Raw genomic sequence first — 144,179 nt, forward strand, 5'->3', positions numbered from 1 at the left:
AGTAACAATCACATAAACATTTCAATTTCAATTTCAATTCAAATAATTACGATAATCTAAAACTAAACTAAATTAAACATTTCAGTTCAACTTTACTAACGAAATTACTAAGTAACAATCACATAAACATTTCAATTTCAATTTCAATTCAAATAATTACGATAATCTAAAACTAAACTAAATTAAACATTTCAATTCAACTTTACTAAAGAAATTACTAAGTAACAATCACATAAACATTTCAATTTCAATTCAAATAATTACGATAATCTAAAACTAAACTAAATTAAACATTTCAGTTCAACTTTACTAACGAAATTACTAAGTAACAATCACATAAACATTTCAATTTCAATTTCAATTCAAATAATTACGATAATCTAAAACTAAACTAAATTAAACATTTCAATTCAACTTTATTAACGAAATTACTAAGTAACAATCACATAAACATTTCAATTTCAATTCAAATAATTACGATAATCTAAAACTAAACTAAATTAAACATTTCAGTTCAACTTTACTAACGAAATTACTAAGTAACAATCACATAAACATTTCAATTTCAATTTCAATTCAAATAATTACGATAATCTAAAACTAAACTAAATTAAACATTTCAATTCAACTTTACTAACGAAATTACTAAGTAACAATCACATAAACATTTCAATTTCAATTTCAATTCAAATAATTACGATAATCTAAAACTAAACTAAATTAAACATTTCAATTCAATTTCACATAAACGTAACGAACCTAACCAGTCCAAAATCTCTAACCAATCCAAAATCTCACTAATCCAAAATTTATAACCTAACTAATCACGTTCCAAAAAAAAATCAACGAGAGGAACTCATACCTCCACGGTCGCGGGGTGGGCTTGTTGTCAAGGATGGAGTGGGCTCGTCGAGGGCTCAGCTGAGGCGCGCGGCTCGGGGCAGGAAACTGGTCCGGTCGACGGGGCGGGCTAGGCTGGTCCGGGCGGCGGGGCGGACAAGGCAGGTCACGGCCGGCGGGGCTGGAAGAGAGAGAGAGGCAGAGTGAGATTGAGAGACGGTGAGCGAGAGAGAGAGAGAGAGAGAGAGAGAGAGAGAGAGAGAGAGAGAGAGACGTACCTGAGAGCATTTGGTCGGGGCGGCGCGGGTTAAGGGAGAGCGGGCGAGGCTGGAAGAGAGAGAGAGAGACAGAGTGAGATTGAGAGACGGTGAGATAGAGAGAGAGAGAGAGAGAGAGAGAGAGGGGGGGACGTACCTGAGAGCGTTTGGTCGGACGGCTGGGCTGGGCGGCGCGGGTTAAGGGAGAGCGGGGAGTGGAGGGGGACGGCGGAGAGCAGATTTGAAGAAGAGCGGCGACGGCGACATCGCGGCGGCGGTGAGAGAGAGGGTAGTGGAGATGGAGGAGACTCGGGCGGCGAGAGAGAGAAGACTGAGAGTGATAATGAGATTTGACCGAGTGAAAGAGAAGAAGAAGGCTCAGTCGAGTTATAACCCCTTTTCATATTGGGTGCGACATGTCGCACCCAATGTCGCACCCAATATGATTTCCCAGATCCAAAAATATTCGGAGGGAATTTGTTGACAACTTTAATTTTTAAAATCATTGGGTGCGACATTTGTCGCACCTAATAGTATTCGCTGCAACATTTTATATCAGGTGCGACAGTGTCGCACCTAATACCACTAAACATTAGCGAAATTTTTAGTCATCTGGATGAATATCCGGTGCGATATGTCGCACCTAATATGTGTTTAGGTGCGACTATTAGGTGCGACATGTCACACCTAATACCCATCCGCACCCAATATGTTAATTTGTAGTAGTGGTCCAGGCAACGCGCCCCGCGCTTTCCCGAGCGCTGCGCCTCGCGCGCCCTGCTCCCGGCCACCCGGTGGGCCTCAAGAGGGGCGGCCCAAGGCCTCTTTCAACACTATAAATACCCCCCCCCCCCTAGGGGGAGGGAAAGACACACTTTTTCTCATTGGGAAATTCACACAACACTTCTCTACCACTCGAGAATTCTCTTCTCTCCCGTGCTCTTGTGATAATCCAAGAGCGCGCGCTCCTCCTCCCTCGGCTCAGAAATACAAGGACCCCCCTCCACGAGAGGGAGCGCGCTCCTTTTCTGCGACCCGAGCTTCAGTAGTACACACTGCTCTCTCGCATCTTGGCCATTGAGCTAGAACTCCGAGCTACGAGGCAGGTGACCCCTCTAAAGTCTTCACTAGAAGCTACGAGCCGGGTCCTACTCTAAAGCATTGGATTCCCAAGCCTCTGAGCCCAAGATAGCCCTAAACACACAAATTGAACTACGTTCTGACCTGATCCCGACTAAAGGGTACGTAGACAGCCAACCTTTGGCACGGTCACACCCCCCAAAACACACCTCAGGGTCTGGATGGTGCAGCTCGGTCTACGAGCTCCCATTCTTGGCCCGGGCGCGGTCACTTGGTCCGGCCTTGGATCGAACCGCCCGAGGTATCTAATCGTTGTTCATTTTTGTGCGACAACACTAAGTAGCATAATTAATTATTTTTCCGCACGGTTATTAATTTTGGGTGAATAATCAACAACCCGTGGTGTCAGAGCGATTTTTCGTGTCTGATACCAACCCGGTTTTTTCACCAACAGCCAACGTATCGCTTGTCAATTCTTATTTGTGGAACTCTTTCCAAAGATACAAACTTCATCACAATGTAAGAGCAAGTACTGATTCATAATTTTCAAATTATTTTCTCGAAATTGGGAACAGAAATGGAGGCATCAACAATGAAGATTATATACAAATACCAAGTGATATGTTTCTTCCGTTTGTTGACGAGTGGACATCACTTCTTATGCTCATCAACCAGGTATTTAAAACAACTGTTTTATTTAAGTATGCTTTATTTCCAACAAATTGTTTGTTGTTTAATATCTAGCTTCCTAATTTCTTTGGTTAGGTTTTCCCAAAGTTGTCTGACGTGGATACTGTTTCATCCCATGATATGAATAATGTTATTCTTGCTCCTAAAAATGATTATGTTGATGCGATTAATGATATGATGATAGATTTATTCCAAGGTATTAAACTCGTCTTACCGTTTACCATTATGGCATTTTTAAAATTGATTAGTCCAATTTACAGTTTCAAATGTTCCTGGTTATGATTTCATTATAGGTGATATTCAAAGTTGTTACAGTTTTGATGATTGCATTGATGCCACTGAACAGACATTTTAAAGTGATTTCTTAAACACATTAACCCCAAATGGCATTCCTCCACATCAACTCCGATTGAAAAAAAATTGCCCTATAATATTATTGATTAATTTGAATTCAGCCGAAGAATTATCAAATTAAACAAGACTCGTCTGCCGAGGGTTTTCGCCAAAATATTATCGAAGCAGAAATCTCAAATGGCCAACATAAAGAAAAAAGCACGTTTTTCTTCCAAGGATTCTGTTTTTACCCCTGGAGTCACAACAAAATTCATTTGCATTTAAGCGAACCCAATTATCTATTCGTTTGTGTTTTGCTATGACCATTAATAAAGTCCAAAGGCCAAACACTTGATTATGTTTGACTATACTTGCCTCAGCCAGTTTTCTCGCACGAACAACTTTATGTTGCATTGTCACGAGCTAAGAATAAAAATTCATCCAAAGTATTATTAAATCCGTAATCCACAAACTTTGATGTCGGGTGCAGAAAAAAAAAATTGTATTTCATGATGTCTTAAAGATAGCTGGATGTTTATAGTTACTCTTCTAACATTCACATCATCTTGCATTGCAAAGTCATGCCGTGGTATGTGCTATGCATAGTATTTGTTAATTGTAAAACAAAAAATTTCAAACAATATTTTTCTCATGCGACTAAATACTTTGTAGGTTACGCATACAATTTATTTTGACGGATGGTTCAGAGAAGTTCGAAGCTGCGTGTTTTGGTTACACTACTGGAAATATATTTTCATGCAAGGCTTCACAAATATCCAAAATTCTGGAGCAGGTAAATCAATATATAGAAATATGTTTTGCGTATCTAAATATTTTTGAATAATTTACAAAATTAATCGTTATTCACATTTGCAAAAACAGGGTTCACAAAAATCTTCCTTGAAATCAATACTCAAGGCCAAAGAAGGTATCACAAAAGCATTCTATGTTCAAGACACGAAAAGTCTAAATTCAAGAGGAATGCAACACCAATTCATCGTTAGTCAAGTTTACAAGCTCACACAACTTAATTTTATCGACAAAGAATTGGAGTGGAGAACAAAGATGATAATCACTCCCTTGCAACAACCACCTCCAACAAAAAAACATAAGCTTCGATTAAACTATTTTTTATTTTATTTTACAAGAACATCATGCATTTTTTTTTCTTTTCTTTTTTTGTTTCATACATTATCGTAGCATTTTGTGATTGCATGTGTTGATTGAAATATTATGGGAAACATTTGCTTTATTTATTTATGAATATGAGACTTCTTTTATATTTCTTATCATCACTTTAAAGTATGTTAGTTAAGTAATTTTGATTAATTTTAAATTATATTTTTCAAGTAAATCTTTAATAATTAGCACGTGTTACTATCTAATATATATATATATATATATATATATATATATATATATTAATAATATGCATACGCCCAAGAAATTAACTAAAACCAAGGATTGATTTTTTGGGGAAACCGACCGGAAATCGCCTTACCAGAGAGTACCGGTACCGGTTCGACATTTACCGTTTTCGTTCCAATTTACCGGTATTTTCCGGTGGTTTCCATACTTTTCGGTGTTTTTCGGGGGTTTTCGTTCGTCGCAAGTTTTTTTTGTCAACTTTTCTTGGTTTTCGGTAGGTAAGTTTCGGGGGTTTCTCAAATTTTTTATTTTTCATTTTTTTAATCATTTTTTTTACTTTAAATCATGTTTTCAAGGGTTTGAGCAATGAATATTAGTTTATTGGTTGTTTTGTATAATTTTCTATGTATTTTTAGGTTTAATCCGAATTAAATTGTCGATTTTTAATCCGATTATGAGTTTTTTTGATATTGTAGATGATGATTTGATGATGAATTTGATGTTCTTGAGTAGATGTTCTTGAAATGAATATGATGCTTATGATGTTTAATGATGATTAATGATGTTTTTGAGTTGAATATGATGATTTGATAATACATATGATGATTTGTGATGATGAATTGATATCATGTATTCCTTGTATGAACTATGAAGTTTGAACTACGAAAATTATGTTTATTTTTGCAAAATATTTGTCTGAATACCCTCAGTTTTTTACATTTTTTGTCGGTTTTCTTTACGATAAGCGGTTTCTTACCAGTATCGATTTCTTTTTTGTCTGAATACCTCTCGGTTTTCTTTCTGGTAAGCGGTTTACCACTAAAATTGAAGTCCTGATACGATAACGGTAACGGTAGGGCAAACTTTGACTAATACTGCTACAAAATTCTAAAATCTAGATATCGGTCACGTTAATTTGTTTCTATATGTGGGCCATATATAATAATATCTTCCGGCCGTGACTACTATGTACGTACTCTTCTTCTTCTTCTTCTTCTTCTTCTTCTTCTTCTTCTTCTTCTTCTCAGGTCTCCGCAACGAGCGAAGAACGTCCTTGAGTAAGAGTAGCGACACTCATGACTTGCGAGTTCCGCATACCTGGATCGGACGCGACCACTGCTTTGGATCGAACTGTCCGAAGTCTTCAATCGTTGCTCAATTTTCAGCGACAACGAGAATCGCAATTTTATTAAATATTCGGACGATTATTTGTTATTGAACTATGCCATATATTCACTAGTTTGAATTGCAATGTTAGGCAACCGGGAATACCTTTTTAATTTTATTTTATTATCAATCTTACATTATATAATATATCATTAGTTATATTGAATATTTAACCACAAACTAGAAAGAATAACATTTATGCTTCAACATTATATATATATTTTCCATTTAGTAGCATAGGCTACAGAAATAATTATTCAATAAAAATTATCTCTTAGACTTGACACGAACTCCTCGCTCTAATGCAACTTTTAGATGTAGCGCTCTTGAATAAAAGATCATTTACTGCGGTACCTAGCTTTCTTCAACATTTGATAGTTTTTTTTTTTTTTATTTTTATTTTTTATAGTTACTATAAATAACGGTAATAATTGTTGCTAATGTTTAGAGTTTTTGTATTAACATTTGCTTTACATGTGTGTGTTTTTTTTTCTAAATTACGTATATGTAGTCATTATTAATAATTATCCGTGTTTACAAGCTCTTGCCTTGGGTTTCTGTGATCTTACTTCTAAACTGTGTATAGTTAATAATCGTTAATAAATTGTTGCTAGTATTTTTATTTTCTTGATATTTTTTTATAAATTGAATGAGAAGATTGTTGCGTGTTTAACGGATTGTGACTAGGGGTGTAATCGGGTTGAGTTAGTCGGTTTTTTCATGTTCTACTAACCCAAACCGCTACAACTAATTTTTTAATTTTAAAACCCAAACCAACCCGATTGAAAGGTAAAACCAAACCAAACCAATCCAAAAATAATCGGGTTGGTTTGGGTTGGTTTTTTCGGATTATAATTCTCGACAAATGACTTTATAACTCGAATGAAAATCATATACGTATATTATATCTAGAATTTTTTGTCAAATATAATTAAAATTTTACTTATCTTTAAAAAAACTACGTATTAAAATAAATTACGCATATTTTTAATTACCAAGTTTTCATATAGTCGTAAATAATAAAGTATAATACTAGGTATTTTTTATTTAATTATAATATTATTAAAAAAAAAATAACAATAGTACATATAAAATATTTGCAATCTTACAAAAATTAAATAATTAACACTAACGGGTTGGTTTGGTTCAACCCAATCTCATGACTATCGAAAACCAAACCAACCCGAAACAATTGTGGTTTGGGTTGGTTACAACCCAAACTTCATCGGGTTTTAATGGGACGGTTTAAAAAAAGTGCGGTTTGGTTTGGATGATCGGATTGTTCGGTTTGGCGGTTTTGATGTACACCCCTAGTTGTGACCTAAATTTTTGGATTGTAATTATTATCAATTATATTTTTCATTTATTTTATTTCTAATAATATAATAGGCATATAAATGGATATGAAAGTTTACATTAAGGGTATTAGTGTCTATTTACGCTAGTTAATAAATTTAGTGGCTAATTTTCAGTTATTTCCTAAGCAGTGGTTATTATAAAATTCATACGTTTCAAAATGACTAATTAGTTATAGTGTCCAAATAATTATCATCTCAACTCGTATATTTTTTTTTTACTTCGCTCATATACGTTTTTCTTAAATGACAATTATATTTTTCTTAAATATAATTAATTGAAAATAAAATGTACTTGTTTTCACAAAATAGAAGTAAGATGTATAAATCTTAGTAAATTAGTTCTTTCCCCTGCCTGCCGACATAAGTGCATATAAATTTTCAAAATTTAACTTGTTTGAAAAGAAAAAAGAAAATGATAAATTAAATTAAGATGTATATTAGTGAGACTACACTACAGAGTAGTAATTAAATAATTAAAACGTATATGTAAAGTTTAAGATTGGTAAAAAAAGAGATTCCATGATGTATTTAGTTTGGTCTAATGATAATTGCAAACCACTTCTAAATTGGAAGTTGTGACTTCCATCCCTAATGACAACAAATGGCTTAAAAAAAAAAAAAAAAAAAAAGAGCTTCTCTATACGTGCCGCCACGTTTTAAGATAAGTTTCTGCTACGTAAAATAATAATAATAAATTTACTATTAAATATTATGTAATTACATTAATTAGACAAGAAGTAGTCGATAGATGTGTGTGTGTGTGTGTGTGTTTTTTTTTTCTTTTTGTACAGTTTGTCTCTACTTATTTTTAGGAATGTAAAAAACAATATTCAAGAAAAATTTATTGCTCAAGGCATCACTTGAAACTTGAATTGAATATGATGATGAAATTTGTTGCTTAAAATTGGCATGGCATTTTCGCTTTAACTCTTATCAGTTTCTCAGCGATGACCTCAGACTATATATGGACTTCTTCTATAGTATTACTGTATTATATCGTAAAATATTACTATACCATAAATGTGTATTTATTATACAAAATTCCAAGAATCAGGTCGGTGCAGTGTTGGATATCGATAAGTAATAGCTTTGACAAGTCAACCATTGAGCTTCTTCATCTCATATTTTCTATATTTTCGCCTCTCTCTCTCTCTCTCTCTCTCTCTCTCTCTCTCTCTCCTTTTTTTTGGCGTTAAATATGTATTTTAGGCTGTTCTTGGACCCCATACATATATAAGACTAGTTGTCATGAAGACTGTACAGCAGAATCACATTTTCGTCTCTTTCGTGTTGATAAAACATGTAAAAATAATGTGTAATATATTGAACAATGGACTATAAATTCGTGTATTCATGATAAACTTTTTCAAAACCTCTACATATGTAACAATTAAAATTTTATTTAAAAAAATTCAAATTAGCATACGGAAATTATTTTGTTGACGTAAATTAACCTAAAACGAAATATAAATATTACGTTTTGTAAACTTTTAGCCAGCTGATATATATATATATACAATATTACACTAATAAATATTTGATCGAAAAGATTGGCATGAGATAATCTAATCTCCATCTTTGAGTGTAAGAGAATTTGGTCAACTGCTTTTATTTGAGAGAATGTACATGAGCATTGTATTGGTACTATTACAAACGGTTTTCAATTAGCTTTTACTAACAGTTCGAATTCACATCACAAATTGACTTATATATGTATATTTATATTCATATGTATGATATTTAAAAATAAATACATGGCCTTGCGTGAAGTCTCTGACAAACACATAGAGGTGCCAAAAATCTGACAAACACATAGAGGTGCCAAAAATGTCACTTCTCTCACCAAAGAAATAATTATCCGTTTGGTTATGTTTTCTATTCCTGTTTTCTGTTTTCTGATTCTAAATTCTAGAAAACAGTTTTAGAAAAATTATGCCCCTGTTTGGTTAACTTTTCTATTTTTGTTTTCTGTTTTCTGATTCTAAATTCTAGAAAACAGTTTTAGAAAAACTGTTTGGTTATAAATTCAGAAAACAGATTTAGAATCATGTTTCTGTTTTCTTTGAAATTTGTTTAGAAAACAGAAAACAATGAAAAGTTGTTTTCTGTTTTATCTCTATACAATTGAATGGAAAACATAACCAAACAACATTTAAAATATTCTGAAACGTAATTCTAAATCTGTTTTTTAAATTTAAAAATTAGAATAAGAAAACAGAATTTAAAAACAGAAAACGAGTTTAGAAAACTAAACCAAACGGCCCTATTTGGTTATAAATTCATAAAACAGATTTAAAATCATGTTTCTGTTTTATTTGAAATTTGTTTAGAAAACATAAAACAATGAAAACTTGTTTTCTATTTTATCTCTATACAATTGAATGGAAAACATAACCAAACAACATTTAAAATATTCTGAAACGTAATTCTAAATCTGTTTTAAATTTAAAAATTAGAATCAGAAAACAGAATTTAAAAACAAAAAACGAGTTTAGAAAATTAAACCAAACGACCCCTATATAATTGTTTTTTTTTTTTTTTTTGGTAAATAAGACTAGATGAGATATGGTCTCTGACATGAACAGGTAGTGCAATTCCCTTATTAATATCGAAAATAGCGGTAAAGATGATATATGTAAAGGCCTACGCTACGACGCTCGAAGCATCGTCACAAACGTTGAGAGCCGTTAGTCAACAAATTGGGCACGTACGTATGACATGGAATCTGATAAAAAAAAAAGTTTTTTAAATGAAAATACCTAAAGGAGACGTTTACAGTTTGTCTTCCTTCTCCATCTCTTCATTCATCTTCTTTTTCATACCCAAAATCTGTTTTTAATGTACATACGAAGATATATTGGCGATGAATATATATTATGAGTTCAATCATATCTCTTCGTTATAATCAAATATATTAGGCACGCAGGGTGATTGAATTTTTTTTTTTTTTTTTTTTTTATTTTTTTTATTTTTATTGTTTTTTTGGGAGGGCTTTATAAGTAGTATATGATACAAGATAATATATATTTATAAATATGGGACTGAACAAATATAAGTATTTATTTCTAAAACCACACAAACACATCTCAGAAATAATTAAATGTTGGCATTGCGCCCGTCGTGATTCGATCACGCGTCCTCCTCTGGAAGGAGAGTGGTGTTACCACTTGATCCAAGCAAGCTTGAATTATTTTTTGCTAATTCTATCATCAGTATTAAATGTTATCAATAAATTTTGCTTTCTTTCTTCGTTTATTTGTGTTTATATTCAATTAACAACTATTTATAACTATTAACTATGTTTGTTTTCTTTGAATCTTCATCTTCTTCGTCGAAATCATTGTTATTTGCGTTTTTTTTTCAAATTCGCTAATTAACGTTAATTAATTATGTTTTCTATGGTTCTTAGATTTTACTTGTGTATCTTGTATAGTTAATGTTAATAATTGTTAATATGCGGTTCGCCTTCATCTTAATCTACATGTTTTTATTTTTATTTTTATTTTTGTAGTTTCATTGCAGTTTATAATCGTTAATTATTGTTAATAGATGGTCCTCTTCATCTTCATCGTCTTCTTTAAAATTATTTTTTTCATTCAATTTTTTCTCGTTTTGATGGACACTATACATGTACTAGGGAGGCAATTACCTAAATTGCGGGATTTTAATTATCACGCTTGTATTTATAATTTTTGAAAAAATAAGTAAATTAAAATGGGTGATTTTCTAGGACAAAACTGATTTTTTTTACACGTAAAAAGATTTGTCACATCATCAAATGGTTATTTAACTAAAATTTATGAAACTTTGAATATATTGAAATTTCATCGTTTCAAAATGATATTATTTGCTAAACTTTGCCACGAAGATAAGAACTTAATAGTTCATGTGAATCAGTTAACCCCACATGACAGCTAGGCAGTGGTAATTTAAAATGCGACTATCAGAAGATTCTTTCATAGAAATTCATTCATTATGTTTGACTATATGCGAGTATCTCTTCTAAAATAGAAACACTCACGTCACGCCTAGCAAACCCTCAAAAGTGAAAAGGCAAAAACTTCAAAGTAAGCAAAAAAAGAAAAAGAAAAAAAGAAGTGCAAAATCTTTTTAATGTTAGCGTACTTTAGGAAAGAGCCTGAGATTTCTTTTTAAAGTTAGTGTCCTTAACAAAATCTTTTGTGAACTCCATGAAAAGAAAGAATTTTATTGCACTTTAGGAAAGAACCTGAGATTTCTTTTCTTGAGGGATCCACCACTCTATTACATAATCCCTGATCGATCCCATGAAAAAGAAAGAAAAAAAAGACGTCCACAAAGACAAACACCACCTAAAATAGATTAAAATAAACAAAAGACAAGAACAAGAAAAAAAAAAAAAAAAAAAAAAACCCCTCAAACGGGGACAGGAATTTCGGTCCTTTGCCAAAACTCATGACTCACATCACAGATGTTATTTTGCGTTACTCTTATTCTTGGATTTGTATTTGTTATAATTCAGTAAAAGATGTACTCTATTTTCAAGGATATTAATTGTCTTCACAACATAATACGTGAAACCTGAGTATATATATTTTGACATATTTTCTTTGTAGAATCTCGCAATCAAAACCAACTCATTAAAAAAGTCGGTGTATTATACTTCCTGAACTTTTATTTATCTACATAGATGAATTAAAAAAAAAATTAACAACAAACTAATAAATCCTAAGGTCACGTCGCTTTGGGCAGCCGTCTTTTTCTTTCCTCTCTTATATGCTTGTCTCATTTGTCTTTTGCTCATACAAACGCATCACGAAATTCTTAGTAGTAACATGGCAAATGTTATATATATATATATATATATATATATATATATATATATATATATATATATTACCATATCACTTTTTTGCTGCGTGTACTTGCGCGTTTACTCTGAAAATGAACGGCCAAGATCCAACACATGGTTTTATTTGTAATCCTTATTATTTATTTATCTTGATTATACTAAAAGTTGATAATAATAATAATAAATAAAGAAAACACAAAAGAAAAACCATTCAAAATTCCCAAATTAAGCTTCGTCTCTTCTCATAGACGCCGTTATGCATGAGAAGTCGCAGTGAAAAAGATGATCGCTCGGTGGTTGTTCGAGGCGGACTGTCGATTCGATTTTTTTTATTTTTTATATTTAAAAAAGATGAGATTATTAAGGAATGAAGTGAACGAAACGATAGATTGGAAGACATAAGACATTTGATAAAAATTAAAAATTAAAACATTAAACACGGATATTCGAACATGGATACGAAAGGACTGTTATTGACCCACTGGGCCCACCCAAGATATGAAAGGACAGCAAAAGGTGAAAAGCTCTTGCCCAAAACTAAAATAAAAATACAAAAAAATAAATAAACTCTAATATCACGGCGAGGAATTCCGATCTCGACCTTCGAAGCCGAATTTTTCCGTCCACCGCAGGACTCATATCACGACTCTCGTTCATAGCACTAATAATGCACGAGAGAACCGACTACACACAGAGACACAAACATATTGGACTCCTATTCCAACAATAATATAATAATATATATGTAATGATGTGTAATTGCCTTTTGGATTATTTTGCAGCGCTACTCTTCTTCTTGGACTTGGATTTGCGAACGTCTGGGGCAAGGCAAGCCTGAACGGAGGGCTGAATGGTCTTTGATGAGCCTTTTGCTTCATAGCTTGTTGTTCCCGCCGCCATCGCAACTGCGAGACATTGCTGAATAGAAGGCATCAAAGGAGAAGAAGAAGAAGAACAAGAAGAAGAAGAAGAAGAAGAAGAAGAAGCTTTCTTTGTTGAAAACATTTTTTTTTATAATAGAAACTAGTGTGAGTGAATGTTGCGTGTTTAGAGAGAGAGAGAGTGCACATACATATATATAGACGGTTATTTTCGTTTAAAGGTTAACCTAAGTTAATTGAATCTCTTCTTTTAGCCATAATCATATAGATCCACGTGTGACGTATTACAAGAAAAATGTGCAAATTTGCAAATTTACATATCTGCATTGGAGATAAACTTGGCTCACGAGACGTACATATCTATATTTTATTCATTAAAATTTTAATGTATTAAATGCGTTCATATTTTTCGTCTTTATTATTTTATTTTTTTTGCTCTGAATTTTTCGCCTTTATTAACTAAGACTCGGATGTACTTGAACGCACATGATAGGGATAGTTTCGGATGGACTATTGTTCGTTCGGTGGCATAATAAATATTACACTTCGTAGTAGTGCAACACACATATAAGTATATTTGATCTAAGGATATCCACTTCGAACATTTTTATTTTAATATCGTTCTGAATATTTCGAAATACGGAAAGGAAACTACTCATTTTCTCAATTAGTTTCCATAATGTAAAATTTTTTTAAAAAAAAAATTCCAATTACAACTTCTGTGGCACCACCCAAGTTTATATGAAAACAAAATAGTATTTCTCAATATCTGCAATTAGTATTTCTCGTTGTTTGGTTGTTTTTGGCATCAATAGCTTTATCTTGCAAGGAATTAAGCATATTGGCAGCAAATTGATACCAAAAAAAAAAAAAAAAAACATATTGGCGGCACCAGGACAGAAGTAAGAACTTAAATTAGGTGGGCTAATACTCAAAGAAAAATTAAAATACACGGTTTTAAAACATATTGAAAGAGATTCACCAAATTATTTACATAAAATTGGCTGTATAAGCCACTGAAACTCGGCCAATTTAAAATTAGCCAACGTTTTGTTAATAATCCGTAAATAGCCTAGATGATTACGTGGCAGCTCATTTAAGAAGATTTTTTTACTCATTTGCCCTTGATTGACCGAATATGTAATTCTTTTTTAGGCAGTTTTTTAGTTTGAATTTTGAAAAAAAATTCGGCAACTTTTAATTATTCAATAATCAAAATCCCGAATTTATGGAAAACGTGGCTGCAGTTATTATGATTTGGATGCAGTTACTTAAAACGTGGAAGCAGTTATTCAAAATGGCAAGTTTTAATTTCAGCAAGATTTAATTATTCAAAATTTCGTCAAGTTTTTAGGAAGTTTTTTTGTTTGAATTTTGAAAAAAATTACAGCAAGTTTTAATTATTCAATATTCAAAAATGGCGAAATTATTGAAGAAGTGGATGCAGTTCAATATTCATATTTTCCAGAATTTTCGTGCTCAAAATATTTCCAGAATTTTTATTTCAGTTCAAATATACTGTAAATATACTGTAAATAAGCTTCTTATTTACACTGAATATACTGTAAATATGCTTCTTATTTACACGAGGCAGCTGTAAATATGTTTTCTATGAACAACAACAAAAAAAAAAAAAAAAACTGTTCTTATTTAATCATGTCTGTCTCTTCCTACGCGGACCTCGGAGGTCGGCGGCGATGGTGACGTGACCACCATCAAAATGGACCGGCGATGGTGACTCGTTCGCGGCTTGGTTCTTGGATCGGCTCGTGGTCGCTTTTCCCAGCCATCGCCGGTTGGATCTTCTTCGCGCGCGCTTTTCCCAGCCATCGCCGGTTGGATCTTCTTCGCGCGCGCTCTCCGACGGTCCGACGCGACTCGATCTCCGCCATCGTCGCTCGCGGCTTCCCTCGCGTGCGTCGCCAGCCACTGCAGCTTGACCCGGTTGAGGATCTCCTTCTCAGGCACGGCTCGAGCACCAGCCTGCAGAAATCGCTGCAAAAGATTTGGAGAGGATATTATCGTTGCAGCGGTTCTTCTTCTTTTTTTATGGAAATTAATGTGGGCGGTTGTGTGTGAACGCATATACACGGTTTTAATTACTTTCCTAGATTTTCGCCAGCATTAATTACGAAATTTTTGTGCTGATTAAAAATGAAACTGGGCGGGAAAATGAAAAAGGGTAGTCTAGTCAAATTTTGGCTGTTAATAAATCGTCCGGGCTATTTACCACTTATTTACAGAACGTTGGCTAAAAATAAATTGGCTATTTTCAGGAGGCTACTTAGCTTAATTACCCAATTATTTATGCATTAATTCAAACTACAAGTCCAAATATATGAAATAAGAAACAACATAAAGTAGTATAATAAGTTGAACTTTAGTGTTTGGAAATGCTTTACACCAGTATAATGATGACATATTATGTAGTTAGTTTCTAAGATATTAACTAAATAGAGAAGAAATGCGTACAGAATCTAGATATCTTCCTAATATCATTTTCGTAGCGATCAACTTACAAGTGTCATGTTCATAGCTAGCTTAAATATATGACAAATTTGTTATATTTTTTCTCCAAAATATTATATAACAAATTAGAAGATGTGTGCTAAGACACATATGGCGACATAATTAAGCCTGTAAACTTTGACAGGTTCAGAAGAGAGATTGATAATATATATATATATATATATATACACACACATATATATGGTCCCCTTTTTCGTAGCGTTAACAAAACACGATTGTCAATTTTCTTGGTCCCGAATCGATTCTTATATTTACGGATTTACCATTAATAAAATTCTAGTTGCAAATTTGCAATTTACATATCTGCATTGGAGAATGACTTGGCTCACGAGACGTACATATCTATATTTTATTCATTAAAATTTTAATGTATTAAATGCGTTCATATTTTTCGTCTTTATTATTTTTTTTTTTTTTTGCTCTGAATTTTTCGTCTTTATTATTTTTTTTTTTTTTTTGCTCTGAATTTTTCGTCTTTATTAACTAAAGAGTGACAAAGACTCGGATGTACTTGAACGCGCATGATAGGGATAGTTTCGGATGGACTATTGTTCGTTCGGTGGCATAATAAATATTACACTTCATAGTAGTGCAACACACAGACAAGTATATTTGATGTAAGGATATCCAGTTCGAACATTTTTATTTTAGTATCGTTCTGAATATTTCGAAATACAGAAAGGAAACTACTCATTTTCTTAAGAAGAAGAATAAGAAGAAAGAAGAAGAAGAAGAAGAACCTTATGGTCGTGCTATTTTGGTTCAAAATTTGTTTTTTGGAGTATTTTTTTTTCTAAATAGTTTTTTTGGTCTTTAAAACAAATAGATTTTTTAATAACTAACTTAATTATAGAGGGGTATTAAAATAATAGTCAATCTATTAGTTTATTTAACTAAATAGCCAAAATTAGACAAAATGCTAAAATGCCCATTTACCTATTATTTTAGTTTATTTTCCTCTTTTAGTTTATTATTTTATTTTTTTGGCTCCGAATTTTTCGTCTTTATTAACTAAAGAGTGACAAAGACTCGGATGTACTTGAACGCGCATGATAGGGATAGTTTCGGATGGACTATTGTTCGTTCGGTGGCATAATAAATATTACACTTCATAGTAGTACAACACACATACAAGTATATTAGATGTAAGGATATCCACTTCGAGCATTTTTATTTTAATATCGTTCTGAATATTTCGAAATACAGAAAGGAAACTACTCATTTTCTTAAGAAGAAGAATAAGAAGAAAGAAGAAGAACCACCTTATGGTCGTGCTATTTTGGTTCAAAATTTGTGTTTTGGAGTATTTTTTTTTCTAAATACTTTTTTTGGTCTTTAAAACAAATAGATTTTTTTAATAACTAACTTAATTATAGAGGGGGTATTAAAATAATAGTCAATCTATTAGTTTATTTAACTAAATAGCCAAAATTAGACAAAATGCTAAAAATGCCCATTTACCTAACTTTACCATCTCCATCAATGCGGACCATTCGCCGAAAAATCCAAGCTCGACGAAATACGATCTTAGCGCGTTGAGTTCTCCGAGTCTGCGAGCTCCGAGGTACTTCTAAACCCTATCTGCTCCGACCTAGTCTCTGCCCTAGGAGACGTGCTCAGAGATGTGGTGGCGCTCACCGGAAAGTGCCATAACTCGAGCTTTTCCGACAGAAAGATCAGAGCAAGATCGATTTCGTCATCGCGAAGCTCGATCGCGCTGCAAGAGATTGGCGAGATTCTGATCAGGTGCGGGATTCTCAGTGACGCCATTGTTTCTTCTTCGGCGTGAAGCGATGAGGGTCGGAATCGAGAAGCTTGGTGACTCGGTGTTAGATCGGAGCTTCCGAAGCGAAGAGCTCCGCCATGGAAGCTCTATTTTGAGTCCCGACAATGACAAGAACGTCGTGATCGCCGTCGTGCAGGGTACGAGGAGGTCATTGTTTTTCTCGTTTCGTTTTTTCCTTTTCGTTCCACTTTTCGATTGGATTTTCTGTTAAGAGAAAATGAAAGGATTAAGGAATCAAAAGCCATGAAAGCTCCAGAGGAAGATCTGATCAGAGCTTCGAATCGACTCTTGACGTCGCTTTACTCGGAGATCGTTTCGGTTCATACCTTCAAAGCCAATTGGAGTTTTGTCAAGTCAAAGCTCGACGGAACACGATTTCAGCTCGCCGAGTTATCCGAGTCCGCAAGCTCCGAGGTACTTTTAAACCCTATCTCCTCCGATCTAGTCTCAGCCCTAGGAGACGTGCTTAGAGACACCATCCCACTTGCCGAAAAATGCCAGAGGTCGAGCTTTTCCAACGAAAAGCTCAAGACGTAGAGCGAGATCGACTCCGTAATTGCATATTATGATCCGAAAGTCCGCGAGATTCTTGTCAATGCCGCCAACAAAAAGTAGAGAGATCCTTTAATGGACACCTTGAAAGTCGTCGTCGACGTTGATGAAAACTCAACCAGCGTCTACAACAATGGAGACGGTGTTCTGGTCGATATAATCAAGAAGAAAAGGTATAATTTTATTTTCTTATTATCGGACAAAAATTGCTACAACTAATAAGATTTATTGTTATTTTTACTACGATTAATGAGATTTACTATCGTTATTGTTACCGTTAATGAGATTTACTGTGATTCTTGATACCGTTAATAAGATTTAATGTTGTTTTTGTTACGGTTAATAAGATTTATTGTTGTTCTTGTTACGATTAATAAGATTTATGTTGTCAATGGTGCCCACAAGAAGAGTTGTAGTCTCTATTTATGTACATTTGATGTAATATAGTCTTATGAAGACTCTTGCTTGTAACTGCTTATTTATTAATAAAAGTTGAAACGTTCATTCATTCTTCATTGTCTGTTTGAAACTTTATGATAATCTATAGTCTGTAGTCCATAGTCCGTAAACAAACCTAACAACACATGAAGAGCCAAATGTAGATTTGCGTGAACAAACTCTTCATGGTTTGCTTAAAACTTCACATTCACAATCTAAGGATCAAATGACTATTGATCTCAGTGCGATTGTTAGAAGAATCTATGATGTCTGGTTATGAGACATTGAGAGTTGTAGACTCTATAGTTCTTCTAGGTATCTTCTGAAGGTACTGAATTGACCAGTGCACTTCTAGAGACAGAATAAAAACAAACCATTTAACCTCTTATGTCTCCAAGTCACTACGTATGAATTGCATCATGATTACCTCAATCCTGAAATGAGACATGTCATTTCATAGCTTACGTATTCTCATTTGAGAAAGTCAGAGTTCAGATTCACTATGTGATTCTGAACATGACCTATTGGTGAAGTACTAAGTTATGAAGATGTCATGAGTAACTTTGTGACAATCTCATAGATACGGAATTCATGTACAATATTGTTGAAATGCAATGTATATCACCTCATGCTTTGTTTCTTGGAATGTGAATAAATGAATTGGCCAGTGTCCAAATTGAGTCATGACTCTTTTGGATGAATCAATGTGACTTGTTAGCTCATCGTCAATACATTTTTTCTAACTTATTCACAAGCGACAAAGGAGTTGAGAAAATAACAGCTAGAAGGGTAAAATGGTAATTTTGTAAATCCCGACTAACTGGTGATATTCATGAAGGGTAAACATAGATAATATTCAGTGGATCCACTCATCACAATTAAGTTGAATTCTTGAGTAGAAAATAAATTCATTTGAACCGAGAGATTTTCAGTGTCAACTCTTTAGTGGAGTCAGTTGACATTAAGCTCACTTGTAAAAGGTTTGTGAACTTTTGAGTTCAAGTATGTTAGCTCAAACTTTGTTCATTTTGATCCATGAGGTCACTGTCACAAATCATATCGAGTAGGATTAATTAAAATAGAAGCTAAGTCAAAATAAGAACGAGACAAGTTTTACGAAAATTGTCTAAAGGGTATTTTTGTCTTTCTGGACATAAGATGAAATGAATGTCAATAATGGATCTCCGTTTACCGCTAACGGTACTAGTGGAAGTATTAGACATAATCTATGAAAAAAAAAATTCAACATAATCTCAATTCAAACCAATTCCAACACAAACTCAAACCGAAATTCAATTTCAATTCAAACTAATTCCAACACAAACTCAAACCGAAATTAAATTTCAATTCAAACCAATTCCAACATAAACTCAAACCGAAAATTCAATTTCAATTCAAACTAATTCTAACACAAACACAAACTCAGACCGAAATTCAATTTCAATTCAAACCAATTCCAACATAAACTCAAACCGAAATTCAATTTAAATTCAAACCCATTTCAACACCAAACTCAAATCGAAATTCGATTCCACACTAATTTTCTACATAAATATCAAATTCCATATTCAATTTCTATATAACTTAAACACAAATACATAAAAGGTCAATGATGTTGTCGGAGGGTTGTGGTCGGAGGCAAGGTTTTGTGGGCTTAGGAATTTGTGGAGAGTGGGTTTGGTGAGTTTGTGGAGAGTGGGTTTGTGAAGAAGAAGAAGAAGAAGAAGAAGAAGAAGAAGAAGAAGAAGAAGAAGAAGAAGAAGAAGAAGAAGAAGAAGAGGGCGGAATGTGGGTCGGAAGGAGAGGAGGGGCGGAGGAAGAAGAAAAGGCCGTGGGGAAGAAGGAGATGAGGGGCGAAGGTAGAAGAAAAGGCTGCGGGGAAGAAGGAGATGAGGGGCGGAGGAAGAAGAGAGGAGAGAGAGTGAGGGCGGCGGAGGAAGAAGAGATGGGCGGCGACAAAGTGGGTGTGGGTTGGAGAGAGAGAGAGAGAGAGAGAGAGAAGAAGAAGAAGAAAAATGAAATTTCTGAAAATTTTGAAAAAAATCGAGTGGAAAAACTGGTTTAGGGTCAGACCGCGATATTTTGCCACGGCCAAGGTACCACGTCGCCGCGGCGAGTGTGTTCCACAACGGTATAACCGTCCCGTTGTGTAATATATTGCCGCGGCCACGTATGTATTTGGCCGCGGCGAAACATTCAGGCCGCAGCCAAATTTTAGTATGGCAGCGGCGAAATAGTTCTCAGATTTACATAGCCCTTGGAACTCTTTTCACCGCGGCCATGTATCTATTTCACCGCGGCGTGAACTACCTGGCCGCAGCCAAATTATAGTGTGGCCACGGCGAAATAGGTCTCAGATTTACATAGCCCCTGGAACTCTTTTCGCTGCGGCCATGTATCTATTTTGCCGCGGTGTGAACTACCTGGCCGCAGACAAATTATAGTGTGGCCGCGGCGAAATAGTTCTCAGATTTGCATAGCCCCTGGAACTCTGTTCGCCGCGGCTATGCATAATGTTGGCCGCAGCGGGGTGATCTCGCCGCAGCAACATTTAGAGTTGGCTACGGCAAAAATTCTACAACGGGACGACTGTCCCGTTCTGGAATATTTCGCCGCGGCGAAACATCGCGCACTGGATCTATAACTTAAAATTTCTCGTCATTTTCATTTTCTAATCTCAAAACCTCATTCGGAAACCCACTCCAAACCTAATTCCGACCCGTACTACGCCATCCTTGGTTATCACTCTCAACGATACGTCCAAATCTTGTAAGTTATTCTCCTACTTGCTTTGAATATGCTTGTCTTTTTATAATTTGGTAATTAGAATGGGTATTTTTTTTGTAAAATCTAGGATTTTCTATCATTGAAGATGAAAAAAATGGATGTGGGAGAATAGATTAACTGAGCTATATCAAGAAGGTGTAGATGAGTTTTGTAAATTCGCTAGAGATAATATGGACGACGTGAAATCTATTTGTTGTCCTTGTGTTGGATGTGAAAATCATAGGCATTTTTCGCTTGATGTTGTTCGAACCCATTTGTTTGCGTATGGAATAATGACCTCCTATCAAAGATGGTACTACCATGGTGAGGTTTTTCGTTCGACGATAAACAATAGCGTTGATGATATTGAAGATGATGTTGATGATATGCCCGGAATGATGAATGATTTGGAGGACGATTTTGTTGACCGACCGGAGTTGTTTGAGTCGATGATGATTGATGCGGAAACACCATTATACGAAGGGTGTACAAGCTTTTTGAAGTTGTCGTTTTTAGTTACATTATTTCATTTGAAGGCGTCGGGTGGTTGGACAAACACTAGCTTTACAAAATTATTGGAAACACTTAAAGAAGCCTTTCCGAAAGACAATAAGGTTCCTTTAAGTATGTATGAGGCGAAGAAGACTTTGCGCACATTAGGTATGAAGTACGAGAAGTTCCATGCGTGCCCGAATGATTGTGGAGATTCTTTCAACTTACGGGCAATGTTATTGTGGACTATTAACGACTTTCCGGCCTATGGAAATTTGTCAGGATATTTTGTGAAATGCTCGATTGGTTGTCCTATTTGTATGAAAGACACATCTTCCATCCAGTTGAAGCATGGGAAGAAGACTGTTTTTCTTGGGCATATAAGATTTTTAATAAGAGACCACCCATTTAGAAGGTTAAAACAAGCATTTGATGGCAACACTGAAGAAATGCTCCCTCCTCGAATTTTGTCTGGTGAAGATGTCTACGAGATGGTAAAAAATGTCAATGAAGTCCTTGGAAAAAGAAAGCGTCGTGCTAATACTAAAGAGTCATTTCAAGAGAATCCTTGGAGGAAGAAATCGATATTTTATGACCTTCCGTATTGAAAGACGCATTACGTTCAAAATTGTCTGGATGTTATGCATATCGAGAAAAATGTTTGCGAATTCGTTATCGGTACGCTTCTTGATGATCCACATAAATCGAAAGACGGAATAAAATCTAGAAGGGATCTCAAGGAGCTGAATATAAGAAGTATTTTTGCATGCCGAGGAGGAGTTCGGACAAAAAACAAAATTTCCAGCGGCAAAGTACAGTCTAGATCGGAAGGAGAAGAAGAAGTTGTGTAAATGGTTTGCGTCTATCAAAGTTCCCGATGGTCATTCTTCAAACTATACGAGATTTGTATCTATGAAAGATTTGAGACTTATTGGAATGAAGACTCACGATTGTCATGTGCTTCTACAACAAATGTTACCTCTCGCCTTGCGTGGAATTTTGTCACCCGATGTGAGATTTGCAATATCCAAGATATGTATATTCTTCAACTCGATTTGCTCGAATGTTATTGATCCCACTCGGTTGGATTCCATGCAATCGGAGTTGGTAAAAACTCTATGCATGCTAGAGAAGTTTTTCCCACCTTCATTTTTTGACATCATGATTCACTTAACTGTTCACTTGGTACGTAAAGTGAAATTATGTGGGCCCGTATTTTTACGTTGGATGTATCCAATCGAACATTACATGAAAGTGTTGAAGAGTTATGTGAAGAACTACAATAGGCCGGAAGGGAGCATAGTAGAAAACTATATAGCAGAGGAGTCTGTTGAATTTTGTTCGGAGTATTTAACTAATGCAGACGCGATTGGGTTGCCAAAGAACACAAGTCATGAATCAAAACTTTTATCTACAAGTATGTTTTGTGACATTTTCTTTTGCGTATTTAACTTATTCATGAGAGGACCACTACTTATATGAGTGGTTATGTATAGGTACTTATTCTATCGTCAACCGGAAAGCGTGGGAGCAAGCCAGTCTCCATGTCTTGCATAACGTTTCCGAGATCACACCATTTGTGGATATTCATTTGAAAGAGTTGAGAGCAAATGATCCAAAAAGAGCTAAAAATGAAAAATGCTTACAAGAAGAGCACAATCGTTTGTTTCAGAAGTGGCTTGGAAAATGATTATTTCAAGAATCATGACATTCAGAAACGTTGAGCAAAATATATGGCGGTCCTTCATCAATGGTTACAAGGTACACTGCTTGGTCTGTTAATGGTTTTACTTTTTACACCAAAGAAAGAGACAACAAGCATCCCGTTCAAAATAGTGGTGTTACATTACTTGCTGAAGCATTACACGTTTCTTCGGCAAAGGATAAAAATCCAAAAAAAGCTTTCATGAACTATTATGGGTACATTGAAGACATTTGGGAACTTGATTATTGTGGGTTGCGAATCGCTTTGTTTAAGCGCAAATGGGCAGACAACAATCATGTTAAAGTTGATAAAGACGGAGTTACGATTGTCGACTTTCGACGTACAAGTTACGAGAATGATTAATTTATTTTGGCCTCACAAGCAACTCAAGTGTTTTACGTATCAGAACCCGTCAATTCAGATTTCTCATTAGTGGTTCACATGAAAGCGAGAAATATTGAAGAATATGAAGACGACAACATGTCTAATATCCCCCCATTCACATCCGGCTTGCCACTAGTTGATGAAGAGATCGAAGATTTTGATGATGATGATGTTTCTCATTTACATCGTTCGAATATCAATCATATTTTAGTGTGAAAACAAAAAAATATGTATTTTAAGTTTTAGATGATGATCGTGAAGTTTATTTAATGATATATACTTTATATAATTATTTTTAATATCTTGTTGATAAATACTAATATGGCCGCAGCCAAGACTATAAAACGTCGCGGCTTAATATTCCGCCGCGGCCATGTATTAATCTTGCCGCGGCCAAATTCTATGTTTTTTAGGAACCCATTTCACCGCGGCCAGGTAGAACACACGCCGCGGCCGTGATGTCTCGCCGCGGCCAATAGAACACCTGGCTGCGGCGAAATACGTTCCAGATTCTATGTTTTTTAGGAACCCATTTCGTAGCGGCCAGGTAGACCTCACGCCGCGACCAGACTGACTCGCCGCAGCCAACAACACACGTGGCCGCGGCGAAATAAGTTCCAGAATCTATGTTTTTTTAGGAAGCCATTTAGCCGCAGCCATCATGTCTCTCCGCAGCCAACAGAACACGTGGCCGCGGCGAAATAAGTTCCAGATTCTATGTTTTTTTAGGAACCCATTTCGCCGCGGTCAGGTATAACTCACGCCGCGGCCAGACTGACTCGCCACAGCCAATAACACACGTAGCCGCGGTGAACTAAGTTCCAGAATCTATGTTTTTTAGGAACTCATTTCGCCGCAACCAGGTATAAACCACGCCGCGGCGAACCTACCTGGCCGCAACCAAAGTAAAGCTTGGCCGTGGCTATATGCTGCTTGGCTACGGCGAGAATGTATGCTTTTGAAATTTTTTGAGTTTTTTAACTTACAAATAATCTAGTTATTACTTTTTTTTTTATCTTAAGTAATATAAAAAACTATCAATACATAAATTTTAAATACTCAAATCATCCATTCAATACCATAACAATACCATAACAAGTATCAAACAGAAATTCATACAATACCATAACGAGTCTCAAACACAAATTAAAAATTGAAACAAGTATCAAACAATCTCAGAAGACACATAAAGACATAAATATTTAAGTCTCACACACATAAAAAAAACTTGAAAACAATAATTAAACTTAGAAGGTTTCAAAAAACACATAAAAAAAAGTTTACTCGTTGTCGTCATTGTCATTCCTAGGTGGTTGTGGTGGTGGTGGTGGTGGCCCCGGGTACTGAGGAGATGCCATATGCGGTGGCCATTGCGGTGCTTGCGCCTGATAGTATGTGTATTGAGGATATGGAGGAAACCGGTATTGATTCTCCTTATTGATGTCCCATCGACCTATCAACTTGTTCAATCCTTCGAAAGCCGCGGCGCCATATTGTCCTTGTTGGTACATGTAATCTTGGGTGTGTTGATACCTGCCAACGAGATAGTGGTTACACCGAGCAATGTACTCTTGGGTGGCGGGATTATACCCCGGAGGCGGTTGTAAACACAACAGTGGCTCGTTGAGTGACGGTTCATCCTGATGTTCTTCATCCTCTTCCTCATCTTCCGGCTCTTTGACAATGTATCTCTCGATCGTCTTGTCATTAATAGGCGCCCTACACTTCTTGGTTGTGTCGTGTTTTGCGCCTCCAACACCGGCATTCAGACACAAGCCGTAGATGATTGACGGATATGGCAACCCATTTTTGATATTCTTGTAGTCGATTCTCTTCATCCAATTGTAGATGAATCGACCGACGTTGATGGTGTTACCACGAATGACACAAAACAAAAGATGGACATATTCCTCGTCGAGACGGGAGCAAATGAAATAAATCCACGTTTTTGTGAGTCTGTAAATTAAACACCGTTATATATAAAACATGCAATAGAAAAAATAAACACCGTTCTATTTAAAACATACAATAGACAAAATAATACACACAAAAAAGAAGAAAAGTCTAACCTCGTCAATGATTTACGGAAAAGCTTTCTAACTCCTTTGTCCATGACCCAATTCTCTCCTGGAGTAGTCAACAAACTCAAGATTTCATCGAGATTAGGATTTCTCAACTATTGTCGGTAACCCTCATTCTCGAATTCGATGTCCGGGGTTCCTAGCAATGCGTTGATGGCTCCGACACTACAATCGAAGTCTACACCACGAACCGTCACCACATCATCCTCGTGATCTGGTAAGTTCGCGTAGAATTCGTACATGAGAGTGACATTTGCTTTGTGCTCGGGTGTGGCACAAAATTTTCTCCAAGAGAAACTTTCGATGGTGTTGTTGATTTGAGCCCATATAGACGTGTTTGAGCTCACCTTCAACCCTCGTTCAAAGATCGGAGTTCGTTGAACGAGGATTGCGTAGCGATCTTCTGTGGCCTTGTTAGTGAATACCCGACTATTATAATCCACTACGGGTTCGGGTTCGACTTGACAAGACCTCTTATTTTTTTTTTGTGGGGGGGCTAGAAGAGCTAGGGGCGGCTTCTTTGTGACCGGTGGGGGTTTTTGAACGGCCCATTTTCACCTAATTGAACAAATCATTTCAAACTCAAATTCAACAACATTTTCAAACAATAAATCATTTTCAACACAAAATTAAACTCAATTCAACACTAAATACATATAAAAACACATTATATTCAAATAAATAAAACATAAAACTCATCACAAAAACAAATTCAAACTCAAATCCGAACTCAATTTAACCACAATATCAAAATACAACTCATTTTCAACCTAAAATAACATTATAGCCAAAATCATAAATTAGAACAAAAAACCCAAAATAAAAAACCCTCATTTCGGCCAAATCTACACCCCCAATATCATAAATTACAACCAAAATCAACCAAAATCATAAATTAGTTTATAAATCACACAAAACATTCATGAAAATTAAGATTTTGATATGAAATTGAGATAAAAACATACCTTGATAAAAGAATTCGGTGGGAGAGAGAGCAAGGGAGGCGACACCGAGAGAAAGAAAGCAGAGACACGGTGAGATTCTGCTTCGGTGAGAAGGGCGGCAAGATTTGGCGGCGGCGAAATGGCGGGGAAGTTTCAAGGTGGGTTTAGGAGGAGAAATTGCACAGAATCGGCCGAGATGAAGGTCTGAGGCGAGAGAAAGTGAAAAAATGAAAAAATAAATCGAAATGAGGCTTTTATAGTGAAGCCCTAAAATTGTTTACGACTTTACAATTGTGGAATTAACCTTGGTCGCGGCGAAATGTCGTAAAGAATTTAAACAACGGGTTATTGTCCCGTTGTGGAATCAACTCGCCGTGGCGAAGCATAAATTTCACCGCGGCGAGACCTCTGACTTTACACCTCTCCCACAACGGTACACTCTACCGTTGTGGATGAGTTTGGCTGCAGCGAGTTGATGCCTTGGCCGCGGCGAGATCCAACAACGGGTCACTGTCCCGTTGTGAAATGTCTAGGATTCCACAACGGTACCACTGTACTGTTATGGAAGCATATAGATCCCACAACGGTACAGTTGTACCGTTGTGGAATCCCGGACACTACAACAAATAGAGCCATAACCGACGATTTTTTTTGTCGGTAATAACCCCTTAATCGTCGCTAAATGTCCGTGCCTAAATATATTTAGCGACGAAATAGTCGTCGCTAAATATTTATCGACGACATTAGCGACGATAATGTCGTCTCTAAATGTATAAACGAAAAGTTTTTTTTTTAATTTTGTGAAATATATTTAGCGACGATTTTATCGTCACTAATTCGCGCGGAAAATTTTCCCGCTCGAATTAGCGACGATAAAATCGTCGCTAATAACTTCGCTCTTTAAATAATTAGCGACGATTGTATCGTCGCTAATTATTAAATTGTTATTTTTTTACGTTTTTGAAATTATTAATTTTTTTCCTCGTTAATTATTAATTTTTTTATTTTTTTTTCGTTTATGAAATTCTAAAATGAAAAATCAAATAAATATCAAATTATATTATCTAAATCAAGTTATATATAAAATCCAGTTACGATTTCGATACACGAAAAATATGTAAATAATAATCTACTATACACAAACTATCTAATAAAAGACTAGACGCGACCTTTGCTTCGTCGTCCGGCCGGTCGTTTTCCCCCTCATCGACGTGAAACGCTCTTCTGCTGGCGCTGATACTCTGCAATGTGCGGCGGAATAATGTGTTCTTCAGCTGACTGACTTGGAACGCCGGACGTCGTCTGCTGGCTACCGTCGGGAGTCCTCTGCTGGCCGCCCGTCGGAGTGTGGACGCCGGGCATCGGAGTGAGGACGCCGGCCGTCGGAGTCTGCTGGTTGTGGGTCGACATAGCCTGTTGCGAACTCTGCGGAAATTGAGGCATAAACGAGCTCAGGTTGAGCCCGGGCACCTGACTCGGTATTGCCTCGGCGAACGAGGCGAGGATCGACGTGAACACCTCCTGCGAGATATATCCTGGATGCAAGTCCCAGCCTCCGAACTGTATACTTCGGCGATTTCAGCCGTCATCCGTGCTCCCTGTGGCACCAAGCGTCCGACGCCGATTAAGTGATCACTCCGCGAACCCATAATATCGCGGATCGTCTGCTGCTCTAGGACGAAAATATCAATGTCCGCTCCTTGTTGCTCAGCCTCCGCTCGCAACGTGTTGAACCTATCGACCAGTCGATCCTGATATAATTAACAAGTTAGTATATATTAATCGAAAAATAAGACAAAAAAATGTAAACTTACGTAACGAGCGGAGGCTTCAGCAGTCAGCCATTCGGACGCATCGGACTGATGTTGGCGCTTGTAGTTCGCAAACAAGCTCTCGAAAGCGCCAGTCTCGGCGATCTTCTGTATGTAAACAAAATTTCAAGTGTTAGATAGTTTATGGGAAAATATCACATTTATACCCTGTGTTTTAGTGAAATGTCGAGTTTAACCCTCGGTTTTCAAAAATGTCGAGTTCATACCCTCTGTTTAACTAAAATGACGAAATTATACCCTGAAATGAATAACAGCGTCACAAATCTCCCTTTCATTGATATTAACTCTTATATAAGAAAAACCAAATCAAATCTAAATCAGTGCCCTAACTTCCAAATTCTCAATTTTGAAATAAAAATAGCCTTAAATTGAAATTAAATAATAAAACTCATACCTCCTTAGAAATTACTTCATTCCGTATTCGAATTGTAACTCTAAATTCTGGATTCTCTGTTCGAATATGCGATTTTGATGACTATCAACTATCGATGTTTACCCATTTGCCTATTTCTGTATTTGACTATCAACTATATGGCGCGAATGAATAAAGATAATTGGTGTTTATATATACATATTATAGTCAACGTCAATGAAAAGTCAATAAAAAGAATATTCGTGACACTGTTGTCTATTTCAGGGTATAATTTCGTCATTTTAGTTCAACAGAGGGTATGAACTCGACATTTTTGAAAACCGAGGGTTAAACTCCACATTTCACTAAAACACAGGGTATAAATGTGTTATTTTCCCTTTAATGATTTGATGTATCATATAAGCATAAAACTTACGTTTTTCATGTGGTGGGTCGAGAACCCAATCGTCCCCTGTCGAGTCTTCGTCTTCTTCTTTGTACGATTCACCTTGTTCTTCGCTTGTATGGCCTGTAATTTAAATAAAAGTACACGTACATAATAAATTGTATAATAAAAGAGTAAACACATATTTAACGTAAATAATTTGATTACCTTAAACTCATCGCTCGTATATCGTTGTATCAGCGTCTCCCATTCGGTGTCGAGCTTAACAGTCCTCTGTTTCAGCGACCGCGCCACCTGTACGCTGCTCTTGCAGTCGATGTCGAACCATGACCGCAAGGTATGCCTTCAACTGCAGAGACGAGTCTTCGCGTCTCAAATGATTGCCGCATCGATAATCGCCTTCTTATTCCCGGTTGTGTCACCATCGACTCGAATGTCATACTTGTCTCGAATCGCTGATCGGATCTCGGCCTCCTTCGCCGGCCCCACGTTTGCATTTGTCCACCTTGGGACCGTAGACGACCAACCCGAGTGTGTTCGCGAACGTCGCGAGATCCGGATCCATCTCTCGCTCTGGCTGCAAGAACGACTGAAACTCCTCGTTATAAATAACAACTTCCTTCACCCCGGGGCGCCGTGCACGCTCAGATCGAATCCCGAGCGTCGGCCCACGCACGACCAGATCGATATCCTTGTCTTCTTCTTCGACTCCATCACGTACGGGCGCCGACTCGCAATAATTTGGGAGACGGGATAAGTAGTCATCCCCCCCTCCGCTGCCTCCGGCTCCTATAGCCGTAGCCATCTGAAATTCAAAACAAACTTTATTTAGTTATGCATTCGTAATAATTTAAATATGTTAAATTAGTAATTAAATGAAAAACGTTATACACTATCAATCATCGTCGTCTGACAAATCATCTTCTTCCATCAAATCTTCGTCGTCAGTTTCTTCGTCATCGATAAACTCTTCTTCTTCAATATTTTCCAAGTTCAGTCCTTCGTTGCTCACGGGCTCTGGTATCGCAGACTGATGACGCGTCGACAGTGAATCTAAATCTGACGGTTCTACCGACAACTGAACTGAAGATGAAGATTGACCAAGAATGAGGTCAATATCAGGAAGATCCCACACATTTCGATAATTACACTCTTCGACGATTCTCCAATCATTTCGATAATTACACATTTCGATAATTACACTCTTCGACGATTCTCCAAGTAGAAAACTTGTTTTGCCCGAGTTGCCAAAATAAATTACTCGTCTTTGTACCATTCTTTTGCCACATACACGCTTGTCAAGTTGCTGTCGTTGCGTGTCCTTTTCCTCGGATCTTGGTCACCGAACCAACAACATTGAAATAAGACGACACGACAATCGTTCTGATAAGTCAAGACAATGACGTTTTCTACTTGACCGTAGAAGTCGTGACCTCCTTCACTTGGTACACATACCCCGCTATTCTGAGTCGTTCTTCTGCTATCACGTTGATGGGAGATAAATTTAACTCTGTTCACTACACAACACAGATACGTCTGTGGTACGAAATGTGGTCCCAATGCCAATGTGTATAATTCGGAGGATACGGATAATCCGTCTTGGCTCATGCGAAATACCTACATATAACCATTAATGATTTGGTTAGTGTCGAAGCGAGTTTAATCATATTCTTGAAGTTAGACAAATACCTTTTCCCAAAACCATTTTGGGAACTCAAGTCGATGCGCTTCTTCGACATTTGGCCGACCTTATAATTCCATGAGATCTATGTGTTCACTGAAATAAAATTCATGCTCATTTAATACATCATTTAGTATAAATAATTGAAGTTCATTTATTTCACTCATTTACCTCATGAAATCGTCAATTTCGGGACAATTTCTTAGAATGTACCACTCAGCGAGCAATCGTATATTCTCATCTAAGCGTATCGTGGTCATCTTCCCGTAAGGCCGACAACTAGATGACTGAAACACCGATAACTTTCTTTCGACACCTTCGAAGTTAGACGCGATGTCGGTTCGTTGGGGCATGTTGAAACGATTCTCAACGCCTTTTAGATACCTTGAGCAGAATGTCAATGCTTCGTCTACAACATAGGCATTAGCCACCGGCTCTCATTACAAACTGGACACTCGTCTAGATTGGCGTTGTCCTTCCAAAATAACTCGCAATCGTGTTTGCAGACGTGAATCGACTCGTACCCCATACCAAATCGACGCTATTTCGCCTTTGCTTCATATTGTGACTCTGGAATCGTGTTGCCGATCGGATGAGACTTTTTCAGTACTTTCAGTAGCTGATCAAACGACTTATTCGTCCACTTGTTCATCACTTTCAAATGCATCAACGTGACAACAAAGGAGAGTGACGAATACTCCGTACATCCCGGCCATAAATCTGTGTTCAGGTCGCTGAAAAGGTCATCGAACTGTTCACTCTGGTATTCTGCATTCGGGTCAATATTGTCATCGTCACCGTCTACGTCGTTGTGATCTAAGATATCGTGTACAGCATCAAACATCCCACCTCATCTTCCATAATCCGTCTGATACACTACTACGAATATAGTTTTCCGGTGCGGTAGACTTTTGGGTGCGACTTTTTGCACCTAAAAGTCGCACCCAAAAAGACTTTTGGGTGCGAAAAGTCGGACCCAAAAGTCAAACAAGCACTGGAAAATTTTCGCGATTTTTTATTACGTTGGGTGCGACAAGTCGCACCCAATGTCCTGTGACGGACTTTTGGGTGCGACCAAGTCGCACCTAATACTTAATCCTAACTATTAGGTGCGACTTAGTCGCACCCAAATGTCTTAAATTTTTCCGCGGCCAAATTTTCCCCCTCTCTTTTCAAATATCAGTGGGTGCGACTTTACTGACACACGTCATTGGGTGCGACTTTGTCGCACGGAAAAGTCCGTCACAGGTCATTGGGTGCGACAAAGTCGCACCTAATGAAACTTTTGGGTGCGAGAAAGTCGCACCGAAATTCAAGGTCAGGAATTTCATCCTGGCTATTGGAAGGAAATGGAAATTCCATTTCCAATAAGCTACCTTCCATTGCTTATTGGAAATGGTATTTCCATTTCCAATTTTGGTGCCTTCCATTACTTATTGGAAATGGAATTTCCGTTAAGCTTAATGGAAATTCATATTTCCATTAATTTTCAATAAGGAATAAAAAAAAATAAAAAATCAAATTTAGAGTTGGTAAATGAAAGGGACTAAACTGTTAAAATTTTAAAAGAATGTACTAATATGTAAATTGAATTTCATCTTTATTAATAACTTTTTAAAGATATAGTATATTAGAAATGTTTTTTTTTCTTCTCTAAAAGTGTTTTTTCTCCTAATGTATTAGAAATCTCACATCAAAAGGGAATAAAAACTAAAATATCAAAATAAATTATAAAATCTTACATTAGTCACTGTATAAACTAATGTTTTTTCGTGGTTATTAATAACTTATTTGTTACAAACAAAATAAAAACTTTACATATCAAATTTCATATCAAAATAAAAACATATTAAAGTAGTTTTTTTTTAAAACGCGGACATTACCACGGAGGTTTTATTCATAGGCCTCACTTATGGCAAAGGAAAAAATTAATTTACATATTTGTACCTTCTTTTAAATTTTTAACAGTTTAGTCCCTTTCATTTACCATTTAAATTTGATTATTTATTTATTTTTAATTACTTAGTGGAAGTAAATGGAAATATGGAATTCCATTAAGCTTAACGGAAATTCCACTTCCATTAAGCAATCTTCCGCCCCTGCCACTCCCGTCAGTCACGCGGAACACGGAAGTCCGTGAGGCACAAGCATGACCTGGAATTCCATCCTTCCGTTAAGTTCTATCCCGTGAAGCCACCATGAGTCAGGATATAAATAAAATTTTCTATGCGATTTTCTTTCATAACCAACCGTCTCTCTCAATCCGACCCTCTCTCATAATCCCTATCTCCTCTCCGGGTTCTCTCCTACAACCACAGTCCACCGTCGCTCTCTCCGACCACCACCGACGGCTCTCCGCCCGGCCTCTGCTCCCGCGGCGAGCGACCACCACCGTGTGACGGCTGTCTGTGCTCGGGCTCGCTTCTTTATTTCCTTGAGCGCCATCAAGCTTCGAGACCCAGCCATCGCCGCGCACTCCGACCAACAAAAACGACCGCCGCGAGCTCACCGAGGACGCCGGACCGAGAATCAGCGCCAGAGAAAGAGAAAGTGAGCACCGGAGACAACACCAATCTCACGAAAACAAGGTGATAATCTCTTACCCGAAATGAAAATTGAAAATTAGGGTTTGAGATTGGAAAATTTAGGATTTTTTATTTCCTTGATAATTACGTGAAATTGATTTGCTTTCGATATTGATTGAGCTCGGTTGATGTTGATTATTAACTGGATTTGTGAATTTGAAGTCGTTTATTTGGAAATTTCTTGATTTTGGCCGAAATTGGAAAAATTAGGGTTTTGGATGTTTGATTTGGGGCTTTTTGATTCCGAGAATTATTGGATGATTTTGAAATGTTTTTTTTTCTGTTGGTTTTTGTTAGTCTGCAGGGTTACTCAGTGTGTATGTGTGTTTTTTTCTTTTTGTTTCAGTTGGTTTGGCGAAACCGAGGCAACGACGCCCACGAACTCCCCGTCGCAGCACCGTCGTGCCTCTCGCAGCCTCGCCATGCTCAAGTCCCGCCTACAGGTTAGCCTCTCGAAGCCTTTTTAATTGTGTTTTTAATTAATTTAGATTAATTGTAATTAGTATAATTAGTCTAATTGTTAATTAGTTAGGTAATTAAATAGTTTTTTATATGTATATATGTATTAATAATGTAGTTAGTTTGATAAAATTGTTAATTATGTAATTGAAATTAATTTGATATAATTATAAAATTTGTTAATTATGTAATTGAAATTAATTTGATATAATTAGTAAAATTGGTAAAATTTTTAATTTAATTTAAATTAATTTGATATAATCCCTTATTAAAATTGTTAATCATGTAATTGAAATTAATTTGATATAATTAGTAAAATTGGTAAAATGTTTTATGTAGTTGAAATTAATTTAGTTAGTAATTTTTTAAGTTAATATAATATAATTTAAGTTATTTGTTCAATTGTTAATCATGAAATTGAATTTAGTTGATTTATTGTATAATTTAGTTTTAGTTTACATATTTTTTATAAATGAGTTGATATTATTGAATTTTTGTTGTAATCGAGCCACGGAGGTTCGATTTAGGGTTTAGTTGATTATGAAGATAGTTTTGGATGATTTACATATGCTTTTGAAATGAGTTTGCAGGTTTTTGGTTTGTTAGAATTATAGGGGAAATTCTGCCGAAATTTCGGTAGAGTTTCCAACCAATTATTCTCAAAACCCTAATTTTTTCAATTCGACTTAAAATAACATAAAATTCATAATTTCATCTTTATAGTTCTTCGTCCCTTAGCAATAACTCTTAATAATTGTTAATTTTCTCTTTCTTCGTTTAGCGAAATCAATGTCCAATCCAAGTAGAGATTGGATCACCGAGAACAATCGGTTGTCCTTGCAGTATAAAATCGGAGTTAATGAATTTATCCGCACTGCAAGAAGATTTCCGAACGATAATTACGAATATCGATGTCCATGCAAGCCTTGCAACAACGTGAGATGGCACGACATTGGGGTTGTAAGGCATCATCTGCTAAACAAAGGGTTTACCCCGGGCTACACAGAATGGTATCATCATGGCGAGGTCGTGCGTTCCGTCGGTCATCTTGAAGAAGTCCCCATCGGAGAAACAGCCCAGAGAGGAGTAGGAGGAATATATGCTGCTGTTGAGGATATAAGAGATCACGAGGATTTCGATGGTGTTACGGAGCCGGCTCCGAGCGATGTGCGTGCGGAGGAGCAAGTGGAAGACTTGTTCGCTGAGTTGGAAGCGGAATTGTACCCTGGATGCAAGGAGTTTTCGTCGTTGTCATTCTTGGTTAAGTTGATGCACCTTAAAGTCACGAACCATTGGACGAACAAGTCGTTCACAGAACTGCTGCAGGTTTTGAGGAAGTCTCATCCAGCCGGTAATCGAATACCGGAGAAGCACTACGAGGCAAAAGCAAAGCTGAAGCGTTTTGGCATGGGATACGAGATGATCGACGCGTGCATTAATGAATGTGTCCTATTCCGAAAACATTTCGCGAACGTCGACGTGTGCCCGATATGTAACAAGAGTAGATGGAAGCCAACTGGTAAGAAGATACCGCAAAAGATATTGCGATATTTTCCCTTGAAAGATCGATTGAAGCAACTATACGCATCTCGACACACGGCGCTTCATATGCAGTGGCACGAAAGAGATCGCGCCAGGGAAGGTGGCGTTCTACGACATCCTGCGGATGGTACAGCGTGGAAGAATTTGGACGAGAGATACCAGAGTTTTGCTGCAGAGCCTCGGAACGTGCGGCTTGGGCTAGCTGCGGATGGATTCAACCCGTTTGGGGATATGAACCTATCATACAGCATGTGGCCTGTAGTATTTACAGCGTACAACTTGCCGCCTTGGTTGTGCATGAAGAAAGAGTACCTGATGCTCACGCTTCTGATCCCGGGGCCTCATTCACCAGGAAAAGATATGGACGTTTTTTTGCAGCCTGTGGTTGAAGAGCTGAAAGAACTGTGGGAGAATGGAGTCCGCGTTCGTGATGGAGCCAAAGATGAAGTGTTTCGGTTGCGTGCCACGTTACTTTGGATGATAAACGATTTTCCGGCTAGATCGTATTTATCGGGATGGAGCGGCCAGGGGTATCTCGCTTGCCCTATGTGCAACTTTGACACACCGTCCCTAAAAGTCAGAAACAGGATCGTCTACTACGACCATCGTCGGTTCTTAAAAAGGCGTCACCGATTGAGGAAAAGCAACGATCACTACAAAGATAAGCACGAGAAACAAAATAAACCCGAGAAGTTGACTTCGCAAGACATACTCGCTCAGTTGGCTGGTGTTTCTTGCACGACTACTGGCAAACACGCTGCCGCTGTAGGCAGAAAACGAAAGCGAGCTGCGTGCGAACTGAATTGGACCAAGAAAAGCATCTTTTACGAGTTGCCGTACTGGTCCGAGTCGCAGTTGAAACACAACATGGACGTGATGCACGTAGAGAAGAACGTGTGTGAGAATCTTCTCGGGACGATGCTCAGCTTGGAAAAGAAGAACTATGACACCGAGAAGGCGAGGCTTGATTTGATGGACTTGGGCATCAAGACCGCTTTGCACTTGGAACCAAATAGGGGTGGGTATTACAAACCGCGAGCGTCGTACGTTTTGAGCCTTGAGTAGAGACAGCGATTTACAGAATACTTAAACTCTGTCAAATTTCTCGATGGTCTCGCTGGGAATTTAGAAAAAATGTGACAACTGATGGGTAGCTCACAAGTTTGAAGTCGCATGATTGCCACGTGATCTTGCAAAGATTGTTGGCTGTTGGTATTCGTCCTTTTGTGCCACAACCAATACATGATACGATCACTGAGCTTTGCAACTTTTTCAAGTTGATAAGTTCGAGAACATTAAGAGCCGAAGATCTTGAATAAAATATATCCGTGGTGTCACCCACGTTTTTGTATGATGTTGTTCCCTTTTGTTTTGTGATGTATGTTCACAAATGTTGTTTTATTTTATACGATGTCAATTTACAAATGTTGTTTTCATTTTATAGGATGTCGACCGCTTCAGGTTCTGGTGGAGATTCGCCACAGAGACCGGATTCTCAAGGTCCGCCACAGGAACCTGATTCCCAAGGTCCTAAGAAATCAAGGGGACCAACAACCGGCTCGACGTCGGCGCGCGCAACACAGGGTGTACCGGGTGCGAAGGTGGTCAAGTGGGACCCAATAAACCAAACATTCTATCAAGAGATAAGGAAAGAAAATAAAAAGGTTGGACTATTTAACAACCGCCTCGGTGCTTTGGTGAAAGCACATATCCCGCCTACGACTCTCGATTGGAGTGAAGTGACGCCCCAGACGTTGGCTGCTATTTTGAGCGCACTTCATTCCGAGTTCAGATTTGTGTACACAGATCCTGACACCAGCGAGGATCTGCCTGCGGATTGCTATCAGAATACGATTGATCAGGCTATCATTCGGAATGCCAAGATCAGGCGACGCAACCAGAAGTCCAAGCTATCAGAGAAGTTCAGGTTGGAGTTTTGTGGGAGCAAAGAAAACGCTAAGGCGGTGGTAGACGAGTTCGCAACTAACGATTGGAAGGTACGTAATGTATGATTGTAATAAATCACAATATCTTTATCAGATTGAATATTGACAAAATTAATTATTTGCAGAAAAAGTCTAATCGCAACAAGGAGAATTCGAAGAAGAAGAAGACGAGGTCGACTCAAGGATCTCTTTCTTTCTTGGCTCATCGTCATTTGAACGTAAGTTATTCTAATTTTGAAATACTTAATTTGAAATAAATTCAATACTTATATTTTCATAACAATTGCAGAGTAAGGATGATGGGACTTTGGGCTCCGCGTTAACGACGTGGGAGCAAAAACACCATAATAGAAAAGGTGAATGGACGACAGATTGGGCGAGACGAGCACATGTAAGTCATATGTGATAATTACGATTACGTTACTTACATAATAATTAATTTTTAATAACTTTTCTTATGTGTAAAGGCGCGGATAGTTACTCTACTGGCGGATCTTCAGCGACAAGCAGAAGAGCAAGGCGTAGTCTTTAACCAGGACGACGCAGAGGAGCACGCGATGCTAGAAATTCTCGGGAACCGTCAAGATTGGTACGTTGGAATAGGTCCAGCGGTCCCGAGATCATCTTGGGCTATTGCTCAAGCTCAGGACGAGCGCTCGTCGTCAGGCTCAGGCTCGTCGCGGCGCCGCGTTCCAGATCCAGTGGTTGGCGAGCTCCAAGCTCAGGTGGCAGCACAACAACTCGCTATGGATGAGATGCGGCGAGCCCAACAACAGCAGATGGAGGAGATGCAGCGACAACTGTTCGCGTTCACGAAGCAGTTTTCGCCCTTGCCTCAGATGTCGTCCGGCACGATGCCACAGATGCGTCGGATGTCGCCCGGCATGTTGCCACGGATGCCTCAGACGACGCCGTCGCCTGAAATGCACCCGTCGCCTCAGGCAACGCCGCCATCAGTTTCAATGGCAGATGCTCAGACGACGCCGCCAGCTTCAGCAGAATTCCAGCGAGAGCGTACGAGCGGCAGTGCACGAGGAGGTAGCAGCAGTTCCGAAGGAAGATTTGGCGGAAGAGGGAGTAAAACATTCAAGGAGTGGTTTACAAACCGAGGAAAAGGAAAGGGAAAAGAATGAACATTTTTTTTAATTATTTGTCGTACATTATAATAATTATTGTAATCGAACAACAAATGTTTAGTTTTTATTATTATTATGAATATTAATTAATGAATTTTCTAATTAATAAACTATTTAGTAAGTATTATTTGATTATAATCATAGAATTTATAAGCATAATAAACCAAAAAAAAACGAAAAAAAAAACTATCGGGTGCGACTATCCGCACCCGAAAATTTGGCGGGTAGACCTTTGGGTGCGAATAGTCGCACCCAACGGTCAACATTCCCCGTCACATAATGGCGGGAAGGCTATTGGGTGCGACTTGTCGCACCCAAACATTTGGCGGGTAGGCCAATGGGTGCGACTAATCGCACCCAAAGGTTTGGCGGGTAGGCCTTTGAGTGCGGAAAGTCGCACCCAATAGCCTTCCCGCGGACTTTTTCGCACATCTTTTCTGACTTATGGGTGCGAATTTGGGTGCGGAAAACCGCACCTAAAAGTCATGACCATCGGGTGCGACTTTTCGCACCCATCACCTTTAGGTGCGAACTTTCGGGTGCGACTAAGTCGCACCTAAAGGTATCATTGGGTGCGACTTTTGACTTTTAGGTGCGAAAAAAGTCGCACCCAATGATGTTTTTTGTACTAGTGATATTGCATTACGTCATCTTCTTCCTCCCCGTGAAAGATCCATCTCGTGTAATTCCTCTTAAATCCTCTGATAAAGAGATGATTCTCTATATTAGGAATTTTTTTCATCAACACGTTGTTACACCTCTTGCATGGACACTTAACTCGTCCTTCGATGTTTACGTGTTGTCGGGTCATTGCCATGAACTCTGTCATGCCAGCCACAAACTCAACGCTTAGACGTTGGTCCTCGATTATCCAATTCCTATTTGGATAACTCATTTTACCTAAAGACTCAACATTTTAAAATTTAGTAGTTTTCAGATTTTATTTTATAATTTCACGATCCTACCGAAATTTCGGCAGAACCTCCCCTATAACCTTATCAACCCGGCATCAAGCCTTTAACTTTAAAACCTGCATAGAAACATCCTAAAACTAACAATAAATCCAACCTCAATGGTTCGATTATTAAAATACATAATCCATACCAACTAATTAATTTCACATTTTTAATCATTTTTAAATCCATAACCAACTAATTAATTTCACATTTTTATTCATTTGTAATAAAAATTAAATACGATTCTATTTAATTTCACATAAACTACCTAATCGGTTTTACATAATTTCACCTACTCAATTTTAATTAGGAAACTAATTAATTTTTGTTAAACTAATTCATTAATTTAAATTTGTTACCTTTAAAGAATCGGACAAAATTCGATGCAGAGCGACAAACAGTATTTTATCTCCGACACGTCGAGGCCAACTATACAAAAATAAACAATTTTAAATCCTCTAATCCTAACAAAATTACATTTCTTAATTTAATAATCTCTAATCTACTAATACAAACAAAATTCAATTTCATAATATAAATATTTATAACTAATTTAAATATTTATACCTAATACAAATATTTATAACTAATTTAAATATTTATACCTAATACAAATATTTATAACTAATTTAAATATTTATACCTAATATAAATATTCATAACTAATTTAAATATTTATACCTAATATAAAAATTTATAACTAATTTAAATATTTATGTAAATAAAACTAATTTAAATATTTATACCTAATATATAAATATTTATAACTAATATATAACTTATTATGTAAATATAAAAATTTATACTAAATTATGTAAATATAACTAATTCCTTTATATTTATAACTAATATATATATATATATATATATATATATATATATATATATATAAAACTTACCGTGCAGGCGGAGGAAGAGCCGGACCGGGGAGGACGAGGACGGCGGAGCGGCCGAGGAACGGCGGAGACGCTGTAGGCAGGAGAGAGAGAAAAGTGAGGAGAGAGAGATGTGAGGAGAGAGATAAGTGAGGAGAGAGAGACTAACCGGTGAGGACGAGGACGGCGTCGGCGGCACACGGCGGAGGACGGCACACGGCGGACGGCGGGAGAGGAGGAAATGGGCGAGAATTCGGCGGAGAAGATGAGGAAAATCGGATTTAGGTCGCGAAATGAAATGGGGGAAACTGATACGCGGCCTGGTATTTAAAGCATTTACCGACGATAAAATCGTCGCTAAATGGTTAACTTTCGTAGCTAAATGAACTTACCATTTCAGTTCATAACCAGGCATTTAGCGACGATTAACTCGTCGCTAATAGTTTTCCTACATATTTAGCGACGATTTAATCGTCGCTAAATCATTTCGTTTTAATTAAATTGGAGGGATTTTTCCCTCTTCAAAATTCGTCAAAATTTAAAATGATTTAGCGACGATAATATCGTCACTAATTCATTTCGTTTTAATTAAATTGGAGGGATTTTTCCCTCTTTAAAATTCGTTAAAAGTCTAAATTAATTCGAAATTATTAGAAACGATATTATCGTCGCTAAATGAATTCAAAACAATTTAGCGACGACATTATCGTCGCTAAATATATTCCCGCGAACTTAGCGACGACAAGAAATAATTAGCGACGAAATTATCGTCGCTAATTATCTTTGCCACCAAACATTAAAAGTTTTGGCACCAAATAATTAGCGACGATAATTTCGTCGCTAAAAGCATGATTAGCGACGATATATTAGCGACGATTAAGTCGTCGCTAATAGTTTCGTAGCTAAATGTCATATTTCTTGTAGTGACTTTTCACAACGGGACAGTGACCCGTTGTCGTATCCCGGACATTCCACAACGGTACAACTGTACCGTTGTGGAAGCATATAGATTCCACAACAGTACTGTGTTCCGTTGTGGAATATCCGTTGTGTAATCCAACATTTGTAGTAGTGAAAGAAGATCCCAAAATAAATATATTAATTTGATTTTCCATTTATTATATTTTTAATTTCGAAAATAAAAAAATAAAAGGGTAAAATTAGAAGTAAAAATTTGATTTAATTGCCACATCATCATAATTGACTATTTAAACAAAAAAATTTGAAACGTTAACTATTTAACAGTTTCAACCCGAACCTCTCTCGGATTTGAGATAAAAAAAAAATAAATAAATAAATAAAAAACCGACCTGATTTGGCCCAATTGATATTCACATATTAAACCCAACATGATCTATCTATTTTATTAATAAATTACGTTTTATTTAATTATCCAATATGATATATCTTTATTAATATTGAACCCATAATATAATATACACACTAGGGCGACGCAAAAAAACCGTACACCGGACCGAACCGGTGATTTTTAGACCGTCGGTCCGGTTTAAAACGGTTTTTTTCCCGGTCCGGTCTACTCACTTCAAACGGTCCGGTCCGGTTTTTTTTTAAAAAAAAACCGTTAAACCGGACCGGTTTATTTAAAAAAAAATAAAAATAAATAAATTAATGTCCAATTAGCCAAATTAGACATTTGTGCATGTATTTCCCTCTCGTACATGACTATATGTTTTTGTTTTGGTGGAAAATTAATGGTTTTTTTAATTTTAATTATGTAAAACGGTTCAAAACGGTCTGGTCCGGTCTAAACAGTTCAAAACGGTCCGATCCGGTCTACACGATTCAAAACGGTCCGATCCGGTTTTTACAGTTTTTTTGTTCGGTCCAGTTTGGATTTTCTTGGACCGTTTTGAGCGGTCCGGTCTGGTTTTTTGGCCGGTTTTGGACCGGACCGGACCGTGCACGGGCCTAATACACACGTGAGCTACAATTTACCAACGCACACACAAGCCTATGCGCGGGCTTCATGAATAAAAGTCCACCCAAAATACCCATAACAATTAAGGCACGTAAAAATTTATTTCCTCATCCCCACAAGGCACAAAATCAAAAGATACCCATTTTATTTTGAAGTTGCACAAAAGCAGCATCTGCTTGTGTGTGTGTGTGTGTTTTTTTTTTTTTTTTTTAATTTTAGTGTTGACATAAAATTATATTTCTTCAATTTTGGAAACTATCAATGGTTGATATTCACATATTTGTTCTTGATTTCGTGGCTGAAATCAACCACTCTTAACCGTTTGAGATAAAATACCAAAAGAGTTTGATTTGCGAAAACCTTCGCTCTTTTAGTATTTATTTAATTTTTTAGTAAAAAAAAAGATATATCAAGTGTGCCGTCCCCTAAAAAAAAAAAAAAAGTGTGCCCTGAGTGAGGATATATTAACTCTCTTAATTAATTTAAGTACAGATTAAGTGTATCTAAAAATAATTAAAAATTTCTGCACCTATCACTCTTTGAAAAAGTACTACTGATATATATATATATATATATATATATATATATATATATATATATATATATAGGGAATTGACACAAATAATACTATCTCCATGTCATTTACCATATTTAGCTCAAAACAAAAAAATTGACAAAACTAATACTAAATTTGGTGAGAGAAATAAATGTTGACCCAACTACCTCCAACCCTATTCAATACACACTCAACCCCTATTCAGGAACTTCTCACGCTAAAATTTGAAACCCAACGTTTTTCTTCTTCTTCCTCTGAAACTCATTTGAAACCTAACGTTTTTCTTCTTCTTCCTCGCCGGAATCTGCACACGTTGCACACGTTGTCGCCGGAATCTCTTCTTCTTCCTCTAAAACCCATTTGAAACTCAACTCTCAATGTAATAATGATAAACTTATCTAAAACCCAAGCTTGAAGTTTGTTTTCTGAAAATCAAAAGTGGTTGTTCAATATTAAAGATCCAAGCTCATCTTCGTTCAAATCAAAGATCCAAAATTCTTCAAACAAATTTTGGTAAGTTCTTCCTATCTTTAACATACAAGAACATGTTTAATTGTTTTGATTCATGTTGAAATAGGTTCCATTGTGTTTGAGTGTGATTTGTTTGTCAAAATGGTGTTTTTCGTTGAATTCCCGATTTTTCCAGGGTGTCACGAAGTGAATCAGTTTGTGACACTAGTGTCACAAAGTGAATCCAGATCGTGACACTTCCCGATTTTTCCAGGGTGTCACGAAGTGAATCCAGTTCGTGACACTAGTGTCACTAACTGGAAATAACAATTTTACCATGTTGTTGATGTTTTTTATTCTATTCTTTCATAATTAAATAACAATTAATGTTGATACAATCACGATGGAGTCGAGTGATTGCAGTTCGTCAATACGTCGGAAGCCGCGCGTTTCAGGAAATATAGGAGGTGGTACCGAGCGTCGACGACCTCCTCCTTCATGTTCGTGTGGTCTAAATGGAGTTGAACGAACTTCCTGGACTGCTGGTAACCCTGGAAGACGATTCTATGGATGCCCCGAGTATAAGGTTTAAATATGTTTCTCGTTATCCTAGAAACCGTCTAGAAATCTTATAAATAAGGAAATGTTTCTATTTTTTTTAAGATTTTGTAAATAAATATTCTTTGATTTAGGGTTGTGACAGATAAAGGAATTCAATGGATGCGGCTTTTTAGAATGGATTGACCCACCTATGTGCCCAAGATCGATTCAAATCATTCCAGGGCTACTAAGGAAGATAAATTCATTGGAAAACCAGATACCGTCTTTTGTCGATGAAGACTTTAAACACGAAGAACCAACTGAAGCCAATGAATTGGAACAACTGATTCTATCTGAATTATTCAAGATTAAAATGCTGTTGTTGTTGTTTTATTCATAGGTATTGTGTTATTTTTCAAATGAGTCGAAGATGTATTGAATGGTTTAAAAAATGAAATTACATTTGATTTGGTTTGACTTTTGTTTGACTCGCCTGTGTAATGTGATATTGGAATTGTGATATTTCACCTCATGTGTCACGAAGTGATCTCAGTCCGTGATATTGAGTTTATTGTTAAGAATGGTTTATAAAACACAACTGTCACGAAATGAGGTCACTTTGTGACACATAAATTAATTTTGAAACAATACATAAAATTCTAAACTAAGAAATTAATGTCAAGACAATACATAAAGTTCTAAACACACATATATAAAGTTATAAACACATACGTACAATCATAAACACATAATTATAAGTAGCCTCAACATTGACATTTCCACGCATGTGTAGTTTTAGCGCTCTGTGTCGGTATAATTCGGTGGTCATCTTCTGTCGATACATGAGCATGTCCTCCTGTTTCAAATTAGACAATGGAATGTCATGCGCCAAAAACTCAGCAATCTTGATCATAAACATGCCACAATCATTTCTGAAGGAACAAAAAACGCATGCTTTAATTAAAATGTGTCATTAAGAATGTAAAATTAAGAATTAAAATATTTACCCATGAGCAAAATAACAAAGTAAGCCGGCTGACGAATGAATACACTCCGTGACAAATGTGTCACGAAGTGATTCACTCCGTGACACATCTGTCACGGACAATGGTTGCGTTCGTGATCGATGTGTCACGAACTCGCTGACTCCGTGACAGTTGTGTCACGAAGTCACCCACTTCGTGACAGAAGTGTCACGAAATGGGTCAGTCCGTGACACATATGTCACGAAGTCAGCGAGCTCGTGACACATCGGTCACGAACTCAACCAGTTCGTTACCAATATGTCACGAACCAAGATCCAAATGGGTTTGTAGACTAAGTGACGATAAAACCTACCGAGATTCAATCAAACACACACAAACATGCAACAAACACAAAAACCCTACCGAGATTCAATCAAACACACACAAACATGCAAACAAACACAAAAACCTACCGAAATTCAATCAAACACACACAAACATGCAAGAATAATTCATGCAATAACACACAAATACACACAAACATTGTTCAACCAAATACACACAAATACAAAAGACCCCGAAACACACACTCGCCTAAACACAAACATTGTTCAACCAAATATACAAACGAGCCCGAAACACACACAGATACACACAAACACACACTCGCCAAAACACAAATACACACAAACACATACGCGTCCAAACACATACTCGGCCAAACACTACACAGTGACACAAACACATACTCGGCCAAATACAACACATACTCGGCCAAACACTACAGAGTGACACAAATACACACACGAGCCTGAATCTGAGGATAAATACACACATACACACAAACACACACTCGCCCAATCATAAATACACACAAACACCCAAAAAAAAATTGAGCCCGAAACCCTAAATCAATGAATCTGAGGTTAAATAGAGTTTTCAATCAATTTTAGGGTTTAATAGAGTTTTCAATAATCAATTTTGAGAAGTAAATAGAGTTTTTCCCTTTACCTCGATATGAAGATTAACACACGGCTGTTGTCTCTTCTTCTCCTTCACCGATTTATCGTGAAAACTTCAAAATTCCAACAAAGAGATCGGCCGAGTTATTTGAACGAGAAAGAAAGAGAACGTGCGAGAGAGAATGGGCGATAGGTGGTCGCGGCTAATTTTTTTGAGCGAGAAACAAAGAGGTGCGAACTGGAAGAGAACGTGCGCGATTTTTTTGAGCGAGAAATAATGGGGGATCGTGAGAGAGAGAGAGAGAGAGAGAGAGAGAGAGAGAGAGAGAAAAGACGAAAGGTTTTTTTTTTGGAAAAAGATGGAGAATAACTAGGAAGATGAGTTTGCATACCTTTAAAAGAATTATGCGGGTATAATAGTCTTTACATAATGGCCTAGGTACTACATGTGTCAATTTTTTGGTTTTGGGCTAAATTTGGTAAGTGGCATTGAGATAGTATTATTAGTGTCAATTCTTCATAATATATATATATATATATATATATATATATATATATATATATATATATATATAAACATTATTAATAGGAATCTTTTTCAACCATATGGCCTACACTTAGACTAGAAGTAGATTTTCTATGCCATTTTTAGGTTATATTACCCTAAACTAAGTTATGCCATATAGGTTACCGTGTTATATTACTAACTGTCAGTTCTCAAAGATTTGGACTACCTCTAAAATTGTTATAATCGGAATATCAATAATGCCAAACAGAAAAATAAAATACCGATCATAGGTATTTTAAACATGAGAAACGCAATGAAGCATAAGTTAAGCTTCAATGCCGATTAAGTCTAATAAAAGCTTCTCGGCACAATAACAGACGTCAAGATAACGCTTACTTGGCCACGTAAGCACAAAAGAAACCGCAAAATAACTGAATGTAAGTTATTTTGCAGTTACTAAATAACTGACATAGAACGTGGGTCTGATCAACCTACATAGGGAAGATATAAAAAGAGGAGAGGAGAGAGCAATGGGGACGGCATTCTATAGACACAAACAAGATTCTTATTGAAAAACTTCTTGTACTGAGATTCGTCTAGTATAAGAAAAATCCGGTCTTTGTATTTAATTTGTTACAGGTTATACAATCATCGATACAATTGTTGAATCTATTTTTAGACATCAAACGTTTGGCGCTAGAAGGAGGGGAGGTTTTCAAACCAATGGCGAGTTCGTCGGCGCAACCAGGGTCAAATGTGGAAGGCAATCCTCAGGGCGACGAACGAGAGCAAATCGAACACCACAACAGGACGCTTCCTTTGACGACTGAAAAAATGGAAGAGATGCTTCCACAATCCTCTCTTCATGAGATCTTTCGTGAGATGCAAGAACGTCTCACTCTCATAGAGAAAAAAAAATAAGGCTTTGGAAGAACAACTCAAATCCAAAAGGGTCTCCATTCGAAGCGAAATTGTGACCCCATAGGACGACAGATCCCACCATAGGGCAGGGAAAGAAGTCGAATATGCTGAAGAAAAGTCTAAGAAGAATAAAAAACATGTCAGGGGCAGATACGAAAAGGAAAGGCGCAGTGAAAACACTGGCAGTTCCGACTTACCCGCTTGATACTTCGAAGATAGGTTCCAGCCGTCTGACGAAGATCCACAGCCAAAGAAGGCTAAATCGAAAAATGCCCGGACATCACGATTAGAATCGGACACTGAGGAATCAAAGAATACTGACCAGTCCAATTTCCAAAGGCTTGAACGCCGAATAGAGAAAGTTGCATTGGGACAAAAAAGACAATTTAAGGGTGAAGACTTCGCTTCCCCTTTCACCTCGAAGGTATTAGAACATCTCCCACATCATGGCTTTAAAATGCCAAGCATCCCACCTTATGATGGCAGATCCGATCCAGGAGATCACCTTGATACATACAAATCATGGATGGCCTTATAAGGCGCAAGCCCGCAAATAAGCTAAGAAGTGGTATCGAAAGTTAAGACCAAACTCAATCGGGTCGTAGAAACAGATGTGCGAAATCTTTATGGATCAGTTCGTCGGATCTCGGGCAGGAAGGACACCCAAGGAGCGATTCTTTTCTATTCGGTACCGGTCAGATGAATCTTTGAAAGATTACATCAACCGTTATTCTGAACAGGCAATCTTGGTGGACGACCTCATGAATGAAGATTTTAAACTATCGAGCATTACATCAGGACTGCGTACTGATTCGGCGTTCTGGTGGTCTCCGCAGAAAAAAGGTCCGAAAGATTACAACGAATTTCTCCTAAAAGCTCAAAAGTATATTAATGCCGAAGAAGCCAAATTTGTGGAGGAATCGTTTGGGAAGTCAAAAGGCTCCACAAACAATGAATACAAAGGTGATCATTCCGGGCAGGATGGTCGGCAAAGGCACGATCGAAACATTGACACGAAACGCAGGGACGATGGCAGACACTCGAAGACAAATCGAAACCAAATCCCAAGCAAGCCTTTCGCGAGTTAGTATAGTAGCTATCAGCCACTGACTATGGGAATTGATCAGGTCTACGCATTGACCGAACATCAAGAAGAATTCCCGAAGCCTGCAAGGATAAAGAAATACATCGCAAAAAGAGATCGAACTAAGTATTGCGCTTTCCATCGGGATATCGGCCACAACACTTCTGATTGCTTCAATTTGAAGGAGGCTATAGAAGCCTTGATTAGAAGAGGAAGGTTGCAAAAATACCGAAAACAGGATCCTGGGCAAAGCGGAGAAAAAGATGAAAAACCATAAAACGAGATTGCCATAATAGCAGGAGGACCACATATAGCCGACACGTCCCGAAGGGCACAAAAAAGCTACATCAGAGAAGCGGACGCATATTCCTCCTGGGTAATGTTCACATCAAATGCCAGACCAGGCAAATTATCCAAAATTGAAAAGGAAGAAATTAAGTTTTCTGACGAGGATGGAAAATGGGTTCAGTTTCCACACAACGATCCGATTGTAATCAAAGCAACAATCAGAAATCATGTGGTCGGCAGAATACTAATAGACAACGGTAGCTCGGTCGACATTTTGTATGGGGATACCTTTGACAAAATGGGTTTAAAAACCAGTCTACTCGCTCCATCTCCAACACAACTTTACAGTTTCACCGGGGACGCCGTCATGCCAAACAGCGTAATCTCGCTTCCACTTACTATTGGGGAAAATGCCAATACAGCTACAGCCAGCGCTAGTTGGGTCGTGGCGCCTGGTTCATCGGCTTTTAATGCAGTAATCGGAAGGCCAACCTGGCAAGAGCTTGGTTCCATAACACCGGTAAATTTTTTAACTTGCACATTCCCAATGAAGCATGGCGTTGGAGTAGCAAGGGGAGATCAAAAGATCGCTAGAAGTTGCTATTCGGACTACTTAAAAAATAGTCATGATAAATGTGGACATCCAGTAATGATGATAAAAAACGACTTGGACCCACGTCTACCGAATAAGAATTATGTTGGTCCTGGCGACGACGTAGAGTCGGTCATTCCAGACAATTCTCAACCCGAGAAGAGTCTGCAAATTGGCAAATTCTCAAACAAAGGTATTAAAACTGAACTGATCTCCCTTTTAGCAAAAAATTTAGATGTGTTTGCCTGGAAACAGTCAGACATGATAGGGATAAATCTCATCCACGCTTGTCATAGACTAAATATTGATCCAAAAGCAAGGCCAATTAGACAAAAAAGAAGACCAATGAACGTTGATAGATACACAACATTAAAAGAAGAAGTTGAGAAACTTATTTCAAACGGGTCAATTAGAGAAACTAAATATCCTATTTGGCTTTCCAATCCCGTGTTAGTTAAAAAACCAAACGGGAAATGGAGAACTTGTGTAGATTTCACCGATTTAAATAAGGCATGTCCAAAAGATTCGTTCGCAATGCCCAGAATAGACCAGTTGGTCGACGCTACGGCGGGACATGAACTTTTAAGCTTTATGGACGCTTATTCGGGATACAATCAAATCCCAATGTACGGTCCAGATGAAGACCACACTGCATTTTTAACCGATCGGGGTCTATATTGTTATACCGTAATGTCATTCGGTCAAAAAAATGCAGGAGCTACTTATCAAAGACTAGTCGACTTAATGTTTGATGACCAACTGGTAAAAACGATGAAAGCATATATAGATGATTTACTAGTAAAAAGTGAAAAGGCAGCCAACCATATTGCGAACTTAAAAGAAGCATTCGACATTTTAAGAAATTTTCGTATGAAACTTAATCCGCTAAAATGCATCTTTGGCGTTTCTACAGGAAAATTTCTCGGATATATAGTTAATGAAAGGGGGATTGAAGCCAATCCGGCCAAAATCCGAGCTCTCATAGACATGAAGCCACCAAGAAGCGTTAAAGAAGTTCAGAAGTTGACTGGATCCATCACGGTGCTGGGAAGATTTATCTCACGAGCTACTGATAAAAGCGTTAAATTTTTTGATCGTCTCAGAGGCTTAAAAAATTTTGAATGGACCGAAGAATGCAACGAAGACTTCAAAAAATTGAAAGAATATCTTGCATGGCCGCCTCAAGTGGTGAAAGTCCAACAAGGGGAACTACTCAACATTTACCTGGCAGTGTCCGAGCATGCTGTAAGTTCGGCCCTAATAAAGAATGAAGGAACAGTACAATTGCCGGTATACTACACAAGCCAACGCATGGAAGATGCAGAAACAAGATACCCGGAGTTGGAAAAATTAGCTTTAGCTTTAGTTACAGCTTCCCGAAAACTTCGGCAATAATTCATGGCGCATCCAATAAAAGTACTTACCAATTTCCCCTTTCGCCAAGTGCTCCAAAAGCCGGATACTTCAGGTCGATTAATGAAATGGTCGATAGAACTCACACAATACGATGTCAGTTATGAACCAATACCGGCCATCAAAGGGCATGCAGTTGCCGACTTCTTGGCATAATTCACATACCGACCAATAAAAACTCCCACCTGGGAATTTTATGTCGACGGTGCAACAAATATCCAGGGTTCTGGCGCGGGGATTGTCTTGTCAACCAAAGATGGTTTTCAAGTAAGACTTTCACTACGTTTTAAATTTAAAGCTTCAAATAACGAGGCTGAATATAAAGCTGTTATACATGGGCTAGAACTAGCAAAATTTTGCGGAGTACGAAAAATAATAGTCTACTTGGACTCTCAACTGGTAATTAACCAAATCACGAATGAATTTCAGGTTAGAGGGGCGAGCATGATTCAGTATGCCACCAAAGCAAGAACACTGGCCGAATTTTTTGAGAATGTGGAATTCAAACAAATTCCGAGAGAAAATAACACTAAAGCTGATGATCTAGCAAAATTGGGAGCAAGTTCAGCCAATGATACTCTAGAACAGAGAATCATAAATATCACTCTTCCAAGCATCGACAATGCCGATGTCTACATAGTTGAAGAAAATGAGTCTTGGATGACGCCCATCATTCAATTTCTCAAATTTAATATCCTTCCAACAGACAAAGCTGAAGCCAAAAATCTGAAACACAAGTCTGCTCGTTATATCTTGCAAGGAGACTCACTTTACAAAAGAGGATTTTCCACCCCCCTCATGAAATGCGTCGATGGTGACGATGGCAAATATGTGATGAAAGAAGTACATGAAGGGATATGTGGAAACCATAATGGTGGTATGGCTCTAGCTCAGAAAATAGTGAGACAAGGTATTTACTGGCATACAGTAAAGGCTGATGCTAAGAAGTATGTTCGCGAATGCGAAACGTGTCAAAAATTTGCTAATATACCAAGAAAGCCACCTACTAACCTCATCAACATTGTTTGCTCAGTACCATTTGCAGAATGGGGAATCGACTTAATCGGGCCAATGCCGACGGGGAAAGGAAGCTGTAAATACGCAGTCGTAGTCATCGACTATTTCACCAAATGGGTGGAAGCCAAAACCCCTCGCATGTATCACCAAAAAGAAGCTAGAATCATTTGTATGGAAAAATATTATCACCCGATTCGGAATTCCCAAGAAAATAATTTCTGATCACGGGACTCAATTTGATTGCAAGCCATTCAAATCATTCTGCGAGAAATATGGGATCAACAAAGCGTTTTCTACGCCGATCAGACCACATGCTAATGGACTAGTAGAAGCTGTGAACAAATCCATCAAGCACGGTTTGAAAACAAGGCTGGGAGACTTCAAAGGCGCATGGGTTGACGAATTGCCAGGAGTTTTGTGGGGATACAGAACTTCAAAACATTCTTCCACAGGAGAAACTCCCTTCTCGATGGCATTCGATACTGAAGCAATGATCCCAGTAGACATCGGCATAAATACTCCTGCTTGGGAAAATTATGCCGAAGAGGTAAATAACATTAACCTTAGAGCTAATCTCGATTTCTTAGAATAAAAAAGAGAAAAGGCCAAAGAACACAACTTGTCTAATCAAGCTAGGATCGCGCGCTGTTTTAACAGGTCTGTCCGATCAAGGGGATTCAACGTAGGCGACAAAGTGCTGAAGAAAATATTTATGCACACAAAAAACCCAACAGATGGAGTGCTCGGCCCAAATTGGGAAGGCCCATATACGGTCATCTCAACGCTCAACAACGGCGCGTATAGGCTAAGTCGGGGTGGAAAGGAAGACAAACATTCTTGGAATGCTGAGCACCTCATCCGTTTCTTCCCATAATTTGTGTTATTTCAATCAAGGTATATGACCAAGTTTACTGTAAAGACTTATTTTAAGTTAAAAGCCATTAGGCTAATTTGTGTATGTAGGCGACGTGCCAAACATAATTTTATTTCAATCAAGGCTTACAGCCAAGTCATGTGAAGTCGCCAAGATAGGCAGACCTCGCATGATTATACCTATTTCGAATTATTCATTATTCTTGAAATTAATATCCCACTGAAATTATTAGTTGCAGAATGGGATATTTATCTTTAAAAGTTCCATCTTTTAAAAAATAAAAGAAAAAGAACTTTGTCAGTTTTACTAAACAAAAAATACGATAAAAGGCTGTTAAAATCCGAGCCACGGACATTTGTCTCAAAAACAAAAAAGAAAAGATTCAGGTACAAGAGGCTGTTAAAATCCGAGCCACGGATGTTTGTTCCAAAATGATAAGGAATAACAAAAAAAAAAGAGTCGAAAGATACATAGTCATTTTTTCTCAACCGGTTGCTCCTCATTTGGTTCCAAAGAAAGCACAGGCTTTTCAACTTTAAGAGATTGTGGGTCGGACGAATGAGAATCGGTCTCTTGGGATGTCTCGGCATCATCTAGGTCGGATACATCCAAACTTGGATTTTTGGCCTTCAAGCGCTCCACAGTCTTCACCCGACCAAGATAATAATATTTGTCAACCTCCTCCTGAAATTCTTCGGATGCTTTAAAAGAATCAACGGTTTCGTCAATTTTCTTATGCATAGGGACCTTCGCATCTTTCCACAAGCCTCTCATCTTGGCCCTCGTGTCTTCGGCCACCTTAACTTGTCTTCGGCCACCCTAAATTTACCCTCCGCATCCTCGACATTCTTCTCCAAAATTTTGACTTTAGACAAAAGATCCCCATGGCTAGCCTGAACTTTCTTTAAGTCCTCGGACAACTTCTCTCGGTCTAAGAGGCCATTGATTAGTTCCGATGACAAATAAGAGAAATCGGCAACGGCCTGTTTAATAACGTTATTAGTATCTAAATAACTTAGTTAAAATTAAAACAAATTAAGGTACTTACCAAAGAAAGGCAGTCGGTAAGGCGAGCTGCTCAGACAACTTTACTAAGAGAGTCTATGTTAGCCGGATCTTTCATAGCCGGCGCCTTCATCATGAAATTAAAAACTGAAGTCAAATGGTCTGGAGCTGTAACTTCCGGCACTTCTGTTTCTTTCACCGAGGGGATTGGACTTGAGGAGAATCAGTCATCTGAACCTCGCAATATTTCTTCGACCTTTTTGGTAAAGTCTCGCTGCTCGAAGATGCGCCTGCACTTCTCTTGTTCGACCGCATGCTCGGAGGCTTGAAACCTTTTGGCAAAGTGAAATTAACAGGCAACACAGGAGTCTTACCCATTTCTACAAAATATAAAAAAAAAGTAAAGTCTATATCGACTAAGAGTTCATCATGAAACCACAAAGAAATTACAATATGAACAAGGATTGGCAGTATGAAAAGCCTATAAATATCTAGAAATATTATCTTCCGACCATAATGTAATAAACGAGCGAGAAGAAGCCGGCAGATCCGTAATACAATCTACTTCATCTAAATCAGACCTTCAGTACAGTCGCTCAAAAGTCGAGTATGTGGTAGGAATGGGATATCTAGTATATGGTAAATCGGACAATCGAACAAAAAAGAATTTCTCCTTCCATTTCTTGCAACTACTCGGCAGGTCTGGAATCAACTGAAATTTCCTATTTTTGGTGGTCAGGTTGTACCAACCATTACAACCGGGATTCAACTTGAACTTATAAAAATGTTTTATAACAGCTGGTGAGGGATCCCGATCCAAATATTTTCTCCACAGTATTATCACACATATCATGATCATATACACATTTGGGTTTAACTGTGTCGGAGCTAAGTTGGAACCCCATAAAACTTTTTCTATGAAATGGTGAAGAGGAAGGCCGAATATTACCCTCAGAATAGACGGATTAAAAGCTACAAGTCCCTGGGGAGGAGCATGTTGAAATTCTTTTTCCTGGGGGGCTATTAATTCTATTCTCGGATCAATTGATACTTTCTTCCTAAAGCTAGTAAGATATTTTTCGGAAGCGACCGAAGAAAGCCATTTAGAGGAAAATTCTGAAGGTTTCCTTTCCAAGACTTCCTCGGTATAAGTCTCATAAGTCTGGTCGTCCACCTCATCGTCCTCGGAGAAAGAAATAATAGGTTCGATAGGAATGGAAGGGTTTTGGTCGACTTTATCTACTGAAAAATCCGAAGAGTCCGAAGAACTAGAATTCAAACTGGAATCCCCGCTAGAAATTTGGATTTGTTCTCAAATTTTAGATGAAACAACTTCCCCTCGGCTTAATTCATTAATATCCAAAGCCGCAGAACCCAAAAAAGGATCAGAACCAGTTGACATGATTTGTCCTACAGGATTCGAGAAGACGAATTAAGTTTTAAAATCCTCACGCATTCGGAAGATTTTCTAAGGCGAGTCGGTATTTTAAGAAATTACACGTATAAAGTTACTAACCGAGTGATATAATGCCGAATCCTCCCGAAAAGACCGACTGACTTCTGAAAGAAAAATGACGAGAGTCAAAGCGTCGTAAAAATGTAAAAGTAAAAAAATGAGTGAATTACTTATATATAGTCAGTGAATTTGAATCGACAGAATTTGAATCGACGCAAGTGAAACGTCTTCAAGAAGCTTCGAAAACCAACGTCGTGGATCGTTCATAAATCAATAAACTAATTGATCTAACGGTCAATTTTGAACTGACAATCCATAACGCCAACGAATTGAAATGTTTTGAAATTTTAAAACTTCAAATTTTCACAGTTTCTGTGTTTCATTAAATTCCGAATAAAAGTTTCTCAATCATTCAAGAACGCTAAGAAACTGGGGGGGCAGTGTTATAATTGGAATATCAATAATGCCGAACAGAAAAATAAAATATCGATCATAGTTATTTTAAACATGAGAAACGCAATGAAGCATAAGTTAAGCTTCAATGCCGATTAAGTCTAATAAAAGCAAAGCTTCTCGGCACAATAACAGACGTCAAGATAACGCTTACTTGGCCACGTAAGCACAAAAGAAACCGCAAAATAACTGAATGGAAGTTATTTTGCAGTTACTAAATAACTGACATAGAACGTGGGTCTGATCAACCTACATAGGGAAGATATAAAAAGAGGAGAGGAGAGAGCAATGGGGTCGGCATTCTATAGACACAAACAAGATTCTTATTGAAAAACTTCTTGTATTGAGATTCGTTTAGTATAAGAAAAACCCGGTTTTTGTATTTAATTTGTTATAGATTATACAATCATCGAGACAATTGTTGAATCTATTTTTAGACATCAACAAAAACTAATCAATATCTTTTGGCGTTACGCACTTTAGTTTTGTTACCATAACCCTAAGTCGGTAGATAATCAATATCTTTTTTGGCGTTACGCACTTTAGTTTTGTTACCATAACCCTAAGTCGGTAGATAATCAATATCTTTTTTGGCGTTACGCACTTTAGTTTTGTTGCCATAAGTCGGTACATAAGTTTTTCATATTTCAAATCTTCTAAAGTGTGGGTTTCAAATCTCTGATGAGAAATGCGAACTACGAACTCTTTTTCTTCTCATGGATCTAACGCCTATACCGATGACACAATAAATATAGCATTTTATAAATTCAACAGAGAAGCTCCACCAATTGCCGAATTATATACCGATAGATATTATCATTATGTTTTAGCAACAAAATAAATATAACTTCTTAAATAAAAAAAGAAGCAACAAAATAAATCTATCTAAGTTCCTTAAAAAAATATATAAAAAATATAAATTTATATATATAATCTCGTACGACAGACATATTGACCCGTACCTAATCCCAAAACATTCCATCCATGTTATCCTTTGACTTAAACACCGTCTTCTGTTTTCCAGAAGAAAAAAAAAACACCATTTTCTGTTCCCGATAAAAAAAAAAAATCTATCGACTCTATCTCTCTCATAGATCCTCGACTCTCTCTCTCTCTCTCTCATATACGAAGCCTGAAAATTGTGTTAGATGGTAGAATTGTTCATATAAAATAATAGTATTGCCGAAACTAATGGTTTTATGTGTAATATTTTTAATTCTATGCAAATAGAGGTGTATTGTTTTGTTGGACAACATTAAAATAGATTTTTCTTACAATCTCGTGTCCATACATATATTTGAGTCATAATTTAATTTCCCACAACACAAGAAATTGTTAATAGGCAATAATAATTTGAAACACACGTCAAAAAGGGACCCACAACAAAATCATTATCAAGCCCAAATCAAGACTTGCTCAATGCCATTTTCCGCCCGATGGAATTGCAAGTGAAAATCAAAGGGGATCCACAACAAAAGCATTACCAAGCCCAAATCAAGACTTGCTCAATGTCGTTTTACGGCTGATGGAATTGCAAGTGAAAATCAAAGGGGACCCACAAGAAAAGCATTACCAAGCCCAAATCAAGACTTGCTCAATGCCTTTTTCGGCCTGATGGAATTGCAAGTGAAAATCAAAGGGTACCCACAACAAAAGCATTACCAAGCCCAAATCAAGACTTGCTCAATTTCGTTTGCCGCCTGATGGAATTGCAAGTGAAAATCAAAGGGGACCCACAACAAAAGCATTACCAAGCCCAAATCAAGACTTGCTCAATTCCGTTTTCCACCTGATGGAATTGCACGTGAAAATTAGAGACAAGATTTCCTTTTGCCACGTCATCCGCCAAGAAGAGTTCTCTTATTATTTACCAAATATTTTGACCAACATTTTCGCCATTGTACTTCTCGTCCCACTTCAGGAAAAGTCTGACTTGCCCCTCATTCATTTCATCTGCTCAAAAGAAGAGTCCATCTTGACCCGCTGAACAAGGCACAAAGGTGGAGCTCGTAGAATGGGATCACAGAGTCGTGTTGGACCCGATGACTGGCTGCAGAGATTCCCAAGTCATTCCATGGACTAGAGCGTGAGAGATTTTGTATGTCGTCAACTTCAAGAACATGCATTGGTTCACGTTTCGGGTCGATCTCTAAGAGTGGACCATAACCGTCTTGGATTTCCAGAAAGATATTGTGCATATGCAACACAATTCAGTTGATTTCAACACGATGATGGAGGTTAGTACAATTTAAAATACTCTACTGAACTTAATGTTTATTATCTTACATTATTATAACATTATTATGTTAACGTAGCATTAGAGTCGAGCGTTACCGGCGGTTATGACCGAGTCGGGGATGTTCAGCGAGCATCCAAGGGCGGAGCGAGAGCTAGATGGCGGCCAAATTCGACTTCCACCGTTCCTATGGCTAGTCGACCAAACCGTGCCACAATGTGTGACAAAGTACGCAATTTGAATAACAACAAGATTAAGAGTTTTTGTGTATAAATTTGGTGGTTTTGTCTTTCAGTGGTGATTGCGGGATGTTCGCAATCAAGTATGTGGAGCACATCCTTGTTGAGGCGGGGTTCGATACACTTCTAAGCGAGAACATGAGGACGTTCAGGAAGAAATGGTCGACCGACTTATTTTTCCCATTAGAAGCGCGATGATGTGTATTGATGTTAAAGTTTTTTATGTGTATTGACATTAAATATTTGGATATTTTTATGTCATTAAATATTTTAAAAAGTTATTTTAATGTTCGCTATGAAATTAAATAATAAATAGTAAATATAAATAAAAACATAAACATATACATAAACATGAACTTCACATTAAACTACAAATATTCAACAACACACGTATAAAAGTTGTCAACATAAAAATACAAACGTTATAAATTCAAAACAAACAAAATAAAAGATAAATGTTTTCACTCTCTCCAAGTGCATGCCTTCCTGTTATGGCCCATACCACCACATTTGCGGTGAATAACAACTTTTTCGTCTTGCGACGGGTATCGATTGACCCTCCGCCTTCCTTGTTAACTTTTCTTCGGTCGACCGGCTTGTTTCTTTTCAATTGGTTCCGACACCTTCATGTTCTTTATGTCATCCGGAACGTTCCACTGATCTTCATTCCCAACAGGATATATGGATTCCTTGTACATCTCAATCCATGTCTCATTCGAATAGAAAGGACTGCACAAAGAATAGATGTCGACACTCCTGTGTTGTGCAGATGCAATGGCATGCTTGCACGGGATTCCAAGTAGTTGTGGTAGCCCGCACGTGCATGTCTTTCTCAACAAATCAACATCAAAGTCACTTATCTCGTCTTTAACATGACATTTATACATACCGAGTCCATAGGTATTGACGAATTGTGCCTTCCCGTTTAGATCAGCGAGATTGTCTTGAAACTTCGGGGACAGTCTTGTATCACATTTCCTAGCCATTTCTTCTCGATCAAAAAACCATGTTTGAAGTGTGAATCTAATAAACTCAAGCAACGTGGTAATGGGAAACGTTCTAGCATTCATCGTCTTATTGTTGAAGCTTTCTACATTATTACTTGTCATTATATCGTACCTATACAAACAGTTACATATTAGCGACATTTTATATCTAGTTAAAACACTTGTAATGACAAAATGAAGAGTTTGTGTTTTACCGTTTCCCAGGGAAAAATGCTCTTGCCCACTGATCAAAACCGATTTCCTTGAGATACTTAGCCATCTCGACATCTTTCCTTCTCAATTGCCGAAAATGAGCTTCGAAAGCGGTCTTATTGAAAGCATAAGCGGCGCTTTCAGTTCAATGCCACAATGATCGGTCTTGAACTTATGTTGGACATTTAGTTTTAGATGATGGTAGCATGCTCCGTGAGGGATACCATGGAATATCACCTCGAGACCATGTATGATGCTGACATGTCGATCGGATATGAACGCCAACTCTTCAATGTCTTCACCGATATCAAAAACCAAATCCACAAAGCATGACACTCGTTATCTACTACCCCGAATGCAAGTGGATATAATTGTGAATTAGCATCCATCGTAATTGCGCATAGCAATTGTCCACCGTATTTTGTCTTAAAAAATGAACCATCTAATGATATCACCGGTCGACAAGACTTGAATCCTCTATGACACGCCTCAATAGAAAAGAACACGTACTTGAATCTATCGCCATCTTTCACAAACGCAGTCAGAGTCCCAGGGTTCTTCTGCTCCAACATGTATAGCCAAGATGGTAACTTCTTATAAGATTCTTCTGGCATAACCTTTACGTATGAAATTGCTTTCTCCCTGGTTCTCCAAGATTTCAAGTACGAGATGTCAACACCCTATCTTGTCTTGACTTCCTCTCTTACGTTATGTGCCGAATACTCATGCATAGAGCTAATACTGTACTTATCTTTAAAGACGTGCCCAATAACCCAAGGTGTAGCTCCTCTATGTCCTTCTATTCGAACCACACGCGCGCAAGAATGTCTACTCTCGTACAACGTAATCTACCACATATCAGACCACTGCACAACACCCCTCAGCTTCCAAGAGCACATCTCATTTTTGCATATGACATACCATCTCTTTTTCGAAGACGATTTCACTCTAAACTTGAAATTATTTTTTAGAGCAAAAACATGAATCTCTTGTTTCATCTGTTTCTCGGACTCAAACTCATTCCCGAGGTATATATCTTATGTGCTACCTATTGCATTCAACGGTTATAATACATATAACATAACATTTTTCATTTAAGAATATAAGTACATCTCATTCTTATTACCTGTGGAAGAATTTGGCAACTGACTTGGACCGTCATTATGTTCTTCCTTGACAAATTCATTGGTTGTGAAGTTGGTGGCTCTCCATGAGTAAGGCACGCAATCCGTTGGTGATACAACTTTATGAGGATTACGTGATGGTTCACCTTGTCCCGATGGTTCACCCTGTCCCGATGGTACTGTAAAATATTTTACAAAATCTTCATATTCTTCAATGTTCGCGAACTCTTCAAATTTTGTTCATTTGTCACTGTTGTGTCCATCAAACTTGTCTTCATCACCTCGTCACTTTTGTGTTCATCATCCCGATCGTTGTGGTGGTAGTCATATTTGTCACGCTTGTATACTTCATCGTCTCGGTCATCTATTCGACTGTTGAAGACATGATTATCATCTCGGTCATTGGTAATCAGATTTTGTCGTCTCTTGTTGAGTTCAACGCGAGACAATTCTTCATTCATCACATTTTTCCCTTTATCTACTCTTTTTGGAGTTAACACTATGACTTCTTTCGATACCAAAGCTACACAAAGTACATAACTTCTATGACTTTTATTCTTCGTATAATACTTAACGTCAATATCGTCCTTCAACAACGCAGGCTCAATCGGCATATTATCCGCCTCAAATGAAACTTCAAACTTTAAGTCATAATTTGATCTGTCTATATTGACTCTCTTGTACACCTTGTTGACTAACTCCATGTACGTTGTCTCTTTCGAAACTTCAAGCGGAAATGTTCTCGCGTTTTTTAACACGTATAAGTGTCCATTTCTCTCACACGTGTCGTTAACCATCAATGAAACTGTAAGAAATATCACAAAAATACATTATATTACATTAAACTTCGATTTTTCCTAACTCATGGGAATTGGTCAGAATTGGTCGGAAACAGTCAGAATTGGTCGGAGAGGTCGGAATCCATCAGATTCGGTCGAAAACTGTCGGAACGGTCGGACTGGTCGGAATCTTTCGGAATTGGTCGGAATTTCGGCTTGGATTTTATCGGAATTTGTACATGAATTTCATCCGAAAAGATCGGATTTCATCGGAAATAACGTCAATTTCCGGAAAGTTTAACCTACATCTACCATCTTTATTTATTCTACACAAACTATATGACTAAAGCTATAAAAGATGAATGGAGAAGCATACTTACCAATTTTGAAAGAATTCAACTAATTGGATACGCGAAATGATGAGAAAATGAGAGAGAATGAGAGATTTTCAATAAGTAGATAATGTATTTTTTTTAGTAGTGTTATATGGTCTTGCAAGAGTATTTTCGTCCAAAATTGATACAAAAGTTCAATTTTAGATATTTTTTAAATAATAAATCTAATTGAGATATTTTCATAACTTTCGGTTCTAGAAAATGAAATTTCTCATTTCAAATAGTCAACAAATTAAAGCCCGACCAACGGAATAATATGCATATAGATATTATTTTTTTGGGCAACAATGTATATATATCGATAATGGAACGCATGTGATGTGATGGTTGTAATCTACACCAGAATTGAAAAAATAAAAGTAAGGAATTTATTGCGCTTCAGTTAGAAGAGCTTCTTGAGATTTCGTTTCCCTCAAGTAAAAGTGCTTCTTGAGAAGGACTTTTTTTTTTTTATCTGACTTGAACACCTCTTTCCCCCCTCATTTGTTTCTTTCACCCATCTCATTAATAATAAACCTAACAAATATATCTAACTACGAACAAGAAGAACTGAGTGCAATATATATATATATATATATATATATATATATATATATATATATATATATAATATTATTAATATTATATCAAAACGAACGTACGCATATGTACTTTTTAGTGTAGCGAATCAAGAAAGGAGTCTTATTGACATCCAATTAATATCATGATCTCCTCTAACAACACAACATACATATATTATTTTGCAGTACTCTTATTCTTGGATTTGTATTTTTGAACATCTGTGGCAAGGCAATCCTGAATGTGGTGGGCTGGATTTTCTTTGATGAAGCTTGATCATGATCATGAGTTGAGCTTTTTGCATTATAACTTGTTGCAACTCCGAGACATTGCTGAACAGAAGGTAAAGAAGAAGAAGAACCTGCTTTGGTCTTCGAAGACAATTTTTTTTAATATCTCTTTGCTAAGTTAAGTTGCTATCTCATCTCATATGTATATATATAACATGACATATAAATAGTCAGTGAAGGGAGGGGTTCCATCTTTGGCTTGATACCTGAGTTTTTTTTTTAAAAAAGAGAAATAAATGTATCACTTTAGTTTCTGAATCTTTTTTTTGTTTTTTTTTTTTTCCTTGGAAGATATATTCAGGGCTTCACAGCTTGTATTGCTATTGAAACCGTACATACCATCACACACAAAAAAAAAAATAAATAAATAAATAAAATAAAATAAAATAAAATTTCAATCAGAATCAACAAGAGATATAAATAAATGAACAAACAACTTACTTTTAAAGAAATATATTCTCATGTAATACTGCAATTTCTCTGACTCTCATTGCATTTTCAAATCTTGCATCACTAGCATATCCGGAGAGCATAACTCTATAACAAGAACCCCTTATCGAGCTTCATCACAGTAAAACTGAATTAACAGGAACACTCTTGATAATACATGGGTTATGAATTTTCACACAACAAAATCATTTATTTCTGGCTAATCGGAAGAATTGAAATTTATATGTTGAATGAACATACAATTTGATTTGGATCTTCACAAGACAGGAACAGAGCAAATTTTGAAATTTTAATCCATATAGTACCCGTGTAATTTGACAAGGAAAAAAAAAAGTTGGAAGATGTTATGAGGTTACTAAATCCTTGCTCTTGTGTCTCTGGTCATCACTATTTTAAGTCATTTTTTAACCCCCCAAAAAAAAAAGTGAAATATAATATTAAAAAAAAAATTAGAACATTTATTGAAAGAATTCGAATTCATATTGAAAACCTCGAAACAATCAAAAACAAATAATTTAATCAGAACCAAGAAGTATAATTCACGTATAATAGATTTTGTTTTTCATCAAATTGTTTTTTCTTTTTCTTTTTTCTTTTCTATATATACAAATAAATAAATAAATAAACTCACAACTAAATGACTTACTTCAAAAGAATTCTCATGCTATTGCCAGGACTTGAGGCCACTAATAATTTTTTCTTGATTATAATTTTAGAATGGAAAATTATAAGAAGATGATTGGATTAGTAAATGGAATGAACCTAACATTTTTTTTTTAAAGGAATGACCTGTTTTTACAAAAATACCCATATGGGCTCTTCTTTATTTTAAATCTATAAAATTAAAACCCGCTGATAAGAGAAGATAACACATTTATATTTTCTGATGTTTTTCCGGGATCGATGAGCCTGTAACTAACATTTTCTGAACATTAATGTGAAACTCGTCATAATTTTCCACTTAAAATAATCAAAATCCAGGGATGGTATCTACTATGAAAAACAAAAATGATATAATACGAACCCACATTATATTTGTTTGTCCCAAACAAAATAAAGGAGTTCCTTCACTTCAATAATCGAACTGACAGTCCGGGTATCTCAAGTTCAACTACCATATCGAATCATTATTTTTTGGCGTTACACATTTGTTTGTATTATCCAAGAGAGAATTTAATTTGACTGCAATTCAATCTTCAAATGTACTTGGATTTCCAGTCTCCGTTGGATCCAACGCCCAAGAAGTCATCATCCTATGAAGCCACGACACAACGTTTGAATTATGTTATTAGTTAGTCAACAAAACGATATAGGATGACGTGATCTCTGACGTAATAGTCAAAAAAAGCCCGACCGACCGACATACCGAATAATATGCAAATAGATTATATTATTATTATTATTATTATTATTATTGTTGTTGTTGTTGTAACTTGTTGTTGTTGTTGTTTGGCAACAATGTATATCTCGAATTCTCGATGATGGAACGCATGTGATGGTCAACAATGTATCTACAACAGAATTGACAAAATAAAAGTAAGGACTCTTATTGCACTTCAGTGAGAAGTGCTTCTTGAGATTTCGTTTCCGTCAAGTAAAAGAGCTACTTTCTTTGTGTGACTTGAACACCATATTTTCCCATCTCTCAGTTTCCTTTCTTTGACCCATTTTCATAAATAATAAACCCAAACGATAAAACAAATATGTATAACCACGAAGAAGAAGAAGTTAGTGCAATATATATATATATATATATATATATATATATATATATATATATAAGCGCTGAAAAATCTTAATATTTTAATATATATATATATAAGCGCTGAAAAATCTTAATATTATTATTGTTATTATTATATTAAAACGAACGTACACTTATGTTTACAAAGTAACGCATCAAGAAAGTAGTCTTATATATTGACCAATGAGAGTGTGAATACACCCATGAAAAGAAAGGACTTTATTGCACTTCATGATAGAGCTTGATATCTCGTAACTAACAACATCCCTAAAACCAAGCTATGAAAAAGACAAAAACATCCCTAATAGAGAAACACCATCTAAAATAGACTGAAAAAAAACTCAAATAGGGACAGGACTTTCGGTCCTTCACCTTGGAATCATGACTCACATAATAGCATGAGAACCAAAACAACATACAGATGTTAATTAATTTGCACTCTTATTCTTGGATTTGCATTTCTGAATATCTACGGCAAGGCAAGCTTGAATGGGGGGCTGGATTTTGCTTGATGAAGCTTGATCATGATCATGAGTTGAGCTTTTTGCCTTCGAACTTGTTGTGATTCCCGCCGGAAATGCAACTCCGAGACATTGTTGAGGAGAAGGTAATAATGGAGAAGAAGAAGATTTCTTCTTGGAAGACATTGTTTTTAATATCTATTTGACAAAGTTATTATCTCATCTCATATTTAGGCCTACTCATATTCACGTTATATATATAGAATAAAAGGGCATGGATCTTATAAGTGGAATAACTTATAAAGGCATTGTATAAGTCGGTTGCTTATAAAGGTCGATTTTATAGGTGTACTTTCTTATAAAGTAGGTTTTTATAAGTAGACTAGCTTATAATAGTGGTAGTTGAATGGCCTTGTCAAAGATACTCCATTTCACAGTAATAATAATAATAATAAATGAGTGAATGACCTTCTAGAAATGGTGTGCACTGATTATAAAAAATGATGGGCCGAAGATGACAGCCCAGAAGGGAAGTGAAGCCCAACCGCAAGAGAATCATATAATTACATTGATAATTCTAATGACCATTTAAAAAACAATTATACTAAAATTCATTAATTGCTTCTAATTTCAAAATTATTATGATAAAATTTATCAATAAAATACACTTTATTATTAACATGTTTGTCAATAAAGATAATTATTTATTACCAACTTGTCGATAAATAGTCATAGATTTAAAATAAAAGAAATTATTTATCGTCAAACTTTAAAAAAATATATTCTTAATAATTAATAATTTTAGTATAGTCACATAATTATAATTTTTATAATAGTTAATAACTTAATAGACTAGAAAATTACCAATAAATTGTTTCTTTTATGTTCTGTATCAGCGTGGAACGGTGTTCATTGCTTTCTTCCCAATGTCACTTGGGGCGAAGTGAACAAGACACGTGTAGAAAAATCACACGTGTTAACCTTTGAAGCTTGAACAGTGTCAGAATCTCAACCTGCCAACTCTTACTTCTCAAAGAGTAGTAGTTGCACGGCTTTTTAATGGAAGAGATTCTATACCCGACTCTTGAGTCTCAAAGAGAGAGAGATGGCAAAGAGCAAAGATGACATAAAGTATGCCACGTCACAGGGAGGGGTATCGGAGGAGGAAGGTTTGAGAGTGGCTTACAAGCATGACACTCCATTAGAAGCAGGAAAGATCGCTGATTCTGAACCCATTGATCTCTTCAAAAACATCCCCAAAAAAAGTGATGATCAAGATTCCTAAGCAGAGTCTCAAGTTAAACTTGGTGAAGAAAGAGGTCATGAAGAGCTTAGTGCCAAATTCCCAAAGGCAAAACCACCATCTTTGGCTTGACTCATCTGAGTTTTTTTTTTTTTTTTTCTTAAGAGAAATAAATGTATCACTTTAGTTTCTGAATCTTTTTTTTGTTTTTTTTTCTTGGAATATATATTCAGGGCTTCACAGCTTGTATTGCTATTGAAACCGGACACAACATCACACAGAAACAAAAAAATCAATCAGAGTTAATAGGTATAAGAGATATAAATAAATAAATAATTGAACGCGCTGACTTACTCCAAAGAAATTCTCATGCTATTATTGCCTTGGACCCAGCTAATCCCAAGAGTCTTCTTTTTTCTTCACCACTGCACTTTCTCCGACTCTCATCGCATCTTCAAATCTTGCATCACAAGCATATCCGTTGGAGAAGATAACTCTATAACAAGAACCCTTACTGGACTCTATATCACAGTAAAAATGAACTAATAGGACCAGCCTTTATAATACAAAGTAAACATTGGGTAACCATAAATTTGCACACAACATAATCAACTATTTCTGACTAAATCGAAAATTTGCAATATATGTGTTGAAAGAACATAAAATATGATTTCGATCGTCAAAAGACTGGAATATATCGTATATTGCAATTTATAATCTTTGTAGTACTTGTGTAATTTGTAGGGGAACGATAGAATAAAGGGAAAAAATTAAATTAAATCAGGGGGACGTTATCAGGTTACTGAATCCTTGTTCTTGTATAAGTCATTTAAAAAAAACATCAAAACGCTTATACACAGAATTTGGATTCATATTGGAAACCTCAAAAAAAAAAAAAACAGAACCAAGAAGATAATTCACGTATATTCTTTTTTTTTTCTCTCTATATATATGTACACAAATAAATAAATAAATTCACACTAAATGACTTACTACAGAATTATCATGCTATAGCATATAATAAATATATATATATATATATATATCAAAATTAAAATATACATTGTAATCATAAGATCAAAGACAATGTCTATCATTATATATATATATATATATATATATATATATATATATATATATATTTGATTATGAAAAATAGCATATAATAAATAGAGCTCAATTAATCAAATTTTAACTCCCATGTTAAGCCTCTTAACTCTTTTGAACCTCTCTTAATGCATCTTTAATTTTAAACGGCTATTATCATCTTCATGCTGGTTGGTACCTGAAAAACTAGTTTTCAAAGCTTCAAAATAAAAAACACAGATTTAGCTCTTTTTCAGACGCAATCTCATAAAAAATTAATGAAAAGTCACTGAACAAATTCATTTAAAAACCTTTGTGGGTGGACATAATCGGAAGTGAAAATAGATCTTATTTGATTTTAAGTTAATGATCACTTAATAATCAAATGGGCCAACAACAACGTTTAGCCAGCAAAAATACACATACACCCATAACAACAACTTTAGGCCGTACTTAAATATAAATGTCCAACAGCAAAAGAAATTAACAATAGCAAAATTACATGATGGAGAGTAGCAGCAATTCGAGGTCCATTTACCACCCAATAACATCAAAATTTGGGCCTATTTTTTCTCACAAAATTAAGAGGTCTTAAGCGGCTGCTTAGCCTGCTTAACTATCGGGCCGGCCCTGTAGCCAGGACTCGAGGGTTGTGAATAGAGTACGAGTATCCACTATTATTGCCTTGGACCCAACTAATCCCAGGAGTCTTGTTCTTCTTCAACAATCTGCCTTCCCTCACTCTCATGCCTCCTCAAACCTTCCATCACAAGCATATACATTGGAGATCATAACTCTATAAGAATCGACCCTTTTCGGGTCATTACTTTCCATGAGCCTCTGCGCAACAATCTCGGCCAACTCGAAGTCACGACGTGCATCGCAACACGACAAAGCGCGGCCCAAACTCCGCGGTCGACGGGCTATGGTAGAGAAAGAATGAGACGATAAGCCTCGCCGAGCCTCCCGTTTTTCCCGAGGAGCTTGACCAAGTGGACGTGGTGATCGGCTCTGGCCTCGATCGAGAATTCGCTCATCTTCTTGAAGATTTACACGCCTTTTCCGACGAGGTCGGAGTGAGAGCAAGCGCAGAGTAGAGCCGCGAAAGTCCCGTGGTCTGGGACGACCCTATAGTCCCTCGGACCGCTCAGAACCTCGACGAAGGTCTCGAAGGCTTGGCCGGCGAGCCCGTGGAGTCCGAAACCCGAGATGAGGGAGTTGTAAGAGACGATGTTCCTCTCGGGCATCGTCTCGAAGACCCGGATCCCCGACCCTAATAGACCCGATTTCGAGTACATGTCGAGGAGCGAAGATCCGACCTTTACATCGGAATCGAGGCCGTGCCTGAGAGCGAAAGCGTGGGTCTCGGCGCCGAGCTTCGCGTCCGCGGTTCGAGAGGCGAGAGAGAGGACCGAAGCGATCAGGACCGAGTCGGGTTTCTTGCCGGAGAAGGTAACAAACTTATTGAAGTAAAGCAACGCGTTTCTGAGCTCTCCGGATCGAGCGAGCCCGGTTATCAGGCTAGTCCACGTCACCAAATCGGGACGATATATTTCTCCGAACACTTTGATTGAAGAGTCTGCCGAGTCGCATTTCGAGTACATGCTGACCAATGCGCTCGCCACATGGGGTTTGAACCCGAACCCGGTCTTTAAGGAAAACCCGTGGACGCATTTCCCTGTGCTCGAATCCTCTGCGCCCAGAAGCAGAGCAACGAGCGTGTACCCGTCCGGTTTCTTTCCCCTCCTTTGCATCTCGTTGAAAATTCTCGAGCTTTTCTCGGAAAGCCCGTGATTCCCGTGAGCAAAGATCACAACGTTCCACAGAACCAAATCCGGTTCGCGTATCGCGTTAAAGGCGTCAAAAGCTTCGCTCACGAGGCCTAGCTTCGAGTAAGCCGTCACGACCGCGCTGCCGAGGATCGCGTCCGTTCCCAATCCGGCGAATATCGCTCTCCCATGGACGAGCTTCAATCCGAGCACATCGAGCCCTTCCGAGCACGATCGCACCAAACACGCGTACGTGTGACCGTCGGGCTCGAAATCGGTCCGCGACATCTTCTCGAAGAGAGAGAACGCGGCGGGTAACTCACGGGCTCGAGCATAGACTCTTATAACGGCGTTCCAGAGAAAGACGTTTCTCTTAGGACTTTTGTCGAACACCTTCCGGGCGTCTCGGATTTTACAGCGGAGTCCGTACAGCCTCACTATATGGGGTGCGTAAAACGGGTCTCGGGAAAGATTGGTGGTTATGATCAGCGCGTGAAGCTTCTTGGTCGACGACGAAGATAGAGAAGGATGAGTTCTCGAGAGCTCTCTGATTATCAAACTGATCACCGGAAACATTTGAGGAGTGAACTAACACTAATATTCAGAGCTTCGAAGCAGTTTCTTCGTAAGTTTCGCTGTTAAATATAATGAAGTCAGTTTGTCCATTGTTTTTCTGTGAATCTGGAAAAGCTTAGGACTCTCAAACAATCACCCATGGAACACTACAAGAAATATGACATTTAGCTACGAAACTATTAGCGACGATTTAATCGTCGCTAATATATCGTCGCTAATAATGCCTTTAGCGACGACTTTCTCGTCGCAAATAAGTTGGTGCGAAAAATCTTAAAGTTTGGCGGTAAAGATTATTAGCGACGATAATATCGTCGCTAATTCTTGAGTCTCGTCGCTAAGTTTGCGGGAATATATTTAGCGACGATTTAATCGTAGCTAAAGTACTTGGAATTTCTTTAGCGACGATATAATCGTCGCTAATAATTTCGACCAAATTTTAAATTTTAACGAATTTTAAAGAGGGGAAAGTCCCTCTAATTTATTTAAACCGAAATGATTTAGCGACGAAATTAAATCATTTACCGACGATTTTTTCGTCGATAAATGCCTGGCTTCCCCATTTCTCTTTCTTTAACCTAAATCGATATTCTCTCTCTTTTTCTCTCTCCCGCCGTCGCCGTGCCCTCCTCCGCCGTGTGCCGCCGACGCCGTCGACGCCTACCCGGTAAGTCTCTCTCTATCTCCTTACTTCTCTCTCTCTCATCACTTGCATCTCTCTCATTACCTCTCTCTCTCCCGTTGCAGCTCCTCCGCCGCGCCGCCACTACTCCGCCGCCGACGCCGCTCCTCCGCCGCTCCGTCTGCTTCCCGTATTCCCCGCGAACCCGCGTTTGCTTCCCTTCTTCCCCGCGAACCCGCACGCTCCGTCACTCGGTAAGTTTTTTTTTATAACTTATATATATATATATATATATATATATATATATATTAGTTATTTATAGAATTAATATATTAGTTATTTATATATATATAACTTTTTTTATATATTAGTTATAAATATAAATGAATTAATTAGTTAGAAATGTAAATGAATTAATTAGTTAGAAATGTAAATGAATTAATTAGTTATATTTACATAATTTATATTTATAGAATTATATATTTGTTATAAATTTTATAAATTATAAATCAATTAATTAGTTATAAATGAATTATATATTTGTTATAAATTTTATAAATATTTAAATTAGTTTTGTTTACACAAATATTTAAATTCGTTATAAATTTTAATATTAGGTATAAATATTTAAATTAGTTATAAATATTTATATTAGGTAAAATTATGTAAAAACAATTAGTTAGTTTATGTAAATTATGTAAAAACATGTAAAAACAATTAGTTGATATGGATTATGAATTTTAATAATCGAACCACTGAGGTTGGATTTATTGTTAGTTTTAGGATGTTTCTATGCAGGTTTTAAAGTTAAAGGCTTGATGCCGGGTTGTTAAGTTTATAGGGGAGGTTCTGCCGAAATTTCGGTAGGATCGATCGTGAAATTATAAAATAAAATCCGAAAACTACTAAATTTTGAAATGTTCAATCTATAGGTAAAATGAGTTATCCAAATAGGAATTGGATAATCGAGGACCAACGTTTAAGCGTTGAGTTTGCGGCTGGCATGGCAGAGTTCATGGCAATGGCCCGACAACACGTAAATGTCGAAGGACGAGTTAAGTGTCCATGCAAGAGGTGTAATAACGTGTTGATGCAAAAAATTCCTGATATAGAGAATCATCTCTTTATCAGAGGATTTAAGAGAAATTACACGAGGTGGAACTTTCACGGGGAGGAAGAAGATGATGTAATGCAGTATCAGACGGATTACAGAGGAGGAGGCGGGATGTTTGATGCTGTACACGATATCTTAGATCACAACGACGTAGACGGTGACGATGACAGTATTGACCCGAATGCAGAATACCAGAGTGGACAGTTCGATGGCATTTTCAACGACCTGAACACAGAATTATGGCCGGGTTGTACGGAGTATTCGTCACTCTCATTTGTTGTCACGTTGATGCATTTGAAAGTGATGAACAAGTGGACGAATAAGTCGTTTGATCAGCTACTGAAAGTACTGAAAAAGTCTCATCTGATCGGCAACACGATTCCAGAGTCACACTATGAAGCAAAGGCGAAATTGCGTCGATTTGGTATGGGTTACGAGTCGATTCACGTCTGCAAACACGATTGTGCGTTGTTTTGGAAGGACAACGCCAATCTAGACGAGTGTCCAGCTTGTAATGAGAGCCGGTGGCTGAAGAAAGACGGTGGAAAAAAAGTAGCGCATAAAGTGTTGCGCTACTTTCCACTGAAAGATCGACTTAAGCAACTGTACGCGAGTCGGCACACAGCTCTAGAGATGCAGTGGCACGAGAATGAACGCATTAAGGAGGATGGTAAACTGCGACATCCTGCAGACGGAGCAACGTGGAAAGAGATCGACCGAAAATATCCCATGTTTGCGGCAGAACCGAGGAACGTCCGGCTTGGCAAAATATCCCATGTTTGCGGCAGAACCAAGGAACGTCCGGCTTGGACTTGCCGCCGATGGTTTCAACCCGTTTGCTGACATGAGTTTATCGTACAGTATGTGGCCGGTAGTCTTGACTGCGTACAATTTACCGCCGTGGTTGTGCATGAAAACATCGTACTTGATGTTAACATTGTTTATACCAGGTCGTAGTGCACCGGGAAAAGACATGGATGTTTTCTTACAACCGCTGATTGATGAGCTGAAGGAATTGTGGGAAACCGGTGTTGTGTTGAGAGATGGTTCGACCGGTGAGCTATTCAGGTTGTTTTCCGTACTTCTATGGACGGTGAATGATTTTCCAGCGAGAAACAATTTGTCGGGATGGAGTGGTCAAGGGTACCTTGCTTGTCCGACGTGTAACAACGACACACCATCTTTCAAGGCTCAAAACAAGATTGTTTACTGCGATCATCGTCGATTCTTGCCGTTGTTACACCCGATGAGGAAGAGCAAACTGTACAAGGTACGAAATGAGAAACGACCACCACCAGTGAGAAAATCAGCGAGCGACATACTTCGACAATTGCGATTAGTGGGAGATGCAACCCCGGGGAAGCACCCTGACTTCAGCGGGAAGAAACGAAAGCGCGATGTGAGTGAGCTGAATTGAACAAAGAAAAGTATTTTCTTCGAGTTGCCGTATTGGTCGAGTCTTACGTTGAAGCATAACCTCGATGTAATGCATATAGAAAAGAATGTATGCGACAATCTTCTGGGTACCTTGCTGAACATCGAGGGGAAGACGAAAGACACAGATAAGGCGCGGTTGACTTTGGCGGACTGGAACATAAGGCACGAGCTTCATTTGTACCAAGAAGGAGCTTCATTTTCGATTAATATATACTAACTAGTTAATTATATCAGAATCGACTGGTCGATAGGTTCAACACGTTGCGAGCGGAGGCTGAGCAACAAGGAGCGGACGCTGATATTTCCGTCCTAGAGCAGCAGGCGATCCGCGATATTATGGGTTCGCGGACTGATCACTTGACCGGCGTCGGACGTTTGGTGCCACAAGGAGCACGGATGGCGGCTGAAGTCGCCGAAGTCTACGGTTTGGAGGCTGGGACGTCGCAACCAGGATATATCTCGCAGGAGGTGTTGACATCGACCCTCACCGCGTTCGCCGAGGCAATACAGAGTCAGGTGCCCGGCCTCAACCTGAGCTCGTTTATGCCTCAATTTCCGCAGAGTTCGCAGCACGCTCCGTCATCCCACAGCCAGCAGACTCCGACGGCCGGCGTCCACACTCCGACGCCGCAGCCTGCAGAACTTCAGCGCCAGCAGAAGAGCGTTTCACGTCGAGGAGGGGGAAAACGAGCGGCGGGACGACAAAGCAAACGTCGCGACTAGTGTTTTATTAGATATTTTGTGTATAGTAGATTATTATTTACATATTTCTCGATAACCGAAAACGTACGTAACTGGATTTTATATATTTCTTGATTTGGATAATATAATTTAGTTTTTATTTGATTTTTCATTTTAGAATTTCATAAACAAAAAACCATAAAAAATAAATAATTAACGACGAAAAAAATAAAAATAAAATAATAATAATTAGCGACGACAAAGTCGTCGCTAATTATTATTACACACAAGGTATAAAGTCGTCGCTAATTCACGCGGGAAATTTACCCGCGCTAATTAGCGACGAAAAAGTCGTCGCTAATTATCTGTTTCAAAATGAAAAAAAAACTTCTCGTCACAACATTTAGGGACGACATTATCGTCGCTAATATCGTCGGTAAATATTTAGCGACGATTAAATCGTCGCTAAATATATTTAGGCACGGACATTTAGCGACGATAAGAATCGTCGCTAAAATCGTCGCTAAATACATTTAGCGACGAATATCGGGTTATTACCGACGAAAAAAATCGTCGATAATTGTTGTAATTGTTGTAGTGGAATTACTATAAAGAGACCATTTAGGGAAGAAGAAAAAAGCTTCCAAGCTAAATTGTATTCTTTCTAAGAAAATGTTCAAGAACTTAGAAATTGATTCTCATATAGAGAAGATAACATATTTATATTTTCTGATGTTTTTCCGGGATCCATGAACCTGTAACTAACATGTTCTGAACATCAATGTGAAACTCGTCATAATTTTCCATTTAAAATAATCAAAATCCAGGGATGGTATCTACTATGAAAAACAAAAATGATATAATACGACCCCATTTTGAACATTATATTTGTTTGTCCCAGACAAAATAAAGGAGTTCCTTCACTTCAATAATCAAACTGACAGTCCGGGTATCTCAAGTTCAACTACTAAATCGAATCATTATCTTTTGGCGTTACACATTTGTTTGTATTATCCAAATTGAAGGGAATTTAATTTGTCTGCAATTTAATCTTCAAACGTACTTGGATCCGACGCCCAAGAAGTCATCATCCTATGAAGCCACGACACAACGTTTGAATTCTGTTATTAGTTAGTCAACAAAACGATATAGGATGACGTGATCTCTGACGTAATACTCAACAAAAGGCCGACCGACCGACATACCGAATAATATGCATATAGATTTAATTATAATAATAATATTATTATTATTATTATTATTATTATTATTATTATTATTATTTTTGTTTGGCAACAATGTAAATACTAAATACCATCACACAAAAACAAAAACAAAAACAAACAAAAAAATCAATCAGAATCAACAAGAGATATAAATAAATAAATAAATAAATGAACAAACAACTTACTTTTAAAGAAATATATTCTCATGTAATACTGCAATTTCTCTGACTCTCAATGCATTTTCAAATCTTGCATCACAAGCATATCCGGAGAGCATAACTCTATAACAAGAACCTCTTATCGGGCTTCATCACAGTAAAAATGAATTAACAGGAACACTCTTGATAATACATGGGTTATTATGAATTTTCACACAACAAAATCAATTATTTCTGGCTAATCGGAAGAATTGAAATTTATATGTTGAATGAACATACAATTAGATTTGGATCTTCACAAGACAGGAACAGAGCAAATTTTGAAATTTTAATCCATATAGTACCCGTGTAATTTGACAAGGAAAAAAAAAAAGTAGGAGATGTTATGAGGTTACTAAATCCTTGTTCTTGTGTCTCAGGTCATCACTATTTTAAGTCATTTTTTAACCCCCCAAAAAAAAAGTGAAATATAATATTAAAAAAAACATTAGAACATTTATTGAAAGAATTCGAATTCATATTGAAAACCTCGAAACAATCAAAAACAAATAATTTAATCAGAACCAAGAAGTATAATTCACGTATAATATATTTTGTTTTTCATCAAATTGTTTTTTCTTTTTTCTTTTCTATATATACAAATAAATAAATAAATAAACTCACAACTAAATGACTTACTTCAAAAGAATTCTCATGCTATTGCCAGGACTTGAGGCCACTAATAATTTTTTCTTGATTATAATTTTAGAATGGAAAAATTATAAGAAGATGATTGGATTAGTAAATGAAATGAACCTAACATTTTTTTAAAAGGAATGACCTGTTTTTACAAAAATACCCATATGTGCTCTTCTTTATTTTAAATCTATTAAATTAAAGCCCGTTGATAAAGAGAAGATAACACATTTATATTTTCTGATGTTTTTCCGGGATCGATGAGCCTGTAACTAACATTTTCTGAACATTAATGTGAAACTCGTCATAATTTTCCACTTAAAATAATCAAAATCCAGGGATGGTATCTACTATGAAAAACAAAAATGATATAATACGAACCCACATTAAATTTGTTTGTCCCAAACAAAATAAAGGAGTTCCTTCACTTCAATAATCGAACTGACAGTCCGGGTATCTCAAGTTCAACTACCATATCGAATCATTATTTTTTGGCGTTACACATTTGTTTGTATTATCCAAGAGAGAATTTAATTTGACTGCAATTCAATCTTCAAATGTACTTGGATTTCCAGTCTCCGTTGGATCCAACGCCCAAGAAGTCATCATCCTATGAAGCCACGACACAACGTTTGAATTATGTTATTAGTTAGTCAACAAAACGATATAGGATGACGTGATCTCTGACGTAATAGTCAAAAAAAGCCCGACCGACCGACATACCGAATAATATGCAAATAGATTATATTATTATTATTATTATTATTATTGTTGTTGTTGTTGTTGTTGTTGTTTGGCAACAATGTAGATCTCGAATTCTCGATGATGGAACGCATGTGATGGTCAACAATGTATCTACAACAGAATTGACAAAATAAAAGTAAGGACTCTTATTGCACTTCAGTGAGAAGTGCTTCTTGAGATTTCGTTTCCGTCAAGTAAAAGAGCTACTTTCTTTGTGTGACTTGAACACCATATTTTCCCATCTCTCAGTTTCCTTTCTTTGACCCATTTTCATAAATAATAAACCCAAACGATAAAACAAATATGTATAACCACGAAGAAGAAGAAGTTAGTGCAATATATATATATATATATATATATATATATATATATATATATATATATATATATACAGTGGCGGAGCCAGGATTTCAATTAAGGGGGGGCAAATTTGAGAAATATTTTTGAGGAGGGGCATTATTGAAAAAAAACTTACAAATTTGGGTCAAAAACATAATTATTAGTAAAATTTAGGGGTAAAATTATAAAAAAATATAAAAATTTGAGTCTAAAAAATAATTTTCAAAAATTGAGGGGGGGCATTGGCCCACCCTGGCCCCCACCTGGCTCCGCCTTTGTATATATATAAGCGCTGAAAAATCTTAATATTTTAATATATATATAAGCGCTGAAAAATCTTAATATTATTATTGTTATTATTATATTAAAACGAACGTACACTTATGTTTACAAAGTAACGCATCAAGAAAGTAGTCTTATATATTGACCAATGAGAGTGTGAATACACCCATGAAAAGAAAGGACTTTATTGCACTTCATGATAGAGCTTGATATCTCGTAACTAACAACATCCCTAAAACCAAGCTATGAAAAAGACAAAAACATCCCTAATAGAGAAACACCATCTAAAATAGACTGAAAAAAAACTCAAATAGGGACAGGACTTTCGGTCCTTCACCTTGGAATCATGACTCACATAATAGCATGAGAACCAAAACAACATACAGATGTTAATTAATTTGCACTCTTATTCTTGGATTTGCATTTCTGAATATCTACGGCAAGGCAAGCTTGAATGGGGGGCTGGATTTTGCTTGATGAAGCTTGATCATGATCATGAGTTGAGCTTTTTGCCTTCGAACTTGTTGTGATTCCCGCCGGAAATGCAACTCCGAGACATTGTTGAGGAGAAGGTAATAATGGAGAAGAAGAAGATTTCTTCTTGGAAGACATTGTTTTTAATATCTATTTGACAAAGTTATTATCTCATCTCATATTTAGGCCTACTCATATTCACGTTATATATATAGAATAAAAGGGCATGGATCTTATAAGTGGAATAACTTATAAAGGCATTGTATAAGTCGGTTGCTTATAAAGGTCGATTTTATAGGTGTACTTTCTTATAAAGTAGGTTTTTATAAGTAGAATAGCTTATAATAGTGGTAGTTGAATGGACTTGTCAAAGATACTCCATTTCACATTAATAATAATAATAATAAATGAGTGAATGACCTTCTAGAAATGGTGTGCACTGATTATAAAAAATGATGGGCCGAAGATGACAGCCCAGAAGGGAAGTGAAGCCCAACCGCAAGAGAATCATATAATTACATTGATAATTCTAATGACCATTTAAAAAAAAATTATACTAAAATTCATTAATTGCTTCTAATTTCAAAATTATTATGATCAAATTTATCAATAAAATACAGTTTATTATTAACATGTTTGTCAATAAAGATAATTATTTATTACCAACTTGTCGATAAATAGTCATAGCTTTAAAATAAAATAAAGGATAAATTACAGTATTGCCCCCTCAACTCTATGGTGATTAACGATTGACCACCTGATAAATGAAAACGTACATCAGTGGACTTGAAATCCTACAATGTAACCATTAGCTCCTTCTGTTAACTCTTATCGACGGAAATCGTTACTTTTCTCGTGTTTTAAGCACGTGATGTGTGAATTTATTAGAATACCCTTATTCGAATGATTTATATAAAATTGGGGAAACAAAATTAGGGAAAGAACAGACAAAATAAATTCGCGTGCTAGGGTTCCCAAAATCAATCAAGAGGCGCGATTTCAATCGAGGAAAATGGATGGGAGTCAGTCTTAGAGCAGCGAAACGTTGAATCGTTCTCAGCCCGGTACAAACGATGAAGCTCAGTCCTCTGGCGAAGATCGTCGACAACCTAGTTGTCCGTGCGGACTGCCAAGCATCCAACGCACTTCGTGGACCGATGAGAATCCCGGGCGTCGATTTTTTGGGTGTTCTCGATATAAGGTATGTTATTTATGTTGAATGAATGTGTTGATCTTCTCTATTCATGGATTGGTTTGTGTTTATCTTCTCAATTCATGGAGTTTTAAATTTCGCAGAAAGGGATATGTAATGGGTGTGGGTTTTTAGAGTGGATCGATCCCCGGATGTGTAAGAGATCAGTTCAAGTGATTCCCGGATTACTGAGGAAGAGAAACAAATTAGAGCAGGAACTCGGGAATGGGAAAGAATTTGATGTTGCTGATGGACTTAACAATGTGGGGGAATCAATGGCGAATTGGGGCAAAATAGAAGCCGAAATCAAGAAGATGAAAGTTATGTTACTCATCATAGTTGCACTACTGGTGTATGTCATTCTGTTTAAGTAAGGCTATGTTGCCCCTAGGAATTGTACAACTGTTTTATATTGTATGGTTTTTTTTTTTTTTGGTGCTGAATGAAACAGAAATGGAAATTTGAAGCAGATATGTTTACATACGTAATAGGTTTGTTTGTTGAAGTGTAATATACTGAAATGGCAAGTAAGATATCGGTCACTCAATTTGAAACGGGAAGTACAAGATCAAATTAGAGAAAACATTGACATTAAGTGTACCTAATTAAATCAACATAATAGCCTTTCACACATATTCAAAAGGTCTATTAAGTATCAAAATATACCATACATAAAATAGTCATCAAGACCACAAAATAGTCATCAAGACCACAAAATAGTCATCAAAAGTTTACTAGACCACAAAATCTGCACACCAAAACAGACTTTTAGAATAAGACTCTTGGCAGCACTCCTGATCCTTGTCTTGGCCCCATTGTCGTGCGAATTCTCGGGCTCCTCTGCACAAACATAATGTATACAAATCACCACATAATAACATGGTCCAGAAAAAGTTAATGTTAACTTACCCTAAGGGTTTGGGAGGGCTGACTCGGTTGACTTGGAGCCTGTGTGGGTTGACCCTGACTTGAAGCCTGTGTGGGTTGACTCTGACTTTGGCTAGGGTGGTGTGGTTGACTCTGACTTTGGCTAGGGTGGTGTGGTTGACTCTGACTTTGGCTTGGGTTGTTTGATTGACTCTTTTGACGTCTCTGTGAAAACATGTAATAAACATTTGGATTAGAGACCATTTATTAAACAAGTTAAGGTATAAATCTCACCAGTTCTTCCTGTTTTCTTCTGAAACAAGTTAAGGTGTTATGCCCCCCCCTTGCCGCACTGTGAACATGAAATCGTCACGTATTTTCTGGAAATTCTAGTTGCACCACGTGGGATAACCTCATCATGTTCCACACGCCTCAACTTTTTTGGCCTTCCTGGCTCGGCTCTGTCAGGTGGTCTTGACAAGGGTGTTTTACATGTCTTTGGCCATTGCTCTATTGGATTCATTGGAAATATTTGGTACTTGTAGGTGGCCAGAAATGTCTCCTTCTTGTAACATTCTGCGACATAGTCAACAGGGTCATCGTGCTTATGCCATATGCAAGCAATTGCATGGCTGCAAGGTATACCTGTATGACACACATGAACAAAAACATTATCATATACGTGAAGTCTCAACAAGAACAAGTAAATGATGAAATACCTGATAGATCCCACCGTTTACAAGAACAAGTCTTGTTTCTCAAGTTAACCGCGTGCATCCCACCATACATGTTTTTAACTTGGTAGTCATGTCCACCGGACCATTGTGCAATGTATGAAGATGAATTCTCTTTATTTTTTTCCAATATTTTAGAAATTCTGGGACCTATACAACCATGCCAATTTGCCACAGCCAATCTTTACTTTGTGAATCGTTGTAGGAGATACATTCTTATGATTTCAAGCATTGATAGTATTGGTTTTTGTCTTGCCATCAAAATAGCCCTAAATCACATAAATGTCAATCATTAACAGAGACATGGTCAATCATTCTTATGTATTGGTAATAAATTCAAGGTATAAAATTAAACCTTACCTTGTCCCATTGAAGCATTCACACATGTTATTCAGTAACATGTCACATTTCAGTGTGGTTCTGAACCCGCTTCTGGCCCAGTGACTTGTACCTTTATCAACCAGCCACTCAAACGCCTTGACATCCTCGGCTTTTATGAACTCCATCTCGGCATTAAATCTGTCTACTGAGTAAGCCATAGCCGCTGCCATCATCTTTGTCTTCAAATACTGACCCTTGAACACCTATGACAAATAGAATGTACAACCGGCATTTTAGTATCACATAAACACAATATAAAGTCTTTAAATCAGATGAAATAATTAAGTATACCTTGGTAAAGTTACTTTGGAGATGTTTGGCACAATGTCGATGTTCTGCCATTACTGAACCTTCTTCCCATATTCCAGTCAAAGCCTCTTTTAGACCTTTCTGCTTGTCGGTAATAAAAGTCCAGTGGTACCCATTTTCTATGCTCAGGTCAATCTGTAGCCACTTTAAAAACCAAGTCCATGTTGCCTTCCCTTCGGATTCCACAACTGCGAATGCAATTGGGAACATGCCATTATTAGCATCAACCCCTACTGCACTAAGTAGTTGGCATGTATGATGCCCTTTGATGTGGCACCCATCCAGACCAATGATAGGTCTACACGATCTGAAACCAGCTTTGCACGCCTCATAGCATATATACAATCTCTTGAACAAGAATTTACCTTCAGAGTCAACTTCTGTCTCAAATTCAACTGTGGATCCGGGGTTTGACCTCTTAATCTCTGCACCATAATCCCACAAAACCGCGTATTGCTGCTCATAAGTCCCTTGAATAGCTAGCTCAGCAGCTTTTCTTGTTCTATACGCCTTCATTCTCGAGCACTCCAATACAAAATCTTTTTGTACGCGACTCATGAAATTAGCGGCAGACCAAGTCTCATTATCTTGAAACTCTTGACAGTATGTCTTCGCCAACCAAGCCGATGTTGCAAACCTGTTCTTATTTGTCCGGGCACATGTATGCTCACCACAGTATGTCTTGATCATCCATGTTGATGACTTCCCTACCACAGATGCAAAACAGACCCACTTACATTTAGGGTCCCTACACTCTACACGTACTCTGTTAGGGTCATTCTTTTTGAAGAACACTTCTTTCCCACTCCTAATTGAGTACTCTTTAATTGCTTCCTTAAATACCTTACCATTCGGGAACAATAAACCAAGCTTGAATTCTGGTTTTTGCATGTCAGTGTCGGGTCTGAATTCAGGAAATTTTGGCAACTTTTTCTTCACAAAGTCACGTGGCATCTTTTGCTCGTCGTCCTCACTTGATGAAACGTTACCCCCACCAAACTCGTCTTCATACTCACTTTCTTCATCGTCCCCAACTTCTGTAGCTTTCCCTTTATTCGGCTTCAATACATCAAGGCCAAGGTCAATAGCATCTACAACAACATCATCGTCACTCCGTTCGTATCCACTTTCTTGCTCACGGCCTTCATCATCATCAACCTGGTCTTCATCGTCTTCTTGAGAATCAATTTGCTCTTCATCAACCTGCTCTTCATCGTCTTCTTGAGCATTCACTTGCTCTTCACGATCTTCTTGAGCATGGGCCTGCTCTTGACGGGCTTCTTCAGCATGGGCCTGCTCTTCACGGGCTTCTTGAGCATGGGCCTGCTCTTCACGGGCTTCTTCAGCATGGGCCTGCTCTTCACGGACTTCTTCAGCATGGGCCTGCTCTTCACGGGCTTCTTCAGCATGAGCCTGCTCTTCACGGGCTTCTTCAGCATGGGCCTGCTCATTTTCTGTAGGTTTTGGTACCGGGTGCTCGCAGTAGAGGTCAATTACTCTTGTTGTCTCCATTAACACCCCAATACTTCTAAGCAAATCATCATCTGTGTCAACGTACTCCATCTTTTTTTCACCTTCTGCAGGTAAGAAATAAAATGCTCCAGTATCGTATCCTAAGTATTTCTTCAACATGCCATTTATTATCACAATTGACATCCTATCCAAGTCACAGTATTCAAAGTACGAGACTTCCCCATCAACATATACCATCTCTGAATCCATAGTGCCACCGTGATGAACTTTAAAAGTAAATAGGGTCGACGAAGGATCTGAAAGACAAAGATTCCAAGAATCATTTAAGAACAACCATTTAATAGTCTCGAGAATAATAATTTAATGTTCCATTCAGAGATTGATTACGACCGGGGACCACTACCACCACACAAAAAAAACCCTAACTCGGGACCACAACCACCACAAAACCCAGACAAAACCCAGACAAAACCCAGACAAAACATAAAGTTTGGGACCACCAACAACTATTATAAAATACAAAATCGGCAAAAGCAATAACCATGGGACCACCATTACATATAAAACCTTACCATAATCGACTCTTCTCCTTTCATTCTCTTCAGTCGACGCGCTCTCCACTTTTTTCTTCACCGCCGTTTTAAGCTTCGTTTTCGCCTTGGATTTCGGGGCTCGGGTTTTCTTCTTCGCCGGGGATTTCATCTCCAGGATTTGAATTTTTGTTCTGATAAAATGAAGAAATTTTCGGGGGTTTTTTTTCATTCATTATTATATCCTTAATTACTCATTATTCAGTAAAATTACAAAACTACCCATGACATATTCTTCAAGAGACGAGTTCCGTCGATAAGAGTTAACAGAAGGAGCTAATGGTTACATTGTAGGATTTCAAGTCCACTGATGTACGTTTTCATTTATCAGGGGGCAAATCGTTAATCACCATAGAGTTGAGGGGGCAATACTGTAATTTATCCTAAAATAAATTATTCATTGTCAAACTTTTAAAAAAATATTCATAATAATTAATAATTTTAGTACAGTCTCATAATTATAATTTTTATAATAGTTAATAACTTAATAGACTAAAAAATTTCCAATAAATTGTTTGTTTTCTGTTCTGTATCCACGTGGAACGGTGTTCATTGCTTTTACTTTTCAATGTCACTTGGAGCGAAGTGAACAAGACACGTATAGAAAAAACCACACGTGTTAACCTTTGAAGCTTGAACAGTGTCAGAATCTCAACCTGCCAACTCTTACTTCTCAAAGAGTTGTAGTTGCACGGCTTTTTAATGGAAGAGATTCTATATCTGACTCTTGAGTCTCAAAAAGAGAGAGAGAGAGAGAGAGAGAGAGAGAGATGGCAAAGAGCAAAGATGACATAAAGTATGCCACGTCACAGGGAGGGGTATCGGAGGAGGAAGGTTTGAGAGTGGCTTACAAGCATGACACTCCATTAGAAGCAGGAAAGATCGCTGATTCTGAACCCATTGATCTCTTCAAAAACATCCCCAAAAAAAGTGATGATCAAGATTCCAAAGCTGAGTCTCAGGTTAAACTCAGTGAAGAAAGAGGTCATGAAGAGCTTAGTGCCAAATTCCCAAAGGCAAAACCGCCATCTTTGGCTTGACTCATCTGAGTTGTTGTTTTTTTTTTAAGAGAAATAAATGTATCACTTTAGTTTCTGAATATATTTTTTTTTTTCTTGGAAGATACATTCAGGGCTTCACAGCTTCACAGCTTGTATTGCTATTGAAACCGGACATAACATCACACAAAAACAAAAAAAATCAATCAGAGTTAATAGGTATTCTAAGAGATATAAATAAATAAATAATTGAACGCGCGACTTACTTCAAAGAAATTCTCATGCTATTATTGCCTTGGACCCAACTAATCCCAAGAGTCTTCTTTTTTCTTCACCACTGCACTTTCTCTGACTCTCGTCGCACCTTCAAATCTTGCATCACAAGCATATCCGTTGCAGAACATAACTCTATAACAAGAACCCTTACTGGACTCTATACCACAGTAAAAATGAACTAATAGGACCAGTCTTTATAATACAAAGTAAACATTGGATAACCATAAATTTGCACACAACATAATCAACTATTTCTGACTAAATCGAAAATTTGCAATATATGTGTTGAAAGAACATAAAATATGATTTCGATCGTCAAAAGACTGGAATATAGCATATATTGCAATTTATAATCTTTGTAGTACTTGTGTAATTTGTCGAGGAACAATAGAACAAAGGAAAAAAAAATTAAATTAAATCAGGGGGAGGTTATGAGGTTACTGAATCCTTGTTCGTGTATAAGTCATTTAAAAAAAAACATCAAAACGCTTATACACAGAATTTGGATTCATATTGGAAACCTCAAAAAAATAATAATCAGAACCAAGAAGCATAATTCACGTATATTTTTTTTTCTCTCTCTATATATACAAATAAATAAATAAACTCAACTAAATGACTTACTACAGAATTATCATGCTATAGCCAGGACTTGAGGGTTGTCTTTAGAGTACGAGTATCCACTATTATTGCCTTGGACCCAACTAATCCCAGGAGTCTTGTTCTTCTTCAACAATCTACCTTCTCTCACTCTCATTGCCTCCTCAAACCTTCCATCACAAGCATATACGTTGGAGATCATAACTCTATAAGAATCGACCCTTTCCGGGTCATTACTTTCCATGAGCCTCTGCGCAACAATCTCGGCCAACTCGAAGTCTCGACGAGCATCGCAACACGACAAAAGCGCGCCCCAAACTCCGAGGTCGACGGGCTGTGGCAGAGAAAGAATGAGATGATAAGCCTCGTTGAGCTTCCCGTTTTTCCCGAGGAGCTTGACCAAGTGGACGTGGTGATCGGCTCTGGCCTCGACCGAGAATTCGCTCATCTTCTTGAAGATGTACACGCCTTTTCCGACGAGGTCGGAGTGAGAGCAAGCGCAGAGCAGAGCCGCGAAAGTCCCGTGGTCTGGGACGACCCTATAGTCCCTCGGACCGCTCAGAACCTCGGCGAAGGTCTCGAAGGCTTGGCCGGCGAGCCCGTGGAGTCCGAAACCCGAGATGAGGGAGTTGTAAGAGACGATGTTCCTCTCGGGCATCGTCTCGAAGACCCTGATCCCCGACCCTAATAGACCCGATTTCGAGTACATGTCGAGGAGCGAAGATCCGACCTTTACATCGGAATCGAGGCCGTGCCTGAGAGCGAAAGCGTGGGTCTCGGCGCCGAGCTTCGCGTCCGCGGTTCGAGAGGCGAGAGAGAGGACCGAAGCGATCAGGACCGAGTCGGGTTTCTTGCCGGAGAAGGTAACAAACTTATTGAAGTAAAGCAACGCGTTTCTGAGCTCTCCGGATCGGGCGAGCCCGGTTATCAGGCTAGTCCACGTCACCAAATCGGGACGAGATATTTCTCCGAACACTTTGATTGAAGAGTCCGCTGATTCGTATTTCGAGTACATGCTGACCAATGCGCTCGCCACGTGGGGTTCGGACCCGAACCCGGTCTTTAAGGAAAACCCGTGGACGCATTTCCCTGTGCTCGAATCCTCTAAGCCCAGAAGCAGAGCGACGAGCGTGTACCCGTCCGGTTTCTTTCCCCTCCTTTGCATCTCGTTGAAAAGTCTCGAGCTTTTCTCGGAAAGCCCGTGATTCCCGTGAGCAGAGATCACAACGTTCCACAGAACCAAATCCGGTTCGCGTATCGCGTTAAAGGCGTCAAAAGCTTCGCTCACGAGGCCTAGCTTCGAGTAAGCCATCACGACCGCGCTGCCGAGGATCGCGTCCGTTCCCAATCCGGCGAATATCGCTCTCCCATGGACGAGCTTCAATCCGAGCACATCGAGCCCTTCCGAGCACGATCGCACCAAACACGCGTAAGTGTGACCGTCGGGCTCGAAATCGGTCCTCGACATCTTCGCGAAGAGAGAGAACGCGGCGGGAAATTCACGGGCTCGAGCATAGACTCTTATAACGGCGTTCCAGAGAAAGACGCTTCTCTTAGGACTTTTGTCGAACACCTTCCGGGCGTCTCCGATTTTCCAGAGGAGTCCGTACAGCCTCACTAAATGGGTTGCGTAAAACGGGTCTCGGGAGAGATTGGTGGTTATGATCAGCGCGTGAAGCTTCTTGGTCGATGACGAAGATAGAGAAGGACGAGTTCTCGAGAGCTCTCTGATTATCAAATTGATCACCGGAAACATTTGAGGACTGAATTAATACTAATATACAGAGCTTCGAAGCAGTTTCTTCGTAAGTTTCGCTGTAAAATATAATGAAGTCAGTTTGTCCATTGTTTTTCTGTGAATCTGAAAAAGCTTAAGACTCTCAAATTCAATCAATCACCCATGGAATTACTACAAAGAGACCATTTAGGAGAAAAAATCGATTAATAAATAGTCGATACATACCTCGGTTTTGATGAAGCAATCATCGACGGTGCTCATATCCGATGAATCACTCATCATTCTAGCCTGAAGCTTATTCGAAACTTCAATAAGTTTTTTTACCTTAAAATTAGAGTTTTCGTATACCTGCACGAAGCCAGATTGTGATTTCAACAATTTAACAGTTTAATGTTAGTATGCCAAATTGTGATTTCAACAATTTAATGTGCGGCACAAGATACATTGTTACGTTGGATTTTTTTTTTTTAAATGTTAAAGATTGATATTGTGCCTTTGCCCTAAACAATTATTTGTGATCATATAGACATTGGACTTATACCAACGTATAACTAATTTTTATAAATTTTCTGTATATAAACACATCAGTTTATTTACTGCACTAAAAAAGACAAAAAAATCCTAAATAATCGGGAATGTTTTTTGGTATTTTTGTCTTTTTGAGTATCGTAAATAGATTGAAGTGTTTATTTACAAAAAAAAATTTAGCAATTTTTAGAATTTCAGTGGCTTATTTGACTAATTTTTTGTAAATAAAATATATTTGTTTACTTTTAATATTTAACTGGCTTTTAAGTTGGTACAATTTTAGTTATCTATATATACAAACGTTACTAATGATTTTTTTAATACCCACTATAAAAAAAAATCCCAAGAGAGAGAGAGAGAGAGATCTTCATAGTTTTTCGTAATTTGTATACGAAGGAATAAACCTTTCTTAACTTTTTATTGCATTAGGCACAATATATTATAGTATTTAAAATAAATTTAGGTTACTTAATTAGCTAAAAATATAAAAAATTTAGTTGTATTTTTTAATTACTAAACACATTATAAATGTTTTTTTAAAAAAATTAGCTTTAAAACTTAGGGTCATAATTTGAGATTTTAGGATTTGTGATTACCTTACATGACTTGTAAGATTACTATGGTTTTTTTTTTTTGTTCTTTTGCTAGCGTGCCTTGTTAAAGTTGTGGTGATTTTTATTATAGGAAAAACAGACCATATTGTAACTTTAAATTTAGAAACTATATTACTATTAAGTACATAAAATTTCCCTGTAAACTTTTTTTTCTTCTTTCTTATTCACCTTTAATTCTAGACAAATGCACTTAATATAATAGCCTAACAACAAACATATCTCATATAACAATTAAAGATAATGAAACTGAGAAGTTATATTAGGCCATAAATGGAGTTTTCCAATTCCAAACACACCGAAAAACAAAAACAAAAAAAAAAACAAAAAAACGGAATTAGTTTTAAAATGAAAATCATGAGCAGGCTATTTAAAAAGCAAAGAGTCCTTATCCACCATCTATTTAGTACTGACTCGAGAGTAAACGGGACCAAAAGGAAGGAAGAGTTGTTCTCTTCTTCTTTAGTGGAGAATTCTCTACAATAAAGGAAGAGAATTTCTCTTCCCTTTTGTAAGGGAATTCTCTTACAAAATAGAAGAGAAATTCTCTTCTCCTAAAGGAGAATTCTCTTCCCCTAAAAAAAGAAATTAAATATATTTTTTATTTAAATTTAATATTCTTTAATGTTATTTTATTTGTAGCGTTTTAAATTGAAGAGACTGAAATGCAAAGTCATTTACTTGTGTGTGCGTGTAATTGTTTCATGACATATAAGTGTGTTGTTCTATTTAATTGTGTGTTAATATTTTTTTAAGGGAAACGTGGTCGGTACCACGTAATTTTATTAATAACCCCTCGCTTGTGGCGGAGGAATACGGTAGTTACACAAGTTATTAAAAAGCAAAAAAAAAAAAATTAAAAGAAAGATTAAAAGGAAATTACAAATAAAATACTAAAGGTTGGTAAGGTTTATGTTTGAGAATCGAGTATCAAAATCATCAATGATTTCAATTTCGTGAAACGTATCTTGTGCTCGTCGGCTATGTAGAACCCAATCTTTGTCCACCGTTAAACCCTCGACCATTTCGGGTGATAAACTACAACGCCTATCGTCAATAATACGCCCCGAACTACTAAATGCAGATTCAGAGGAACCGGTTGAAACATGAATCGCCAGAATATCACGAGCCATACTTGCTAAAATGGGAAGCATTCCTTCGTGTTGCATCCACCAATCGAGAGAGAGAGAGAGAGAGAGTTTTCTATATGGTAATATATATATATATATATATATATATATATATATAAAGGATAAACATGAAAGTTGAAACATGCAAAATTAGCTTAACCAATAGAAAAATGTAAGTAGGACCAACAACCTAGATGTGCAAAGGTTATATATTGAGAGCTAGTATTTCAATTAATATTAACTTCTAAATGGTTATATATCAAGAGAGATGGAGTCAAAACTTTATCAATTTTATTCAATTTATTTGATTGGTTACTAAAGCTTGCTACAGTGATAGTGTACCAAGCTTTAGTATACACTAGTTAGTTACCCACGTGTTGCTGCGGGTTATCGTCTATGAACATTTTATGCTTTAGTAGAAGGTAGGTGCATTTTTTTGCGTCACTTTTTTTATTTGAAGGAATAAGGTATTATTGTGTTACATATCAATATCTGAACAAATGATCATGTATATACAGACGGGATGTTGAAGTATATACATACAGGTGTAACATATTAAAAAGCAAATATGTTATAGGTAACAAAAAGTATCCAAAAATCGTTACGTATTACACTATGTGGAAGACTATGATAAGCCATCATAAACATATAAGAAGTAAACACAAATGATTAGTAGTACAAAATATTTAACTGCTAGAAATTTAAATTATGTTCAAAGTTATATTTTGTGTGGGTGAAAATATACCTATAGAATTAATGAACATAAAGAATTATAAAACTTTTAGTAATCGTGCCTATGAAGCATAGAGATCCTTGAAACTTTGAGCTCTCTATCTGTACCGAGAGAGAGGGAGAGAGAGTATTTATGTTGTTCAAAGAAGAGTATGAACAAAGGAGGTTGGACTGCCATGAAAGACAAAGCTCTCACGGATGACATCAAAACCTATGGTCAGTAGTAGTTAAAGTAATTATTTAGTGAGAGTTCACGTATAACAAAAGGTAGGTAACATACGCTTTTAGTTATGCTTTCATATTTACATAAATTCATACATGTATATACATATAGAATATATGACTCTGTAACACAGTTATGAAGTTGATATCCAATTTGATACCTCATATTAGTGTCATCAGGTTTTTGTAGTTCTGCAAATACATAAGATGACATAAATAGAATCAAATTTTAAAAAATATGTCATTAAAATAACATGAGATAATGATTCGATAAACAACATAAATAAATAAAATCATAAAGATAAATCATGTAAACTTATAAATGAATTACAGTGAATTAGAAATTCTGAGTGCTAAAAATTAATCCCAGTCTATGATGAGTATATGCATTGTATGTTGTGTGTTAATGTTACTAACCTAATACACTTCTTTTTTAATTAAAGCAATTAAATTTTAGAAATTAAAACCAAATAATGAAATTTTAACGTTAACAAATGAAGAACATCATGTTGTAAGTAGTTTTTATGTTATATGAAGTTGATTTTATAAAGAAAGAAAGAAATATATATATATATATATATATATATATATATATATATATACACACACATATGAATATTTAAAACGATATAAAATACCTGAGTGGAGTGTATGAACGGGTTGGTTTTGCGCCAAAATTTGTCAAGCTGTTGTAGACATATCTACAGATGTGTTTCTTATCCAAAAAAGTAGAATACATATATCGTAAGGTATTAACGCTTCATCTTCTTCGGATCTTTTGTTTCTTCTTCTTCTCCACTGAACATTAATATTAGAGTGAAAAAAGTTTACAACATAATATATGGAATTCCATTTGTATACCTGCAGAGTTTCCGTTTCACAGACGTAGATGTTGTTGCTGATTTCTGAGCATTGTATCAAGGAAAAAGATTTTACTATGTCACATATTTATAATCTGGTCCGAATATTTTATTAGAGTTTTGAATACCTTAGATTCATTTGTATTGGCTTTGGAGTTTTGGGGACCAGAGTTGGAGGAGTTGAAGATGGCCCAACTGTTTCAAGAAGTTCGTCTTCAAATATTTTTTGAAATAATGATAAATGTTGTCGCTCCATGTGTCTTAAAATAAACTTGGAATATGTTTCTCATTCCTTTCAGCTTGTCGATTTCCGGTGGAAGCGTTGCTTGATTAGTGTAACCTTTGTCAAAAGTGAGCACATAATAGGGTTTTTGAATTAAAATTTGTGCAGTTCGCCCAAATATGGTAACTTTTGTTTCTTCGCTATCATCTTCAATTTGAGTGTTGAACCTATACCTGTGTCACAAATTTGATAATATTTGGAGGTTTTTTAGTAGCTGAAAATAATACAAATATTGAGTATATTTATGAACAATAAATGGTAACATGGATTATGAACAAAATAAATAAATAAATGGTACCATGGTATTGGAAGACTTGATAGAGTTCCATGATCGTCGCACCGCCATGATGTTCCAGACGGCTTAACTGTTTTATTGCATGTTGGACATGAATTGTAATACATCCTTGTGTTGTGTCAAAATTTGTAATTGTAGCGTGGATTGTGTACTTCGCACTCTGTGAATCATATAAACATATTTACTACTTTCAATCAAAACTAAGGAACATTGAAGCATATTTTAAAAAAAATTAAATGCGTTACCGGATCAGAGTCTTTGAGATCACTGATTTTCACTTTGTTTTTTATTTTTTGATCTTCTATTGATTCAACTGATTTCGAAGGTGGCAAGACCTCAATTTTTGTCGGATGGTCACCGAATCTGTATATTATTAGAACCAAAATTATAATTATTAATAAGATAATATGGCTTTAAGTACAAGAACTATATCAGAGCAGTAAAACTTCTTTGTAAAAAAAAGTATCCTCTTCTTAAGAAGGCAATATGTACATACCATGTTTTTAGAGTTTGAGTGTCCGCTAAGTTCAAGTCTCTAAAGTATATTGAAGAAGATGTACTCGCTACATATGGTTTATCTGCAAAATAATTCAAGTTAATAATTATTCGAACTATATGTATACTACCTGGGTATACTAAGAATGTAAAAGAAGTTTCAAAATGAATACCTAAATATTGTTTGACTATCATTGCAGCGAAGATTGTAACCGTTGTCTCCGTTGTTAATTTTTTGTGCCATTGTCCCCCATAACGTAACTTGTAAATTTTCACTTCTATAAAGAAGTTAAGAGGAAAAAATGATGACATATAATATATGTTATAAGTGCAAATTACAATAGTGTTTTTAGGTTGATTTTAAAGATATGATGGGTAATTTACCTGAGATTTTGTATGTTGATCGTTTTCCTTATTGTTACTCTGTTGTTGAGATCGATTCTTGTATTGGTTGGACGCTAGTTATGACTCCTATCACATCTATGTACCAAAAGATAAACCAAAAAACTTAAAATCGTCATTAAGAGATATACTATGGTTGTCAATTCTTTCAGCAAGCCGATCGTAGTCTATGAAATTGAAATTGTAATGGAATCGTTGGAGTTTCTCTACCAAGAGCTGTGAAGGTTGATACTTTTGTGAATTGTAACATTGCATTGTGAGAGACAACTTTGTATTTGGGTTTACTATGATCAACAAAGAACTTCCTTATTTCATAAACGTTTCCTGTTTGTATCCACGGTGAAACTATGTCTATGTCTCGAGCTTTGACCGTTGCGTGTATGGTTTCATGTTGTTATTAGATTAAAAAAAAGCATAATGTTATAATAAATTCAGTTTTGTAATTACAATATGCATTGTGATAATGTCAATATGTTATGAACTTACTTCTTCATCCACCAAAATATTTTCATGACTTATAATTCGGCCACTGATGAAGTCCTTGTTGATCCAACTTCTGGAAAATCTAGCAACAATCATGTCATATTGCTGATTTGGTCGTATCTCTTTGATTGGTGTTGCCATAATCTGTCAATTGTAACTGATATTAATACATATTATACAAATTTTCATATTGAGCAAATGGAGCTGCGCATACAGGTTTTTGTGTTTTTTTTCTAAAGAATACGCTACTTGTCAATCAATTGGATACATATAAAAATCAATAGGAAACTGTAAAATAGAATCCTTATGCATTTGCACGAATCATATATATATTCATATATGTAAAAGAGAAGAGTCAATAAGGAAATGCATACGGTTTTCCTTATTTCAGTTTAAAAGTTATTAATTAATCAGGTAAAATAAAAGTTAGGAATGATTGGATTCGGTTCAAAAAGTGAAACTAAGTTTAAATTAAAAAAAAAATCTTCATAATACTTCAACTTCAAACACATAAAGAAGCATATACGGAATTTGTTGAAAAATAATTTCTATTAATTTGATGAAATAAAGCCGGCTGTGATCGAGTAAGGTAGCTTAAAGAAATATTTCCAAATAGTAATGGAAGTGTAATATGTCACCGAATAATAAGATCAGTTATTCCTAGTAAACACCATTGTTAAATATTTTTGTTTTTCGTTTTATGTTTACCATTGTTAAAAAAAAATCAAAGGAAGCCCTATAGAAATGAATATGGGAAATTATACGAAATTGAAGAATGTTTAAAATTATAAAGACCGGATGGATGTCAACAGGAAATGAAGATGAAAGAAGTTAAAAAAAAATAAATCAGAGGTTTGCATGTAGTTGATTTGTAGAACTGATATTAGAATGTAATAGTAGAAACAGATATCTTCGAGATTTGAGATTTTTTGGAAAAGAATATTGAGGATTCGATTTATTTTCATAAATAATTTTTAAGAATATAAGAGTTTCAATGAACCAATCTTAAATAGAAATAGTAGTGGAAACCTGTGATGATCGAAGCGTAGTTCGGTGGAGCTTGGGTTTTTTTTTGGGGGGGGGCTTCTGAAACTGAGACTGAGACTGAGAAAATTAATAAGGGATTTTGTATAGAGTATTAGAGATAAGTATGAAGAGTATTTAGAAAAGCGGGTTGTGTACAAAGTTGGCCTAAGCATGAGAGAGTTAATTATTTGCCTCTGACACAACTTTTTATAATGGGAATTTGGAAACCATTATAGATAGATTTGAAGTTCAACGGTTAAGCATAATGTATCTTTATCTTGATGGCTGCACATGCAAAATTTTGAAAAGACAACTAAATGTTTGTTCCAATTTTTTTTAAAATTTGGTAAGTCATTACGGGAGTACAATGACTTATCAGTTATAATTTATATTGTAGCTAAATTGACCTAAAATTTAGGAGAATATTTTATTTGGAAATATCCTCCATAGTGGCAAAATCTGGCTTTGTTTGGTAAAATATTGCATTGGTTATTTTTTTTCTTTATAAAAGATGTCCAACAACTTCATAATGGAATGAAAATATTGCATTTACAACGACATCGATTTGTATCCACAAAGTACGTTAAAGAAATAAGATGTAGTTATGAATGTATGGTTTTATACATCAAAAGTGAGAAAATAAGTCTCTATTATTATAAACACATGTATTAAGCAGCATCCACACAATGCAATCTGCAAAATAAAGTATAAAGTCAAAATAATTTGCCACTTCGAATTCTATATGAATACGTTTTTTAGAGTACGTGGTTTGAGACTTAAAACTAAGCAGATGTAAAATTGATGGTTTTCAACTACCGAGTGATAGTATTTACAAATATACTGAGTTACACATGCTATGTATTGAACCGAAAATAAATTGAGTGAGTATTCCTAATTTCAAATTTATATCGATATTAATTAACAATAAAATATCACTTACATACAAGTAAAGGTAGTGAATATACTTCAGAGGAGCTTATGAACTACAATAATTTGCATCCTCCACATTTTGCTTCAATGGTGTTGATTGATTGTACTTCCGTAGTAGTCAGATGTCATGGCATCTATATATATAGCAAATCAGAGCATTTAATATTTTAGAAAACATGTGAAACATAATTTGTAATTGTTTAGCCTTTGTGGTACCTAACATAGTCTAGTTGGTAATTCGACACCACTCATAATGTGAAAGTCGTGGGTTCAATCACACACGCAGCAAAGCTGCCTTCAAATTAAAAAAAAATTGTTTAGCCTTCACGTTTTAAAGAAATTAAATACACACACACACACACATATATATATATATATATATATATAGTTGTTTAGTTTATTTCTTAATGACGACCGTAAAAAATATATCTATGAACAACAAATAAATAAATAGTACCTTAATATTAGGGACATTATATAGAAATGCGTTGTTATCTTCGCCATGTTGTTACATATAGTTTGACGATTTTTTTGTCAGTTAAGGAAAATAATATAACTCCAATTATTAGCTGTATTGGAAATTGCGCATTCATCAATAAATGGAAATATATAATTTGATAATTAAATTATAAATGCACTTACATTTATATCAACCAGGATACATCCAGGATTCATAATATGCGACCGTCACTAACTGCCAAAGTCTTTGTTGACACAGCTTCGGAAAAGCTTTATGATGACCATAAGTTTCCAATGTTTGTCAAATAATTTGATTGGATCATTTACATTACAAAATAAAAGAAGTAAACTAAATAATTGCTTTAATTGGTCTGATGAGGAAATAAATGCAGCTTCCAAAATTGCATCGCTCCATTCTTTATCGTCACATAATAATCCAAGAGCATTACATGCTGATTGAAATGTTGGATATTTGATGTTGTTAATTGTTTGTATAGAGTCAAAGCTAGTAGCACTTTTTTTATGATTTAGAAGTAATCTCAAATTATATAATTCTCCCGAATTGGGATGAACATAATATGTTCGTCCAATTGCATGACCGCAATGTCTTAGAGTCCATATTTTATCCTTGTTGTTCCAGACCCACTTCTTTAGAAATTGTATAAATGTAAGATCTTTTGCATCCTCATTTGATTTATTTATCGTCATCCACTCTGTTAAAGTTGTTTTTTGAATCCCAGGCTGGCATAAAATATTTTCAAGTCGTTTGTTTGAATGATGTGTAATATTTTGTGTATGTGGTAAATAAATCGATAGTCGTTGAATAGAAGGTTTTCTATGATGTATAGGATATTCATATAATCTCCATATAGCTTCATAAGGTGTGATGTAACGACAATTCATGTAATTTTTAATTTCGTCTACTCCTATATTTATTTGTGTTAAATTTTTTTAGCATATATTTTCTTCCAAAACTGCTCTTATACGATCTGGTCATTTTGTTAGGTACTTGAATAAGTATTTTATTAATATTGATTGAGCACAAACTTCATTATTTATATGAGCACAAAATTTTAAACACAACTCTCTGTTGTAAGGTACAACGAATCTATTATCTAATTTGATATGTTCTTTTTCTGAATAAAAATTTGTGTGTCTACATCTATAATTAATAATTCCATTTTCGTTGATTGTTGTTTCAGGTCTAATTTGTTTGGGAAACATTTTAGAACATACATAATTTTTCATACATGCAGCATTTATTCAGCATTTATTTTAGCAATGCCGCATGGCCCGTGTATCATAAATTCAGTACTATATTACATCCTAATAAATCAATGGTAGGGTCTGGTATTTCTGCCGAAATTATTTTATCTATTTGTGAAGGATCGTGTATTTTATTTTCAAAATGTAACCAAAAAAAAAATGACAGTGTGGTAATCCTCTTTTTTGAAATTCTACAACATATAAATCAGCTATGATTGGTCCAAATATATTGCCCGCTATTATTGTTGCAAGATGGAATTTCAATATTTTAAATACTCTTGCTATGTTATCATGTCTATCTTCGGATTTTTGGTCTGAAATTTTAGATGACGCTCTTGTGATCTCTGGCCATTTTGGATTACATGTAAAAGTAACGAATAAATCTGGATTTCAGTATTCTCTACAAATTATCATTGCATCTTGATAATTTTGTATCATATACCTAGGACTTCCTGTATGACTTGATGGAAGAATATTTTTTTCCCTATTATTGTTGCATCTGTATCTCCTCTGTTGACAGCATCTTGGATTCCTTGATAGATTCCGATCGTAAATTCTTTTGATTTTTTCTAACAAAATCTAGTCGATTTTCTTCTACAGATGCATAAGCATCTATTAAATATTATTGAAATAATCGACCACTTCTAAGAAAAAGAATTTTTAAGTTTGAGCATTGTTGTAATTGATAACAGTAAAAAGCTCGCATCGGGATTCTTTTCCGTGATGGTTGCTTATTTAAATGATCAATATTCAATTTGCTCGCATCGGGATTCTTTTCCGTGATGGTTGCTTATTTAAATGATCAATATTCAATTTCAAATTTGGTCTGAATCCGTCTTCACCGTAAGGAAACAATAATGAATATTGCAACGACATGTACGAAAGGTGTAATTTGGTAATTCTTTGTAGGTTGTTTGATATTGTTTCTACTAGTATGTCTTTTCATTTTTCATATTCTCCGATATCACCGACTATTGAATGTCAGTCGTTGTCGGTAAATCATATTGATTAGAATCAAAATTTCGCCGACCTAAAAGTCGAAGTTTCAAAAATGGAAGATTTGTTTCCTTGTATCCATCTCCAATTATCCTAAAAGTTTTTAGTAATATATTTGTTTCATTTAACATAGTAATCAATTTTCTAATAATCGATTCATCAGTACTTCTTAAAGGGTCATCAAATGCAAATTTTGATAATCTATTTTCAATTTCGTATCTGTGTCATATATATACAATTGTACAAATTTCGGAAGCATATTATCAGCAGGCAGCAAAGAACCCAAAAGATGATATTTGGCCACATATTTTGAAAACGTATGGTCCACGAGAATCATTTATGTTTGAATCTATATTTGCTCCAAAAGATGTAAAAGCTAACATTGAGTTCAATTTTCGGATGTTTTTTTTGTAGTATAAGCTCTCGTGTCTGCCATCAGAGTTCAATAAATAATCTAATATAGGAGGATTCTCTTTTAATAAAGGTAATTTTATTTTACCGTTTTGACAAAATAAATTATATTTTGGTGTACCACTATCATTTGAGCTCTCGCTCATCCAAAAGAAAGCACCACAATATTGGCAACAATATTTACAATCACCCAGATCCAAGTATAGAGTGTTCAATGATAGTACTTCCTCTGTTGAGAGATTTGCATATTAGAAATTAATCTTAGTCTTCTAAGGCTGCGACGTGATGATGTAGATGCTCCAGAAACAAGATCTAAAGCGCCTGTATTTTTCATTTGTTGTTTACTTTATCGGCCTTAGCTTTTTTGTTTTTTTGGTGACCATAGTCACTTGAAAATGGATGTAGACGTTTTCTGACCATGATTTATAGAAACTAAGAAAAAAGAAGATGATGTAAAAGTTAGTAAACAAATGAATAAGAATCAATGCAAAAAAAAAAAAAAAAACATAAAATTAATAGCAGACCTGCAGCTATATTATATGTTAAATATTTTAAATTACAAATAGAAAATAAGTTGGTTATTATGACAACATTTAAAAGGAAGTAAAGAACTTGTTATGCTACAATTAATATGTTAATAAGCAAAAAACCATGACATATATTTTAGTCCTCCTTGATAATCTCATTACAATAAAGTAAAACGTATTGTATAAATATAAATGTATATTAAAGTTTTAATATGTATTCTTGTTGTGCAATAAGTTAAGCTGTTCTAGTCCTACTTATTGGTATATTATTAACGGGAATAGTAAAAATAGAAATAAAACCAAAATCTAAAGCAAGCAGCATCTTAAATAATGTTAACATAGAATGTAGTTGAAGCTTCCAGTAACAAAAAGACTTACTTGTACAATAGGTTTGATATACGAAGCAAGCTATGCAATAAAACTGATGATCAAAAGTATGTTTTCGTGGTTTAGAAAGAAATTAGCAGTACAGTTTTTAAGATTTTGATCTGCAAAAGACATAAAAAAAAAAAAAAAAAAAAAAAAACGTCAACAAATAAACTGAAAGAGTACCATCTCCAAAGCCTAGCAATACTTAGTATTAACTTCATAAACAGCCAAATGTCGTCTAAATCAAAAGATAAATAAAAAACACAATTACCGGTAGACTATCATTACCTGCTTTCAGATGACTACACCAGTCTCAGCCACCAATCTTTTCGAAGAGAGGAATAGATTTATCATAATCAAACCTACAACACACATTCAGTTGTTGTTAATTTTACATTGTGGCTGAAAATGGTGAAAAAAAATATTACAGTACGAACTTCACAATCAGTATTATAGGAGATCAAGAAACAGAATTATACTGATAACAACTTCCGTAGTCAACGTACAATAGACGTTCATGTAAATCTATCACATGCTAAGTTAAAAAAAAAAAAAAAAAACTTCATAACTGACGCCCTTGAATCCCTCAATAAAAATATGTTTGGTTTTTTTTTTTTTTTTTAATCTCAGAAGATGAGTAGCAAAGGGAAAAAAACAGTCAAATAAATGCACGTAGTCATCAACGGGTACAAAAACTTGTGGACGAAAAAACGCTACTATAGTTTAGAATACGGGGAAAAAACTATTAAATTGTATTGGAATAATTAAGAGACCATGAAATATTGACTTTCCGTCTAAAATCTTCACCTTTCAAAAATCAGAAGAAAGTAAGAGACGGGTGTTTTTGGACGAAACCAATTTGTATTTCAGTAGACGATATATAAAAAAACAAACGGCAGTAAGCTCTAATTTTTAATAATATGTTGTCGCCTAGAGCAGAAAAAGAGAGCTTTAATTTAAAACATGGTCACAACAGGATTTTTTTTTTTTTTTTTTTTGAGGTATTCAAACCGCCTAAAATATTAATATGTATAAAAATATGAGAAGAAAAGTGTTGTTCAGAGCCAGTAATTTCCAATTCATCATTAGTTACAGAATATTAGAAGACGTTATTTCGGTACGAAGCTCAAAGCTAGGGCTGTTGACAACGACTGAGAAGAAGAAGCGTACGAAGAAAGTAGAATTTAATAGATAGTGAAGTCAAAATAAATCGAAATTGATGTGCAACTCAAATCTGAGTTAAAATACAGTATATATAGCCAATATATTATAGGGAAAATAACACATATATACCATGTGTTTTAGTGAAATGTCGAGTTTAACCTTTGGTTTTCAAAAATGTCGAGTTCATACCTTCTGTTTAACTAAAATGACGAAATTATACCCTCTGTTTAACTAAAATGATGCAATTATACCCTGAAATGGATAACAGTATCTCAAATCTCCATTTCATTAATATTTACTCTTATATAAAAAAACCGAATCAAATCGAAACAAGTACCCTAATTTTCAAATTCCCAATTTTGAAATAAAATTAGCCTTAAATTAAAATTAAATAATAAAATTCATATCTCTCAATAGATTATTTCATTCTGTATTCGAATTGCAACTCTAAATCATTGATTATATGTTCGAATTTGTGATTTTGATGACTATCAACTGTCGATTTTTACTCATTTGCATCTTTTTGTGTTTTTCACGACTAAGAGATTGTTGTTTATTTTTTAGTTTTTAAATAAATTACATATATGGCGTGAATGAATAAAGATAATTGGTGTTTATATATAAATATTATAGTCAACGTCAATGAAAATTCAATAAAAAGAATATTTGTGGTGCTGTTGTCTATTTCAAGGTATAATTACGTCATTTTAGTTAAACAGAGGGTATGAAGTCGACATTTTTGAAAACCAAAGGTTAAACTCGACATTTCACTACAACACATGGTATATTTGTGTCATTTTCCCAATATTATATACATTTATAAAAATTGTATAGAGAGCGTCTCAGCCAACATGCAAGATATGTACCGCCTATTATTTGTTTGGCTTTTCTGGATAGTATCCAAATTTTAATACTATTGTAATAAAATATTATAGCTACACCGACTGTAGTCATTAGATCTATCTGTAACATCCTGACAAATAATTACGCAATATTGATTCTCTAGTTTTCTTTTTGGTTTTTGGTTTGTATTTACAGAAGTACATAACTATAGTTGAAATCTAATTATAGTTCACCTCGCGCGGCGTATATATTGTGACGTTTTGAAAAAAGAAAACGGAAGACGTTTGGGGGCCCCGCAAGTACTGTCGGCGAAATGACGTCGGCGTCGCGCAAATCAAAGGAGGCCGGCAAAAAAATCACGTTTTGTCGTTTTAGAGATTAATGTCATCGAAGTTGCGTGGTGTTGTCGTTTTTTTGCCGTTGTCGTCATGCCGAAGTGTGTCATTTTGTATGTGTTATAAAAACCAAAAAAATCGGGAGATTTGGCCGACAAGACGAGGAAACGAGATCCAGAAAATTCGTGAGCCGAAGTCGAGTAGATCCACCGACACGACGACAAGTTTTCCGTCACACCCAGGTTCGGCCGATGATCTCTGTACAAATTCAACAATTTTTCGGTAATTCCGTCGTTATGGCGGTGTGATGTCGGTGTTGTGGCCGTGAAACTGTGTCGGCCAGAAGAGAAACACAGCCATGGCCGCCCAAGAAGAAGGAAACGCGGAAGAGAAAATGTTGGATTTAGAATGCCCTAATGGGCTTGGGCTTAATAGAAAAGAGAAAATGTTGAGTTTAAAATGCACAAATGTTCCACCTAACTTGTTATTTATGTTATTTGTGTCTTTGCAGAAATAATTCTTTGAGACAAATTTAGGCTATATATAAAATATATTTTTAAAATTAAATTTTACAACATTATTTCCGTCGGCATTTCCGTGTTTTATCGCAATTTCCGTCGATTTTTTTTTCTCAAATTTCCACATTATTTCCGTCGCAATTTCCATCGGCCACCGCAATTTCCGATTTTTGAAACCATCGGCACATTATCGGCCATCGGCATTTCAAACCTTGGGCGTGCCACATTGCTATTGTTGCATGTGAACTTTTTTTTTTTGCTTTTGATATTGTGGGTCCAGCCGTATATAAATATATTGTAAGTTGTAGTTTTTTTTTTTTTTTCCAAATCGGATGGTGAGCTGGGTCTTCACTAAATATGTACTATGACTCGGACATTTTTTTCCCTGTTGGCTATTAATTCTGCTCAATTTTTATAAATGTATATAAAAAAAAAAAAAAAAAAACCAGCTAATATTTAAGTATTAAAAGTGATAGTTATTCATAGGATATATAAAAAAGTAATCGGTGTATATTAAAAAAGGATTAAGATTTATTTCTATGAATATGGATATAGTAGATAGAAAAGAGTCGGTGTAACATGTTTCTGAGCTTTTATTTATCTACCTATATGACTTTGAAAAATTAAACAAACTAATATGTGTTATGCAAGCCAAGCTTTTATATGAAATAAAATAAAGAAAAATTAGTCGATCTAAGCCACATCAAACGTTGCAATTGTAATCTAGCCAACGTTTCGTTTAATTTTCGAATCTAGCCAAATTTGATGACGTGTCATATTTATATAAGATGGTACTTACTATATTAGTCTTGGTTTGGTTTCAAAAATACTAGCACACGTTTTGAAACTTGGTTTTGTAGCCGAATTTGTTATATTCGGTTTATATTTCGAATTTTAAAAAAAAATTATATATTTGGCAAAGTTGGTTATTGAGCGTTTTTTTTATTTAATGAACATTATAGCCGTGTAAGCAAATACAGTGTAAATGTTCGTAAATTTTTGTTAATCTCCGTAGCTTTGTTAATTTCTGTTAATTATGGTAAATTTACATATGTGCACGTCTTTCCTTTCCTTTAATACGCATTTAATACGGTATTTTTGTTTTCCAAATTTATTTTCTAATTTTGTACGTGATTTTATCATAATTACGTGTATTCATTATCTTGTTTGACTTTATTCAATCAAATAAATATTTCCTTTCCCTTTTAATTATATCACCGAATCTCCTATTATGAATTCAAAAAGCTGAAATTAAATTGCTGAAATTATAGCCGTGTAAGCAAATACAGTGTAAATGTTTGTAAATTTTTGTTAATCTCCACTGAGTTGTTAATTTCTGTTAATTATGGTAAATTTTTTGTGCATTTATTGCATTAAATTTTCTCTTTTAATTACATCACCGAATCTCCTATTAAATTAGCTAAATATCCAATTAAATTGCGAAAAAATTTGAAATTAATTGGCTATATACAATTCAAACCGGTCAAACGTGGGCTAGTGTTTTGATCAAGTAAGTATAAGAAACAGAGTAAATTAGGTATTTTATATCCGTAAATTTCAGTAAATGGCTAGATTGCAAAATTTACCAAACGTTGGCTAGATTCCAAAAACCATGTTTCAAAATGGCTACGTTGCTAGTTTACCCGGCTTAGATCGACTAATTTTTCTTTATTTTATTTCATATAAAAGCTTGGCTTGCATAGCACATATTAGTTTGTTTAATTTTTCAAATTCATATAGGTAGATAAATAAAAGCTCAGAAACATGTTACACCGACTCTTTTCTGTCTACTATATCCATATTCATAGAAATAAATCTTAATCCTTTTTTAATATACACCGATTACTTTTTTATATATCCTATGAATAACTATCACTTTTAATACTTAAATATTAGCTGGTTTGTTTTTGTTTTTTTTTTTTTTTATATACATTTATAAAAATTGAGCAGAATTAATAGCCAACAGGGAAAAAAATGTCCGAGTCATAGTACATATTTAGTGAAGACCCAGCTCACCATCCGATTTGGAAAAAAAAACTACAACTTACAATATATTTATATACGGCTGGACCCACAATATCAAAAGCAAAAAAAAAAAAGTTCACATGCAACAATAGCAATGTGGCACGCCCAAGGTTTGAAATGCCGATGGCCGATAATGTGCCGATGGTCTCAAAAATCGGAAATTGCGGTGGCCGATGGAAATTGTGACGGAAATAATGTGGAAATTTGAGAAAAAAAAATCGACGGAAATTGCGGTAACCGACGAAAATTGCGATAAAACACGGAAATGCCGACGGAAATAATGTTGCAAAATTTAATTTTAAAAATATATTTTATATATAGCCTAAATTTGTCTCAAAGAATTATTTCTGCAAAGACACAAATAACATAAATAACAAGTTATGTGGAACATTTGTGCATTTTAAACTCAACATTTTCTCTTTTCTATTAAGCCCAAGCCCATTAGGGCATTCTAAATCCAACATTTTCTCTTCCGCGTTTCCTTCTTCTTGGGCGGCCATGGCTGTGTTTCTCTTCTGGCCGACACAGTTTCACGGCCACAACACCGACATCACACCGCCATAACGATGGAATTACCGAAAAATTGTTGAATTTGTACAGAGATCATCGGCCGAACCTGGGTGTGACGGAAAACTTGTCGTCGTGTCGGTGGATCTACTCGACTTCAGCTCGCGAATTTTCTGGATCTCGTTTCCTCGTCTTGTCGGCCAAATCTCCCGATTTTTTTTGTTTTTATAACACATACAAAACGACACACTTCGGCATGACGACAACGGCAAAAAAACGACAACACCACGCAACTTCGACGACATTAATCTCCGAAACGACAAAACGTGATTTTTTTGCCGGCCTCCTCTGATTTGCGCGACGCCGACGTCATTTCGCCGACATTCCCCGGAAATTTAATCCTTGGGCACGCCATGATTGGAAAAGCCGTTGCTACATTGAAAAATCTCTTTCTTATAGTTATACGTATAATAATTGAATGATTAGTTTTTTTTATATATAATTAAATAGATATAGAGTATAAACCAAGATACATGTATTAAATAAATTTAAAAAATTAAATAGATATAAAATATACACCAAGATACACGTATAATGATTTATATTTAGTCACGTCACCAAATATAACTAGATTTTAAATATAATTAAAACGTCGGTTAGGTTACAAATTTAACGTTTCAAGTGGTTTAGTCCGTGAGATTTTTCTAAAGACAATTAAATCATGGGTACAGTGGCTATCTAGCTATATAAAACGTTAGAAATTTTGAAAAAGTTAACGTTTCGTTAATTTTTTGTAAATAGCCTCGTAAATCTATTTACGCTATCAAAATATTAAAAAACGCAGAGTAAATTTTTAATAAATATGACTATTTACGAAATATTTACAATAGTTTTTTGCTATTTACGAAAAATTTACAAAACGTTGGCTAAAACGCAAACGCTTATGTTTATGTGGCTTATATCGCTAATTTTTTGTTAAATTATTTGCCACTCATTAAAAAAAGTAATTCAAAATTTAGCCACAAATTATTGAATAAATCAGACAATATTGAAGCAAACACTGTTCTTCTCAAAGAAAATGAAGAAACATTGACATTTAGTCTACATAATAAAATTAATAATTTATTAAAAAAAAAATTAATCTTAGTAATATGATCCACCGCCAGTTTTTTGCCATAATAAATATATTTTGTCGCAATTCGTCAAAAATCTACTTAATGAGTTTAATATTTGATAACTATATGAAATTTCGCTGAAAAACCGAAAAATTTTGATTAAAATAATTAAATCAAAGATCAAAATACCACTTCATAGTAATTCAAAGTCTTAAAAATAATCTATCTCAAGTAGTCACACTTTGATCATAGTCATAGACTCATAAAATCCAAAATTTCGTTTGAGTCTAGAATTGACTCGCATTGACTAGATCTTTTCTCAGAGGCTAGTCAACCGTGGACTACAAAATCAAGACATATTTCATACCCTTGGGCCTGAGTAAAATATAAAATGACTGAGAATTTCACTGTTGAAATACATGAGAATAATGAATGATATTTTTCCCTCAAATTAAACCAGTCACAGTAATCATAATCCTATATCCTAATTTCCATCGAATCAGCAATTGAAGCTAGTAAAAACACACACACATTGATCAGAGGTTTTTTATCAAAGGCTGTCAACTGTGCACTACATAAAGTCAAGACAGATCTCATACTCCTGAAATCACCTTATCTCATTCCTTCACTCAGACCAGGCTCAAAGCTCTCACCATGTTCTCTTGAAGTAGGGATTTGCAGCTTCGCCACAATCCAAACTCATCTTCCTCTGATATTGATAATCGCTCGCTCTATTGTATCCCGCGACGAATTCATTATCGTTCGGACGAACAGACAAAGAAGGCGGCGAACCCCAAGACAAGCGCGAAAAAACGTTCCTCTTCTTCTCTCCCACTTCCGCGACCTCTCGTTCGCTCCACGTGCGATTCCTCTGCGCCAATGTCTCCATGATCTCTTCAACGGTGTCGTTCCGTATCGGCTTGGTGTCCATGAATAATTCAAATCGTTTCGCCACCTTTCTCCGCTCGTGGAATAGTTTGGCGTCTCCAATGGTTTCCTTCACCACGCGCGAGAACACGGTGCGCTTCATGGTTCCAACGCTTCCTTGTCTTTCTTCGTCGTTCTTCGAGCCGAAGTTCAAACGAGAGAACACGCTAGACCTGTCTTGCTCATCGGAGTACAGACGCTTGGTGCGGAGTTGACCCGCCTTGTTGTCCAAGGCATCGACTTTCTCTTGCTTATCGGTATCGTCTTGTTGAGGCGAATCACTGGGTTTCTGATTGTCGTCGTGTTGTTTCGATGAATTGCGGCCGAGGAGCTTCAGAGGTACACAACACTCTACAGGAATGGATGGTATTTGATCGTGACACCCGGGAGATTCTTCATTGTCATCATTATCAGGAGAGGAAGGTAATGGAATGAAATCTCCGAGGTCGGTTGTCACGTCAGCTTCAGAAGGCTCTTGTGCCTTTTTTACAGCTCCAAGGTCGTTAGAGACCGATTGTATGAGTTCTCCAAGGTTGTTACTAAAAGTGTTTGTAGGGTCTTCTAACTTTTCCGAAGATTCAATATAGCCCACTTGTATGAGATCTCCAAGGTCAGTACCTATAGCTGTTGAGGGATCTTCCAACTTCTCAGAGGATTCGAGAGAGCCCAATTTTATGAGATCTCCAAGGTTTGCACTGAAAGCTCTGGAATAATCTGAATCATCGAGAGAGCGCAATGGTACTAGTCGTTTCTCGAATGGGCTTGCTTCGTTTCCATTGCCAAAAGCATTAGAACCCGATTCACATACGAATGACTTGGTACTATTTGCCGACTTGATTGTTTCATCACTATGACTGGTTTTGGATCGCTCGTGAGTCAAAACAGATTTTCCAAAGGATAGTCTTCTCCGAAGAGCCAACCTTTCTTTCTCTGCACCTTCTCCTCTATGTCTATTAGATGGCGAATCTCGAGATGTTACAGCTTTTGTCCTTCTTCTAGAGTTGAAGAGCCACAACAGTTGGCTGACCTGCATTGCAAAATTAGCTCATTTATTTATATCGTAACCGTAATTATTCGATTCATAAATTCAGTGGGTCAGTCCAGAGTATCAAAGGAGTTTCTTCATGAAGCTAAAACACATTCATAAAGCACAAAGAAACATTATTTTTATCTAAAGTTGCCCGAGTAATTTGACTGAAACAGAAGAAAAACAACATTTTAAGTCAAATAAAGCAATTTCTAAATGTTTCGATATATCATTGTGTGCTAAGCATAGGCATATGTTAGAGCATGAGAAACCAGAAACTTCGGATCAGAAAGAGTAAGTCGAAAGCGTATATGAACGAGCTCAATTTGGGCACCAAACAAAAATAAATAAGCTTTAGTACTTAAATGATGGATCAAAATGATATAACTAGAAAAAAAATTAAGAGCATAAACAATTTCTAAATGTTTTGATATATCATTGTGTGCTAAACATAGGCATATACTAGAGCATGAGAAACTGGAAACTATGGATCAGAAAGAGTAAGTCAAAAGCTTAAATATGAACGAGCTCATTGTCGGAATTTGGGCGTCAAACAAGAATAAATAAGCTTTAGTACTTAAATGATGGATCAAAATGATATAACTAGAAAAAATAAAGAGCAAAAACAATATAGGCCTGGTACTTTTAAACTTCTTGCAGTGAAAACTGATTTCACAACCAAACAAAAACGTATTTTACTGTAATTCAAGTCATATTGAACAAACTGCAAAACACATACACAAATATCTTATCACTCTCGTAACATGCTTATCTACGATTATTGCGATGGCCCAATATACAAATCCACAAGAAACCGAAATCAAGGACCCAAAGAAACTTGCCCTAATTCTTTTTTTTTATTACTTTTTACAGCACACCAAACAAACACATGAACAGTTAAAAACAGAATATATATATATATAAATCAGCAAACGCGAACCTGATTTTGAGACAATCCAAAGTGAAACTTAAATTTCTCATAATAGTTATCTCGAATCGCATCGCGAAAATCATGTTCGCGAAGAGGCTCACAGTCCCAGAGCTTCTCGAACCGAACCTGAAATAAAACTCAAATGCTCATCAAAACTATCTACATGGAGAAGAAGAAGAAGCTTAGGAGCGAAGAAAAGAGACCTGCGCGGGATATCGCTTCCCGGAGGAGGCGTAGGCTACGGGAACGATGTCCGTCGCTCCGTCGGAGCTCGCCCGGAAAACGCCGTGGAGTCTCCGCTTGTCGAACTCGAAGAGAAACAAGACCATACCAGCTCTCACCTTCGTGACGAAACCTTGGAACCACGACGACAGACCGAAGATCCTCCTCGCGAAGCACTCTTCCATCGTGCTACGGTTCGCCATGAATATCGCCCCGAACTCCGGCGAGTCTCCGGTGGCCGAAATCTCCGAGAAGGTCCTCTTCTTCTTCGACGACGACATTTCTAGGGTTTTTTTAGTCCCGTGCGATTTTTCTGAGAGAGAAAAGAAAAAAAGTGAGGTAAAGCTCCGACGCTCCGTGAGTATTACAGAGAAAGAGTGACGAGTGAGGAATGAAGGGTGTTCGAGGAACGTAGAGACGAATGATAGAACGACACGTGGAGGAAGGTGATTGTTCGCTTGTTGTTATGGGTCCCACTGTTTCAGGCGGTTATTTCGGGAAAAGAAGAACGCGGTGGGAAAAAAGATGGGGGAAACGAAATGGTGATTGTGTGGGGTCCACTAAATAGGAAAAGTCTTTGTTGGGCTTTGTAAAAAAAAAGTATTTGTTATTAATAAATTTATTTATTTATTTATGTTTGAACGTTTCTTCATCTTCTTCTTCTTCTATTTTTGCTTGCAATATATAATACAATTGAAGCTCTGAGAAACACTTATAGATTTGATCGGGATTCAGACTGAATCACAAACAAACAAGAAAAGATGAACAGAGATTCGAAAGAGAAAAACGAAGAAGAAGAAAATCTGAATATCCCCTCGTCAGTCATCAATGACTTGACGTTTCATTAATTCAGTTAACCCAATCATTGGGCATAAAGAGTTTACATATAGTAAAACAAAAACTGTCCACGTCAAATTGAGCCAAAACAAAAACAGATACAAACTTAAAAGCTAAAACGACTTAAAAGCTAAAACGACGATAAAACATAAACGACATATAAAAACTAAGCTCATATCAAGCCGTTTTTAATACGTCCCCTCAAGTTGGAGCAAAAATATTTTGCAGCTCCATCTTGGACATAAGCACCCGCAACAAAGGCGAAGCTAACGGTTTAGTCAAAGAATCACCAAGCTGCCCCGGCGACTTGACTGAAAGCAACTTCAAATCGCCCCCTCGAATATGATCACGAACAAAATGCAAATCAATTTCGATATGCTTTGTACGCTCATGAAACGTCGGATTCGAAGCAATTTGAATGGCCGTCTGGACAAAAATATTCGAAGCAATTTAATACGTCCCCTCAAGTTGGAGCAAAAATATTTTGCAGCTCCATCTTGGACATAAGCACCCGCAACAAAGGCGAAGCTAACGGTTTAGTCAAAGCATCACCAAGCTGCCCCGGCGACTTGACTGAAAGCAACTTCAAATCGCCCCCTCGAATATGATCACGAACAAAATGCAAATCAATTTCGATATGCTTTGTACGCTCATGAAACGTCGGATTCGAAGCAATTTGAATGGCCGTCTGGTTATCGCAGAACAAGGCCGCAATGTTGCTCTCCTGGACTTTCAGATCAACGAGTAGTTGTTTTAACCAAAGCAACTCACTTGTGCACACCGCCATGGCTCTGTACTCTGCTTTTGCAGAAGATCTACGTACATTTGCTTGCTTCTTCGATTTCCAGGAGACAAGGCTATCTCCTAAAAACACACAAAACCCGGTGATGGACCTTCTTGTATCAGGGCAGGTGGCCCAATCAGCATCTGAAAAACCTGTGAGTCGTGAGGACGTGGTTGCTGAGTAGAAAAGGCCAAGCCCTGGCTGAGCTTTGATGTACCTCGGGAGGTGATGAGCAGTCGAGATATGTGCAGACCTTGGTGAAGAAATGAACTGACTTAACTGATGCACTGAATACGTTATATCAGGCCTTGTGATTGTCAGATACAAGAGCCTGCCAACCAACCTCCTATAAACAGTGGGATCCTCAATCAGATCACCATGATCTCTGCTAAGGGAAGATCTCGGATCCATGGGTGTTTTTGCTAGTTTGTAGTCCAAGAAACTATTGGAATCGATCTAGGGTTTGAGAAAAAGTTTAACGCTTCGTTAAGCGGCGGAATTTTAAAAATTTTCTTTTAAAGTAAAACTAGTTTTTACTAACCTAGACAAGAGCATGTGCATGTAAATAAAAACTAATATGAGCTATTAAAGTTACTAACCTTTCTTGAAGCTTGAACCTTGTAGAAGCTTTTGGAAAGTTGCAACACTCGTCTCCCCTCGCAGCACGTCTCTCTTTCTTTCCTCGGCACCTCGAGCAACCACGAAAGTTTCTATCACTAAATCACTCGAAAAGAAGGAATCAGTGAGTGGGCACTTTTAAACACTACGACTTAAGAACGAGTCTCGAAGTCGCAGAGCTAAACACTAGGTCGAGTGAGGACCTAGGTGCCAAGACAAGAAATAATCGAAAATAAACTAGAGAGAGAGAGAGAGGATTTTCGGCCAAAGTTCTAGAGAGAGAGTCTCTCAAATCTCTTAAACTTGGATGAATGAATTGTGAGGAAATGAGGCTCCTATTTATAGGAGAGGTCTCACCTTCAATAAGGTAGTTTCCTCTTCTATAAAATGAGCCAATTTCCTCTTTCTTTTCCTTGAGAAGCTCGGCCAAAATAGACTTCATTAAGTCTTGGAATAGTTTCCTATTTTGTTCCATGCCTTGCCTTGTCTCTCTCTTGGCCGAATTCCATATAGCATCCTTATGCAAATTTGTTTCCTCTTTTTCTTTTGGCAAGTATCTTGATACATTTATGCACAAAATATTCTCTCTTGGTTGGGTATGTTGGGCGCCCAAGGCCTTCTAGAAAAGGCTTCTAGAAGCTTTTCCATTTGTTCATGACAACATGAAAAAGGCCCAATAAGAATTTTCAATAAAATTCTTATGAAATGAAATTAATTCACAAGGCCCAATGATCAAGTCATGGCCGAGTGAAACATGTCATAAAATGACCTTGTCAAAAATTTATTGACATTCATTTCATCGTTTGTCTCAAAAGACAAAAATACCATTTTCACTATTTTCGTTCTTGTTTTGACTTAGCTTCCAGTTTAACTATTCCTATCGATGTGATTCGTGACAGTGACCTCATGGACCCAAATGAACAAAGCTTTAGCTAAACACTTGGACTCAAAAGTTCACAAACCTTTTCCAAGTTTAGCTTAATGCCAACTGACTCCACTAAAGAGCTGACACTGAAAATCTCTCGGTTCAAATGAATTTATTTTCTACTCAAGAATTCGACCTAATTATGATGAGCGGATCCACTGAATATTATCTATGTTTACCCTTCATGAATGTCATCAGCTAGTCGGGATTTACTAAATTACCATTTTACCCTTCTAGCTGTTATTTCCTCAACTCCTTTGTCGCTTGTGAATAAGTTAGAAACAATGTATTGACGAGGAGCTAACAAGTCACATTGTTTCATCCAAAAGAGTCAGGACTCAATTTGGACACTGGCCAGTTCATTTATTCACACTCCAAGGAACAAAGCATGAGGTGACATACATTGCATTTCAGCAATCTTGTACATGAATTCCATATCTATGAGAACTTCACAAAGTTACTCATGACAGACTCACAACTTAGTACTTCACCAATAGGCCTTGTTCGGAATCACATAGTGAGTCCGAACTTTGACTTTCTCAAATGAGAATACTAAGGTGTGAAATGGCATGTCTCATTTCAGGATTAAGGTAAGCATGATGCAATTCATACATAGTGACTTCGAGACATAAGAGGTTAAATGGTTTGTTCTTATATTGTCTCTAGAAGTGCACTGGTCAATTCAGTATCTTCGGAAGATACCTAGAAGAACTATAGAGTCCCAAACTCTCAATGCCTCATAACCAGACATCATAGATTCTTCTAACAATCATACTGAGGTCAATAGTCCTTTGACCCTAAGATTGCGAATATATCGTTTTAAGCAAACTACGAAGAGTTTGTTCATGCAAATCTACATTTGTCTCTTCGTAAGTTGTTAAGTTTGTTTATGGACTAAAAGACTATGGTTTTATGATAAAGCTTCGGACAAGGAAGATTGAATGAACGTTTCAACTTTATTAATGAATGAATAGGCAATTACAAGCAAGAGTCTTCATGAGACTTTATTACATCAAATGTTCAAAATAAAGACTACAACTCTTCTTGTGGGCACCATTGACAACAAACTCCCACTTGACTCAAAGAAGGTGTGTGTAGTCCTTCATGCCTAATCCCTCACGATGTTGGTCGAAGACCTTGTTCGCTAGGGCCTTGGTGAATGGATCTGCGAAGTTGTCCACCGTTGAGATCTTCTTCACTTCCACGTCTCCGCGCTGCACGATCTCTCGAATCAAATGGTATTTCCTCTCAATATGCTTAGAGCGCTTATGGCTTCTAGGTTCCTTTGAGTTAGCGACAGCCCCACTATTATCACAATAAAGGGTCATGGGCTCGTCGACGTTTGGAACAACTTCCAAATACTTAAGGAATTTCTTAAGCCATACAGCCTCTTTGGATGCTTCACAAGCAGCCACATATTCTGCCTCCATTGTGGAGTCAGCAATGCAAGATTGCTTAATACTCCTCCACACGACAGCTCCACCATTAAGGATGAACACAGATCCCGAAGTGGATTTCCTGGAATCCTTATCCGCTTGAAAATCGGAGTCGGTATATCCCGTCATAGTCAGGTCAGTACCTGAGTATGTAAGCATCAAGTTCCTAGTTCTTCGAAGATACTTAAGAACATGCTTAACAGCAATCCAATGCTCGGGTCCAGGGTTGGATTGGAAACGACTAACTACGCCAACGGCGAAACATATATCAGGTCGGGTGCAAAGCATAGCATACATGAGGCTTCCTACGGCAGAGGCGTAAGGAATTTTCCTCATGTCTTCAATCTCTTGTGCAGTCTTGGGAGACTGGTCCTTAGAGAGTGAAACTCCATGCCTAAAGGGTGTTTGACCCCTCTTGCAGTCTTGCATCGAGAAGCGATCCATCACCTTATCAATATAAGATGCTTGAGAGAGCGACAGGGTCCGGTTTTTCCTATCTCGAAAGATTTGGATTCCCAGAATGTATGCAGCTTCTCCTAGATCCTTCATATCGAATTGCTTTGCCAGCCAGACCTTAACCTCAGATAACTTACCCACGTCATTACCAATGAGTAGTATATCATCGACATATAGTACCAGAAACACAACTTTGCCTTCGTGTATTAACTTGTAAACACAAGGCTCATCTATTGACTGTTCAAAGCCGAAGCTCTTTACAGTTTCATCGAATCTAATATTCCATGACCTAGATGCTTGATTTAGTCCATAAATGGATTTAAGCAACTCACAAACCTTGGTCTCTTGACCTTTATCCACGAAACCGTCTGGTTGAGCCATGTAAATGCGCTCGTCAAGATTGCCATTCAGAAAGGCTGTCTTGACATCCATTTGCCAGATCTCATAGTCGAGAGCTGCAGCTATGGATAGGAGTATACGGATGGATTTAAGCATCGCGACTGGCGAGAAGGTTTCTTCATAGTCAATCCCTTCTTGTTGGGTATAACCCTTCGCCACAAATCGTGCTTTGAACGTCTCAACGTTCCCATCAGGACCCCTTTTCTTCTTGTATATCCACTTACACCCTACGGGTTTAATCCCTTCAGGAAGGTCTACAAGTTTCCAGACTTTGTTGACATACATCGAGTGCATTTCAACTTTCATGGCGTCAAGCCAAAGGTTTGATTCAGAACAAGCCATCGCTTGGCTATAGGAAACAGGGTCATCCATGTCGGAGACGGCTACAAGAGAGTCTCCATAAGACATGTACCTGTCAGGCTTTTGAGTAGCCCTCCCACTACGTCGAAGTACTACTTGACGAGATTCTGATGAGTTAGGTTGTGTTTCAGTTGGGGTAAGAACAGTTCTTACAGACGAGGTAGAAGCTTCCTCACCCAACTTTTCTTCAAGCACAATTTTGCTTCTAGGTTTTGCATCCTTCATAAAGTCCTCCTCAAGGAAACGAGCATTCGTGCTAACGAAAGTCTTATCGTCCTCGGGACTATAGAAAGTAAAACCTTTGGTTTCCTTCGGATATCCTACAAACAGGCACAATTCTGACCTACTAGCCAACTTGCTAGTCTTTTGCCTCAGCACGTGTGCAGGGCAACCCCAAATTCGGATGCGGCCAAGATTCACTTTACGGCCGTCCATCGTTCATAAGGAGTACCAGGAACCGTCTTGGACGGAACTTGGTTCAGAATGTAGGCGGCTGTTTCGAGGGCATATCCCCAAAAGGAAAGCGGGAGTGATGAGTAACTCATCATTGATCTAACCATCTCCATAAGAGTTCGGTTTCTTCTCTCTGACACTCCGTTTTGTTGAGGTGTGCCAGGCGCGGTAAGCTGAGAAGCGATACCTTCTTCTTTAAGAAAGTCATCGAACTCTCCAGACATATACTCACCACCTCGATCAGATCGAAGGGTTTTGATCACTTTGCCAGTTTGCTTTTCCACTAAAGCCCTAAAGACCTTAAATACGTTAAAGGTCTCGGATTTGTGTTTAAGCAAATAGACAAACCCATATCTTGAGTAGTCATCAGTGAAGGTAACGAAGTATGCGTATCCTCCACGTGCCTGTTGGTTGAGCGGACCACATACATCAGAATGTATTAGTTCCAGCAACTCAGTGGCTCTTCGACCCTTATCGGAGAAAGGTCGCTTAGTCATTTTTCCTTCTATACAGGATTCACAAGTAGGTAGTGAGCCTATTGCAGAGGCTTGGAGTGGACCATCCCTCACAAGTCTCTTAATCCTATCTAGACTGATATGACCAAGTCTTAAGTGCCAGAGGTATGTTGATTTTGTTAGATCGGAGGATTCAGAAAGTTTGATCCTCTTTGGCTCCCTAATTAGATCGTTATCTATTTCGGTGTCTAAAAGAGAAGGTTGAGTGGGATAGATGTAGAAAAGAGCATTCTTCATACATGCATCAGTGACAAAAGAATTATCAGGAAACGAAATACGAATTCCATTCTTAATGAACTTTAAACAATAATCTTGCTCACGAAGACGAGCAACGGATATTAAGTTCTTCCCAAAGGTAGGAACAAAATAAACATTATTCAAATTTAAAGTGCAGTCTTCAAAAGACAGCGTCACGGATCCCACAGCCTTTGCAGACACCAGGCTCCCATCACCCCATTTGAAACAGAACTCGCCTTCCTCTAAGCTTTTGGTTTTCTTGAAACCATTCAAGGAACAACAAATATGGTTAGTAGCAGCGGAGTCAATAATCCACGATAATACATTATCAGCTACTAAGCATGCTTCGGTAACTAGTGCAATACTATGTTCCTTTGCTTTGAGATAGGCGGGACAGTTCTTTTTATCGGCCTTGTCAGGTCTCTTCACAGTTCTAGAGGCGGAGGCTTCTTGCTCAGTAGCATGTGCCTCTCCTTGATTCCTCTTTTTCTTAGTGAGACCTACAGCAGTGTGGAGTTCCTCCATAAGCTTGGTAACAGTGTACTCTAGCTTGTTTATGGAGTAGTTCATCTTGGAGGTATCAAGAGATCCGGGGAGAGTTTCTAAGATCATATCTATGATATTCTTCCCATCAATCTCAGATCCTAGGATTTCCATCTTATTTAGAAAACTAATGATCAGTATCATAAAGTCTCTAACAGGAGTCCTAGCCTTCATATGACAGTTCATAAACTGTCGGACTGCTTGTTGCCTTGCTTGATGCCTTTGCCCTTCAAACATCTCAAGGAGATTGTAGAGCATGTCAGCGGCAGTCTCGATGTCACGATGTTGCTCTTTCAGCACATTGTTCATAGATGCCAAGATATAGCACCTCACAATCTCATCGGATCGAACCCAGGCCGCTAAGGCGTCATTGTCCTCTTGAGTTGAATCATCATTCGTCAGAGGAGGACACGGGGTGGTGAGTACCCATTTGTGCTTGTTAACGGTAGGTATTATGTCAAGGTTACGTTTCGAATCTACGTAGTTTTCGTTTTCGAGTTTGTTCGAGGAAAGAAAGATTGAGAGAGGGTTGAGAGACATATTGCCTATTTAAGTTGAAACAAGTTTATGATTAGTCTTTGGTTTAGGATTTAAGTTTTATTAAGACTTTTTATAAAATCCAAAGGTGTTATAAACTAAACGATAATTTACTCCCTCAAGAGAAGGCCGCAAAAAATCTCCATTTATAAGTAAATGACACATCATTAATGCTAAGCCAAGATGTCAGTACATCATTTTGACTAGCCACCTTGTAAATTGGTTTGATCACTCGTATCCTTTCGCAGAGCCTTAAGGAAGGATACTAGGGATTGAGCCTAAGTGTGCAACCAACCACTTAGTCCAAAAGATCAGCTTTGAAAAACAATCCCCCAAGGGGAGGCCTTGCCATCATTGCATCACTCTCGGACGTAGCTCATTGAGCAATGATCGAAGCAATAACGCCTTGGAGTACTCACATTTAAGTGAGGGTCGCAAGAGCGGCTCTTAGTCCCACGTTATTGCATCTTTCATTAGTGTTGGGGATCGCGGGTTACAAACAACGAGTATAACCCTCCCACTTAGTTTTTGGAGTTGGTTCATCGACTCTTTTAAGTTCGGAAACAGATTTCCTAGTTAGAGAGCGACAGAGCGGACAACTAGAAGAGAATCCTAGATCGACATGTTCAGAGCAGTATTAGTGCATAAAGGCACAAGGTACATACTCGATCTTTTCCTATTTTCTATTTCGGGAAAGTGCGTGAGGGAAGTGTGAACTTCAACTCACTCGAACACTTGAAAGTTTGAGATTACACATCTTTTTATTTTTCGGCTTTGTCTACAAAGAGACCTCCCACTCAAATTTTCAAGAGCATATAGATTTTGAACATATGTGATATAGATATAGTTTTGAAAACATTTTGAAAACTTATTTGATTTGGATGACAAAATATTTTCAAGTTTGAAAGTGAAAACGGTTTTTCAAAATTCAAACTAGTTTTGTAAAAATTCAATTTCAATTAATCTTTCAAAAATAAAAACTTTTAATCTTTACACATCATGTTTATAATCATATGAAAAACATTTTTGCTCAAGAAAATTTTCTCATTAGAGTTCTATAACTCATGGTAGTGGGGTTTGAAAATCCGGATTTCTAAAAAACTGGAGTTTCAGACAGCCGCGCACCTCGGAGTAAAATCGCCATATCTGGCGGCTCCGATGTCATTTTCAGCCGAAACCGGTGGCATTGGACAGAGGACAGACAGAGCTTTAATTTGATTCAAGAATCATTAAATTTAGATTTCTGAGAAGAGAGTTATGCCGCTTTTAATGCGGGTTTACATTCCAGCTCGAAGAAAAAGAAATAAATTAAAGCTTCGTCCTTTTAGGTGCGAAAAAGAATCGAGTGTAACGGAACGTTTTAAGATGTTGTTTAAAGCTTTTATTTGTGTTTTATTAGCAGGGTAATAAAATAGAATAAAAGAAATAACAACATGCATAAAACGATTCAAGTAAAAATAAGAAACTAGCAAGATATCAAAACTAGTCACAAAATTTTACTCGAAATTTCTCAAACCTTTAAAACACGTTTTTCAATATAAAAAATTAAAAACTTTTAGAACTGATTCTAATGTGTTTTAAAAACATCCCAAACTCATAGAAAATCAACATGGTTTTTAATTTAAAGGCATGAGCAATATATTAAAAAAAATCTAAGATTACAATTCTAACTTGTCACAAAATTAGTAAACTTTCGAAAACGATTTTCAAGCTCATAATTTAAAAACATGCACATGCATTCCTTTGACCATAGCTCTGATACCATTTGTTGGAATCGATCTAGGGTTTGAGAAAAAGTTTAACGCTTCGTTAAGCGGCGGAATTTTAAAAATTTTCTTTTAAAGTAAAACTAGTTTTTACTAACCTAGACAAGAGCATGTGCATGTAAATAAAAACTAATATGAGCTATTAAAGTTACTAACCTTTCTTGAAGCTTGAACCTTGTAGAAGCTTTTGGAAAGTTGCAACACTCGTCTCCCCTCGCAGCACGTCTCTCTTTCTTTCCTCGGCACCTCGAGCAACCACGAAAGTTTCTATCACTAAATCACTCGAAAAGAAGGAATCAGTGAGTGGGCACTTTTAAACACTACGACTTAAGAACGAGTCTCGAAGTCGCAGAGCTAAACACTAGGTCGAGTGAGGACCTAGGTGCCAAGACAAGAAATAATCGAAAATAAACTAGAGAGAGAGAGAGAGGATTTTCGGCCAAAGTTCTAGAGAGAGAGTCTCTCAAATCTCTTAAACTTGGATGAATGAATTGTGAGGAAATGAGGCTCCTATTTATAGGAGAGGTCTCACCTTCAATAAGGTAGTTTCCTCTTCTATAAAATGAGCCAATTTCCTCTTTCTTTTCCTTGAGAAGCTCGGCCAAAATAGACTTCATTAAGTCTTGGAATAGTTTCCTATTTTGTTCCATGCCTTGCCTTGTCTCTCTCTTGGCCGAATTCCATATAGCATCCTTATGCAAATTTGTTTCCTCTTTTTCTTTTGGCAAGTATCTTGATACATTTATGCACAAAATATTCTCTCTTGGTTGGGTATGTTGGGCGCCCAAGGCCTTCTAGAAAAGGCTTCTAGAAGCTTTTCCATTTGTTCATGACAACATGAAAAAGGCCCAATAAGAATTTTCAATAAAATTCTTATGAAATGAAATTAATTCACAAGGCCCAATGATCAAGTCATGGCCGAGTGAAACATGTCATAAAATGACCTTGTCAAAAATTTATTGACATTCATTTCATCGTTTGTCTCAAAAGACAAAAATACCATTTTCACTATTTTCGTTCTTGTTTTGACTTAGCTTCCAGTTTAACTATTCCTATCGATGTGATTCGTGACAGTGACCTCATGGACCCAAATGAACAAAGCTTTAGCTAAACACTTGGACTCAAAAGTTCACAAACCTTTTCCAAGTTTAGCTTAATGCCAACTGACTCCACTAAAGAGCTGACACTGAAAATCTCTCGGTTCAAATGAATTTATTTTCTACTCAAGAATTCGACCTAATTATGATGAGCGGATCCACTGAATATTATCTATGTTTACCCTTCATGAATGTCATCAGCTAGTCGGGATTTACTAAATTACCATTTTACCCTTCTAGCTGTTATTTCCTCAACTCCTTTGTCGCTTGTGAATAAGTTAGAAACAATGTATTGACGAGGAGCTAACAAGTCACATTGTTTCATCCAAAAGAGTCAGGACTCAATTTGGACACTGGCCAGTTCATTTATTCACACTCCAAGGAACAAAGCATGAGGTGACATACATTGCATTTCAGCAATCTTGTACATGAATTCCATATCTATGAGAACTTCACAAAGTTACTCATGACAGACTCACAACTTAGTACTTCACCAATAGGCCTTGTTCGGAATCACATAGTGAGTCCGAACTTTGACTTTCTCAAATGAGAATACTAAGGTGTGAAATGGCATGTCTCATTTCAGGATTAAGGTAAGCATGATGCAATTCATACATAGTGACTTCGAGACATAAGAGGTTAAATGGTTTGTTCTTATATTGTCTCTAGAAGTGCACTGGTCAATTCAGTATCTTCGGAAGATACCTAGAAGAACTATAGAGTCCCAAACTCTCAATGCCTCATAACCAGACATCATAGATTCTTCTAACAATCATACTGAGGTCAATAGTCCTTTGACCCTAAGATTGCGAATATATCGTTTTAAGCAAACTACGAAGAGTTTGTTCATGCAAATCTACATTTGTCTCTTCGTAAGTTGTTAAGTTTGTTTATGGACTAAAAGACTATGGTTTTATGATAAAGCTTCGGACAAGGAAGATTGAATGAACGTTTCAACTTTATTAATGAATGAATAGGCAATTACAAGCAAGAGTCTTCATGAGACTTTATTACATCAAATGTTCAAAATAAAGACTACAACTCTTCTTGTGGGCACCATTGACAACAGAAACCATAGTCAGAGAGTATCTGTAAGGAATATTGTCGTTGAGACACTGTGATCCCTGACTTTGCTCTTGCTATCTCAAGTCCCAAAAAGAACTTCAACACTCCTAAGTCCTTCATCTTGAACACCTTCATCAGTTTGGCCTTGACAATTCCAATATGAACCATGTTGGGTCCTGCCACTATGATATCATCCACATAGAGGATAATAGCCACAAAACTTTCATCAACCCCGGTGGTGAAAAGAGAATACTCAGACTTCGACTGCTTGAAACCAAGCCCTCCAAGAACTTCAGTGAACTTGATGTTCCACTGCCTTGAAGCTTGCTTCAAACCATATATGGATTTGTGCAATTTTCACACCATCCTAGTATGGCTTCCACTGGGAGTGGCCAAGTCTTCATCCTGTGGGTGATTGTATCCCAATGGGATGTCCATGTATACTTCTTCACTGAGGCTTCCATTAAGAAAGGCATTATCCACATCTAACTGGATTAAATGCCAATTTTTGGAAGCAGCAAGAGCCAACAGTAGCTTCACAGATACCAACTTTGCCACTGGTGAAAAAGTATCAAAGTAATCCAGTCCCTCATGTTGAGTATAGCCTTTTGCCACTAACCTGGCTTTCCTCCTGGCTAAGACCCCTTCAGCATTGAACTTGTTTTTATATATCCATCTGCATCAAGGAAAAAAATGCCGATTTCGTTGCCGTTTCGAGCCTCCTGATTTACGGAAAGTCATCATGCCGATGGAATTTTCAACGGAAAAATTGTGGAAATGGGCAAGTAAAATGCCGTTTTCAAATGCCGATTTCCATGGAAAACCGACGTGCCGACGGAAAACCGAACGGAAATAATGTGGCGAAACAAACACATAAATATATATATTTTTAAATGTAGTTTTTCTTCGGATCGTTTCCACTTAAGTGTAACTTCATCCGTGTGATTCCCCCTCCCCTGGTAACGTGCCCACAATAATTGCACGTGAAGTGGAACGGGTTTGTTGCACCTGGGGTGCAATGCTAACGAACTCCTTCCTCGCTCATCTTCGGTATACCTGCATATTGAATTCAACATTTCAATCCAATTTCAACTTGTCAAAAAATTCTAATCAAACTACTTTCATTTCAATATGTCAACAAATTTCTTTCACCATGTCAACAAATTTCTTTCAACATATCAACAAATTATAGTCAAACTACTTTCATTTCAATTCAAAACGTAACAATTTCAATTCATAATCTAATTTAAACATGTCAACAAATTTATTTCAAGATATCAATAAATTCTATTCAAAGTTCAAACTAATTTAATTTCAATTCAAAACGTAACAATTTCAATTCATAATCTAATTTAAACATGCAACAAATTTATTTCAACATGTCAAACATTTCTATTCAAAGTTCAAACTAATTTCATTTCAATTCAAAACGTAACAATTTCAATATATCAATAAATTCATACACTTAAGTCTTAAATAATTTCATTTCTAGCATATACAAGATACAAATTAAACACATAAACTTACTTAAAAACAGAAATAAAACTTGAACTTCGGTTTTTTCAGTCGCCGGAAAATTTCAAGGTTCGCCGGAAATTCACCAAAAAATCTGGAAAAAATATATATGATAGATCGTCACATTACAAACAACTTTCATGAAGAGGATTATATGAAAAAAAATCAAATTACTCAAGAAATTGAAGGTGCAAGTTTCAGAATCTAGGGTTTCCAAAACGACTTGGAAATTCCTTCAAATCGGAGGAAATTCATCGACATAATGTTGATTTTATACCTTGAGCGTGACGAAAATGGTGGAAACTCGCCGATCGCCGTCGAATTCCTCCGACACCCACGTTCTCTCCTCCACAGCCGCTAGTCTTTTTTTTTTCTTTTCCTTCGAATTTCCTCGAATTTCCTGGATATGTAGATGGTTTTATACACAAAATGGAACGACATCAACCGGCATTAAACGACGGAAACGAAATGTCGTTTCTTGGAAATTCCAGCGACATCACACATGGAAACGACATATTTCTCTTTCGCTCGCCGTTGACCCATGAAAATGGAATTTCCAGCCGAAATTCCGGGAAATTCTCCGGCATTTAGTTCCTTGATCTGCATCATATAGTTCTTTTCCCTTCTAGTAAAGGCACTATAAACCAGGTCTCATTGGCCTTCATGGCACTCAACTCTTCCTTCATAGCACTTCTCTAATGCTCATGCTTGGATGCTTGATGGTAATACTCTGGCTCACTTTCTATGGACACAGCCAGTACAAAAGCCTTGTATGCCTCTAACAATCCTTCATAGCTGATTCATACAGCTAATTGGTGATGAGACTTGTGGTGTTGATCATCATCAGCACTAGAGATTCCTGTTGCAGCTGCTACATCACAATGGAAATCCTTCAAGTAAGAAGGTTTGTGTCTGCTTCTAGTCGATCTCCAAACAGCAAGCTCATTCTCCTCAGCTGAATTAGGCTCTTCAATGTCATGTTCTACATGTTCATCATCACCTGCATCTATCACAGGTATAGGGATACTATTAGGACTATGAGAGTCTCTTCCCATGTCAGGTGTTAGAGAATTATTTGAAGTATGAGGCATCACTTCATTATTACCATAATGATCAGTTATGACATAAGGGTAACAATTAGTTTCCTGATTTATCCTCTCAAAAGTATAAATATTCTCATGAGACAACATCCCTTGATATGAATACATCCTTAGTATCCAAATCATACAGCCTATAACCTTTGATCCCATTAGGATAACCTGTGAACATACATCTCTTAGCTCTAGGGTCAAATTCGCTTCTATTTGCTTTCAAGGTAGAGGCAAAGACAAGACAAGCAAAACTTCTGAGATGATCATAATTGATAGGTTTATTGAATAAAGATTCAAAGGGAGAGATATTACCTAGAACCCTTCTGGGGGTCATGTTGATTATGGAGGCCGCAGTGAGTACACAATCACTCCAAAAATTTGCAGTGACATGAGATTGGAAGAACAAAGACCTGGCTACATTGAGCAAATGTTGATGCTTGCGTTCCACAACAGAGTTTTGTTGTGGGGTGTCAACACAAGAAAATTCATGTACAATCCCTTTACTAGCAAAGAAATCAACAAAAAGTAACTCTCTTGCATTATCAGATGTAAAGCGCTTTATTTGTTTTGAAAGTTGGTTCTCAACCATGTTACGAAAAGTTGGAACAATTTTAAGGACACCAGACTTTTGTCTCATCAAGTAAACCCAAGTAAAACGACTATAATAAACAACAATGGTTAAAAAATACCTATGACCAATCCTGGAAATGGTATGAAAAGGGTCCCATACATCACATTGTATAATGTCAAGAGTGGATTCACTTACAGTACTTGAATTAGGAAAAGCTAGTCTTCTTTGCTTAGCTAGAGGACAAATGAGACAAGGGGAACTGTTATCAACACTATTGATTTGCAAAACAGTCTTCAAGCTCTCCAATCTCTCATGAGACAAGTGCCCTAAACGTGCATGCCATGTGCTAGAAGAAATTGAGTTGATTAAAGCATCCACTTGACTCTCTTCATCTTCTGTGCTGAGCACATAGAGGTCACCAATGCATTTACCCTTGCCAATCATCCTCTTCATGTACATGTCCTGAATCACAAAGCCAAGATAGGTCAAAGTAACCTCACACTTTAAGTCCTTAGTAACTGCACTCACAAATACTAAATTGAACTTAAAGTTAGGCACATAAAGAACTAGGATCAAAGTGGAGTTAATTTTAACATCCCCACAGTAGTAAACAGGAATACTAGTGTAGTTAGGTAAGGTGATACTTGACTTTGTCAGGGGTTTTAGGCAAATAAACATGGACTTTGTGTTGCAAATATGCCTTGAAGCTCCTGAATCTAGGATCCACTGTCTAGTGAAACAAGGAACTGCATTAAAGGTTTCAATTAAACATCAAAGACCTATATTGAAAGAGGTGAGATTGACACTGGATGAGTTGGCCTGAGTGGTAGTGGTAAGCTTTGCAGAGAGATGTTCAATCATTTGGTGAAGCTGTGCATTGGACAGAGATTTCACAGGATTGACCTCAGCTACATTGGCTTGATTCTTGAAGCGAGGAGTGTATCCAGGAGGATACCCATGTATTTTGTAGCATTTGTCGATGGTGTGACCGGTCATTTTGCAGTGAGTGCAGAAAGGTTTGTCTTTCTTGGAGGTCTTCTTGACAACTCCTTCATCACTGACTGCCATTGCAAGGTTGCTCGCCAGATCCACTGATCTTTCACCATCATTGATGGATCTTTGTTTCTCGTCTTGAGTGATCATGGAAAACACCTTGTTGACTGGTGGAATATGATCCATGATGATGATCTGGCTTCTGATGGTGGTAAAGGCGTCGTTCAGGCCCATGAGAAAGGCCATGACATATTCATTATTGACCAATTTCGTCAATTCTTGAGATCCACCACAAACGCACTCGCAAGTGCAGAGAGGCCTAAAATTTTGCAATTCTTCCCAAACAGCCTTCAGTTTGGTGAAGTGTGCAGCAACAGATAGGCCTTCTTGGTGGAGATTAGCAATTTGTTGTCGAAGCTTAAAAATCCTAGGGCCATTGCTCTGTTGGAATCTTCCCTTCAGGTCGTTCCATATGGCAGTGGCCGAATCGCCGAATTGGATGCTTGAAGCTATCTCTTTAGAGACTGAATTGAAGATCCACGACGTCACAACATTGTTGTTGCGCATCCAAGAGTTGAGAAGGACGATATTTTTCGATGATGGCTTTGCGATGGATCCGTCAATGAACGCGACTTTGTTCTTCACTGACAAAGCCATTAACATAGATCTACTCCAAGATGGATAGTTATCTCCATCAAGAAGCTGAGTAACGATAATAGCACCTGGATTGTCGGAGTAGTGAAGGTAATAAGGACTCGTCTGGTCATCGATCGGCGATCTTGACATCGCGGCTGACTTTGATGCAATTTTTGCAAGCGATTTGTTGTTCCCTGGTTCCACCATGGCTCTGAATATTGACTAGGAAGCGTGACACGGATGGCAGCAAGAAGAAGGTTCTCAGAAGAACAATCGATCAAGAACGTGCGGAACTAAGCTCTGATACCATAATACAATTGAAGCTCTGAGAAACGCTTATAGATTTGATCGGGATTCAGACTGAATCACGAACAAACAAGAAAAGATGAACAGAGACTCGAAAGAGAAAAACGAGGAAGAAGAAAATGTGAATATCCTCTCGTCAGTCATCAATGACTTGACGTTTCATTAATTATGTTAACTCAATCATTGGGCGTAAAGGGTTTACATATAGTAAAACAAAAACTGTCAACGTCAGATTGAGCCAAAACAAAAACAGATACAAACTTAAAAGCTAAAACGACGATAAAACATAAATGACATATAAGAACTAAGCTCATATCAAGCCGTTTTTAATAATATATAAGATTAAATGACTTTTTTCTTTATTTAGAAACTTAATGACTTAAATTTGAAGATTAATAATAACTGATTATTTATATCGCTTTTAAAAAGAAAAAAAATTGAGAATCATTTTTTAGTTTTGGCAACAAATTACTTTCCGACCAAGCCAACCAATCTTTGTACTCAATTCGACCACCATTGAAACTTAACCAAATAGTCCATTTGTGTATTGTATAGATGGGAAAATATCAAAAGTATCTCTCGTGTTTAATCGAAATGTGAGATTTATCCCTCCGATTTCCAGAAATATCAGACATATCGCTTCAGATTAATATAAAATGACACATATCTCCCCTAAAAAATATTATATTACAAATATCACCATTTTCGTTTATTTTTTACTAAAAAATAATTTGAACTCCCCAAAATGCTCTTAATAAAATGAATATTTATTTACTATTTTATTAAAAAAAATCAAAATCGCTCTTTATAAAAAAAAATCAAAATCTCTCTTTATAAAAAAAAAATTTAACTTTTTATAAAGAAAGATTTTAATTTAATTTTTTATATATATAATAGAAAATAAAGAATTATTTCATTAAGGGTATTTTGGAGAATTCAATTTTTTTTAAATAAACGAAAAGGGTGATATTTATGTCTGATATTTCTGGAAATCGAATGGATAAATCTCGCATTTCAATTAAACACGAGGGATACTCTTAATATTTTTCCTTTATAGATCGTCTAATCCAACTAAACATGACCCATATGGATGGATGTATCAAGAATTGTGCCCCTAAATATTGGGCTGAAAGTTTCGATCCACTTCTGGCTGCAATCCAACCCTTCCGAAAAACAGATTCCGTTTCCGGGAAAAAAAATTGAATAAAAAGAAATCAACCCAAGCGGACGGAAATTATGTTCCGTAGCTGACGCTAATTTTATCCGCAGAAAATCTATCCTCAAAATGCTAAGAGAAATTTCATTTTCTGGGCATCAAAAGTGGAGAAATATAAATGCTAGACCTCACAGTTGCAAAATATCTAAAATTGGATTTTTGACATAAAATCAGACAAAAATGTCTTTTCAGCTCATTTTTCGCTCTTTCACTCTCTCCTTCATTTCTACTTAAAATTATTTTCTCTCTTATTCAGATTTAAGATTTCGACACTCAACATGACAAAAAAAGGTAAGATTTTCATCTTTATTTAGTGTTTGAATTGTTGTAAGATAGTTCTTTAATAATGATTAGAGTGATTATTAGATGATTCAGATTGATTTTAGAAAAGTTAAAGACTTTGAATTTGAGGTTTTACGATGAAATTCGATGATTTAAGATGAAATCCGATAAAATTCATAGTTTTTTCCGATGATTAATGATGAAATTCAAAGATTTTCGATGATTTAAGATGATTTCGGATAATTTCCAATAAAATTCAAAGATTTAAGAGAGAAAAATTGGCTGAAAAGACATTTTTGTCTAATTTTGGGTCATAAGTTCAATTTTGAGGGGCAGAAAATGAAATTTCTCAATGCTAATATCCGACCAAATTTCAGGACTAATTACAACAACAATCTGAGTCACTACAGAGTCCGATATGAAAAATGGCTGGTTATATTGGCCTAAGTAAGCTTATGCTAGTTGGTAAACTAAACCAAAAGTCTCATATGCTTTTTTCATCAACCAAACAAACATAGCAGGACACTTTCTCACATATTACAAGAGTACTTTGAGACGTTTTTTCACGCTTTGATTTTCCACTTATGAGCACTTCTGGGCGCGCTTACGATGGCGCCCTCGTAATATCTGGACTCGAGCTTCCGGCGATTCCAAGCCTTAACGAAATCTGTGAACATTTCTCGCGCCGAGTCCGCGGACAGGTCCGAGAAGAACACTCTCTTCTTTTCTTTCAGCCAAGTCGAAAACTCATTGTTCTTCGAGAAGTAATCGTCTTTCGATATCTCATGGAATTCGTATGTCTGGAAAAGAAAGAAAAAAAATCCGTGTCTTCAGAAAATTAAAAATTCAAGCAGCTCGATAACCTGAAAACGAAACCTGAAAATAGTGGAAAGAAACATGTCTTATAGCCAGCTCATATTCTAGCTGAACTCTGTAACCCACACTTCAAAAAATTCAACTTCTCTTGAGACAGAGCTCCCAATACAAATCAGAATTAATCTTCTTTCAGAAGAATTTGTTTGTCTATTTAAAAAAAAAAAAAAAAAGATAAAAAGAAACATTGCATTCACTTGAAAAAATCAGCATTCAAGCAGCTCGATATAGCAAGTAAAAATGTCTAAGCTCATATTCTAGTTGGTTTTGAATTGATAATTAAACATTTTGGTAATTCTCTTGATACAAGCAGTCCCAATATTAACCAGAATAAATCTCGAATAAACTAAAGAGAACATGTGTCTAAGGCCACAAAGAGCTCAATCAAGAAAAGGAAGTTCAAGTACGTAATAAATTCAAATAAGCTAACTCAAGTTTAACGCTATCAAACCGTTTTAGATTCTAATTAGTGCATTAAAGATAAAGATCTTCAAGAGTGTAATCTAAGCCTTCCTCAAAAGGTGTGTGATATCAATCAAGTTCAATTTCTTCTCCAATGCCCAAAATGAAAATTCAACGATTCACCAACGTGCTAAGCACAAAAATCCGAATTGCGTTAGAAACAGGAATCCAAACAACTCCAGAAATACGAATTCCTTTTTAGGTGAGAAAATTACCGGTTCTGAATCGCCTTTTTGATGCTTCACTTTGTCTTTATCCCTTGATTTCTTCTCTAAACCCCGCAGAAAGAAGCAAAGCAAAGACATTAAAAACCATCCAATAAACCCTAGAATTCAAAGTAACAATGCAAAAAACGGTTTTGCTTTACCTTTGTCCTTATGAGAACGGTGTTTAGACGAGTGCTTATGAGAGCTCTTCTTGTTGCTTTTCTTTTCATCCTCTTCACCTTCCACTGATTTGTGCCTCTTTCTTCTTCTTCCCTCGTCTGAAATTTCGACATTCCAACAACACCAAATTACTTAATCTAATCTTCAAATTTGCCTCGAAATCAAGACGTCGTCGAATTGATTTCTAAATCGATGCAAACGAAAGGCTATTCCAGTTTGGTGTAATATATAATTGTATAATGAATCTGAATGGTTAGATTACCTTCGGAATCAGAAGAAGAGGTGCTTCTTTTCCTGTTCTTCTTCTCCTTGGTTTTCCTTTCGCTCCCCATTTGAGAAATGAAGTGTGAATTACAGTGAGAGAGAGAGAGAGAGAGAGAGAGAGAGAGAGAGAGAGTGGTTGGGTTTGCTTTCCTCATTATTTGATGGGCCGAGCTATGGGCCTGTGTTTATTAACTTGTAATTTCCATGTTTCGATACATTCCACAAATATTTCATTTAATGACCGAAACTCCTTAAATATTACATTTGCAATATTCAATGAATAGCTTATTTTTACTGAACCTGTAAACATTAAATAAGAATGTAATAAAAAGGAAGAAAAAACTGCAAAAGTGAGGTACTATGAAAAAAAGATTGATAAGAAGCCAGATATCGTTCTGATATATATATTAAAAAAAAAAGAAAAAAAAAAAAAGAAGAAGAAGAAGCAAGATATTGTAAGTTGGAGTTTTTTTTTTTTTTTTTTTAAGAAGAAAAATATTAAATTTATTTATTAGTGCTCATTAATAATAGTGTGTCAAGGTACATAAACAAAAAAAAAAAAAAAAAAAAAAAAAAAAAAAAAAAAAAACTATTTTCCACTTCTTCCTGATTTTCAATATTTTCACGTATTACTTAGCTTTGGTGTTGTATATCTGTCATGTTGTTTCATCTTCCCTACTGTCGTTTTATGTCAACACGACAGCAACATTGCAAATGATCACATGACACTGACAAAATTTCTCCGAAATTATATAGTGTTTATAGATGATCATGGAGCGTCATATTTTCAGATCATGAAATCTATAAATATGTACGTCATCTAATTTAAGTGTATATTGGTCTCAAGTATTACTCCAAGACCCCGTTTGGAATAGTTTTATTTTTTTTTCTTAAAATCCTTTTAAGTTTTGTTTTTGAAAAAATTGTTTTTTTTTTAAACTACGAAAATCTTATTTTCTTTTTTCATTTTTTCTATATTTTACAAAAGCACTTTTCAACTTTTACTAAACATTATTTTACCAAATATATTAAAACATTTGGGCTTATAGAAAAAGCTCAAAGCAAACTAAACGAGCTAAATCAAACACAACTATGACTGTGATTAGTTACTCTACTTACAGTTATATTGATTGGTCTATTAAATATGTTACACTTAAGACCCAAAATTACTTGTATCTAGATTTTTTCCCCTCTTTGTCAACAGGAACACAGTGCTCTTGAATTACGAATATTTTTTTATGATATTGATAAAGACATAGCTTGACCATATATAAATGTGAAAGAGAGACTTTGAGTTTAGTAAATCATAAGAGTTAATAGAAGAAGAAAAAAAAAAAGAGAGCGTTGGATTTGCGTTGCTTTCATGTTTAACCCCACAATACGACACTGAAAAGGAAAATAGAACACTGTACAGTCAGTACATTAGTGTGTACTCTTTATAAATTTCTCGTATTCTTTTCATGGGGGAAAAAACATAGATTTTTCACTTATATTTTTTTCTTTCTCCCATATATTCATGATTAAACAAACTTAAACAATACATACAAACTAAAATAACTTCTCCATACTTTTTTAAATGACCAAAAATGCTACAAATCAATAGATCAGAGACCAAAAAAAAAATTCTCAAAACAAAGTTAAAGAGCAAAATAGCATAATCATAAAAGTTAAAGGATTATTTGCACCACAAGCCCATGGAATTTAAGGAAAAAAAAATGTCAAGGTTTACCCACATGGTTTCCAAAATTCATACACACATCTTCCTCATTATTCAACAACAAAAACAAAAATTCAAACCAAATGCTTCCAAACTGATATTCTTGTGTTTAGAACCACCTACTTTAGCATCACCATTAATGCAAAATGTATCTCGCTTTAATTTTCTGTTTTCTTCTTATTGTGACTGGTGAGTGAGACACAAACATTTGTGAAGAGAGCTCTAGCCTAAAAATTGATTGCGTTTAAAGAAAGCATATTTCACTTTCATTTCCCAAAGAAACAAACTTCACTGCAACTAAGATTAGTGAAAACTGTATTTGAGATAATAAGTGCATTTTGGAGAGATAATAATTAAAAAAATTGATCATATTTTGTAATTTAGAGATTATTCCTAAACTATGATCTCCTCAATATTTTATGACCAAAATCAAATGTCAAAATTAATTCAAAAGTATAACTTCTGTGTATATGTGTATGTACAAAAATACCATTAATGAAATTTCTTTTTATTTTTTTAATTTAATTTTGTTATTTACTTAATGGTCACAAAAGAAAAGTTAGAGATCATTTTTCGTTTGGTAGGTGAACTTAAAAAATAAAAATAAAAACAAAACTTGAAAATTTTGAAAATTAAAAAAAATAAATAAATAAATATTGGTCTGAAAAATTTGGAAATTTGTTTGAAGATTTATTAACATTTTGTATTTTTATTGACATAAATGTCAATAAATATTCAAACGATTCGTTGTCAGTAAATTTTGCGCATGTCAATAAATCTTCAACAAACCAAATCCTTTTAAGATTTATTGACATCCAGAAAATTTATTGACATTGATGTCAATAAATCTTCAAAGAATTTCTCACAATCGTTTGAAGATTTATTGACATTGATGTCAATAAAAAGATAAAATGTCAATAAATCTTCAAACAAATTTTCAGATTCTTAAAAACATTTTTTTTTTTTTTTCAGATTTTCCAAATTATTAGGTATATACAAGGCTTTGAAGGGAGTGGAATCGTGAAACACGTTGATATGGACATAAATCTCTCTCTCTCTCTCTCTCTCTCTCTCTCTCTCTCTCTCTCTCTCTCTCTCTCTCTCTTCGCCTCGACGTCAATTCCTCTTCTTCTCCATCATGATGATTTCTTCTTCTTCTTCTTCTTCTGTTCTTCTCCACCCAAAATGACAAAGATACAGCAAAACCCATACCCAAACCCTAAAGTTAAAGTCATGACAAATAAATCTAAATCATTGCCGATAAATGGAGAGAGCTTGAAACGTTATTGATTTCTGATGTGTAGTTGTTGATTTTCGTTTGGTTTGCTTGTATTTTTTTTTTTCAAATTTTCCAGATTTAAAAAAAAAAATCGTAATATCGACAATGTTAATAAATCAGGTAGATTATTGACGATCATGTAAATAAAATAAGACTAACGAAATATTAAAAAAAATGATATTTCATTATTTTTGTATCAACGAGAAGTCATACTTATGTTTCTTTTCATTTATTTAGTGACAAAGGCATGGACAGGCTGTAGATAGCCCAGTGGACAAGTTTCAAAGAGTAGGCCAATATTAGTTGGACTGTGACAAAAATCATGCGGAGAGATTATTAAAAATATTGTCTCTTCTATGCTCACTATTGTACGGTTGATGTACCTATATTTCTTCCCCGACACACATCTAATTAATGCCCTTCAAATTTAATTTAAAGCCTGGAATTTCTAATTTATTCCCCGTTTTGTCTAGGCAACTTCTTAACGTATTCCCTCCAAAACATCCACAAAATGCTACTTTCATTAATTACCCGAAACAAAAACAAAATTCAAATTTTTTTCCTAACAATAAACTTTTTTCTAGTTTTTTGACAATATATAAGATAATTTGGGTTTTAAAATTTAGTGTAATGTAAACCATTAAGGCCATGTTTATACAATATTATTTTTTGGGTTATTAAAAATTAAATATTGATTTTCTTAAGATTCAATAAAAAAATATTATTTTTGACAAATAAAACACTTCTAATATTACAAATAAATTCGGGTAGTTGGAAAGTAACGGCTACATGGTTGGTGCTAGGAAGTAATGACGAATCAAGGCGTGAAAGAGTCTCATATTGCCCCTCTTTCACCTTGTGTCCTAAGTTGTTTTTTTAATTCAGAAATTTAATAATATTACTAACCTAAAATTTAGTTTTTTGTACATATTAGTAATTATACATGTGGAAATATATTGCAGAAGTTAAAAACTTATAAAAGAATAAATATTGTAGAAAGTAACTGTCAACCGCGTTTTTGGGTTTACATTTAATTAGAACCATCTGTGATTCGATCTAAGATCGGACCCTATGATCACATGTAGATTGGGTGTGGTGAAGTTCTTCTCTGCTCGTCGGTTCTTGTCGCCTCGTAAATGAATCTCCTTCGTGCTTCTCAATTTCTCCATGCTCACGATTCTCATCACGTTATTTTTGTTCTTCGAATCTTCGAGTTTTCGGGTCTTAGAATCTTCAGCGTTCTTCTTGTTCTTGAGTCTTGCTTCTTTGAGTCTTTAATCATTTGGATCTCTCTCTAAAGTCTTGCCTTCAACCCGTGAAACTTCTTCCGAATCTTTGTATTCAACCCTTGATCTCTCTTGAATTCTTGTCTTCAACCCTTTGATCTCATATCCGAGTCTTCACGTCATTGTATTCTTCGCGTTAGTCGTCGAGACTTCGGATCTCCGAGTTGTTCTTGGATTTTCAATTCCTCCATGTTTCTCGTCGAGCATTCAAATCCCCGCACCTTTACCTAAGCACAAGAAAACGTGAATCTAGAGGGAACAGTCGTGTTCTTGTGTTATTGGTGAACGATTTGTGCTCATCTCTATGTTTTTTAGAGAGAGAAAGTTGTGGTATCAATTGTGTAGAGTTTTGACAAGTTGATAGAACTTACATTGGAATGAGAGTGTAATGGGTATTTATAATGCTTTGGAGGCACATGAGAGACTTGGTTTGAGCTTTAGAGTCTTGTGGATCATGGTGTGGCCGTGTGGAATGAAGTTGGCGGCAACTCTTGGTGGCACGAGAGAGTTGACCTTGGCCTTGGCTAGTTGGTGGCATCAAGGACTTGGTTTGGCGAAAAGAGGTCTTGGGCAGATTAGCGGCGTCATCAGGTTGGCGACATCATTAGGTTGGTAGCGTCATCAGGTTAGCGGCGTCATTAAGTTGGCGGCATCATCAAGTTGGCGACGCTGTCAGGTTGGCGTCATCATCAGGTTGGCGACAAGACTTGTTTTATGGTCAAAATGAGTTGGCGGCAAGAATTGTTTTGTGGCCACTATGGGATGACAGCAAGGCATGTTTGGTGACCAAAATGAGTTGAAGGCAATGATCAGGCTGAAGGCAAGACCCATGTTGAAGTCAACCGCATGTTGAAGTAGTTTTATTACTCGAGAGTTTGTTTCCAAGTTGACATGAAGTTTGTCCCGAGCATTTTATTTGTAAGCTTGGACCTTGAACATGAGCTCGATGTGTCGTTTTTTGTTCTCGGAGTGTTATTTTTATCTTATGAAAATAACGGCATAACAGTAACGACTACGACATGTCTCTTCGCTCAGTATAAATAATATGATGATGAATAACAATATCGCGTGTTAAGATGATTGCCTTTAAAAATATAAGTCCCATATTACATTCTCTCTTTTATATAGTGCTTTGATCTTTGATGTAATATATAGATGTGGAATTTTTTTTTCTTTTCCTCATTTGTTGTTTTATATATTGCTTTGATCTTACAAATTCACGATACATCGGTATATGCTTATGACCACTGTTTTCTTGCATCAAAATACACACTAAATACAACTAATGTTCAAAATATCCACTAATTGCAATCAATGTACGTAATACCAAATTATCCTATATATGTATATTCATTATTTTTGTAAAAAAAAATTCAAATGTAATAGTCTATATATGCTTATTTTATTAAAGGTCTCGCGTGTATAGAATTTTAATTAATCTTACAAATTCATTTGATATAAAAAGTTGCAAGGAAGAAATTTAATTAATGTTACAAATTTATTTACTGATATAAATTTATTTAGCAATTTATTATATGCTTATTATAACCAAATCACGGAACATAGAAAAAAAAAAACAAAAAAAAAAAAATTGAACAAAAAGAAACAAACACTATCTTAGATTCTTACACTACATAATTTGATATACAACGAATAGTGGATTATTAGGTGTAAAAAACTAGCATAGCCTTTCCAGATAACATCTAAAATATATTTGTTTTGCTTAACAAGATCATCTTCAATAGTAGAAGTAGTACTAACAGGTATTAACAATTTTAAATTTTCATACTCAAACTTGAAGATTTTTCTATTAAAAAAATAATAATAAAAAAAAAGCCCCCCTCAAACTTAAAGATCAATTATCTTCTACGCCACTTGTAAGATGTTACTTCAAATTCAAACGTACGTTTTCCGACTTTGGATTTCGCTCAATCCATAAGTATGTGTAATCTCATTTTAACTCGACTCATCTCATCCACTTGAAAATAAAAGTTAAGTTATTCATCCAAATTTCCAATAGAATTCTTAGTTCCAATTTAATAAAATCAGCAAACAACTAAATTTCCGGACCAGCACTAAACATGAACTATTACTCTGTGTATATCTTTACTCAAGTATCATGAATATTCATTTGACTATATATAGTTGACTATTTACTCATTGTAATTATAGCAATTTAAATCAATAAAATTACAATTCTATTGAATGAGATATAAGTTCAATGAATACGAATATAATGACCACTTTGTTTAAGAATACGATAAAATAGCCGTTGAGTTTAGGACCGGTAAAAAAAAAAAAAAAAAAAAGGCCACTACTATTAAATTGTTAAAACATATCAAACTGGATTACATAAACCCTAGCCATATAGAGTTACCACAAAAGGAAGAAGATATAATTCAAGTGCTAAGATAAAACTATTGCGACCATATATGTATTAAAATAGTAATTCTAAAAAAAAAACATCAAATGAATATTTTTTTTATGCTAATTAATATGGCAATGTCACTAGTACAAAAAACAGCATTGGGTGCGACTTTTTTCGCACCCAAAGGTCGAAAGTCGCACCCATTGATACCTTTAGGTGCGACTTTAGGTGCGACAAAGTCGCACCCGAAAGTTCGCACCTAAAGGTCATGGGTGCGACTAGTCGCACCCGAAGGTCATGATTTTTAGGTGCGACTTTTAGGTGCGGATATTCGCACCCATATTCGCACCCATAAGTCAGAAAAAATGTGCGAAAAAGTCCGCGCGAAAGCCATTGGGTGCGACTAGTCGCACCCATAAATTTGGCGGGTAAGCCAACGGGTGCGACTAGTCGCACCCAACTTCATTCGCGCCAAGTCTTTGGGTGCGACTAGTCGCACCCAAATTCATTCGCGCCAAGTCTGTGGGTGCGACTAGTCGCACCCGTTGGCTTACCCGCCAAATTTATGGGTGCGACTAGTCGCACCCGATAGCTATTTTTAAGTTTTTTTTTATTTGTTATTTAATATTTATTAATTAGAAATTAATTCATTACGAATTCTATAATTGTAATCAAATAACTAAATAGTTTATTAATTAGAAAATTCATTAATTAATATTTATAATCATAATAAAAACTAATCATTTGTTTTTCGATTATAATAATTATATAATGTACGACAAATAATTAAAATAAATGTTCATTCTTTTCCCTTTCCTTTTCCTCGGTTTGTAAACCAATCCTTGAACATTTTACTCCCTCTTCCGCCAAATCTTCCTCCAGAACTGCTGCTACCTCCTCGTCCACTTCCGCTCGTACGCTCACTGCCGCTCGTACGCTCTCGCTGGTAATCTGCTGAACCTGGCGGCGTCGTCTGAGCATCTGCCATTGAAACTGATGGCGGCGTTGTCTGATGCATAGGATGCATCTGAGGCGGCGGCGTCGTCTGAGGCATCTGTGGCATCATGCCGGGCGACATCTGCGGCATCTGTGGCATCGTGCCGGGCGACATCTGCGGCATCTGTGGCATCGTGCCGGACGACATCTGAGGCAAGGGCGAAAACTGCTGCGTGAACGCGAACATTTGTCGCTGCATCTCCTCCATCTGCTGTTGTTGTGCCGCCATAGCGAGTTGTTGTGCCGCCACCTGAGCTTGGAGCTCGCCAACCACTGGATCTGGAACGCGGCGCCGCGACGAGCCTGAGCCTGACGACGAGCTTTCGTCCTGAGCCTGAGCAATAGCCCAAGATGTTCTCGGGACCGTTGGACCTATTCCAACGTACCAATCTTGACGGTTCCCGAGAATTTCTAGCATCGCGTGCTCCTCTGCGGCGTCCTGGTCAAAGACTACGCCTTGCTCTTCTGCTTGTCGCTGAAGATCCGCCAGTAGAGTAACTATCCGCGCCTTTACACATAAAAAAATTATTAAAAATTAATTATTATGTAAGTAACGTACTCTTAATTATAACATATGACTTACATGTGCTCGTCTCGCCCAATCTGTCGTCCATTCACCTTTTCTATTATGGTGTTTTTGCTCCCACGTCGTTAACGCGGAGCCCAAAGTCCCATCATCCTTACTCTGTAATTGTTATGAAAATATAAGTACTGAATTTATTTCAACTTAAGTATTTCAAAATTAGAATAACTTACGTTCAAATGACGATGAGCCAAGAAAGAAAGAGATCCTTGAGTCGACCTCGTCTTCTTCTTCTTCGAATTCTCCTTGTTGCGAGTAGATTTTTTCTGCAAATAATTAATTTTGTCATTATTCAATCTGATAAAGATATTGTGATTTATTACAATCATACATTACGTACCTTCCAATCGTCAGTCGCGAACTCGTCTACCACCGCCTCCCAATCCTCTTTCTTATATCCCGGTGGTGTTTCCGCCTTAGCGTTTTCAGTGCTCCCACAAAACTCCAATCTGAACTTCTCTGATAGCTTGGACTTCTGGTTGCGTCGCCTGATCTTGGCATTCCGAATGATAGCCTGATCAATCGTATTCTGAAAGCAATCCGCAGGCAGATCCTCGCCGGTGTCAAGATCCGTGTACACAAATCTGAACTCGGAATGAAGTGCGCTCAAAATAGCAGCCAACATCTGTGGCGTCACTTCACTCCAATCACGAGTCGTAGGCGGGATATGTGCTTTCACCAAAGCACCGAGGCGGTTGTTAAATAGTCCAACTTTTTTATTTTCTTTCCTTATCTCTTGGTAGAATGTTTGGTTTATTGGGTCCCACTTGACCACCTTCGCACCCGGTACCCCCTGTGTTGCTCGCGCCGACGTCGAGCCGGTTGTTGGTCCCCTTGATTTCTTAGGACCTTGGGACTCAGGTTCCTGTGGCGGACCTTGAGAATCCGGTCTCTGTGGCGAATCTCCACCAGAACCTGAAGCGGTCGACATCCTATAAAATGAAAACAACATTTGTAAATTGACATCGTATAAAATAAAACAACATTTGTGAACATACATCACAAAACAAAAGGAAACAACATCATACAAAAACGTGGGTGACACCACGGATATATTTTATTATAAATCCTCACATATGGCGGAGGAAAACCGTGGTTACATAGATAGTTCTCATTCATCGTCATCACTACCTATATCAACATCACCATCAACATCAACATCTTCTCCCTCAAAAACGATGCATTCCTCATAATCATCATCGTCTTCCTCACCATCGTCAACGATATTTACTAGCTCAGCATCTTCGATTTCATGTCGATGATTCAGACGATCGATGTTTGACAATTCTATTGTCAACGGAATCGAGGCTGAGGTGGTGGGGTCGACTTCAGGAACGTCCCAAATCCCTCGATGATTGCATTCCTGAACGATTTCCCAGTTACCACCTAAAACAAGATCTTTGATGTAAAAGACTTGTTTCGCTTGAATTGCGAGTATGTACGGCTCCTCTGTAAACCACTGTTTCGCGGTAAAAGCACTCGTTTCTCCAGTAGTCTTATCGTTGTGAACTAGTCGCCGAGCATCGTGCTTGTCACCGTACCATATACATTTGAATAATACAACACGACAGTCGTACCTATAATTCAGCACTATGACGTCTTCCATACGACCGTAGTAAGTGAAATCATCCACAGGCACACATACACCGCTATTTTGAGTGACTCGTTGATTATCGCGACGATGAGTAATGAACTTCACGCCGTTAACAAAGCAGCATGGATATTGATAAGCGACTTGAAGGGAACCGATAGAAAGCGAGTAGATCTCGTCAGACACGTCAGACCCACTAGCTTTCATTTCAAAAATCTGGTTATTACGAAACAAAGTATTGGTTAGCACTTATGTGTTTATAAAAAACCGGGTTATTGTGTTATTACCTTGTTCGCAAACCAATCTTTGAATCCCTTTCTATGCTCCGCTTCAATATCGCGAACTCCAGATTCGTTCAGGAAATCCAAATGCTCGCTGTTGCATGTTTAAAACATTGCGTAAAGAAAATACAACAATGAAATAAGTTAGAGAAGCAAGTGGATCGATTACTTACACCAAATACGGATCCACTTCAGGATAGTTGGTATAGATGTACCACTCCGCTTTTTCTCTTTGCTCATCGTCTAATACTATCGCGTTCATCATCCCATAAGGCACACACATCTCGGATCGAAAAACGGAGAGCTCTCGCACTTGAACTTCTTCAACTACCTTCTTATCTTCAATATACCTTGCAATGAACGTTAGAGCTTCTTCTACAACATAAGCTTCAGCAATAGAGCCTTCTGGTCTAGCTCTATTTTTGACAAAATGTTTTAACGTCCCAAGGTATCTCTCAAAAGGGTACATCCACCGCATATGCACCGGGCCGCCGTGCAACGCTTCCTCTGGTAGATGGATCGCCACGTGAACCATGATCGTGAAAAAAGCAGGTGGAAATATCATCTCAAGCTTACATAAGATCTCGACGATAGACTCTTGCGCTCTTTCAAGATCTTCAGCTCTTAATGTTCTCGAACTTATCAACTTGAAAAAGTTGCAAAGCTCAGTGATCGTATCATGTATTGGTTGTGGCACAAAAGGACGAATACCAACAGCCAACAATCTTTGCAAGATCACGTGGCAATCATGCGACTTCAAACCTGTGAGCTTTCCATCAGTTGTCACATTTTTTTTTAAATTCCCAGCGAGACCATCGGGAAATTTGACAGATTTTAAGTATTCTGTAAATCGATGTCTCTGCTCAAGGGTCAAAACGTACGACGCTCGCGGTTTGTAATACCCACCCCCATTTGGTTCCAAGTGCAAAGCGGTCTTGATGCCCAAGTCCATCAAGTCAAGCCTCGCCTTCTCGGTGTCATAGTTCTTCTTTTCCAAGCTGAGCATCGTCCCGAGAAGATTCTCACACACGTTCTTCTCTACGTGCATCACGTCCATGTTGTGTTTCAATTGCGACTCAGACCAGTACGGCAACTCGTAAAAGATGCTTTTCTTGGTCCAATTCAGTTCGCGAGATGCTCGCTTTTGTTTTTTGCCTACAGAGGCAGCGTGTTTGCCAGTAGTCGTGCAAGAAACACCAGCCAACTGAGCGAGTATGTCTTGCGAAGTCAACTTCTCGGGTTTATTTCGTTTCTCGTGCTTATCTTTGTAGTGATCGTTGCTTTTCCTCAATCGGTGACGCCTTTTTAAGAACCGACGATGGTCGTAGTAGACGATCCTGTTTCTGATTTTTAGGGACGGCGTGTCAAAGTTGCACGTAGGGCAAGCGAGATACCCCTGGCCGCTCCATCCCGATAGATACGATCTAGCCGGAAAATCGTTTATCGTCCAAAGTAACGCGGCACGCAACCGAAACACTTCATCTCTGGCTCCATCACGAACGCGGACTCCATTCTCCCACAGTTCTTTCAACTCTTCAACCACAGGCTGCAAAAAAACGTCCATGTCTTTTCCTGGTGAATGGGGCCCCGGGATCAGAAGCGTTAGCATCAGGTACTCTTTCTTCATGCATAACCAAGGCGGCAAGTTGTACGTCGTAAATACTACAGGCCACATGCTGTATGATAGGCTCATATCCCCAAACGGGTTGAATCCATCCGCAGCTAGCCCAAGCCGCACGTTCCGAGGCTCTGCAGCAAAACCTGGGTATCTCTCGTCCAAATTCTTCCACGCGGTACCATCAGCAGGATGTCGTAGAATGCCAGCTTCCCTGACGCGATCTCTTTCGTGCCACTCCATATGAAGCGCCGTGTGTCGAGATGCGTACAGTCGCTTCAATCGATCTTTCAAGGGAAAATATCGCAATATCTTCTGCGGTATCTTCTTACCAGTTGGCTTCCATCTACTCTCGTTACATATCGGACACACGTCGACGTTCGCGAGATGTTTTCGGAATAGGACACAGTCATTAATGCACGCGTCGATCATCTCGTATCCCATGCCAAAACGCTTCAGCTTCGCTTTTGCCTCGTAGTGCTTCTCCGGTATTCGATTACCGGCTGGATGAGACTTCCTCAAAAGCTGCAGCAGTTCTGTGAACGACTTGTTCGTCCAATGGTTCGTAACTTTAAGGTGCATCAACTGAACCAAGAATGACAACGACGAAAACTCCTTGCATCCAGGGTACAATTCCGCTTCCAACTCAGCGAACAAGTCTTCCACTTGCTCCTCCGCACGCACATCGCTCGGAGCCGGCTCCGTAACACCATCGAAATCATCGTGATCTCTTATATCCTCCACAGCAGCATGTATTCCTCCTACTCCTCTCTGGGCTGTTTCTCCGATGGGGACTTCTTCAAGATGACCGACGGAACGCACGAACTCGCCATGATGATACCATTCTGTGTAGCCCGGGGTAAACCCTTTGTTTAGCAGATGATGCCTTACAACCCCAATGTCGTGCCATCTCACGTTGTTGCAAGGCTTGCATGGACATCGATATTCGTAATTATCGTTCGGAAATCTTCTTGCAGCGCGGATAAATTCATTAACTCCGAGTTTATACTGCAAGGACAACCGATTGTTCTCGGTGATCCAATCTCTACTTGGATTGGACATTGATTTCGCTAAACGAAAGAGAAAATTAACAATTATTAATAGTTGTTGCTAAGGGACGAAGACGACTGAAATCGATTACTTATGTTGGCGCTGATGCCGAATAGTGCGGCTTAAGGGTTATTACTAATTAAGGGACGAAGAACTGTAAAGGTGAAATTATGAATTTTATTTTATTTGAAGTCGAATTACATAAAACATTTTACCAATTTTACTAATTATATCAAATAATTAATTTCAATTACATAATTAACAATTTTTATAATTGTATCAAATTAATTTCAATTACATAATTAACAATTTTACCAATTATATCAAATTAATTTAAATTACATAATTAACAATTTTTATAATTATATCAAATTAATTTCGATTTCAAAATTAACAATTTTATCATACTAACTACATTATTAATACATATATACGTATAAAAAACTATTTAATTACCTAATTAATTAACAATTAGACTAATTATACTAATTACAATTAATCTAAAGTAATTAAAAACACAATTAAAAGGACTACGAGAGGCTAACCTGTAGAGTACGACGAGGCTGCGAGAGGCACGACGGTGCTACGACTTCTTGGCTGATCGAGAGACTCACGGCCGGACTGAGACTTCTTCGCTGAGAGACTTCAACCTGGACAAATGGAGAGATAGGGCTCAAATTAGATCATCCTTCAAGTGGTATTCTTCTTAATCTTACAGTTTTTAATTCTTGTTCAATTTTCTTGAGGGTTAAAATTACATCTATTCATAATCTCAAAGCTAAACATGACTTCACTGATTATTAAAAAAAAAAAACCAAATTTTTGTGTAAAAACCAGATTCTGATAAGCTTGGAACTTTAGAACTTAGATAAGCTTCAAGATTTTCGTGTTTTAACACTTGTCCTGGGTAGTGTTGATGAGAAACGGTAAGAAATAGTTCAGATTGAAGGTAAACACTAATCTATAACAATTCTAACAACATATCCAGAAACAAAATTACATTCAGACAAAATATCCAGAAACAAAATTACATTCAAACAAAATTATAACAATTCTAAAAATAAAACAACGCAGCACAACATTAAACGAACACACACACACATACTCACGGCCGGACTTCCAAAAGCGACGCCACATACTCACGGCCGGACTGAAATAATGAATTGAAATAATAAAATTGAAATAATGAATTGAAATATTCCGACCACACATAAACGAACACACACACACACATACTCACGGCCGGACTTCTTGGCTGAGGCTTCGACGGGTCGCGCCAGTTCAGATCGAGTCTGGCGCGAGGAAGAGCGACGCCGGCCGGTTCAGATAGAGTCTGGAGCGAGGAAGGAGCGGTCGGAGGCTGAGAAGCGGTGGCGGTCGGAGGCTGGGAAGAGAGAGAGAGAGAGAGCGGTGGCGGTCGAAGAGAGAGAGAGAGCGCGTGGTGGCGGTCGGAGGCGGTCGGTGGCGGCGACAGGGGTGGGAGAGAAGAGAAATCGGGGAGAGAGAGTTTTTTTTTAAGGTTTGGCTCGGATAAAATGAAAACCCGAGCGACTGTATAATTTATAGACTTTTGAATTTGGGTGCGACAAAGTCGCACCCATTGACACATTTGGGTGCGACTTTATCGCACCCAATGACCTGTGTCAGAGGTTTCGGGTGCGACTTTATCGCACCCATTGACATTTTCTAAAAAAACGGGGGAAGTTTTGTCCGCCGAAAATTTAAGATCATTTAGGTGCGACTTAGTCGCACCCAATACTTTAGAGAAAGTATTGGGTGCGACTAAGTCGCACCCAATAGTGGTACCACACTTTTGGGTGCGATTATTCGCACCCAAAGTCAGAAAATTTCGCGAAAATTTTCCAGCGCTTAATTGATTTTTGGGTCCGACTATTCGCACCTGAAAGTCTTATTGGTGCGACTTTTAGGTGCGAATAGTCGCACCCAAAAGTCATCCGCACCGGAAAACTGTTTTTGTAGTAGTGTGTGACACGTACGATAAATAATTTCAATGCTAATGTCAAATTCACGTGCTCTGCAATTTTCTCTTCTAACCAAGCCCCTTTAAATATAATATAATTTACGTAACATTTAAACTTTTGAGGCACATTATTTCCCTTGTATGAAGCAATGCTACAAAAATGCCAATCTAGAGACTAATATATTCTCGCTTTTCAAAAAAAAAAAGACTCATATTCTCAAAGCCATCATATACAAATACACACACACATATACATATATATATATATATATATGTATGTATATTACATGCATTGAATTGAGTTTACCAACAACATTGTTAATGTATCTGATATATAATCTACTAAGATGTGCATGGTCCGACATACATATTCTTATTGTGTATGCATATATTATATTGTACTCCTGAAAATATATATCACTACCCATTCCTTTTGACTATGTTTCTCTCATGATCACGTTTCCTCTCAGGATATGGGTGCATAACATTAGACTCCAAATATACAAATATATATATATATATATATATATATTAATTTATATAGACATATGTAAATGGATAAAAACTTAAGGTAGATAAATTATTTATTCTTATTGGTTTGTGTGGGCATGAGATTTTTACTTTAAATCCAATCCTATTAAAGAAATATTTCTAAAAAGAAGTAGTACTTTATATTCCTAGCATGTATATTTGTATTATTAGTATATTATTCAAAAGTATTAATAAAAAATTAGTTTATGGGGTAGTATCTATTCTTTTTGCAAGATATCAAGAGCTAGTAATTCAAATCACAACACCAACAACAAAATAATGGATCTACTCATTAATTTGTTTGAAAT

At 36.7% G+C, this 144,179-nt stretch overlaps 6 protein-coding genes, 3 long non-coding RNA genes and 1 pseudogene across 11 annotated transcripts; 2 read left to right on the forward strand and 8 right to left on the reverse strand.

The window, feature by feature from the left end:
• Positions 1 to 12,369: 12,369 nt before the first annotated feature.
• Positions 12,370 to 12,959, reverse strand: LOC149383059 (uncharacterized). The gene is made up of 2 exons (XR_016301925.1): positions 12,688 to 12,959; positions 12,370 to 12,608 (listed from the first exon to the last, which is right to left on the reverse strand). It is a non-coding gene; the product is annotated as an uncharacterized LOC149383059 (long non-coding RNA).
• A 24,443-nt stretch (positions 12,960 to 37,402) lies between these two features.
• On the forward strand, positions 37,403 to 37,883 carry LOC149383060 (uncharacterized). The gene is made up of 3 exons (XR_016301703.1): positions 37,403 to 37,503; positions 37,575 to 37,676; positions 37,753 to 37,883. It is a non-coding gene; the product is annotated as an uncharacterized LOC149383060 (long non-coding RNA).
• Positions 37,884 to 58,322: 20,439 nt separating this feature from the next.
• On the reverse strand, positions 58,323 to 59,563 carry LOC149383061 (uncharacterized). The gene is made up of 3 exons (XM_089627670.1): positions 59,460 to 59,563; positions 58,952 to 59,086; positions 58,323 to 58,869 (listed from the first exon to the last, which is right to left on the reverse strand). The coding sequence occupies exons 1-3, from the start codon at positions 59,561 to 59,563 to the stop codon at positions 58,323 to 58,325; spliced, it is 786 nt and encodes a 261-aa protein (XP_089483796.1).
• Positions 59,564 to 65,824: 6,261 nt separating this feature from the next.
• Positions 65,825 to 66,235, forward strand: SMP1 (seed maturation protein). Its single transcript, XM_089629365.1, has one exon. It carries the CDS (start codon positions 65,856 to 65,858, stop codon positions 66,033 to 66,035), a length of 180 nt encoding a protein of 59 aa, XP_089485491.1. The 5' UTR covers positions 65,825 to 65,855; the 3' UTR covers positions 66,036 to 66,235.
• A 1,588-nt stretch (positions 66,236 to 67,823) lies between these two features.
• LOC149383063 (putative pentatricopeptide repeat-containing protein At1g64310 pseudogene) lies at positions 67,824 to 69,424 on the reverse strand (annotated as a pseudogene).
• A 9,724-nt stretch (positions 69,425 to 79,148) lies between these two features.
• On the reverse strand, positions 79,149 to 79,576 carry LOC149383064 (uncharacterized). The gene is made up of 3 exons (XR_016301604.1): positions 79,527 to 79,576; positions 79,275 to 79,457; positions 79,149 to 79,205 (listed from the first exon to the last, which is right to left on the reverse strand). It is a non-coding gene; the product is annotated as an uncharacterized LOC149383064 (long non-coding RNA).
• A 4,179-nt stretch (positions 79,577 to 83,755) lies between these two features.
• Positions 83,756 to 86,819, reverse strand: LOC149383065 (putative pentatricopeptide repeat-containing protein At1g64310). 3 transcript variants are annotated; one of them, XR_016301613.1, is made up of 4 exons: positions 86,557 to 86,819; positions 84,618 to 86,408; positions 83,984 to 84,089; positions 83,756 to 83,878 (listed from the first exon to the last, which is right to left on the reverse strand). XR_016301613.1 is itself a non-coding variant. In XM_089628170.1 (3 exons), the coding sequence occupies exon 2, from the start codon at positions 86,347 to 86,349 to the stop codon at positions 84,628 to 84,630; it is 1,722 nt and encodes a 573-aa protein (XP_089484296.1). In that variant the 5' UTR covers positions 86,350 to 86,408; positions 86,557 to 86,819; the 3' UTR covers positions 83,972 to 84,089; positions 84,618 to 84,627. The 3 variants fall into 3 exon arrangements, 2 of the variants coding, with proteins under 2 accessions (XP_089484296.1, XP_089484297.1); XM_089628170.1 differs by lacking the exon at positions 83,756 to 83,878 and having other exon boundaries at positions 83,972 to 84,089; XM_089628171.1 differs by lacking the exons at positions 83,756 to 83,878; positions 83,984 to 84,089 and having other exon boundaries at positions 84,332 to 86,320.
• An 18,344-nt stretch (positions 86,820 to 105,163) lies between these two features.
• LOC149383066 (uncharacterized) lies at positions 105,164 to 108,342 on the reverse strand. Its single transcript, XM_089629299.1, has 3 exons — positions 107,952 to 108,342; positions 107,758 to 107,874; positions 105,164 to 106,817 (listed from the first exon to the last, which is right to left on the reverse strand). The coding sequence occupies exons 1-3, from the start codon at positions 108,249 to 108,251 to the stop codon at positions 105,513 to 105,515; spliced, it is 1,722 nt and encodes a 573-aa protein (XP_089485425.1). The 5' UTR covers positions 108,252 to 108,342; the 3' UTR covers positions 105,164 to 105,512.
• Positions 108,343 to 126,945: 18,603 nt separating this feature from the next.
• Positions 126,946 to 128,712, reverse strand: SCI1 (splicing regulatory glutamine/lysine-rich-like protein). The gene is made up of 4 exons (XM_089629068.1): positions 128,592 to 128,712; positions 128,311 to 128,427; positions 128,159 to 128,214; positions 126,946 to 127,408 (listed from the first exon to the last, which is right to left on the reverse strand). Exons 1-4 carry the CDS (start codon positions 128,659 to 128,661, stop codon positions 127,172 to 127,174), a joined length of 480 nt encoding a protein of 159 aa, XP_089485194.1. The 5' UTR covers positions 128,662 to 128,712; the 3' UTR covers positions 126,946 to 127,171.
• A 6,353-nt stretch (positions 128,713 to 135,065) lies between these two features.
• Positions 135,066 to 137,481, reverse strand: LOC149383068 (uncharacterized). The gene is made up of 5 exons (XM_089627671.1): positions 137,163 to 137,481; positions 136,996 to 137,088; positions 136,823 to 136,924; positions 136,312 to 136,747; positions 135,066 to 135,073 (listed from the first exon to the last, which is right to left on the reverse strand). The coding sequence occupies exons 1-5, from the start codon at positions 137,445 to 137,447 to the stop codon at positions 135,066 to 135,068; spliced, it is 924 nt and encodes a 307-aa protein (XP_089483797.1). The 5' UTR covers positions 137,448 to 137,481.
• Between the last annotated feature and the right edge of the window lie 6,698 nt (positions 137,482 to 144,179).

The sequence above is a fragment of the Urtica dioica genome, chromosome 10 (assembly GCF_054948205.1).
Source record: "Urtica dioica subsp. dioica isolate 48M chromosome 10, U.dioica_male_clone48M_v1_H2, whole genome shotgun sequence".
Classification (NCBI taxonomy): domain Eukaryota; kingdom Viridiplantae; phylum Streptophyta; class Magnoliopsida; order Rosales; family Urticaceae; genus Urtica; species Urtica dioica.

Excerpts from the sequence above, each read along its gene's own strand:
- LOC149383061 (XM_089627670.1), bottom strand. The coding sequence starts at position 59,563 with ATGCCAGAAGAATCTTATAAGAAGTTACCATCTTGGCTATACATGTTG. Across the intron at positions 59,087-59,459 it reads AAAGATGGCGATAGATTCAA|CGCCGCTTATGCTTTCAATA; the intron begins GTACGTGTTCTT and ends TTGAACTGAAAG. Across the intron at positions 58,870-58,951 it reads GCATTTTTCCCTGGGAAACG|GTACGATATAATGACAAGTA; the intron begins GTAAAACACAAA and ends CTGTTTGTATAG.
- LOC149383065 (XM_089628170.1), bottom strand. The coding sequence starts at position 86,349 with ATGTTTCCGGTGATCAATTTGATAATCAGAGAGCTCTCGAGAACTCGT.
- SMP1 (XM_089629365.1), top strand. The coding sequence starts at position 65,856 with ATGGCAAAGAGCAAAGATGACATAAAGTATGCCACGTCACAGGGAGGG.
- LOC149383068 (XM_089627671.1), bottom strand. The coding sequence starts at position 137,447 with ATGTTGGCTGCTATTTTGAGCGCACTTCATTCCGAGTTCAGATTTGTG. Across the intron at positions 137,089-137,162 it reads TCGCGACTGACGATTGGAAG|AAAAAATCTACTCGCAACAA; the intron begins GTACGTAATGTA and ends AATTATTTGCAG. Across the intron at positions 136,925-136,995 it reads TGGCTCATCGTCATTTGAAC|AGTAAGGATGATGGGACTTT; the intron begins GTAAGTTATTCT and ends TAACAATTACAG.
- LOC149383066 (XM_089629299.1), bottom strand. The coding sequence starts at position 108,251 with ATGTCGTCGTCGAAGAAGAAGAGGACCTTCTCGGAGATTTCGGCCACC. Across the intron at positions 107,875-107,951 it reads GGAAGCGATATCCCGCGCAG|GTTCGGTTCGAGAAGCTCTG; the intron begins GTCTCTTTTCTT and ends GTTTTATTTCAG. Across the intron at positions 106,818-107,757 it reads TTGGATTGTCTCAAAATCAG|GTCAGCCAACTGTTGTGGCT; the intron begins GTTCGCGTTTGC and ends TTTGCAATGCAG.
- SCI1 (XM_089629068.1), bottom strand. The coding sequence starts at position 128,661 with ATGGGGAGCGAAAGGAAAACCAAGGAGAAGAAGAACAGGAAAAGAAGC. Across the intron at positions 128,428-128,591 it reads CTCTTCTTCTGATTCCGAAG|ACGAGGGAAGAAGAAGAAAG; the intron begins GTAATCTAACCA and ends TCGAAATTTCAG. Across the intron at positions 128,215-128,310 it reads CCGTTCTCATAAGGACAAAG|AGAAGAAATCAAGGGATAAA; the intron begins GTAAAGCAAAAC and ends TGCGGGGTTTAG.